At 37.5% G+C, this 144,179-nt stretch overlaps 2 protein-coding genes across 6 annotated transcripts in view; one reads left to right on the top strand and one right to left on the bottom strand.

Moving 5' to 3' along the window:
• RPGR (retinitis pigmentosa GTPase regulator) overlaps positions 1–47,179 on the bottom strand; it is a 51,243-nt gene extending 4,064 nt beyond the window's left edge. The window contains exons 1-18 of one of the 5 annotated variants that reach the window (XM_081125766.1): positions 46,940–47,179; positions 45,155–45,280; positions 44,637–44,729; positions 42,971–43,033; positions 40,759–40,917; positions 38,391–38,540; positions 36,615–36,773; positions 31,669–31,824; positions 26,828–26,952; positions 24,234–24,416; positions 22,895–23,066; positions 17,923–18,020; positions 17,510–17,575; positions 14,299–15,234; positions 4,290–4,436; positions 2,798–2,855; positions 1,422–1,513; positions 812–905 (exon numbers count right to left, since the gene is read on the bottom strand). In XM_081125766.1, coding sequence (XP_080981892.1) covers positions 894–905; positions 1,422–1,513; positions 2,798–2,855; positions 4,290–4,436; positions 14,299–15,234; positions 17,510–17,575; positions 17,923–18,020; positions 22,895–23,066; positions 24,234–24,416; positions 26,828–26,952; positions 31,669–31,824; positions 36,615–36,773; positions 38,391–38,540; positions 40,759–40,917; positions 42,971–43,033; positions 44,637–44,729; positions 45,155–45,280; positions 46,940–47,102 — 2,958 coding nt within the window. In that variant the 5' untranslated portion in view covers positions 47,103–47,179 and the 3' untranslated portion in view covers positions 812–893. Of the gene's footprint in view, positions 1–811; positions 906–1,421; positions 1,514–2,797; positions 2,856–4,289; positions 4,437–14,298; positions 15,235–17,509; positions 17,576–17,922; positions 18,021–22,894; positions 23,067–24,233; positions 24,417–26,827; positions 26,953–31,668; positions 31,825–36,614; positions 36,774–38,390; positions 38,541–40,758; positions 40,918–42,970; positions 43,034–44,636; positions 44,730–45,154; positions 45,281–46,939 lie in introns of those variants that run through there. The other 4 variants (XM_081125762.1, XM_081125763.1, XM_081125765.1 and 1 more) reach the window with 4 other exon arrangements.
• A 23,511-nt stretch (positions 47,180–70,690) lies between these two features.
• On the top strand, positions 70,691–122,258 carry OTC (ornithine transcarbamylase). Its single transcript, XM_081125446.1, has 10 exons — positions 70,691–70,882; positions 82,461–82,599; positions 84,223–84,304; positions 93,083–93,170; positions 105,652–105,805; positions 107,693–107,815; positions 112,969–113,022; positions 113,102–113,251; positions 116,423–116,560; positions 122,081–122,258. Exons 1-10 carry the CDS (start codon positions 70,806–70,808, stop codon positions 122,138–122,140), a joined length of 1,065 nt encoding a protein of 354 aa, XP_080981572.1. The 5' UTR covers positions 70,691–70,805; the 3' UTR covers positions 122,141–122,258.
• Positions 122,259–144,179: the final 21,921 nt, after the last annotated feature.

Here is a 144,179-nt window from a genome sequence, read left to right as displayed (position 1 = left end):
CTCTTTCACTTTTCATCTTCCACCGTTATATTTGATTTTCTTTTCCAGGTTCTTTCCCTGAGCTTTTATAATTGGAAAAAGTATTCACAGGAATGCCATGATGCATAGTACAGTATATGTTAAACGTTCTGGTCTACTAGACAGAGAATTAAAAAAGCTCCTAAACCTTGGTCAAATGTTCTGATGATATATCTGCTATAATTCTAGAGATAATTCAAAGTGTCCTTTGACCCAGGTCACAATTATCTTTTGGGTATAATAATCCAAATTTATAAGATAATTTTTATCAAGATAAAAACGGTCATAAGTTAATTTTTAATAAAAGATAACAATATGGGGGTCAGGGCCAAATAGCATGTGAAATTTCTAAAGTAATTCTAAAAGGAATTTCAGAGTGGCATATACCTCCAAAGATGGCAAAAGACAGGCTATTTACTACTCTAAGTGCAGCTTCTGGTTTTATACCTTCACCCTTTCCTCTTTCTTACTCCCTTACATTATACAACTCATTGTCAACCAAAAATAATTACTGAGTATTTACCACATACCAGAAACTATGATAAGTGCTGAGCACACACTGGAAAATAAGATTATCATTTCTGTTCCCATGGAGCTGAAGGCCAGTGGGGAGATAGAGGTTACAGGCTAATAGACATACAAATGACAACTATGTAATTGCAAATTGTGATGAATATTAAGAAGGATAAGAAAAGTGTTATGTGAGAGAATAATAATGGAATATAATAATTTATTTAAGTGCTGCTGGTCACAAAAGGCCTGTATATGGAAATGACATTTAAGATGAGACCTGAAGGTTGAATAGGGACTAACAAGGCCTTTCATTTTTCTTTTCTTCCATGTTTCCTCTTCTACCCTGACATATGGTCTCATGATTATAGAAAGCTCTGAAAAGAGTAAGTGAAAAGAGCAACTTACTTTCAAGGAGAAGAAACATATTCCTCACTTTCAACAACTCCAAAGCAGGTATCAGTCATCTCCTAAGAGACTGAAGTAGCATGTTGTAATGTTTTCTAAACACAACCATCTTTTAGTTTTTCATTCATCTTTTCTATTTCATGGCTTTGCCTTACTCATTTCTAGGCTCTCATGATTATTATACTCTTATAATTTAAGCAATAAAGTTCTTTTATGAATCTTTTTTTGTATGATGAATCAGCATGGATGAGATGATTGAAAAAATATGCTATTATATTTTGGAAGAACTACCTGACTAATAATCTAAAGTCCAATAAATAAATATGCATGTTAAACATGTGAAACATCACCTGAAATTCTTCATGTTTTGGGGCATAAAAACTCATATTAAGAGAGTTAAATTATGTGGATCATCATATAAAAAGTAGAAAGAGCAATTCAATACTCTGGTATTAATATTAAAATGAGAAGTTCATTTCACTTACCTTCTTTGATGCTTTCATGTCTTTACCTGGTGTGGATACACTTTCTTCCAGGACTTTTGAAGAACTGCTCTTTGCGAGCTCACTTATGCTGCCTACAATAGAATATATTTAGAAAATTTTTTCCTAACTAATGAGAAAAAGAAAAGTCCTGATGCTTTCAGTGAAACTCTATGAACTCTGAATTATGGAGTAATAATAAAAGACTGTACCACTGGAATAATGGAAAAGATCCACATTGCATATTTCCTGAAAAGTTAAGGCAAAAAGCCCAGAATGACCTGACCAATGCTATGAAAGTTAGGCGGCCAGTACCCAAATATGGCTACAAAATTAACAGTAAATGCTAGGAAAGGTTTCTGTAAAATATAAATTACTTTTTAAAATTAACCTAGTTATAATTAAATTCTTTTTACTCAAATGGACATGTTATTTTTTGTGTTCCAAATTAATCCACGTTATATAGTTAAATAATGATCTTTAAAGTATACTCATGAAGCATTCTTTTAATTTATATTATCAACTACTTAAATGTTACATTTAACTTCTTTTTAACATTTTAGGCTATACGCTACGGATACTTAGAGATGATAAATATTTTAACATTTTTCTTAAAATAGTCTAAAACTTACTAGTCTTTCCACAGAAGTTAGAAGGGAAAAAGTATTAAGGGAACTATTTCTTCTCTGCTTAAGTTCAGATCAAATATCTACTATTATGACAGGTATTTTTAATGAGAACACAGTAAAAAGCACACTGTGATGTGATGGTGTGGAAACATAATATAGGGGTCGTACAGCAAAAACACAGATGATTTGGGTGTAGAAAATGTTGGTTTCCTCTGTTCTGTGACACTTGTTCTCTGACATCAACAGCTGGATCTGGGAAAGGATTCCTCTTAAATGTCTGTGGTAAGATCAAAGACTCAGGTCTGAGGTCTGAGGGAAATAACTAGATGGCTTGCTGTGGCTCTAGGCCAGCCTGGTCATTGGTAATAGGGTCTGGCAGTGCTCACCAGAGATACGAATTGAAATGTGCGGCAAAAGCTTAATTTAATAATACTGATTTAAAAGGAAAAAAAGTAGTGAAAAGGCTGTCCTAAACCACTTGAAAATGACATATCAGCAGCTAGGAGTAGTGTTAATATTTTTATGTGAAGAAGCTGCGATGGCTATCAATGAGAACAATTAAGTTCCTGTCACATATTGCATAGCTTGTTATGAGTCATGTGATAGTAAAAAGTATAAAATAGAGTTCATGTGTGTAAACTATACTTACTCATTAAAGGCACATATATGCATATATATATGTAGATATATATGTATGTTATATATCTAGCCTTTCTAAAGGTATACTTTTGAAGTGAAATGTGCTCACACCTTTTGGATTTTCATTGTATTCAGAAATGGCCGGTTCCTCTTGGTTGTTTTTTTTGTCCTATAAACAATAAAGAAACAATATAATAAAAAACATATTTGTGCTGTGCTAGAAAACCTAGTCTTGCTTTTTAAGCAGAGTTCCAGAGTCGGCCTCTTGCTATTAACATAAACGTGACAATTAATTCACTTTGCTGGGCTCTTGCCTTAGATGCTGAGTGATTGCTAAGGTCACTCCTAGCTTAAAATTGCATGATTCAAAAAAATTTGTATGATTCAAGAATTCTACTAAAAGAATATTCAGGAATATCAATCGGTATATGATTTCGCTCAGCATCTTACAATGTCAAATTGTAGTTTAATGAGTTCTATGTTAAAGAATTTTAGGGACCACCCTAACTGTAACTCATAAATGTTCCTTATAAACAGAATCCTTCCTTCCCTCTTTAAAAAACAACAACAGGGAAAAAAAAGCAGTAACTAATAGAACGTTTTTCTCTCAGTAAGAGTAAGGAGTCTTGGAAAATAAAATCAAGGAAGAAAATGACCTCTATAATACAATACCATCTTGTAAATTAAAAATACATGCACACAAAACAACAAACAACATGTTTTACAGGTACACATTCATATAAAAGGACAAGCATGTTTCAATGGTTGTCTATGTTAGGGTGAAGGGAAATAGGGCTAAAAGGGGATTGATTTCAATAAAGAGAGAGGAGACTTGCCAAGACCAATGATAACAGTGTGTCATAAATGAGAAGGCATGACTAATTTAGTGTTTTGCACAAGAGGTCCAAAAAATGAAAACAAAAATGAATCAGTACAGGGTCATTCAGTTTGGGTTTCTGAATTCCGTATCTCTGAAATTAATCCAGAGTTAGCAAATGAATGATTTCAAACCTACCAACTATCTCCTAGCAGGGTCACTATTATTCAAAACTGCCAAATGGAAGAGATGTTTTTGACATCCCTAGCTCTGCCTTTAGGATGGCTTACCTCCTCCTCTTTCTCCCATAAATAATTCCTTCTAGACTGCATCTCTCCAGAGCTGATCACCACCTCAAATACTGCCATGAACAACTTTAGCTTGTCCCTATACATGTAAACGCACACATGTATGCAGGAACCCACACATTCCATTTCTGCCACCAGTACAGTGCTCCTAACTTTGTATTCTTCATTATTTCAGGGACCCAGTGCTGAACTTCATTGTTAATTTCCCAACAGTACACTGTGCTATACTGGCCCACATAAGTTGGTTTCCATTCATGCAGGGAACAGAAGCTACCAAGAAGTATGGAAAGAGGGTTAGAAACAAAGTGTACGTCATTCATAAATTTGCATGAAGAAAATTATTCATATAAATATTTTTGTTCCCAAAGGAAGTTGGAATCTGCCCTCTGCAGAGACCAGGGAACCCATATGTTTTCTCTTAGGCAGGATCTCAGGATTTAAACACATATCATCATACCTTTTCAATAGTTGTCAATACCTTTTCAACTGAGCTGTCGCTGGTTTCACTCTGGTCATCTGCAGGAACATTTTTATTGTCTCCCACAGCTTTCTTCTCATCTTCCAGATGTTCACTAATTTCATCTTCTTCGTCTTCTGGTTCTTCATTTTCTGAAAGTGTGCGACCCTGTGGCAAATTTGATAATCGGGGAAGAGTTAGATTTTCTTTTTTAAAAAAACAGAGATTTGCACTCCTATCATAAATAGCTCATACCATCTCAAAGAACACGTGGATATGAATTCAAATACTGAAGTAAAAAAAAAAAAAAAAGATGCTGCATAACCCATGCTGCATATCAAGTTACTATATTACCAAGGATTTTGTGCCTGTTGCTCTACTTCATTTTTAATGACTAGAATTCCCAAAATTCTATTAGCAGCTATGAAAAGGTTAAAACGGGAAAAAAATTAAATATGCTATCAGAGCTGTCTCAAAAGAATGCTTTTAAACTTTAAAGAAGTTAAAAAGCTTCCTATCTACTATCACATTGTAACATAATTATATCTATATATTATTTTCATTTTCCAAAACATAGGGATTTAAAATCATTTCAGAAGTACAATTCATTTACAAGAAGTAAGTATAATTACTTACATTCCAGGAAAAAGATAAAGGGACATAAACAGTTTAAATGATTTGCTCTTAGCTATTTTCAGCAAAGGGAAAATCAAACTGAGGCAGAACTTACTCTGACTCCAGCTAATCCAAATTATAAAACAGCCTATCTATGAATTTGATAGACTGAGAATAAATCATGTGATCCTTATTAAGTACAGGCAGAAAATATTAGGTTTATCTTTATTTCTATATTGAGATCTTAGTTTTTTGTAGTTTCTTATTTGGGGTGGAATACTCTTTATTTTTTGTCATTAAGTGATTATGCTCCTCATTGGATTTTTTTCCTATGCTTTTTTCATTTTGCACTTCACTAAAGGTAAAATGACCCCTAAAATAGGCAAAGCAGTAAGTAATCAGTGCCATTCACTCCCTCAAAGAACATATTTACAAAGTTCATCTTGGCCCTATTTGTATCAAACCATATATGTCCTTTATATGCCTTCAACACTAACTACCTTCTCCTGGTCAACTTCCTAGTGGCTGTTTGGCTAAGGATAAGCCTGACACCCAACAGAATCTTTAGTGGGTGGTTTGAAAACAATGCCTCTAATAATTAATTCATCTTTCTTCTGGTAAAAATAAAACCGTGAGAGAATTAAGGCTAGGGAGAGGATATGTGTATATTTGGCACCTTAGTAACAGATCTAAGTGGCATCCCCAGGCCAGCAGCACTACATGGTCTAAAAGCATTCCCACTAAGGACAAGCAATACAGAAGTGAAGCCTTGAGATTTAAAAAAGCTTCAGAAGTTACTCTGGGAAGGCTTGACTTAGGTTAATCAAAAATCATGAGGCAGTGCATACAAGAGGGGAACACAGGAGAGGGGAACAGGGTACCAGGGTAGACATGTTTAGGTTGGATAGGGTTAACTATAAGATAGATACTATTTACCAAGAACGTTTAAGACTTTTTTTTCTGCATGATTTCCCCTCTGAGTGACTTATATTATGTATTAGGCCTAGCCAGGTGCACATTATGGGTAGCTAAAATGGTCAGAGACAGCTTGACTTTGGAAGGGAATAGGAAGCAAGATTACTAGATTTAAGACTTCTGCTGATAAACAGATGTATTCATAAACGTAGATAAATGAAGGCCAACTAGAAATAACAGTGCTCCTGACACCGAGAATTTCAGACTCAGCCCTACTATCTCCCAGTGGGAGAGTCAGTGAGTTGTGTTCCAGCAAAGTCCTCACTGCTTACAGAGTTTGGTAATCTAGCACCTGCGTCAATTCCAATTGTGCTAGTTAACTAAGGCATTGATGTAACCTCAGGATATCATGCTATTATGACAGAAAACATGGAATTTTACATTATTTTAGAAATACGCAAAAGACTCATTTCTTTAATAATGAACTATAATTTTACTCATTAACTTTATGAAAATCTATAATGAAGAACTGTTAGAACTACATCATTTGCTAAATTTGATAAAGGTCTTAGAAAATGGCATTTTCACTAAAAATCACATCAATTTTAGCACTTTGCACGTATTAAGCACATTTAAAATGAATCTATACACATCTGCTCAACTACTTTAAATCACATACAGCACTTACCTTCAAACTGAAACAACTTAGCAGAGATTGGCAGAATACTGTCATTTTATAAAAGAAAGGATAAAGTTTAAATACATTCTTATCACCAGAACCACATAAGTAGTAAAGAGCTAGTCTTGAGCGGTCAGTGGAAATGCATCTTGTGTTAAGACCACAGTAAAGAAGTGAATGGGCCTGGCTCCCACAAAAGGATCCTTGTTTCATTGTTCAGACAGAGCATCGGGAGCTGCAGCCTTCGGTCTGGCCCAGGGCACTGCTTTTTACATTTCTTATGGGAAATATCAGGAAACCAAACATTCTTCCTAAGGTTTCAGTTTCCTTAAGAATACGATCACATTGCACGCTTTAAAACCTAGATTGCTATCAAAAGTCAGCCTAGTGGTCACCCTGGGAGGGGGGATGGGAAATGGTGGAAGGGGGTTGAAGGGAAGCTGACACTGTCCTTTTCCTTGATCTGAATGTTAACTATATGGCTGTGTTCAGTTTGTGGGATAGACACTGCACTATATGTGTATGACATATAGACTTTCCCATGTATTAACTTCAAAAGAGTTGTTTTAAACTTTAAAAAAACTATAAAGCATAGAATTTTATGCTAATGTCATATAGGATAGAAAACGTTTTCCAAACAGGCTAACAGCATAAAACTTTATATCTAAGTCATATCATGTGGGAAAGTGCATATTTTTTAATCTTAATTTCAAGGTTTCTTTAGGACAAAAAGAGTTAACATGGAAATTCATGTTTTAATTACACTAGAAATCACTGAGGTAGTAGAGAGGGGGAAGAGCATTAAATACAAAGACCTAAGCACTGCTTTCCAAGCCTTTCTCCATTAGTTATGGCCTGAGCAAGAGACCTAATTAATGTACTTTACAGTCTACCTGTAAAATGGGAAAATGACATTAGCAATGAAAAAGATTACTGACAGAGAAAAAACCATGAACAAACTATTTGTATGTAAATATAAGAAATTTTGTAAAGGCCCCTCCATAAAAAGATAGGATCCCTAGTGTTGACACTTTTTTGCCATAATATCCCAGATCTTATCACTAGAAAACAGTTCACTTAAAAGTTCACTCATTTGTTCTACTCCCTTGCACACATCCCTTTATTCTCTGCCAGGAGCCAGAGCAAGCAAGGGAGGAGGGTGCTGTGCCTGTCAGGAGCAACCTAGGAAGGCAGTGAAGTGGAGGAAAGGCCTTGCCTGGGCTGCAGGTCAATGTTGTTATAGGACACGATGCTCCCAGACACTCAGGTTTTCCAACAGAAGTCCACAATACATTTTTAAATGTGAAATCTGTTATTTCCATGTTGGCAACAGAACCACATGCTTAAAAAAAATCATGATGTATACCAAAAATAAATCTGCAGGCCAGACTGTACCTGTGGGCTACCAGTTGTGACTTCTGAATTGTTGGCTTCCAATGACACTACTTTATAATTGCTAAACTTTTCCTTCTATGTACCAATCCCTCACTTCTTTCCTAATCCCATATTTTCACCACCAAATACATTACAGTTTGACTCTCATTAGCAGGACTGTAAAAATAAATGTAATGCTCAGGGTATAGAACATCTTGCTGATATAGTTTTATTCTCATTTTTACTTTTACTCTTTATTATTTCCCCTTTTCCTTAGAAAACTTATTTTCTTCTTCACCTTAAACAAATGTATGAAACCTGTTTACACTTTATGTGTGAATTATTTTTAACAATTTTGATAAAAACATTAGGACACAGAGAACTCTATGGTACCCATAACAGCACTAACATCTAAATTTTAGGCATGTGAGTGAGGTCAGGCTTTGCTCATGCTTCAAATTTTGAGGGGCAGTATTTGACCCATGTATGCTGTGTAATGGTAGAATTCCACTCTACCTCATATTTAAGGGTTATAATTATTGTAATCCATTTCATTTCCGCAGATCTGTTTCCATAAGCCACTTTTTTGGGAGTTGCTATGTTATATCTAAACAAAAATGAGGTTCAACAAAAAAAACTCATGCATATCAGTCAGTGACTTGGAGATTCAGGAGGGTATGTTGCGTACCCCCAACATGTTTCATGTATTAACTAATTATCAAAAGACTCCCCTTCCTTTACTAGATGAGGAAAATAAGACTCAGAAAGGTTTAAAAAAAATGTGTACAAGTGTTCACACGGCTAATCAATGAAGGGCTGAGATTTGAACTTAGGTTTACTGGACTCCAGAGCCCATGCTCTTCCCCAACTCTGCTGAAATAAATTGAAGACCATAATGCCTGCCCTCAAAGTCCATCCCTCTCACACACATACACACACACACTGATATTTAAAGCATTGCAGAATCTTATGTTATGACAGCTCACTTCAATAACATCCTACTCTTAATATACCATTGTATATAGTATAACAACTGAACATTTAGGATTTTCTTTTCCCAGAGCACCAAAGTCTCTCAAATATACATCTCCCTTCCTAAATTGAGATATATGCCAGTAGCACTCTTTGATATTTACTTTTCAAAGTCTAGCTCTGATTCTATTTCTCTGCAAACAGACCTCCTGGAGCTCACTCTTTGCTGGCAATGTGGGTTCTGCCCAACTCTCCACTAGGGCTCTCACAGGCCATCTCTACAGCCCTCCACTTCTCCTTCTTCCTTGACTTGGGCAGCAACTCTTTCCTGAAAAGTGTTCCCACCCCACCTCCTTCTCAGACTTCCCTTTCTCACCCTCACCTTACCTACTGACTTTACCCTGAATTTTGTCTTCAGTTCTCTTTTCACACTATGAAAATTCAACTCCACTGTTTTGACTACATATACGTGCTGGTGATACTCAGCAATCTCCCCTGAGCTCCAGATGCAGATGTGCATTTTACTGCTGAACATCTCCTGGGTCAACAAACCCCAAGCAGTCTCTCAAACCTGGCCCTGCTCCTCTGTTCTCAGCCGTGGTGAACGGCACTCTTTCCACCTAGTTCTCCAGGCCAGAAACAAGAAAAGTTTGGTCTTTTCCCATCCTCCAAGCTACATCTCTTTACTAAGCCCTCCAATTCTATCTCTATATCTCTCTCAATAATATGTCCCAAACTATCCATCCCCACTGTTCCAGTCCAGCCACACTTCAGTCTCTGCCTCGTCTACTCTAACTGCCTCCAAACTGGCATCCCTGCCTCTAGTCCTGCTCCCTTCCAATCCACCCTCCATACTGCTGCATAATGATGTTACAAAAGCCCGAGTGTTAGCACTTACTCTTGTTTAACATCTTTTACAAACACATAAGGCCCTTTGCCTCTCTATCCAGAACCAAAGGACACTCTAGGCTGCACTGACACCAAAACACTCTCATGGCTCCCAACAGCCTGGAAAGCCCCCTCTCCACACTCCCCTTTTCCTGGTTAGGTTTTACTTTTCATGACTCAGTTCACATTTCACCACTGCTCCTTGGAAGCCCTTTCCTAGCCTTTCTTTATGGCAGCTGAAGTGCTACTCCTGAAGCACTCTATTATACTTGTAAATTTTCCGGTCAGCCTGTAAAAATAACCAGGAGTTCCTTGAGATCAGGAGCCACATCTTATTCTCTGCATAAGCAAGGCACAAAACCATTTTCTTCTTATTAAGGGATCTGATGTAGGAAAGCCATAAATCTCTTTTAAGATCCCATTTTTATCTTTGGGCAATCCTGGCTAAGAACATGGGAGCCAAGGTAAACAAAAGGACACTGTTAAACAATAGTTAAGGGAGAGTCCAGGAACTCCTTTTACCTGCTATTCTTTCAAGAAATCTATACTTACCTAACATCCCTGACAGAGAAGAGGGCCACAGGAAGTTGACTGTAAGCAGGCCTCACTTCTTGAGATCCACCTGATTTGGGGAAGCTACTGTTCTATTTTTGGTGCTTGGTATATAAATATTTGTTGAATGAATAATATGTAACAAATATTAAGTTATGTGTCAGGCACTGGGCATATAGTATCACATTTAATTTTCACAATGGGAAGAATGAAGGAATTACAGCACCTTCCTCCACGGTAGCATTTTCTTTTTAACATGTGTACAGCAAATTTATCTCTATGCGAAATAATAACAAACATTTCAATTGCACTCACCTCAAATGCTGATGTTCAGCAGCAGTAGATCCTTTGTTGTACTCCTTTATAGCTTACCTTACAGTATTTTTCTGCCAGTCATTTTAAACTAACTCAATGGATTCTATACACACTACTCACACTTGCCTCAGAAATGATCACTGATAAACTACAGTAAAAGCTTGATTGACCAGCAGATAGGGACCATAAAGAAGGAATCAATTACTCCAATCTATTTAACTAAGTATTAATTCAGGTCTGAAAACGACCAGGCTAGTATCTTAATGAGAACACTATGTCACACAAATTACTGCTTCTAAAACAGCACAAAAAGTTTTTGGCAAAGGAAATGTGAAGAAATGGGTAAGAAGTGATCATTTAAAAATGGTTAGCTAGACCAGTTCAAATACTGAGTTGGACACAGTTTAAAAACATCATTTCATTATTGCTGGCTGATTATCTCTTCAGTAGAAGATGAATGCCTATACTTTTAACTTTAATAACTTGAATTTAAGAGTTTCTCACTGCCCTGGCCAGGTGGCTTGGTTGGCTGGAGCATCATCCCGTACACCAAAAGGTGGCAGGTTCAATTCCTGGTCAGGGCACATACCTAGGTTGTGGGTTTGATCCCTAGTTGAGGCGCTTATGGGAGGCAACCAATTGATGTTTCTTTCACATCAATGTTTCCTCTCTCTCTCTCCCTCTCCCTCCCTCCCTCTCTCTAAAATCAATAAACATATCCTAGGGTGAGGATTTTAAATAGTTTCTCATCTCCCTGGAGGTCTTCCTTATGATCTCCACTCTGTCACCCATCTTATTTAATCATCTTAAGTCTAATTTTTAAGTAACCAATTCTAGCTTTTCACTAGAATTAACACAGCACATACACCTTTATCAAAATATTAATTATATTCTACTAACACTTAGTAAATATGGTAGAATTTGGAAGAACTCTGTAATTCCAAATCAGCACATTTGGTTAGTTAGGGGAAGCTACCAGAGATCCTTGCAGCTAAAACAAAATTTATAGTTGCTCCTAGGAATTTCTTCATTTCATATTCTGGTGTTTCTTCTCATATTCTTTCTCACTCAAGGAGAATCAAATGTGCAAAGAACTCAACTACACAAAATTCAAAGGAAGTTTACCACCCAAAACTCCTTGATAAAAGAATGTATAAGAAATAGTCATGTCCAAGACATAGGAGGGACTGTGGAAGGAAATTAGTTGAAAAGGGAGCTATGAATAAAAGACAATCAAACAAACTAGCTGCATTATATACATTGAAAACGGTAAGGGAAGATTGAAATTACACTAGTAGAAATCTAGCCTCTCTAAAATTCAATATCTAAGATTAGTTTCTCTTTTCACAAACAATTAGTGACTGTATACATTTAAATTTTATTTTACTTGAAACATTTGACAAGCAACAAACAGAATTACAGAACAGTCAATGAAGAATACATTGAGGGTACATAAAAATATATACTGAGAATGAAGTTACTCACAGTATAGTTAAAGCATGGAAATTATAGAAGTTTAGAAATACAGAATTACAGAAGACAAAAGACATTAAACCTGTCAACTTTTTAAGAGAAAAGAACAATAGTTTATAGAAAACTAGATTAATTTTAAAGTGCAATTCTTCCTTAAAAATTTCTTATGCAAATAACGAATATGATAGAGTAAACCAGCCTAAGAATGAAAGAATTTAAGAGTTAGAAGTATAGTTATATCATCCAATCCACTCCGTTTTACAGATGAGAAAGCTGAGGCCTAATGAGTAGCTTTGCGAGGCTAAGAAATACTTAAAGTTTTACATACTTCCAAATTACAGGTTTAAGTTAATCTCCATTTCATTATATATGCTGCTATTTGCCTAGACAGTAACTAAAAGAGACTACATTATTAAGATCTGAGCTCTGAATCCAACTGTCACTTGGTAGATTATAGTAAAAAGGACACATAAGAGGTAGAAAAGACAGCAATATTTCTTTAAAATGTAAATTCCTCATGTTAGCTTTCGAATATCATCCATTCTTATAAAATTATTCTATGTGGTAGGTAAACTATAATCAGACTGAACATAACTGTGCTAACATATTTATAAGAAATCAGATGCCTTTATAGCCCTTAAGGATCTGTGCCATTTCTGTATACACAAACAAAATATTCTTATAAGTGTACTCCTATTTCCTAACTCTATCTTTAATGAGGAATATATAATGTTAATTATCTGCTATGACTTTTTGATATTTTCTAGTTATAGAATAATAATTTTGGTGGAAAATACACCAAGATATTAGTTTAAGAGAAGCTAAAATTTACCAGTGCCTGTGTTGTCCTTATCAGTTGTTATTGTACCACATGTAACGTAACCATGACATAAAATCAACTTAATAAAATGTACTGAGTGGCTATTACATGTAAAGCAATCAAATTGTTTGGTTAGACATAATCAGGTTAAATTTAGTTTGTTACTTCAGTTCCAAATATTGTGGTAACACATTATTCCAGAATTTTTTGGAACTTGGTGGCTTCAGAAAAATTTTAGAACCATTTTCTAAAACTTGCTTTGACTGCACTGGCATTCTAAACCTCTGTACTTGATGTTCTTTCCCCTTTCCCTCTGTGTTAGTAATAAACTTTTTTTGATATGTTTTATCTTTGTCATATTTCACAGATCCTTTGATTCTGCTCACTTTTCTGGACTCTTTTCCTTCACCCTGTCTTCCCAGCCTTTCACTCTCTTCATCACCTGTCTCCCGGTATTTCCCCTCCTCTACCTCAATGTCCTCTTCTTCCTCCTCTTTTCTCCTCCTGTTTTCTTCCTCTTCCCTCTTCACTTCCCCCTCCTTCCTTTCCCTTTTCTGGCCTTCATTCTTTCCTTCTTCCCCCTCTCCTTCCTCCCCTTCTCCCTCTCCTTCTTCCCACTCTCCTTCCTTCTCTTCCCCCTCTCCTTCTTCCCCTTCTCCCTCTCCTTCCTCCTCTCCTTCCTCCCCTTCTCCCTCTCCTTCCTCCCCTTCTCCCTCTCCTTCTTCCCACTCTCCTTCCTCCCCTTCTCCCTCTCCTTCCTCCTCTCCTTCCTCCCCTTCTCCCTCTCCTTCCTCCCCTTCTCCCTCTTCTTCTTCCCCCTCTCCTTCCCCCTCTCCTTCCTCCTCTTCTCCCTCTCCTTCCTCCCCTTCTCCCTCTCCTTCTTCCCACTCTCCTTCCTCCCCTTCTCCCTCTCCTTCTTCCCACTCTCCTTCCTCCCCTTCTACCTCTCCTTCCTCCTCTCCTTCCTCCCCTTCTCCCTCTCTTTCCTCCCCTTCCCCCTCTCCTTCCTCTCCTTCTTCTCCTTCCCTCTCTACCTCCTCTTCACCTTCCTCCTCTTCCTCCTCCTCTCCCTTCTCCCCCTCTCCCTCTTCTTCCCCTTTTTCCTCCTCTTCTCCCTCTTCTCTGTCTTCCTCCCCTTCCTTATCCTCTTCCTCCTCCTCCTCCCCTTCCCACTCTCCTTGCTCCTCCCCTTCCCCTTTCTCCATCACTTTGTTCGTTTTCTCCTGATGGCCTAGTTCCCTCTCTTCTAAATCGTTCTCTCTCTTACCCTGGCTCTCAATTTCTCCTTCTCCTTTGTCTTCCTCCTCCTCTGCCTCCTCACTTTGCCCTTGTTCTACTTGTGAATTACCCTCCTTCTGGATTCCCTCACATTCACCTTCAGGCACATCCTCTGTCTCTCCCCCTAACTTTCCATTGCCTTCACTCACCTCTGCTCTGTCTGTAAAGTCATCTGACAGGATCTCTGCTTCCTCATCCTCCTTTCCTCCAGGCATCTCCACATTTTCCTCTACCTCTTGCTCCTCTATTCCACTTCCTTCTAAATCCTCTGCTCCTTCCTCTTCCTCTGGAATTTCTGGCAAGTGGTCAGACTTAAAATCATATTTTGCCATGAATTCGGATATTTTGAGTTCAGTATCTTCATGTTCTTGTTCAATAAATTTTCTGCTATACCATAACTTTTGGTAAGTATCCATTTCATCATCATCTTTTTCTCCACTACTACATTCTACTGACTCAGGCAGCTCAAAGCCATCAGTTGTACTGTGCTGACTTGCACTTTCAATTTCCTCTACAGATTCTCTTTCATTGTCAGAGATCCCATCTTGCTTGTTCCTTTTCCTTTCCTTAACAAAATCATTTTCATCAACATCCTCATCAATAGTCATGACCCTATTTGGTAATTCATCAAAGAATCTGTTAATATCTTTCATATTCTCTTCACTTTTTCTTATATCCTTCAGACCTGACATTTCTGCCAGCTTAGTTTCCTTCTCAGAGACTATTTCTTCTTCGTCTTCTGAATCTTTCTGACTGCATTCTCCATCACTTTTATTTTCTATTTCCTTATCATCAAGTGGATAAGTACTATGTTTATTTTTAAGTCTAGATGGCTTTTTTTGCAAGCCCTTCTCCTTGGTGTTGGCCTGAGGCACAGGTTGGCCTGAATCGTCACCTACATCCTCATCTGAACATGCTTCCACCTTCCCAGCTGTTGGTATCATGTATATTCCTGTAGCCAAAATTTGTTTATATGCTTTCCCTTCTTTCATTTTTTGGGACATCTCTTCACTTTCATATTCACTGCTATCATCATTTTCAGTATGAGCTGTGTGCTGCTTCAGTTTCTCAATTGATTGTTGTTTCTGTAAATTTTTTGAAGTAATCGTCATACTACTATTAGTTAAAAAAGTTAACTTATTTACTACAAAAACTGCCAAAATTTTGCATTGTTATCAGTTTCACTAACAGAACAAAAACGTCCAGTTTTACCATTTTGCCCAGATTTTGTTTTCTTTGGGGATAATTTATGCTTCTCTCTAAGTCTATGGTACATCTAATTTTGATTTAGTAACGTGTCTGTATTTAACTTTCAAATTCTTACTACTTGCCTTAATTTTGCCATTATTCACAGTACCATCAATATCTATTCTCTGACCCTATTCTAAATCTGAATGAATTCTTAAGTATAATACATTTTCAGAGTGACTTTGCAAAATACTGTTTAAAATGTATACTTCTCTTGCATACAGTGCAGTTCAGTTTTTTCCTACCTTTCTTATCGTTTGAATTGTCAAATTTTGACTGGTCTTTCAATTCCATAAAATTCACAAAATTAAAGAAAATAAATGAAAACGTGAAATTTCTAAAAATTGAAAATTAGAAATAGAAGAAAATAGCTGAAATAAAAACTGAAAATGAAATCTTTATCAATATACTAAATAATAATGAATATATTTTCTTTTCAAAACAAAATCTTGGGTTTTCAAAATTTTGAGCCTCTTACATATTGTATTCTTTAATTACAATAATTTGCATACATAAAAAACCTCTACAAGGAAAATACTTAAGGTAAAATATAAGATTTTTATAAAAACTATGAAATTAAACACTGATATTTGAATGATACATTAAGAATTGAAATTAATTTCCTGCTGGATAACATAAGGCAAAAATTAAATTGTTGACCTAAATTTTATAAGCTAATAGGCCGAAATATTTGATGAATTTGGATCTCTGGGTAGCAAAAACCTCACTAAATCAAGTTTTATAAATTGTGATGAGTGTCAGGCTCAGGAAAAAGTCATTTTTTTTCTTTTCTTTTTTAAGACATTTTAAAAGCACAAGTTAATATATAGAAATACTATAATAAACCTTTTTTTATTCACCAAAGTAGGCCTGGTAGGGCTTCTACTTAAAAGGAGTATGTGAAGTATAAAATATATTATCAGTTCAAAAGGAAATGCTTTCTTTTTCTGTTTGTTCTAGGTCCTATTCTTTAGAAAGTCATAATTCTTTCATAAGCCCTAAGATAGACAAAGGCCCAGGTGCCAGGAATGATTCCTAAATGTGTGTGCCTTTATTTTCCCAGTGCAATAAAGCAGCATAGAAGAGGCAGAGCCCAAAGTCTAAGACACGAGGAAGGAAAGACACAGAAAAGCTGTCTGCTTGGAAGTCAATACTCAGTCAACATTCACCAAGCTTCCACAACTGTGTTAGAACAGCCCTCCCATATTAAAAAAAAAAAAATGCTGTGATTCACCATACCTCTCTCAGTAAAGACTAATAAGGATTGACATTAAATTTTTATAATTTAACAAGATTCTCTTGCATTTCAGTTACTTTCATTTTAACAATTTTTAGCTTAATGTGTAAAAGGCAATAGAAATATAAATTAAATGTTTTCTATAGCCTTCCTTCAATTTACATTTCTCCAATTTATTCTTCTAATCCCCAAACTCCTTTCAGCCCACTGATCCTTAGAACTAGGAAAAGCAAAGGATTTTAGGGGAGGACTTTATCTCTCCAGCGTGTAAAAACCAGACTATTCCTTCCTCTTGCTATTCATTTGTTATTCATTATAGGTCTGTTTTTATCAATCATGCACAGTTTCTGACTAATGTCCAAATGTATAACCTTGTTTTTATGCAACCAATTCCTTGATAAACTAAGACCCGTTCCAAACATTGGAAAAGCAATTATTAAATATTTTTACTAAAACTACAAAATTTTACAGCTAGAAAAGATGTTAATATAATTCTGTAAGGTCAGCACAGTTACTCATCCAAAGTAATACTCAAGTAAAGTCTGAGAGCCACTCTGATAAACAGTAGGCTCTTCCAATGCTTAAAAACTACAACAATAATCTTTGGTCTTAATGACAAGAAACTATGGCTATTCCAACTTTTTAAGTGACTGCAAAGAGCAAATTTCAGCATTGGAATTCTGTTAATCTTGTTGCATCATAGAAAATACACACCAACAGAACAAGCCAAAATTGAGGCGATCTACATTGTATTCTTGTCCTTTCAATTCTGAAGTGAATGCTTACCTTTCTTATGTTCTTCCAGAAACCTTTCAAAGAGAAAAAATGTCAACTGTTCTTACCCGCCATAATAAAAATAACTCTGTATATTATACCTTTTGTTTTTGAATTGGTGATAATTTTAAAGACTTTTCATTGGAATTTAGGCTCATCATATGTGTCTGAAATAAATAAAAAAAAGTAAATGTTCTAAAAATAATAAAGACTACACATATACATATACATAATTATATATTTATACATTCTAAAAATATACATAAATAATGCAAAACAGTTCAGATAGTAATGTAATCAACTCACAATTGCATACTTATAATGTGAGGGTTGGAATTAATTTTATTGCATGTATCCTATACCTCAATAAGCCTGATTTAAAAATAACAAAATGAAACCAAAATAAAAAGAATTCTATGCATGTAACAGTATAGGAAGTACACACATACATACAAATACTTGATGAACTAAAATTCAAACTTATAGCTAGATACATAAATAAGAAAACCATTACCATATTTAAGACATCAGTAGTTTCTCCAAGGCTTTTTGAATCTGCTGATGAAGAACTGTCTGTATCCTTCGCTTTGGTCATTTTATCTTGAAAATAATCTGAATGATTAAAAGGGAAAAGAGAAAAACAGATTTCAAAGGAAAAGTGAAAGGCAGCTGGACAATAAACAGAAATTATTCTGTAATATAAAGTGCAGATATAATTTTATTGACGGTCCTTTAACCACATGTTAAGGGAATTGAACAGCATTCATTCACAGTGATAACAGGTTATAAAATTTATTTTTGAAAATTTGAAGATTTTGACACTGATGAGATAAATGCTTCATTCATATGAACAGGAAAACACTATTCCTTTGGAATAAATACTACCCAGGTATCAAGCACTGTAGGAGCCAGTCCACAAAAAGGGACCCAATGACCCACATCCTCCTGGTATGTATAACCCAGTGTAGTTTCTTTCCACATTTGACCAGATTGGTATGTATGGGCAATAAAATAAAGCTGACATAATTGTGATGTTATTGTGGTTTGTGTCTTGGTCCCACATGTTCTCTCTCTTTCTTGAATCACTTGCTCTGGGGGAAGCCATGTTGTGAACATCCCTAGGGAGAAGCCCATGTGCTGAGGGAGTGAAGCCCCCTGACAATGGCCATATGAGTGAGCATGGAAAAGGATCCTCCAGGCCCAGTCCAGCCTTCAGATGACTGCAGCCCCATCTTACAGCCTGTCTGCAACTTCATGAAATGCCCTGAGCCAGAACTACTCAGCTAGGCTGCTCCTGGATTCCTAATCCTCAGAAACTGTGTAAAATAATAAATATTTGTTGATTTAACCCTGTCAGTTTTAGGGTCATTTGTTATGTAGCAACAGATAACTAGTACAAGCACCCAGAAAATTTCATGGAAAACTGCAAGGTTATTATATCATAAATAGAAATTATAAGTTTTAATTATCTTTATCTTACAACTTTCTCAATTATTATACCTCCATTTAGCACTTGTATATTTATTTGAGAGGAGCTCCTTAATGAAGTCTTCACTAAAAATGCCAGTCCACACTGATCTCTCTTGTAAATTCATTCAATTCCAATGATTAAATAATCAGTTTGTGTTTGTTCCATGTGCAGTAATATGCAGAAGATATCAACTTAACTATTCTTTTTTGGGGAGTGCTATACTTTTAATTTTTCAATTACAGTTTACATTCAATATTATTCTGTATTAATTTCAAGTGTACAGCATAGTGGTTAGACGATCATATACTTTACAAAGTGCCCTCCCCCAATATTTCAAGTACCCACCTGACCCCATACTTAATGAACCTGTAGTTTAGAAGGGAATATAAAATATATGACATAGGGGAATGAGAAATCACATCTGAATGTTGGGAATCAGGAAATGTTTCACTAAGGAGGTACAGAGAATGGTGAGTAGAACTGTGAGAGACAGAGATGAAGGTGGACAAGGAAGAAAATGAAGCCTAGTGCTAACAGAAGCAGAGATGCTTGTATTAAAGGGTTACCATGTGCTGGGAACATATGTTTTTATATATGTTGGGTTAATTTCTTGACAACAAGAGAGGTAAGTATTATATGTCCATTTCACAAATGAATAAATTAAGGTTCAGTGACCCTTTTGGAACCAAGTGTCAATCTCAGGTCTGCCTTTCCACTGAGTTTGACTGTAAAGAGATCAGTTTGATCAAAATCAAGGGTTGGCAAACTTCTGTAAAAGGCCATAAAGTAAACATTTTAGGTTTTGTAGCCATACAGTCTCTGTCCTAACTAATCAAACTCTGCCACAGTAGTGTGAAAGCAGCCATAAACAATACATTAAAGGAATGGACATGACTGAGTTCCAATAAAACTTTACAAAAACGGAGCTGTCCAGATTTGGGTCATGGGCTATAGTTTGTAGACTTGTGACCTCAATTATGGTTATAGAAAAAGACAATTGAGAGATGAATCTAGAAAAGCAGGTGGGAGTCATATGGGAAAATTTACACTTATTTTAAAAAATATTAGGGAACTTTTCAACACACTAGAACAGAAAGGAACTAAACTGCAACTGAGGAAGATTAATATATAAAGTGCCAAGAAGATAGACTGGAGGGCAGAGAATGGGTCTGAAAAATCAACAGTAGGTCATTTGAGCTCATGGCCTTGCCTTATACTTGACTGAGAAACTAGAACTCATCAGACCTGATCGACTTTATCTTCTCACCAGAAAATGTACACATTTACCTATATTTTCCTATTAAAATGTAGGATGTCTTTCTTCTTACCAAAGGCTGTTCTGAATGTCAGTCCCTCCTGTCTTCTCAGGAGCTCTGCACCTTTGGTTATACCCTCTCTCTCATGTGCTACCAATCTCTCTGGGACTACTGGCTTATGTCCATTAGCACACGAAGATGCTCTAATATTTCCCATTGACCCCACATCTCCTTCTAGCTGCCAGTCCACTCCTTTGCTCCTCTTCATTACTCAAATATGCAAAAGAATTTATCTACACACCCTATCTACACTTCACTTCTTCATTTCTCATTCATACCTCAATTCTTAACATTCTGGATTCTGCCCTGATCTTTCCCTGGAACTACTCTTGTCAAGACTACCAGTAATCTCCATGACATTAAGTCCATGGGATATTCCTTTGAGCTCTGTTTCCTTGACTTTTGCACAGTACTTTGAATTCATGACCTTACTCTATCCTAATTTCCCTCCTCCTACCCAACAGGCTGAGTAGGCTGAGGAAGGCTTCTTTGCTGGCTATTCCTCCTCTACCCTCTAAGTGTTAGATGTCCTCAGGACTAAACCCTGGCCTCTCTTCTCTTCCTACTCTACCCTCTAACAGGTGATTTCACCAACTTTCATGGGTTGTAAATCCATTCTATGTTGATGGTTTCCAAATTTGTATCTCTAGCCCAGACCTCTTTCCTGAATTTTAGGCTTGCATTTCCAACTGCCTGCTTGATATTTTTGCTTGGATGTCTCACAGATATCTCAAGCTCAATTTTAATTTTTCCATTCAAACTTGTCAACCACCCTCCTGTCTAGGAATCATCCTTGACTCTTCCCTTTCCTTCACATCTATATGTAATCCATTAACAGGTACTTTCAATCTGCCCCCTTCTCTTCATCTCTACTGTAAACACCTTGGTCCATACATCATTATCTCTTACAAAAAGCACCTAAGTATTCTTCCTACCTCCACTCTGGCTGCCCTACAGTTCACACAGAAGCAAGTGATCCTCTTAAAATTAAATTGGATCGGAACACCTCACTTTACTATTTAAAATCCTTTAATGACTTTCAATTGAACTTAAAAAAAACACTCAAATAAAATTGGCTTGTCATGGCATATAAAACCATGAACAATTTGTCACTGTCTTTCTCCAACATCATTTTGTCCTGCCTTTAAACCTCATTCTCTAGCCCCAATGGCTATCTTTCCTTTCCTTATAACTGCCGCTGAATCTTTATGTATATTATTTTCTTTGCCTGGAATACAAATACCATTTCTCTTTGTGTGGCTATCTTTCCTATCCTTTGTTTTACCTTAATTGTCACCTTCTCAACAAGGTCTTCCATGACCACCTTTCCTCTATGATAAACACTGAAGTCTGCAAATAACTAAGAAAAAGTCGTATATGTTGGATACAACTTTCAAAATACTTTTCATTATGACAGTTTTAGCAAACAGTCACAAAAAGATGAGGAATGGCTTTTCCTTTTGATCTAGCTACAAAATTCTATATATCTTCACATTCAAATCTTAAAATGGGAAACAACTTCCCCAAACCATAAACTTCTCTTTTCCTTGTCCACACTTGTCAGAATCTACTTTTCTTGTGTACAGGACTAAAGAGTGTCAGTGATTTTTTTTTTTAATCTTGAAAAGAAACATCCAAAAGTTCTGGGTGAGATGTGGGAAACCGGATCATTATCAAGGTCCTAGATTTAGATAATATCCCATTACCATGGCTCACAAATCTTACCTGAATTCCTGATCTTTTATTACCTCAACTTTCTGTTAAGGTTCCTGATCCCTAAAATACTAAAAATTTATCTGTGCCATAGTCCTTAATCCCTGATGCTCAGATTATCTTCTTAATTCCAATGCTACTGCTTACTCTGATCTCCTGGTCTTGGCTTTTTGTCCTGCCCCTATCATCCAAGCACATGCCCTAAAGTAACATATACATACTCCTAAGATACACAAATGTCTGTAAACAAAATTATTAAGAAGAGGTGTATAATAATTTAAGAGATGGAGTTACAATTTAAAACATGAAAGCTATATCTAATAAGTAGTAAGGTAGAGGTATTAATAATAGCCATGAATATATTTACTAAGGGGTTCCTAGATACAAGGCTCAATGCTAAGTATTTTATATGCCTTATTTAACTGTCACAATCACTCTCTAAAGTAGGTATTATTAAACTCATTTCAAAGATAGGGAAACTGATATTTAGAAAAATTAAGCAACTTTTCTGAAGTCAGTCACATAGTTAATAAATGTCAGTGCTGTCATCTGGTCCCAGATCAATTTAACTCCATACAACAGGCTCTTAACCACTATGCTATACTGGCCAAATGCAGAACCTCACATAGGTCCAGAAGACCTGCATTCAAACCCATTCACTTCATTTATAAGCTGAGCAACCTTGGACAAGACACTCAATCTCTTCAAGCCTTGCTTTTCTCATCTATAAAAATAAAGAATATAACTCCTTCCTAATTCATGGAGTTGCTTCAGGGTTTAAACGAGATAATGTAAGCTAAGGTACTACGTATGCTAAACATTGCTTGCTATTTGTAAGAGCATTCTAGGATTTGAGTTCAAATAAGAGATGTCAATCTTTAGAAAGAAAACAATTTAACTAGAGAAAACATCTTGGGGTTAACATGAAAACAGGAATAAAATGTATATTTTTTCTGAGATCAGGCAGAGTATCTATCAAATATTACCTGGTTCCATGAGCTTCATGGGGTCCTCCCTTTCAGTCATAATTTTCTCTAGCAGATTACTTGTAGATACACAAAAAGGAACTGAACTTGGGGAAAAATCAACAGGTGAACCAAGAGTCCCTCTAATTGGAGGTAGCGACTGTGTCATTTGAAGAGAATCTGGGGATCTCTCCTTTAAAATAAGAAGTTAAATAAACTGTTAAATGATGTTATATATTTAATACAGACATCAAATACCCTGTTGTTGCTAAAAATATTTAAGAGAAAGAGTTCAAAGTTGGCCAACATCCCACACCATTCACTTTATATAATCCCCAATGGCTCAAAACTGTTCTGTTCTTTTGCCCCTGTGTCAAAGTTGCTCTAAATTGTTAATATGAAAGCCTGTTTTTCACATGATGAGGAAAAGTATGTTTGTTTTCTCTGCCTTTATTAAGAAACAAAAAATTACTCATGAGACATAAACAACAACTACAAAATGCTTACGGGATATTTCTCAATCTTTCCATAGATACTTTTTCATAACAAAAAGTCAAACTTGCCCAGCTGGTGTTGCTCAGGGGTTGAGCTTTGACCCGTTAACCAAGAGGTCACTGGATCAATTCCTGGTCAGGGACAAGCCCAGGTTGCAGGCTCTATCCCAAGTAGGAAGCATGCAGGAGGCAGCCGATCTACATATGCTGTTTCTATCTCTCTCCCTTCCTCCCTCTCTAAAATCAATAAAAACATTAAAAAGATCTAACCCTAAAAAAAGGTCAAACTTAACCTTTTACCTCAAAAGGAATACATTTTGCAACTTAAACAAATTTTTTTAAAAAGGAATGTCTGCTGTAAAAATTATTTGGCATTTTAATTTTTTAAAAATAATACTATCATTGAAATAATTTTAAAACCCAGAATAAGACACTTTAAATTTAATTGAGAAAAAATATCCCCTCTCTCAAACTGAAGTCCTGATTCTTTGATTTCCATGTTTCATTGTTTACAGGTTATAACCTTCCACTGCTCATGAGGTATAACTAGAAGATAAAAGCAAAGTAAAAGTCAATCCACATACAGTTGAGAAAACAACACAGTATTCAATCTGAGGTGATTAAGAGAGTGATAAGTATCACTGTCTATAAGCCAAGGTTATTCAGAATTATTTGAATTTTCTAATTTATATGTTTAACAGCTTAACTGAGTTCCCTTTAAAAGCTTATAAGCCCTCAACTCTAATAATTTTATTTAGTAACTGTATCTAACAAGACCCTTCATAGATTAAAAAATGGATTTTTTTCTTCTAGTTTTCTTTGCAGTACTAGAAAATACTATTACATAGATTACGCCACAAGTGTACCCTCTCTCTTCGACGCACTCGTGCTGATAAAGTCCTATGCAGTACATTTCCTGAGGTCAGGTCGCTGATGGGCAAAGAAGTTGCTTCAGGTATGCAGGAATCACTAATTTCCCCAAGTTCAATTCTTTCTAGAACAAGTCGTGGAGTGGCAAAAACTACCATGTGACATCCACCACAGGCAACCTGCAGTATAAATCCACAGATAAATTAATTGACACTGGTTTCTAACACAAATAAGTTTTTAACAGTTTTTAGCTACAAAACATTTACTTTTAGTAGACGACTATACTGAATATCTACAGACATACATACACACACACACACACATATACACATACATATATATGAATTATAATATACAGTTCACCCTTGAACAACACAGGTTTGAACTACACAGGTCCACTTCTATGTTGATTTTTTAAAATAAATAGACATTAAAACAGTATGTATACATTGACAGTTGGCCCTCCATATCCCTGGGTTTCACATCCATGGATTCAACCAATTGGGGATTGAAAACAGTATTTCTGATCCACAGCTAGGAATCTGAAGATGGAGAGGGCCAACTGCATGCATTGTTATAGCCATTTTATATAAGGTACTTGAATATTTGTGGATTTTGGTATCTGTGACAGGTACTGGAACCAATCCCCTGCGGATACCAGAGGATGATTGTAGTTAAGTTTTTGGGAAGTCAAAAGTTATACATGGGTTTTCTAATTTGTGGGTTCAGCGCCCGTAACCTCTGAGTTGTTCAAGGGTCAAACACATATTCTTTAAACACTATGATTGAAGATTAGAACAAGTTTAACACACCATTTTACTTCCAATTTGATACCAAATAGAGAAAAAACTATTTGATATAGTATAGAGAAATAAACGAAATGTAATGTTACAATTCTCCTTACAAGTTAGAAAATGTTATTTTAATCTGAGAGCAACACGTTAATTACTTGAAAAAATTACTCAGAGAAATTCTACTTGGAAAAAGGTAATCCAAGAATAAATCAGTCTCTTGGGCTAATTCTGTCTCCAAGCCTTTTTCTCTATATGAACATTTTTTAAAAGTCCTTAAAACAAAATGCAAGCATGCACAATGATGGAACAATGAAAAATAAAATCAACATTCAAAGAATTTTGAGAAATAACTGATTTCCAATAAAGTCCTTAAAAACCCACTGTGTAGTATTTGAAATATATATATATTTAGCAACTTTATAGTGTACATGGTAGCATAATCTGAACCTTTCCTTTATAATATTTTCAAAGTTAAAATTTATATATTTTTATAACACTTTAAAAAATGATCTTCTCTATAAGACTATAAGCTTAGTAAATGAGGATTTGATTCTTTTCTTCATCACTATATGCTTTGTACTATTCATAGTCAGTATCTTGTTCAGAGCAGGGGTTCATTAAGTGGGTATCAAATTAAAGAATGGAAATATTCTATAGTATAAGGCACAGAGTTTTTGGAGAACAAATTTCAAATGATATAATCATCACTCAAGAAACAGAATTTTCAAGTCTGTAGTTCTTAATTGGCAAAAGTTTTAGAAACAACAGATACAAAATGCCTGCTGATGATAATACGGAAACAATACCTTCTTATCCAAATAACAGTTAGCCAACAAAACATGCTTTCAAAACTATTAATTATCAGATTTTCTCTTGTGCAGAATTTGAGTCTTAGTAATATCTAATTCAACAAATATTTATAGATGACTACTATGAGTAAGGTACCCTGCTGAAGCTATAGTAGTCACAAAGCTTTTAGGTATGGCACAATCCTGGCTTTAAAGAGACATATGAAAATAAAATAGAAGAGTCAAGACTAGGGCAAAAAGGAAGATGGTAAAGGAGGAAAATTAGACTTAGCCAGTTTTGCTCAGTGGTTAGAGCATTGGCCTGCAGACTGAAGGGTCCCAGGTCTGATCCTGGCCAAGGGCACGTACCTCCGTTGCAGGCTGGATCCCTGGCCCTGGTCAGGGTATATGTGGGAGGCAACCAATTTATGTCTTTGTCTCTCTGTCTCTCTTTCTCTGTGTCTCTTTCTCTCTCCCCTTTCCACTCTCTCTGAAAAGCAATGGAAAAAATATCCTTGTGTAAGGATTTAAAAAAATAATAAAAAGAAAAGAGAGAGAGAGAGAGAGAGAGAGAGAGAGAGAGAGAGAGGAGGAAGGGGGAAGGGGGAAGGGGGAAGGGGGAAGGGGGAAGGGGGAAGGGGGAAGGAGGGAAGGAGGGAAGGAGGGAAGGAGGGAAGGAGGGAAGGAGGGAAGGAGGGAAGGAGGGAAGGAGGGAAGGAGGGAAGGAGGGAAGGAGGGAAGGAGGGAAGGAGGGAAGGAGGGAAGGAAGGAAGGAAGGAAGGAAGGAAGGAAGGAAGGAAGGAAGGAAGGAAGGAAGGAAGGAAGGAAGGAAATTATCAATCAGTGACATGATGTCTGACATTTGCTTATTTAGGAAACAAATATATTTATTAGATATAGCCATGATATTCTTTCATATAAACATAAAAGTAATTATTTTCTATAAAATACTAAAAGGCTCAAATAAAGGAATATGAAAATAGAAACAGCAAAATGCAGTACCCTTACCAAATAAACTCTAAATCTCAAAAAATTAGGGCACAAAGTAGGAACAAACTGATTGGTAAAATTCTCCATTCCAAGTCCTAATTTTCCATATCGACCATCTCCAAAAGTATACATACGGCCTATATCTAAAATGCAAAGAAGAGTTATTTAAGTGTTATTTGTATGAATATATTTGTAGATAGACTAATATATTAATTTGCATTGCAATTTTAATTTTCCCCTCACATTCTGCATTGAATTTATCCTGATCCACTGATGTTTCCATACTGTCTATGGTCTCTGTGGTCCTACATATAACATTAGACAATAGATACTCTGAGAATAAATCACTAAGCCCTTGGGGGTTTATGAAGTTAAAACCCAGTTGTGTGAGCAGCAGCAATCCAGCATGAGATTTCATGATAGACACCATCTTCTCAAGAGGAAGGAGATTTTGTATTCTGACCCCCTACATCCCAATACAATCTATTTTCTTTTTTCCTCAGTTCATTGACAAGATCAGGGTTTCTCAACCTTGGCACTGCTAACATTTAGGGCAGGATAATTCTTGATTGTGTGGGTTTGTCCTATGCACTGTAGGATGCTTAGCAGCATCCCTGACCTCTACTTACGAAATGCCCATAGAATACCCCACCTCTGCAGTTGTGACAATCAAAAATGTCTCTAGACATTGCCATGTGCCCCTAGGGGGACAAAATCACCATTTGTGGAAAACTACTGCTTAGATCAATCCAGCCATCTCTTTTACTAGTTCTGCTCTTGGACTGTGGAATGCTGCTGATAGAAATCCCATAAACCAACCATGTCGACTGATCCCTATACCAATACTGGGTGTCCCCTATATAGGTGGGCCCACAATGATGAAGTAACCTTGTTGCTTCTCTCACTGCCATAGTAGCTATTCTGAACCTTCACTCCTCAAGCCCTTACTTCATAACCTCCATCTCAAGTGGGGTAAGTGCCATGGAAGCAAAAGTAAAGGAAAAGGTGCCAGTATGGGTGCAGAGGAGGGGGATCTCCCATTAGTCTGGGGATTAGGGAAGGCTTTCAAACTGGAGCATAGAGTTTAGCTGCAAGAAGAAGGGAGCAGAGAATCTTCCAGGCAGAGTCAACAGTATAAAGGCTCTAAATCAAAATTAAAAATGGAACTTCCTTTTGACCCAGTGATCCCACTTCTAGGAATATATCCTAAGAATCCTGAAACAATCAGAAAGAATATATGCACCCCTATGTTCACAGCAGCACAATTTACAATAGCTAAGATCTGGAAACAGCCCAAGTGCCCATCAGTAGATGAGTGGATAAAAAAGCTGTGGGACATTTATACCATGGAATACTATGCAGCTGTAAAGAAGAAGGATCTCGTACCCTTTATGACAGCATGGATGGACCTGGAGAATATTATGCTAAGTGAAATAAGTCAGGCAGAGAAAGACAGACATCACATGATCTCACTTATATGTCGAATCTAAAGAACTTAATAAACTGATGAACAAAATAGATTCAATGACATGGAAGTATGGATCAGACTGACGAATTTCAGAGGGAAGGAAGGGGGCTGGGTGGGGGAGGAAATTAACCAAAGAATTTATATGCATTTATGCAAAACCCAAGGACACAGACAATGGTGTGGTGAGGTACTGGGGAGGGGCAAGGGGAGGGGTGGAATGGGTCAATGGGAAGAAAAAAGTACATCTGTAATATTTTGAACAATAAAAATAAATAAATAAAAATAAAATAAATTTTAAAAAGGAAAAAACAGCATAGCCAAGAAGCTGAAAGGCAACCAAAGCACCTGTAGCACAAAGGGAGAGTGGTATGAGATGAAAAGGTAAGAAAGAACCACAACACAGAGGATCCTATTAGTTCATCTTAAGAATTTCTGAACTCTATCCTAAGGGCAATAATAAGCTCAATGAATGGTTTTAAGCTCTAGAATAATAAGATCACATTAGGGACTTCTAGGTTAAGATGGCAAAGTAAAATTGCATACTAAGAAAATCCAAGAGAACTGACTGAAAAATGACTAGAAATAACATAATTCAGTCAAGTTGGAAGTTCAAAAATATACAAAAATAAATAGATTCCCTGCATATCAGCAATAACCAGTGTTTAGACTCTAAATTTACATTCATAATTCTTACTATTATTTATTTCCTTTCTTTATATATATTCCTTATCATCTTTTTGCCTTCCTCATCTTTCCTTTGACCCTGATTTCTTTATCCAAAATATTTTTTAAGGTTTGCCCTTTTAATTTGATTACCTTTAGCCAGGAAAAAAATAAACTCTGATCCAAGCTGCCTGAATCCACTTCCAACCTCAAAGAGCTTTTTAAAACATAAGCCACTGGCTATAATGCGGAACTGGGAACTCACTACATACCTCTCATTAATCCTGGAGAAAAAAATATTTATAACACATGTGCCCTGGGGAGGAGTCATGAGCAAAAAGGCAAACAAAGTTAATGTTCAATCATTTGTGCTATAACTTCTTTCATCAGGAGGAAAGGTATTGTGAAAGTTTAACCAAGTAATCTCATTGTATGTTAGATGATTCATAATGTGTGTATTTACCATCAATGGCAATTTAGAATTGATGAAAAATGGCAGTAAGGGCAGAGAAACTAAGATTAAGATCCTGCAGTAAGGAATATATACATATCAACAACAATCCTAGGACTATGAATGGTGATTCTCTACATTGTATATACATATTCTATTTCATGCTATATTAACAAAGATCAACACTTGAAAATGGGCAGGTAGGTCTCTTTGAAAGGTTCGTTGGGGAAGAAAAGACAGTGAATGGTAGTACCTCGTATTTACTGACTCCTAGTTCCCCTAACCAGACACCATTAGATGAGCTCCACTTGTAGCAGTAGCTTTTTTGAAAGGAAAAAAATGTAGAAATACTGATATCTGAATTATTCTAAAATACTATATGATTTCTAACTTTTTAATGCTTTACTTCATTTTTAGATAGAAATGTGAGCTGGAAGTAGTGAAATTACAGAGCCTTTTGTTCTAAAGCAATTAAAATTGTGGAGTATATCAACTACCTATAAGTAACTAAGTTAGTCATTTTAGGGAAGGATCTTTATTGAGTCCTACATTAGCAGCACCTAGTTTCTGAAGTTGATAAGTCGGCCCAATGTAGCATCTCCCTGGATAAAGAAGAAAGTACAGAGTGGAAGAAGATCTAAAGGATGCAGGTATTCACTTAATCATCTTGGAGGCGCCTTTCTCTCTATCACTGTGGAGCAAGTAGGAAAGGGTCACTCCTGAAAATGCCTCCTAGTAGCAAAAGCATCATAAGAATTTACTGGCAAGGATGTGGAGAAAAAGGAACCCTAGTACCTTCCTGGTGGAAATGCAGACTGGTACAGCCGCTAGGGAACACAGTGTGGAGTTTCCTCAAAAAATTAAAAATGGAATTTCCATTTGACCCAGTGATCATGCACTTCTAGGAATATATCCTAAGAATCCCAAAACAACAATCAGAAAGAATATATGTACCCCTATGTTCATAGCAGTACTATTTACAATAGCTAGGATCTGGAAACAGCCCAAGTGCCCATCAGTAGATGAGTGGATAAAAAAGCTGTGGGACATTTACACGACGGGATACTATGCAGCTGTAAAAAAGAAGAATCTCGTACCCTTTGAGACAGTATGGAAGCACCTGGAGATTATTATGCTAAGTGAAATAAGTCAGAGAAACACAAATATCACATGATCTCACTTATATATGGGACCTAATGAACACAATAAACTGATAAACTAAATAGATCCAGAGGCATGGGAGCATGGAACAGATTGACAAATCTCAGAGGGAAGGGGAAGGGGGAGTGGGAAGAGATTAACCAAAGAATTTATATGCATATACGCATTGCCCATGGTCACAGACAATAGTGCGGTAAAGGCCTGGGCTGGGGTGGGAATCAGGTGGAGGGGGGCAATATGGGAAAAGAGGGGAAAGTTTTACAGGATACTCTCAAAAATAAAGATAAAAAAAGAATTTACTCAGTCTGAATGTAGCTCTTTCAGACTGAACAGGGAGAATGTTGTTGTTTTTTTACTCCCATTTTATTTTACTTTTTAAATTTATCTTTATTGTTGAAAGTATTACAGATGTCCCCATTTTTCCCCCCATTGACCTTTTCCTTCCCACTCCACCCCTTCCCTAGGATTCACCTCACTATTATCTGTGTCCATGGGTTATGCATGTACGCATATAAATTCTTTGGCTAACCTCTTGCAGCCTCCTCCTTCCCTCTGAGAATCCTCAGTCTGTTGCATGCTTTCATGTCTCTGGCTCTATTTAATTTGTGAGTTTATTTAAAATAAGTTTTTTTCTAGTGAACAGAGCTGGGAAATATAAATTATACACCTGAAACCCACATAATTTTATTAATCAATTTCACCCCCCAAATTTAATAAAAATTAAAATAATAATAATAGTAATAGGTATGTGGATACACACAAAATAAGTTTTTTCTTGTAAGACTTTTCCCTCTGGCCTGAGAAGAGTTAAGAACCTCCAGGCTAATACAATTTCAAAACAATTCCAGCTTTCTGCCAAAGTATAATGCTATGGTCTTATCTCTGACACTGTTGACATATTCTGAAGTTCTAAATCTTTCAATCATTTACATTGAAATTAAACTGAATTAAACTCTAAAAGGAGTTTACAACTTTATATTCTGGCATATTAAACAAGGAATTCAATTTCTGTTACTAATTCCTTTGTTTAAGTTAGATACATTAATTCCATATGGTATTTATTTTGTAATAAAATATACCCAGTTCTATAAATATATACCAGAAATCTGATCTTACCTGTTATCAAAGCTGTATGATTTTCTCCACAGGAAATATAAGTTATTTTGTGGTCCTTAACAGATTCAATGATTTTTGGTTCCGCAGTTTCAAACACAAAAGTGCCAAGACCCAGCTGGCCAAACTGTCCCAGCCCAAAGGTGTACACAGCTTTCTCTGAAAGGGAAGGGGAAAATACAAGAAAAGGTTTGAGGGAAGTGGACACTGTCAACATTAGATCTAGAAAAGCTGATATTCAACCTTTCACAATGAAGGTTAAGTATCTCTGAAAGAATGCCCATACAATACCCAATACTTAGGTATACATTTTTCAGTGATGAAGGAAGAAGAAAAACGACAAGGTACAGAATTATAAAAATAAAAATAAAAACAAAAAACTCTTTCATTTAAGAATATTACATATAACAACTAATATAATTTTTGGTCATATCACCTTTGTAACATTTAACAACGTAATTCAATGTCAATAAATAATACTATAGCAGAAAAACAGATTTCTTAGTTCGCTTCAGGTCAATACTACTCTAATTTCATAAAATACATTTTGATTTCATGACTAGTAACTTGTTGCCTTGTAGAGATCTTAAGTTTGTCCAAGCATAATCTGTAGAAGTTAAGTTCTTATTTTTCTTGAGATCCAGATTTAATTGAAGAACCCATCATATAATCAGGCCTTTCTTGTCTTTTAGTAACTGACATACAAGATAACATCTATCACGCTGCCTTACTGTCTCCAAGTTCCAGTCTGACACTTTCTCAATAGCAGTCTATTGTTTCTCTGATTCTAAGGAAAAACGAATCATACCATCACTACAACAAGTAGCTGTATTCTCTAATCTACCACACCCACATTTAAATATTATGTTTTTTAAAAAATCATCAGCAATGAACTAATTTAAATTATCTTTGAAGTATTTTAATGAATGATAACTAACTAGATTTTAAGATCAGAGTTATAGACAAAAGGAAAATCAAAGCTGGGGAAGACCCCCATAGAATCACCTAATTCAAGCCCTTTCCTGAAGGGAATAATTTAGAACAAATGGTTTGCTCTTCTTTCCTTAAAGGTCTTGCAAAGTATTCTATAACTGTTGGGTATTCAATTTAGTACTTAGTAAAACTAATGGTCAATATATTCTTCAGGGCCATTTCTTCATTGGGACTAAATATTTAACCTTTCTGTCCACACTGCTCCAGAACACAGGTTTCTCATCAGGGCTATCTCATAATAAAGCTCGCACAGGTCCATGGAGAAATGTCAAAAATAGGTATAGGCAGACTTCAGAGTGCTTTGAGTCTTTGTCTGATCTGCTTCTGGACCTAGGCCTGAAAAAGCAGACTTTAGTGTACATCTAGGTCCTCTCCAAACACACTCAGCCCCAACAGAGGTCACCTCAAGCCATGGATTGTTGATAGCTCCAAATAGGGTACTCAAAGCCAGACACAAACAGTGTCTGACATTGGCCTGCACCAGAGACCGTCCAAAAATACTGATAGTCCTAGCAGGCCTACCTAACACATAAAAACAAACCCAAATAGGGAGGCGAAATGGGGAGATAAAAAACCAAGCCCCAAATGAAAGAACAAGAGAAGTCTCCAGAAAAAGAGCTAAATGAAATGGAGATAAGCAATAACTCAGATACAGACTTCACAATACTGATTGTAAGGATGCTCAACAGAAGGAAAAAAGATATGGAAACTATGAAGGAAATGAAAAATGGCATAGCAGAAATAAAGAATACATTGGGAGGAATAAACAGCAGATTACAGGAAGCTGAGGATTGGATCAGTGAATTAGAAGACTGGGTAGAAAAAAATCATTCAGAGATCCAAAAAGAAGAAACAATTAAAAAACAGGAGGACAGTCTAAGGGAGCTGTGGGACAACATGAAACGTAACAAATTTCGAATCATAGGAATGCCAGAGGAGGTCGAAAGTAAGCAAGGATTAGAGAATCTGTTTAAAGAAATAATGGCAGAAAACTTCCCTAATCTGGTCAAGAAAAAAGTAACACAAGTTCAGGAGGCACAGAGAGTCCCAAGCAAGAAGAATCCAAAGAGGCCCATGACAAGATACATCATAATTAAAATGCAAAAAATTTAAGACAGAGAATATTAAAGGCAGAAAGAGAAAAGCAACCTGTTACCTACAAAGGAGCCCCCATAAGGCTGTCAACTGACTTCTCATCAGAAACTCTACAGGCCAGAAGGGAATGGTATGAAGTATTCAAGGTAATGCAAAACAAGGATCTGAAACCAAGACTACTCTATCCAGCAAAGCTATCATTCGAAATAGATAGTGAAATTAAGAGCTTCCCAGACCAAAAAAAAAAAAAAAAAAAGGCTAAAGGAGTTCATCACCACAAAACCAGCATTGCAAGAAATATTAAAGGGTCTGCTATAATAATAATAATAAATAGAGAAACAGGCATAAAGAATTAAATGGCAATAAAGAAAGGCCTATCAATGATAACCTCAAGGATTTTAAGGGAGAGATCAACAGCAATACAGTCATAGTTGGGGACTTTAACACCTCACTGACTTCACTTGATAGATCTTCCAGACAAAAAGTCAACACAGAAACAGTGACTCTAAATGGCACACTAGATCAGATGGATTTAACTGATATTTACAGAACATTACACCCCAAAGCTGCATAATATACATTCCTCTCAAGTGCACATGGGTCACTCTCAAACATAGACCATATGTTAGGACACAAAACCAATCTCTACAAGTTCAAGAAGACTGAAATCATATCAAGCATCTCAGATCACAATGGTATGAAATTAGAAATCAACTACAGTAAAAACAGTCAAAAACAGTCAAACACATGGAGGCTAAATAACAGGTTATTAAACAATGGAATGGGTTACCAATAAGATCAAGAAATAAATAAAAAACTTCCTGGAAACAAGTGAAAATGAACACACAACAACCCAAAATCTATGGGACACAGCGAAAGCAGTCCTAAGAGGAAAGTTCATAGCACTGCAGGCCTACCTCAAAAAGCAAGAAAAATTTTAATAAACTATCTAACCCTACAACTTAAAGAATTAGAAAGCTCCCCAGTGAAACCGTCCAGACAAGGGTTTTTGTTTGCTGGGAGTTTTTTTTATTGCTGCTTCAATGTCATCACTTGTTATTAGCCTATTCAGGTTTTCTGATTCTTCCTGATTCAGTTTTACATGATCTCACTCATATGTGGAATCTAATAAAACAAAATAGACTGAGAAACAAAATAGATCCAGAGACACAGAAGCATGCAACAGACTGATGAATCTCAGTGGGAAGGCAGGGGTGGGGGAGTGGGTGCGGAGAGATTAATCAAAGAATTTATATGCATATATGCATAAGCCATGGACACAGACAATAGTGTGGTGAAGGCCTGGGGGGTGGCGGATGCAGGGTGGATGGGATCAATGGGGGGGAAAAGGGGGGTATTTGTAATACTTTCAACAATAAAGATAAATTTTTTAAAATATATTTCTAAATTTAGAGTGAAAGCTTTGAAAGAAATTACTTCTAACTTTGAAAAAGATTCCATCTGGAAATTGTAATTCTAGTAAACCATAGCTTAATAAGCATGACAGAGGCTAGAAAAAGAAGTTAAGGAAAAGCTATGTAAGAGAGGAAAATCTAAAGATAAAATATTGCTCCATCACCTTGCAATATTAAGCATATCATCTGAGAATTGGATATTATTTAAAACTTGTCTAGAATACTTCTAACTTATGGTTACTGAAGATTAACGGTGATTTCAGAAACTGTGCATTTCTTTTTAACTAAAAAAATGATAATTCACAAATTTAGGAACAGCAATTTAGTAAACATATTATTAAGTAGTAAGCATATCTTAATATATTAACTAGAATCCTGAGAAATGTCATGTCATACCAAATACAAAATTCAGAAGCCCAAAACAATATTACTATGAAGGTTCTAACTTTCTTTTATTATCTGTAAACTGAAAATCTTAACACTTTTTAATGAATTACTATAACAGAACATAAAAATCATAAAGAAATCACCAAGTTATACATGGTGTATGCCACAAAGAAAACAAGTATCAATGACTGTAGAAAATATCATGAAAAGGGAGCTTCTCCAAAAGAAAATATTTCAGAAAAAGTATCAATTTTAGATAAATATGGAATATATATACACGTATATATGCAAAATATATATATTTCCATACACATATGGAAAACAGTTTGTCCTGAAAAATGAGCTAAATACAGTGTCATTTCCTGCCATTAAAGGTGTTAAGACCATGAAAATATCAATTATGTAGGCAAAAACAATTCAACAAGATTCATTTTTTTCTCCTTAAGAAATTCTTCCATAGGCCAGAAATGTATACAGGAATAAAAGGTGAAAATCTTAATAGAAAAAGACTCAAGGTCAATTTATATAAGCTATCTAAAATAGCAGAAACTAGCGTGGTGGTTGCCAGGAGCTGGGAGGGGTGGGAAGAGAGCTGCTAATCAATGGTATAAAAGTTTCAGCCTTGCTGCCCAGCCGGGCATGGCTCAGCAGTTGAGCATTGACCTAGGATACAGGAGATCCAGGTTTGATTCCCAGTCAGGGCACATGCCTGGGTTGTGGGCTCGATCACCAGTCCCCCAGTCCGGAGCAGGCAGGAGGCAGCCGATCAATGATGACTCTATCATCACTGATGTTTCAACTCTCTCTCCCTCTCTCTTCTCTCTGAAACCAATAAAGATACATTAAAAAAAAAAAAAGTTTCAGCCATGCAAGGTAAGTTCAAGTGACTCACCATGCAACATTGTGCCTATAGATAATACTGTATTGTACAATTAAAAATCACTTAAGAGGGTAAAACAAGTGATAAGTGATCTTACCACAATAAAAAAAGGAATATAATTTTTTTTTTCATTAGCCACCAAAGAAAGCAAGAAACAGAGCAATACGGTCCACATTTACCTGTGAGAACCACTGTGTGCCCTCCACCACAAGCTACTTGGATCACTTTCTCGGGAATTCCAGGCACCAGCTGGGGCACTTTGTGATTTATCAGTAGCTGTTTGGGAAGACCTAACTTCCCATACTCAGGTTCTCCAAATGTATACAGTTCTCCCTCCACTATTAAAGGAAAAGAACAGTGATCAATGATGACATAAATATGGACAAGATACTGGTCTTTTTAGTACATGTTCTCATGTTCAATTAAAAATTTAGAAAATGGCAACTTAATAAATTTGATATTAAATTATGATATTTTTACTATATGGTGAGGAAATAAAGCCAGATTATCCCTTCGATTATTCTAGTCCAAAATCTTCACGAAAAATTCACAACCATCACTACTAAGAAACAACTAGAAAATTATTTTAGCTGTTTAATAAAAAAAAGACTATCTGGCTTCTATTTCCTTTTAATAAAGCAGGACTAGACATTAAGCCCCCATAAGAACACAGATTTTGTTTTGCTCATTAAGGTATTCCAAAAACCTAGCAGTGTCTAGTATACTGAGCATTTATTGAATAGTTGTTGAATAAATGAATAACTGCTCTTATGAAATTTGTTTCAGAAAACTCATTTATGTGAGTAAATACGTTGTATGAGTCTTAAGATAACAGATTTTACTGTTAGATGGTACTTCCTCCAGACTCTTATCAAGGAGCACCTTACATTTAATCACTGCCTTGTCAATACCAACACTGCTGACCTGCTTCTGTTATTATACTTACTGCACTATGACTATGAACTTATTGAAAGTAAGAATTTATTTTGTTCATGTCTATGAACTGAACTGAGTTTTATAAATTAGGAATTTTAAAACCTTAGTAAATATACACTCTAATCTAAAGAATGACACAGAACATATCACCATTTGTGTGAGGAAAGAGGTAATAGCAGGTTTTGTTGCTTATTAATTGCATTTCTCCAAGAAAACCATGATTGACTACTGACCAACCCCCCCAGGGAATACAGCCCTTGAAGAGTTCTTTATGTCAGTGATTGATTTGTTATGTACACTGGTCTTGCATGCACATCCTGCTAGCAACTGGCCACAGCATTTGAAACTCAGGTCCCCTACCTGGCTGGCGTGGCTCAGCAGTTGAGCATCAACCTAGGATCCAGGAGATCGAGATTCGATTCCTGGTCAGGGCACATGCCCAGGTTGCAGGCTCGATCCCCAGTTGGGGGCATGCAGGAGGCAGCCTATCAATGACTCTCTCATCATTGTTGTTTCTATCTCTCTCTCTCTCCCTCTCCTTTCCTCTCTCTAAGATCAATAAAGATATATCTTTTTAAAAAAGTTAACAAGTTAGAGAGAGTTTGAAATTATAAATTCTCATTATTGAAATGAAGAAACAGTTTTAAAACGGATCAAGCCCGGCTTGTGTGGCTCAGCGATTGAGCACTGACTTACGATCCAGGAGATTGTGGTTCGATTCCCAGTCAGGGCACATGCCCGGGCTGCCGGCTCAATCCCCAGCAAGGGGGGCATGCAGGAGGCAGCTGATCAATGACTCTCATCATTGATGTTTCTATCTCTCTCCCTCTCCCTTCCTCTCTCTGAAATCAATAAAAATATATTTTAAAATATATATAAAATAAAACAGACCAAAATTATTTCATTACATGGACTATCATGGCATTATTTCTATGGAACTGTAGAATGCTATATCATTTTATTATTAACTATTAACTTAAAAATGGGAGATAACATGAATTCAAAATGTTTTGTCTTACTTGTTACAAAAGCTGAATGGTAATATCCACAAGAGATCCAGGCAATAGGTTTTCCAACAGTCACTTCATGAGGAATATACACATTAGATACATTATTTAAGCCAATCTGCCCTTCAGAATTTTCTCCCCACATAAAAAGTTTTCCATCATCTATAAAGAACACACAAGGAGGAAAAAAGTTTTTAAAAAGTGGCAGGTCTATGAAGTTATTGTATTTCCAACAGCCCGTTTATTTCTTTTTCTTTTTTTTTGCAATATGAATAGGCTGAAAATTTTCCAAAATTTTAAGTTCTGTTTCCCTTTTGATTAACCATTTCATCGTTTTTTTTTTAAATATTTATATATATATATATATATATATTTATTTTAGTTTAAATTTTTATCTTAATAGCAAAGACAGAATGTCCTTTCCTATAATAACCTTTTCTTTTTTTAATGTCTCTAAACACAAAATAGTTTCCTTTTGAGCAGCCTACCTACAAGTGAACTAAATGACAGCACGAGTCACACTGGACATCATCTCCTGGGCAAGTCCCAGGTCAAAAAAGCCTAGAAGACCTGGCTCTGAAAACACTGTGGAAATGACACTTTAAAGAAAGAAAAAAATAAAATAAATATATTTCTCTAACTACTTTTTCAATTTACACTTGAAAACATATAATCCAGCTTCAAAGAATCAGGAGATATATTAGCATACATAGCATCTCAAATACAGGTTAACTTACATTCCTTCTGATAAGGGATTTGATGTCAGGAAAAGCTAAACTAGGAACATATTTTATTTTTATTATTATTAATTAATTAATTAATTTATTTTAAATTTTATTATTGTTTAAAATATTACAGATGTCCCTTTTTCTCCCCAATGACCCGCTCCACCCCGTTCCCTCCCCCTCCCCAGTTCCCCTCCCCACCACTGTCCAGGTCCCTGGGTTGTGCATATATGCACACAAATTCTTTGGTTACTCTCTCCCCCTCCACCCACCCGCCCTCCTCCATCCCTCTGACATTCATCAGTCTCATCTATGCTTCCATGTCATTGAATCTATTCTGTTCATCAGTTTATTAAGTTCTTTAGATTCCACGTATAAGTGAGATCATGTGATATTTGTCTTTCGCTGCCTGGCTTATTTCACTTAGCATTATATTCTCCAGGTCCATCCATACTGTAGACACTTCTCCAAAGAGGACATACGAACGGCCAAGAGACACATGAGAAAATGCTCAACGTCGCTAATCATCAGGGAGACGCAAATTAAAACCACAATGAGGTATCACTTCACACCTGTAAGAATGGCTGCCATCAACAAATCAACAAACGACATGTGCTGGCGAGGGTGTGGAGAAAGGGAAACCCTAGTACACTGCTGGTGGGAATGCAGACTTGTGCAACCACTATGGAAAACAGTATGGAGGTTCCTCAAAAAACTAAAAATGGAGCTGCCGTTTGACCCAGTGATTCCACTCCTAGGAATGTATCCTAAGAATCCTGAAACATTCATCAGAAAGGATATATGTACCCCGATGTTCATAGCAGCACAGTGAACAATAGCTAAGATCTGGAAACAGCCCAAGTGCCCATCAGTAGATGAGTGGATAAAAAACCTGTGGGACATTTATACCATGGAATACTATGTAGCTGTAAAGAAGAGGAACATATTTTAGAAAGAAATCATCAAGACTTATTTAACTCTTAATTAATTTAAAAATTAATCTTTGAAGTGATTTAATAATAAGGCAAATAAAAGAAAAATTGAAAATAAGAATCAAGAGAAGGATGTCAAAATGCTAACTGTACTGCTGACAGAACTGAAGAATGGAGCCTCAGGGCTGACTCTGGCTCTCCTGACAGCCAGAGCAACACCATAAGTTACAGAGTTCTCCAGACTGTGACAAAGAAGCACACCAGCAGCTTCTTCAGTGAACCAGGTTTATCTCGGCTCCAAATTTTAAAGAAGTTCCTCATACAGGCTTTTGATAAGGAGGCAGAGATACTATGACCATTACAAACTGTATTTTAACAACATATATCAAACAGACTATGATGTTTCTGATAGCAACTTCATTAAATCTGTAAGTATAATTTTCAGAACATATAATAAAGATATTTTAAAATGTCACATGAATAAAAGGACAACATAGCTAAAATTGTGTTTAACAATTATCTTCAAAATATATGTTGACATCTAATGCTAAATAAGCATAAAATTGTAACATATGTCAAGGTTTAAAGTTCTATTTTAAATGCCTTCTGAAAACACATCATCAATGAAAGAAAATGTCAACGCTGTCTTCAGTTTACTGAGTTGGTATATCCTAGCCTAAAGGAAAGGGATGTGCCCCAGCTTGAAATGGAAAAACGTCTCACCAGTTAGTGCAGCTGAAGTGTTAGATCCAGCAGAGAGCTGTTTAAGCTGATACTGGGATGTAAAAAACTCAATTAGATGAAAAGTGTTTCTATCTTCAGCGTCACCAAGTCCTAGCTGGCCTTCATTATTTCCTCCAACTGCATATACTTTGCCCCCTTCTGCACATAGAAAAGAAAACATCAGTATACTACAGCCATCATCTTTCTGAAACAGGCTAGTGTATACCAGAGAGTTTCTCGATTAATAGTGAAGAAAACTGAGAGCTGATATTATCCTGTAATTTGGTGCACAACTACATTTCATTGTCAAAAATGAAGCAAAACAAGTAAGGCTATACATTTTTGTGAGATTTTACAAATCATTCCAGAGTCCCAGTAGCAACTGAAATGCATAGAATGTGTGGAATGTATTTTCTTACTCATGCAGGACTTTATTAACTCAGAGCAGAAAAGAGGAATTTCCAAATTAGTTTACAACCTAAATCAAACTATTTAAAAAATATATGGTTCATTAATTTTAACTTCCATACCCATTAAAGCTAAGATTTAATAGGTAACAAATAAGTAAAATGTGGCAAATCCAAGAAGAATATAATTAGAAACCTAAAAAGTCTATGTTGTATAGTTCTTTTAATTTTATAGCTAACTAGAAAGGCAGTATATAGCATTGTGTTTAGGAGAAAGGACCCAAGAGCCATATTTCCTGGGTGCAAATTCTGAGTTGCTTATCAGCTGTGAGCCCTTGGGCAAGCTGTACTTAACCTATCCGTGTCTCCTTTTCCTCATCTGTAAAACAGGGATAGTAACAGCGCCTACTTCATAGAGCTGTTATAAAGTTTAAATTAATTAACATTTATAAAATTCTTAGAACAGCATTTGGCTCATCAGAAGCACTATAAACATTTTTTAGTTACTTTATTAATTAAATAAGAAGTATATCATGCCTACATAATAAACATTGCCAATAAGCTCTGAATAAAGATTTTTTGAAACATATACATATTAAAAATTAGTGATATCCATCATAAAAATGCACATGAAGTTAAAGCCTCACTAAATAATAGGGGAAACTGAGGGCAAAATCAGCCCGAATCAGTAAAAATTGAGACTTTTTTAAATGAAATGTAATTGAGGAGACAAGACTGGCCCTCAAATGGAAGATACTACAAGGCCACATGGAATTAGACCACACAATTTACATGTATGGAGTGAACCAGAGTTGGTGAAATGCTTAGCATAGTTCAGAGAACCACATGAGTAAAAAGTTGAATAGTCACCAAAAGCTCCATGGAAGAAGTAAAACTAATACTGCATCTTAAAAGAATCTGAGAAAGAAAAGACATTTCAGCAAGGGAAAAGTATGAATAGGGCAGAGAGGTGAGCAGCCAAGGTAGTGAGAATAGCCTAAAGACAGAAGCTGTGTGGAAGGGAAAGAAGGTAGGAAGGACTGAATGGCCAAGGCCTGTATGTCTAAGTGTTCCAGCAGCATTTGTTGAGAAGACTACCTTTTCTTCATTGAATTGCCTTGGCACCTTTGGCAAACATTAGTTGGGCATATTCATGTGGATCTATTTCTGGATTATGTTCCATTAATTTTTGTCTATCTTTTGGCTAATAGCACACTCTCTTGATTACTGTAGCTTTGCAGTAGGTCCTGAAATCAGGTAGTGCTAGTCCTCCAATTTTGTTCTTTTCAAAATTGTTTTGACAATTCTAGGTCCTTTGCTTTCTCATATAAACTTAAGAATCACCTTGTCAACTTCTACACACACACACACACACACACACACACACACACACACACACACACAGAGAGAGAGAGAGAGAGAGTCTGTTTGGATTTTGATAGAAATTGTTCTGACTCACATCAATAGGGGTTGATGTGAGGGTGCGGATGGCTCCCACTCACCTGAGAAAATAATAAGGAAGAGCAAGAACAGGAACAAGCAGCCCCTGAGATGTGCACACGGATAAGGAGGTGCTGCCCCTTGACATAATCCAAGGAAACAATCTTTTTCTTCAGCCATTTACCTCCTATTTGCATATTTTCAAAGGTAAACAAGTGTACTAACCACTTACATTTTAAAAAATCCTAATCTTACTGTTTGTTGCCAAGGTATCAATTCTATTAATTTTACAAACTCACAAATGTACTGGAACGAGACCTCATTCCTCAAATTGGGCAGGAAGTCATACAGATTGAATACCATACCTGTTGAAACTAGGGTGTGGTTCCGTCCACAGGCAACAAGTTTCACCTTTTCAGGTTTTAAAGCTAAAAATATGACAATTAAAATATGAAATGATTATGAAAATGATAAATAATATAGGTCAAATGGTAAATAAAGTAGTAGAATAGACATTTAAACCCAGGCCTATCTGATGGCAAGGTCAATGTTCTTAATTACTAAACTAAAAGTTTTCAGAACTAGCTGTGCATCAAAATGACCAGGGGATCTCTGAGAAAAATACACAGAGCTCAGCACTACCCCTGAATACTCTGAGTTAGTAAGTCTGAGCTAAGGTGTAGGCGTCTATATATTTTTAAAAACTCCACAGGTAAGTAATATGTGCTGAGATCCACTGCATTCTGTTATGCTGCCTTGATACCAACCTGATCCTTTACCTAATCTGCCATCACCATCAATTTCACCTTCTACCTCATTCAATGAAACACTGTAAGTCCACTATTCATAGGTATATACCTTTGTTAAAGTTCTTCATTCATTCACACATTCAAAAAAAAAACCTTTATAGAACATATCTTAAATGCAAAATGGCTGCAAAGATCACTAAGATAGAGTCCCTGATATCAAGGATCTAAAAATCTAGATCAGGGGTGGGGACCATCTGGCCGTAGCGCAGTATACAGCCAGGAAAATCATTAGGTCTGGCCATGCCAAGCCAACTGAAGGAGGAACTCTAAATTTAATAAATCTAGGAGCTTTTTTTCATAGCTAATTTTTAAATTGATAATTTTGTATGGCCCGCAAATTATGTTATAAATATCCAAATGGCCCTTGGCAGAAAAAAGGTTCCCCACTCCTGGTCTAGACACTACTGTTAGCTTGTCTATTAGATAGTAAGAGCCATAGGCACTGTGAATATACCCAAAGGTTTAGCAGATTGTGCCCAGTAAATACTTTTTGACCAAGTGGAATACTTTAAAAGTTCTATAACACCATCTATAAATTGCACTGAAATTTTGAGCTAAAATTAAAAATTTGGCTGAGAAGATAAAGAATGCTCCTCCTGTCACATCTCAAGGAATCTCCATCACCATTCAAGTTTAGTTGATGTTCCCAGGTTATACCTCAACAGAAGCTTTGCACATACAGTGAAAAACTTTGTAAAGGTACTATAAGCCCCCTATTTTCTGCAACAGTCCTGATTGAAAATATTTTGTCCTGTTCTTGTAAGAACATTAGTACTAATCAACCCCTAGTCTTGATGTTTTGTTTAGTACATCTATTCACTAAATACAGCAGAGTAAAGTGTGTTTTATAAAACCAGAAACTACATGATGTCCTCAAATCTAATAAATGAGACAGAGCCCAAAATTCTAACATTACATTTTTGCTCTTTGTATATAAAATAGTAATATTTAAGTACATTTAAAAATAAGTGGGGAAAGGATGTTCAAATGCAATATAGTAGAATCATTACTTTCTTTGTGACATCTGGGTTTAAAATCACTGTCATTTTTAGACCCTAACATATAAAAATGAAGTTAAATGTCAATAATGCTCAAGTAGCTATCAGAAAATAAAGAACTAAAGGCTTTATTATTTATAATATATTAAAGGACTACACAATCAATATAAAAGTACTTTGGTTTGTTAAGTATTTAAAGTGATAAAGAAGAAAAGACCCCAAACCTTTGACACATGTTGGTTTGCAAACAGCTGACTTTGATCCTAATCCTAACTGGCCCCAGTTGTTACTGCCAAACATGTAAAGTTTATTATTTCCTAGTGGAAAGGAAAGAAGAAATAATAAATTGAAGCATTTTCAACATCAAGTAGTGTGAGATGAAGTCATAGCAAATAAATAAAAATGCTACACTTAAAAGGTTGTCATTGTTTTCCATGTTGAAACAGGTTACCTTGTCCATATACGTATAGCCAGATTCTGTTGGGTGTAAAAGTGTTTCTAAGATTACATGCTAACAGTTTTTTATTTTATATAAATAGATTTACTATTTCTTATTCTAAGAAAGTTGTGTGTATTGAAAATCATATTTCAATATACTAAGGGAACTTAAAATTTAAAAGACAATTGATGAATCAACTTGTCAAGAATTATCTGGCAAAATAAAAAAACAACACTTTCTATACAATTTCAAAATATTTAAAACAGCGCATCTATATATAATATTTAGGATTTTAATACTAACCAGTAATAACAGCAGTATGTTCATCTCCACATGCAAGATATGTAGGTATATCATTTTTAAACCAGAATTTGCTGGGAATATTTTCAGCAAACTTAGTTTTTCCAAATGTAAATACAGCACCCGAATCTGCAAATATATGATAGTTTCTATTTTACAACTTTTTCTATGTTGCCTGTTACTAAAATATTTTTTCAATAATTTATTCAAATTCCTTGTCTCATGATAACTTTGCCTCTGCTATAGCACTGTTTACACCCTCCTTCCTCCACCTTAATTCGGTATTACTCCTCAGACTTCATTCTAATTTTACTTATGAAATCTACTAAATTAAATATGTATTATTCATTTACTGGTATAAAGTAAGACATATACTATCACAAGGAGGGCAGTCCTCAATAACGTATAGGCCTGGTGTCACCAGGTGGACCCACTCACTCTGGTTAACACCTCATGGTTTAGCCCTTGACTGAGGGCTTTTCTCCACACAGAAACAGGACAATATTGAGTTCACCATTAGCATCACCAGGATGCAGGATGTTTGATCCAGTACCATTTTGAAGAACAAAAACCTCTACTGGTTACCAATAATCATTTAAATACACATGGACACCCCAAATAAGAGACCAGATCCAGCTTTTGAGTAAATCTCAAGGAAGATGATCACACATAAAGAAACTAATGGGTACCAGAAAGGAAAACGTAGTAAACATAAGTATTAATAAATATTAATGCACAAGAGACTACACAATTGGAAAACCTGAGGACGATTATGAGGCGTGTCATTTCTAACTGACAATTGAGATGTGGTAGGCCAGTTTCTAGAATAGGCTCTGAGTTTCCCTAGAATGAATAATTTTAGCTGTTTTTTCCTGCTCTGGCTTCCCAGGAAAACTTCCACCATACCCTCGCCCCAAGTCAGAGTTTGGTGGTTCCTGCTCTGGCGCCCTGGCCATCTACTGCCAAACAGTATAGCTACTGTCATTTTGTTTACTTTCTTGTATCCCTCACTAAGCTGTGAACCCCGAGAGGACAGGAATCAAATTATATTAGTCAAGAGCATGGCAGAAAACACAATACTTATTTCAGTGAATGCATGATTCTGCTCCAATCCAGTGTGTTTTCCTTCAAAGTGTTCGTCATGAATAATTAGTGGTCAGAAAAATCAGTTTATTGGGTCACGATGAGCATTTTAAAAGTATTATAGAAAAGATCTGAGTGCATCACAAGTGGTTAAAGTACTGCTCTTCATGAAATGCCTATTTCTGTTATCCAGTATGTATGAGGTAACCTATGTGTGTCGTCACAATGTCAAATGTGCTTTAAGGCTCAGTGGGAAAAGTCTTAAAAAACACACCACTCGCTAACGGCTCCCCCTTCACCCCTTTCTAAGTCATTTTCCCATCCTCTTTTACCTCGCGCCCCCTCACCACCTACTCTCCGAGGTATTCAACACATAAACTAGATCCTGGGGACCTAGAAGGAGGTACTCTGGGAAGTTTACAGTGAGGTAAAAACTGCCCTTAACTTCGAGAAACTCACAGAAAGCGTATTTAAACAGAACAAAAAGGACAGACACCCCTAATCCGTGGTTTCCCCTCAGTCCCTCCCTTCCTTTCCTCGCTCCTCTGCCGCTCTAGGGGGCGCGGCTGCAGCTCCGGCCCCAGCCAGGCGGCCGCGGCTCCGAACAGTAGCCAGACTGGGCCGGTCCGGAGGCGGGGCCTAGCCTCCCGCCCGCCCGCGGACCCTCCCCCTGGGCCCGTCGCCACCAAGGCGGACTCGACTCACCGGGCACTACGTCCTCAGGTTCCCCCATGCCGAGAGCGCTTCGGGGAATCCGTGTCTGGGCCGGGAAGATGGCGGGGGCGACTCGGTTGGGCTTAAGGTAGTACCCCAGCCTGGACTGAGGCCGCCGAAGCCCCTCGGGCTTCCATGGCGACACTCTGGGCATCAGAGGCTACCGCGTTCCAGGAAGTCAACAAACAGCAACCTAGGGCAACCGAGGAGGAGCGTTGAGGCGCGAGGCGACACGGGGCGGGGCCAGGCGGGGCGGGAGCCGCTTGGAGGGGAACGGTGGCGGGCGGCGGTTGGGGCGCAGGCGCAGGCGCAGACGCAGGCGCAGGCGCAGCGGCTTGTCGGAAGAGCCCGCGCGCCCTCTGGTGGCCCTGAGGGGAGGGGCGACCACGCTGCGCAGTGATGCCTGGGAGTGCTCACCATGCTCAACTCCGGTTGAGGTCCTGGACGCACAGAGATCATGCCGGGATAGTGACAGAGGTCACAAATATCACGTGCTGTCACTCAAGCTCTGTGGCACAAGCAAACGTGGGCGCACAACTGTAGTAATACCGGTAATGGTGACCATTTCTAACTAAATGAAATAGGCTAAACATCCTGAATCGCATTTGTCCCCAAACCTGACATATACTAGATGCTAATTAAATATTTCTTGAATAAGTCAGCCCTACCTCAGCCCTGTATCGCAGTTAATGATACTCCGGTTTACAGATATGAAGATCATATGAGGGAGAGCTGGGGTTCAGTTTAGCCAGTCCAGCCTGTATGCTGAATGGCCCCACTGTGTCCTCCAACAGGAGAAGGCTGAAGTGTACAATCTGTGGCAGGAATAGGTTCAAAGAAATTTCACCAACTGCAGAACATCATTGCTCTAGAATTTGTCCAGAGATGTTATATTTTTCTTCAGTCAAACCTTAGTTTCTTGTGCATCAAAACTTGGCCATCATAAAACAGAATAAAAGCCATCTTCCAGGATGGGTAGATTTATGTATTTGTGGTAGTTTTGGGCATGGGCTCTAGAATTAGACAAAGTTGGATTCAAGGATCGTTGAATTCCTGTGGGTACAGAAATGTGTTACTGAATTTTTAAAGGGTGTTTACATGAAAATTGGGAGGGGAGATTAAAAACTATTCAATGTACAAATAACCACTTACTTACCAAAGCAAACTGGGAATTACTATGAAAGTGTTTAACAAGGAGCATTGACTTAGTGTGAGAGGTTAAGAAAAGCTTATCTGAAGGAAGGACTTTAAATGTAAGAACTGAAGAAGAAAAAGCTGGGAAGTGTGAGACGGCTCTGGGCAGAGAATAAACCAGTAAACCTAAATGTCATGCAAAGGCTCATAAGGAGCTTGGCTCTTTCCAGGATCTGAAATAGGTGACACTGGCTCACGGCAAGGTGGCAGGGTCTTGGGCCTCTTAATCTGAGATTTTTATCCTAAGGACAATGGGAAACCATTGAGGGCTTTCAAGCAGTGGTTTGATAGGATCAGTTATGTGTATTCCTGGAATCATTCTGCTTGACTGCTTTGTGGAGAAAAAAGGAAGCCATTGAGGGCTTTCAAGCAGTGGTTTGATAGAATCAGTTATGTGTATTCCTGGAATCATTCTGCCTGGCTGCTTTGTAGTGAATAAATTGGAGCAGGGAGGAGGGTTCAGAGGCTATTGCAGAAATTCAGAGAAGCAGTCACACTGCCTTGGAATACAGGGGAATTGGCACTAGAGAGGAGCAGTCAGATTTGGAAATATTTAAAGATGTAGATTCAACAGGAAATGGTGTCTTACTATTGACTCCTAGACAGGACAGGACTACCAAATAGCTCTTAGAGCAACAGCAAAGAAGTGGCCCTAAATTATTTGCAAAGAATTGGATATTCTTTTTAAAAGCATCATTGCAGTCACTATGGGAAAATCAGAATTTTTAAAGACTTACTTTAGTTATGATATGCTTTCATTTGTGTGGTTTATTTTTTAATTTCAGAATATAATTAAGCACATTTTGGTGCCGAGCACTCGGGAAGGTATTGATGCAGCCCTACTCCATCCACTCCCAGGTTTCTAAGATAAGCAGACAGGGAGAGGGTGGTGCTATCTACTGAGATGAGGAACACTGAGGAAAGATCAGGAAGGGTTGAAGTTAGGTAGGTCAGGTGGGGAGAACATGACAGTTCATGATATCAAAGAGGAGATACTGAGCTGAGCAGGTGATTGAGCAGAAGCTCCAGGTGGAGGCACATTTTTAGCTGATGCCTTGGTCTAGGTGGTGATAGCAACTTTGGAAAAGACCGGTAGGTGAATGACTGCAAAGTGACTACAGACTGAGAAGAAATGCAGGGTTAGGATGAGATGTAACGAAGGCCCAAATTTAATGGCCCAGCAACAGACACTGAAGCTGAAAAGGAGATAGTGTGACCAGAGAGGGACAGCCTACAGAATAGGGTTTCAACAAGGAGGCTGTGGTTAATTGTATTCACTTGATGCTGAGATATCAAGTAAGGTGAAAACTAAATCCTCACCAAATTTAGGAATGCAGAGATCATTAGTGGTGCTGAAAAGAGCTGTTTGGTAGAGTTCTGGAGGAGGAAACAATATTGGAGTAGTCAGAGAGTGGGAGAACCTGAGATAAAGAAGTGAGGGTGAACATTTTGGAGACAGGAGATGGAGATGGTCTAGGAGAGAGGGGGAGATATTAATTGGAGGAAGAAAGTAAGGGGATGGAGAACTTCTGTTAAACTTGGAAAGACTTGAAAATGCTGGTGGGCAAACTGAATAGAAGGGGAGAAAACACAGATTCAGGACAGTGAAGAGTAATCAATATAGTAAGGAATAGATGGCATCCAGATCACATGTGGAGGGACTAGCCTTAGAAGGAAAAACACTACTTTTAGTATAACAAGAAGAAAGGAAGAAAGTCTCCCTTCACAATATACTTCTGATATATATGATATCTATATACTATTGATATGTGTGATATAGATATATGTTATATAATATATGATGATGTTATTGTCTATCTCAGAAGATTGTTGTGAGATGCTAGGTAAGACATGTAGAATATTTTAAAAATTTATCTTTATTGTTGAAAGTATTACAGGGGTCTCCCCTCCCCCCCCCATTGATCCCCTCTACCCCACATCCACCCCCCCCAGGCCTTCTTCTCCACACTATTGCATATATGTATAGAAGTTCTTTGATTAATCTCTCCCCACCCACTCCCCCACCCTACCTTCTCTCTGAGATTTGTCAGCCTGTTCCATGTTTCTATGTCTCTGGATCTATTTTGTTCATCAGTTTATTTTGTTCATTAGATTCCACATATGAGTGAGATCAATGCAGGTAGAATTTACAGCTTGGTGCCTACAGTAGAGTAGCCCTCAACAGTATTAACTATTACTAATAAGGCTGGGTCTGCTAGATTCATTGTATTTGTCAGCAAAACCCAGGCTATGCTGCAATGCAAACAACACCCAAATCTTAGTGCTTAACACAAAGAAAAAGTTTCTTTCTCACTTACGCTACATGTCCAACATGGGTCAGCAAGGGGATCTGCTCCACCTGGTCCTTCAGGACCCAGGCTACTGATGGAGGTTCAACTATCTTGTTGCTGTACCATATGTGATCCTAGCCTCTGATTGCTGTAACAGGGCAGGAGAGGGAGCAGGAAATTCAATGTTTCAGGGCAGAAGTAACATATATCTTCTTCTCACAACCCATTGGCCACATCCAGTGTTCTGTGTCCCTGTGCATTGCAGGGAGACTGGGAAATATGGGAGTGCCCATGACATTCAGTAAGTCGTAGATACCTCTGCAACAATCCCTGTAGCCAGATGGTTTCAGGCTGTGGAGTCACCTCCCTTGTGTTGGAGAAGGCAGAGTTCAAAAGAATATAATTTTATGACTCACTTGATGCCCACTTCATACATAGCCAACCACTAATATACTTCTCAGGAAATCATGCTGATATACAGAAGTCACCACCCATCTGACAACATGTACAACTCTTGGCAGTTTCCCTTATTAATTCTAGTTGTTATTCATTTCTGGAGCATTTTGTGTCAACTAAAAATAGAAGCATGTATGAACAAGGAAGACGTTTGATGGATTATTCTTTTTAGCTGAACTAGTTCCTTTTTTGACAGTATTCAACAAAATTTACAAGAATTTATTTTTGAGTTGCATTACAATGCAGCTGTCATCAACGTTTATCTCTATTTGGAAGCAGATAAATGGGTATGTCTCCATTTTGAAAACTCCAGTATGAAATCCCATAAGCATCCAAATTTACAAATCAGACTTAATGGCTTCTTTGATTTCTTAATTTTTGTAGTGCAGGTCCAGGATATATGAACTAAGAATGCACAGGTCCAAAGCCATGGAGTTTTATTTAAAAAGAATATTTTCTCCCAGCCTATGGCTTGCCTTCTTCAAATTTTAAAGAAGAGAAAAGGAAGAAAAATAAAAAGAACCCAACCAGAAAAAAAATCAATGAACAAAAATAGGGATCTGTACCATAAAAATCCAAATTTTAAACATTCGAAAAGACAACTCTACAATTAAAAGTGAAAATAAAACAATAAAGTTTCTTTATTCATTTTGACTATTAAATTGGCAAGGATTGAAAAGACTGCCCAGTCTAGTTAGCAGGAGACATAAGCACATTCATTCAGTTTGTGGGAATTTTAAAAGGCACATCTTTTTGAAAAGGCAATTTGGAATTATAAATTTTATATATATATATATATATAATTGAATTTATTGGGGTGACGTGGGTTAACAAAACCGTATAGTTTTCAAGAGTACAACTCAACAAAACATCATCTGCACACTGCATCATGCTCCCATTGCCCCAAAACAAAGTCTCTTTCCATCCCCATTTATCCCCGCTTTGCCCCGCTCCACCTACCCCCACCTGCCTTTCCCTCTAAAGGCATATAATTCTTACTCATCATAATTACCTATATAGATAAATTCTTCCAGAACGATTTCTACAGAAATATACAAATTTGCACCAAAAATATGTGCAAGAATGTTTATTACACCATTGTTTGTTAGAGTGAAAAAAATTAAAAACACCTAAATGACTTCAATAAGCTAATGAATAAGTAAATTATTGGACTTCCATACAATGGAAGTATGATGCAACCATGAAAATCAGTATTATAGTTTTATATGTACTTATATGGAAAGATATCTAAAATCAAATTTTAATTGATAAAAACAAGTTGCAAAGTAATATGCAGAACATTATCCCATTTCATAAAACATAAATTAACATACATAGATGGGTGTACTATACACATAGGTAAAAATCCAGACTAATATTTACTATACTGTTTAATAATAGTTCCCTCTGGGGTATGGAATTAGATGGGCCTTCTAATTTCTACATAATTCATGTCTGTGTGTGTGTTTTTTTTAAATTAACACAATTTGCTTTTTCAATTAAAAAAAGTTCAAAATGTAAAATAATAAACCAAAAAATTAATAGACGCTGACAATCATAACAGCTAACATTTAATGAGCATTTACTACATGGCAGGCACAATTGTAAGTACTTTACATACATTAGCTTATTGAATTATCGCAAAATTCTCTGGGACATGTTTTACTGAGTATCTCATTTTTACAGATGAAGACACTGAAGTACAGAGAAGTTAAGTAACTTGCTCAAGGTCAAACAGTTACTAAGAGATTGAGCCAAGATTTGAACTTATGCCTGTCTGACTGCAGAACCCTAGCTCTTAGGACTATGCCATCTACCTATTAAGGAAAAATAAAAATATTTTAGGAAGGAAAAATATGTTAGAAGATCCTAGTTCAAATCAATCCAGAACAAACTAGCTAACCATTGATTTCTACACAAATTTTGAGCATAGAATTGTAATGATTGTGTCCCTTTATGGGTTTTATTATATACTAGATATCTGATTGAGGCCTTTTACCTATATTATTTTTTTAAATATATGTTCAGAAAGATCTAGCTTCAAAATATATCTGCAAACTCATCATGTCCCATTACCTCCATGTCCAAAACACCATCACTTTTTACCTACACAATTTCCACCACTTCTTAATTGGTGTCCCTGCTTCCACCCTAACAGTATTTACAACCCAGGAGTCAGAATGATCCTTTTGACGGCATGACATGCTTTCCTCTTTGTCAAGACCCTCCAATGGCTTCCCTGCTGACTCAAAAGCCAAAGTCCTAACAATAGCCTACAAGATCATGCATAACCTGGCTTTCCAACTCACTGAGCTCATCTCCCACCCCAAACCTGCAAGCAAGGAACTATTAAATCACTTTACAGATATTAATGATATGTAAGTGAGCCTATTAGTAAATATTGAGTCAGTAATCAAACCTAGTTTTATTTGACACTGATGGTTGAATTCCCTACATTACACGATGCTCTAATAAAATGGTTATTTTTGCAGTAATATGAGCATATTTTTGCTAGACATAACTTAGACATTTCCTCTTCTTTGGGCATAATTTAATATAGCATTGCTGAAATTGCTGATAATGAGCTTTGCCTCTTCTTTTTAAAGAGGCTCTGGGGCTTGGGGTTTATTCTTGTAAAAAGTCACAGAAGAGCCCCACTGGTGTGGCTCAGTGATTGAGCATCAACCTATGATCCAGGAGATCACAGTTCAATTCCTGGTCAGGGCACATGCCTGGGTTGCGGGCTTGATCCCCAGTGTGGGGCGTGCAGGAAGCAGCTGATCAATGACTCTCTCATCATTGATGTTTCTATCTCTCTCTCCTTCTCCCTTCCTCTCTCTGAAATCAATAAAGACATTTTTTTTAAAAAGTCACATAAGTGAAAATCCTTAGTCTTTGCATATTAGATTTTAGAAAATATATTTATTTTGAAGAATAATAAAAAAATTAAAAAATAATTTGAAACAAGTAGATGAAACATATAAAACTTTTTCAAGAAGAAAAATATCCTTCGGGGGTGACAAATAAAGGGTTACTATAAAGAAATGGATCTGATGATCTTGAGTAGCTCACACACTAACTCAGGAGATAATTTCAAAACAAGAGTTGTGGGGGTTGGGGGGATGGGTGACAAAGGTGAAGGGGACTAAGAGGTCCAAACTTCCCAATTATAAATAAGTCACAGGGATGTAATGTACAGTATAGGGAAAATAGTCAATAGTATTATAATAACTTTGTGTAGTAACATGATTACTAGACTTATTGTGGTGATCACATTGTAAGGTGTATGAATGCCAAATCACTGTGTTATTCACCTGAAACTAATACAGCATTGTATGTAACTATACTTTAATAAATAATAAATTTTAAAAAGAGATGTGAGGGATCTATGGCAGTAGTTGTATGACTAGGCAATGCCCAAATGACTGTTTTGAAGGATCATGTAATGTGATGATAATGGCTTAGATAATTATACTCATATTATGTGCCACTTATTGGTCTGAACACTTTATTTATTTAAATTTGCATATTACAGAAGAGAAAACTGAGGTACAGAGAAGTTAAGTTACCCGAGGTCTCTCATCTAAAATGTAGTAGTGCTTTGAGCATGTACAATCTGGCTCCAGAATCCCAGCTCCTAACAACTGCACTATACTGCCTCTTGAAAGAGCACAGAGCAGTGGGCTTTAAGCTTTTCAGATTACACATCCTCATTCATAACCAACCAGCAGCCAGAAGACGTGAGAGTGCATTGATGTAGCCCATGAAATCAGCTTTCCTGGGTAGATATCTAGCACCTGAGGCTATCAGCTGGTGCATAGAATCAGTGAGAAGACTGAGGAATGAGGCTCAGAAAAAAAAAAGGCAGAGATCAAAGAAAGCTACCTGCAGAAGCAATACATGTGTATTTAAGTTCTTGTATGCATATACTGCTGTACTAATACGTTTATAATATAAAACATATACAAAAAGTTTTAAAATTATTAAATAAAAATTAACATAGCAAAAAGTTCTAATATTTGGTTGACTCCACCAAGATGGATGTCTTGAGCCTCCCCTTGGGAACACAAGCCTTAATTTAGAAAATAGGCTTGAGGTAGCATGGTTTTGGATTCTGGCTTTACCACTTATTACCTGAGTAATCTGGGCAAGTTGCTTACTCTTTGCCTCTGATTCCTCATCTGTTAAATCAGGATAATAACTCCTAATTTGAAGATTGTGAGGTTTAAATGAGGTGATGTGTACAAAATCTGTCGTGCCTGGCTTTCAGTAAACTCTTTACATATTGCTTTCCCTTATAATTTTAGTTCCCACTATTTGTTTTATGGTCATGTTTTAAAACGTGTAATACTTTGTACATACTTATATAATGATGCTGGAAGCAGCCCTGCAGTTAGACTTGGTGCATCTAGATGGTGCCAGATTAATAGCTTTCTCATGCTCCAGCATTCCAGCATTCCCTGGTGCAACTGTGTCTCTGAGCAAAGAAAACTGTGGAGGAGACATGTGGAAGAACCTATGTGCATTTTACTTTGTGCAAAATACCATACGAATTGGGAGGGAGTGAGGGAGGACTTAATGACTGTTCAGACACTTAAAAATAAATGGCCCGCCTGGCCAAGCGTGGCTTAGCGGTTGAGCATCCACCTAGGATCCAGGAGATTGTGGTTCGATTCCTGGTCAGGGCACATGCCCAGGTTGTGGGCTCAATCCCCAGTCAGGGGTGTGCAGGAGGCAGACGATCAATGACTCTCTCATCGTTGATGTTTCAACTCTCTCTCTCCTTCTCCTTTCCTCTCTCTGAAATCAATAAAGATATATTTAAAATAAATAAATAAATAAATAAATAAATAAATAAATAAATAAATAAATATTGCCGGACTGTTCAGCAATTGCGTGTCTGTGAACAGAAGATCCCTGTCACATCAGCTGGTAGCCATCGCCCTTTTGTGATTGGCAATCAGGCTTGAAGACTCTCTAAGTGGATTTTGAGCTATTTTTTATGTGTGACTTCCCATGGGTGACCTTTTCCTAACAGGGTCTCATGGCTGCATTCAGTTTTATTACCATTCACTGAAAATTTCACCTTTGATCACAACTCTGGGATTTGTTTTTTCTTTCTCCTCCTTTTAGAATGTTAAGCTTGTTGGGTTTCTTTGGCACAAAGTTAATCAGAAAATAAATGCACTTGAAGGCATATCAGTACGTTTTCTGACAAACAGATTACACCCTCCTATTAGGGTAATTTGAGAGGGTTTACTTACAAAGGAACTAATTTCAAAGGGTTGGAAGGGGATTGGAACAGCCACAAGGCATAATGCAATGACCCAGGATTAACAACAGTGCAGGGGTTACGATCCCTTGGCCCAAAGCGATGAAGGGATGGAGAGTTTATTAGAATGCAGAAGGAGAGAGAAGTGTGCAGAGTTGGCCACCTTGGGAGGAACACTGAATTCCTGTTGAGCAACAGCCGACCCAAGGTGACTTCATAGGAAACCATTAGAATAAATATTCTGACTTCACTCTATTCCCTCCCTCCATTCTCCAGCTGGGATTCCAATAGCCAAATACCACCAGAAGTTAGAAGACATGAGAGCTCATTGAAGTAGCCCATACAAATCAGCTTTCCTAGGTAGATATCTAGCACTTGAGACTATCAGCTAGTTCACAGAATCAATAGAAATATTGGCTCAAAAAAATGAAGGCTACCCAGCAGGAGCATTATGGCTAGGACACCACTGCTGGATGCAGCCACTAATTTCACCATGCTTCTAATCTCATTATTTCATCATCTTTCAGTCACATTCTTGACAGCAAAGTCCTGAGGTGGGGGGAACATCCAGTTGGCTAAAGCTAGTTCACCTTCTTTTCCAAGGGGTGGAGACAGAGAATATTGTCTCCTTTGGCTTCCCTGGTGGGAATTGGACTGCTGCCTTCTTTCAAGACTCACACATTTGAGGACTTGTAAATATTAAGAAAGAACTCAAAAGCAAGGTAGGTCAAATATATGGTGATCAATGCAAACTAGACTTTTGGTGTTGAGCATGCAATAGAGTATAGATATACCAAATTATAATGTCGTACACCTGAAAATTATGTAACCACTGTTATATCAACAAAAACAATTTAAGAAACAAGGCAGTTCTCTGTCTCTACCAAAAAAGACAAATCTCCATTAACAGATGACTTCTTAAATTTCCTTTATTAATCTGCAAAAGTAAGACTACTAGACAAGAGTACAGAGATTTATTTTTTATTTCCAGTTCTCTATCTTCTCTTTCTCATTTCCTTATCTTAGGAAGGTCCCTTTATCTCTCTAGATTTTTATACAAGAGAGCAGGACTAAAATCCTCAAATCTAATTGGGGGTTATAAATTTAAGCCCACCAAACAGAATGCCCTAATCAATGTTTTCCTGACAGAACACCTACCTATTAGGCTGTTAATACCTAAACTGCATTGAACATGTATTTCTATCAGTGCAATGTTGGGGTTTTTTCAGCTGCTATTTATATAGGAAACATCTATATTTATGTTCCTAAAATGTAGTGGAACATTTTTATAATGAATAGAGTAATACATGAGACAGACACAAGAGATTCTTGCACATGGTGTGTCTTTTCGTGTGCCTTCACAAGGGAGATCAATATTCTCACTGAGAAGTTCACTCACATTTTTTTTTAAAAACTCCTTGTCTCCAGTCTTTAATCTTGTTCCTTCTATGTCCCTAATTAGCTGGTCAAGCCACTAACCACTGCTCATGACTTGATATAGATCCATGCTTCAAGGCTTCTTTCTCTCCTGGTAAAAGACCAGTGAGGTGTACTGCTTAAAGTTTTGTCCACTCAGAGCATTTCCCTTCTTTGTCCCTCAGATTCAGCATTACTGCTCAATCCACAGTGAATCTTGAATTGTTGGATCCAGACCAATCCAAAATTACATTTCTCATTCTTGATCAAGCATCCTTTTACTCTATTCCCATACACACATCCCAGCGTTTTTTTCAATATAAACTAGAAACCCAGGAGTTCTTTGGCCTTCTCTGGCTTTTTTACTTTGTCATTGCTTTCCCCCTTGCAGGGTTATGTGGAAATCTGACAATCTTGGGAATTGGTGGGGGAGGGAGGAGCATGAAGAGAACTGGCTTCATCTTGCAAGATAACTCCCTCAGGTAAAAGAGCATCTTTAATCAAGGGAAGAACAATTTCATCAGACAAGCTAGGAGAGATTTCTTGAGCTGGCAAGGGAGATTCAATGAGAGTTAAGGGTTCAGCATTCTTAGGGTCCTCTGAATCCTCTCATATATTGCCATGTCAGTTTTCCAACTTTCAGTCTAAACCATATAATGCCGCAATATGCACCTAAGAAACCTGTCATGGATGTGAATACCACTGATATTGTAATTCATCAGCACACAGGATCAAACTAAAGTCTGAGTTTATCTTTGACCATCTCAGATCTGCTGAGGTAGATGACTTTTTTCACCATTAAGCTATTCATTACAAGAAGCAGCCACCGCAGTGGCTGTCATTGAATTCTTCATGCCCTTCACATAATTCTCCTTAAATCATACTCTCAATCAGCATTCCAGGTGACCATAAGCAATTGTTTAATCAGCTATTCTGCCATTAAATATTTTGCCAAATATTTAATCACTATTTCTAAGGGGGAGTTTTAATGTTAGTCAACCAATCCCGGTTTTATCACTTTTCCTTGAAGGTCAGTTGCCTGCAGCTCACTTTGTGGTCAATCAGTCAGAGTTCTTTGAGGGAAAAGGATTTAGTAGGAAATCATCAAGGAACTTAAATAATTAACAGAAGGTCTGGAGAGGAATGCTTGGGCAAAGAGGGAGAAAGTAGGGAGAAAAGGCAGCAGGAGATTGGGCTAGGATATTGCTGCTGACTTAATCCACAGCCATTACTGGGCCTAATAACCATGACAAGAGTGTTCTAGCCACTTGACACAGCCAGAAATGCTGGGAAAAAACAACATTGTAAATCTCCTCTCACTGGCTCTTTTTCTTTAGTCCTTCAAGATTCAAAGGCCCAGGTGAGAGCATGTGCTGGATCATGTGGCCATGACCTGGTTTTGCAGGGGATGAAGAGAGGGAGGGAAGAGTTTTGTACCAAGACACTACACTAAGACGCACACAATGAGAACTGGAGGGGATTTTAGACTCTGGGCAGTGAAAACCCCTCCTTTTCTGTCAATAAGTAATGGAAAGAGCTTTCACTAGAAGTCCAGAAGGCTTTTTCTATTTCTTACTCTCTCACTTGCTTTCTTTCTCTCTTTCTCTCTCCCTAATTGATTTTGAGAAAGTCACTGTACTTCCCTGGTCCTCTGGATGAGAGGGTTGGACTAAGATATTCAGGGTCAGTCTGTGTCTAATACTATATGATCTCAGACCTCTCAAGAACCTAGTAAAGAAAGTACTATGCTTATATTAAAAGTTGAATGGCCTGGCCAGCATAGCTCAGTGGTTGAGCATCTACCTATGATCCAGGAGATCACGGTTCTATTCCCTGTCAGGGCACAAGCCTGGGTTTTGGGCTTGATTCCCAGCAGGTGTCATGCAAAAAGCAGCCGATCAATGACTCTCTCTCATTGATGTTTCTGTCTCCCCCTATCCCTTCCTCTCTCTGAAATCAATAAAGATATATATATTTTCAAAGTTTAATAAATGCATAGTCTAAGATATTTCCTTTTATCAAATAAACACTTTTAAATGATTATTTTGACCCAGTTTCTCATTGTATATAAAACTTCTACATATGTCAGCAAGTCATTTGTGGAGTTTCTCCTATAATATTAGATATTGAAGCATTTTACCCTTAATTGCTTTTTGATAGTGCATGTTGACTTCAATAACTTTCTCAGTAACCACCCCGAAAGTTAAAATGCATGTAAAAATCAAGGTGAACCTTAGGAAGAACAGTGATAAAGGAAGTTAATATTCCAAGAGGCATTAGGGTCTTATCAAGGTTGGTGCATCAGTTTTACTTTAAATCTCTTATCTATCTAATTATTTCACTACTTTGATTAAAGGAAGCTAAAATTGGTATTGATGAAAAGAGAAAGCACAATCAAAGAGGCAGATAAGCAAATAATTGAATGCAAATAACTCTTAATTATACTCACTTAATAAAGTTAAGGAATAGTGTCAGGTGCCAACATTACTGTCAAATCAGAGGGCAGTGTCTGAATGAAAAAAATAGCACAGAATGTTCTGAAAATTGTGGTCAATTTCAAAATTGTTAAACACTTTTTATATGAGTTTGGTTTCAAAACAACCTGAAATCCTGGGTTGTAAATATGTTCAGAACCTCTAAAGGAAACCTAATATTTTGCATCCCTCCATGTCTTAATCATTTATAGAATCTTACTAACGTTCTCAGGTTCCCCAAATACAAAGAAATAGGTGGGCTTCCAGGTATGGCAGTTACATCTGGCAAGTTTAAAATGTCGCCCCATTTGCAGTTATAATAGAGAAACTAGCAAAAAGCTTTTACTTTAAGTCGATCAAACAAGTTTTTTCTAAACTCCATAATGTTATCATTTATACTTTGCGCCCTACCTAACCCAAAATTACCTGGATTATTTATCCTCTCTGTCCAGCATCATGCTGCTATGATGCATGGTGCATAAAAACAAACACCTGGTAGTGATGTAAACTAACTAATACGTGTCGAAGAGATATGAGTAGCACATTCATTGCAGATAAAGAGCTTGCTGGTGAGGGAAGAGTTAGTGATGTCATTAGAAACTGAAGGTGATCATGATGCGTTATTCTCATATAAATTGCAACATGTATTACTGATGTCTCCAGAGTCATTTTGGAGTCAATTGCTCAGGAGTACCTTACTTTAGAAAATGACCGGATTGTTTTTATGTCTCTCATTGCTTTGAACCAACAGGCTGCAGCTATAAATTTTAACTGGCAAAAAACGTAGTGGCCATGATAGCAAAGAGATTTTATGATCCATTTTTATTATACTGCTTCCTTATACTGGAAGGCAATAACGACCCATGGCATTTATAGAGTCCTTTGTATTTTTAAAGCACTTAGCAATCATTAATTACTTTATCTCGATTCCACCTCAAATGGGATAGTTTGGTTAGCATGGCAGGGTTACAGAAGGAAAATAGTAGCAGACAATAAAAGATTAGAAACTTAAAAAGTTAAGGCAGTTGAAGTACTCAGGGAGAGCGAAGTCCCTGATTTTCCCATCATTTAGGGGGAAAAGGAAAAGAGAAGAAAATATCATAGGTCCTCATTGAAAAACATTGTTTTCTGTTTTTTTCTTATTTTTATTAGTTTAGAGCAGCGAGTTTCAACCCATGTGCCGCAAGAATTTTTAAAACATGCAATACCTGACTATTTAGTCAGGGGCACTGACCTCTTTTCCCTTAGATTGTCAAATAAAAATATGACAACAGCCAACACAACAATAGCCACCGGGTGTCAATGAATCAAAATTATACCTATTTTTGTCTTATCAGCAAAAAATATATTTTTGGTGTGCCACAGAATTTTAGTAATTAGTTAATGTGTGCCATGAAATGTAAAAGGTTGAAAAAAAAAAAAAAGCAGGGCACTTTTATTTCTGGGACAATAAACTTGCAATAGAGGTGGGGGCTCTCACTATAGGTACTGATGCTAGTAACTAAGAAAAGCCTACATTTATTGAACACTGAGCCAGATACTGTGCTACAGTACTCTATATTCATTATTATGTTCCATCTTCACAACAAAGACATGAGATAGAAGCTGCTATAAGAAAAGCCATAAGAGGAAACTGAGGCTTAGAGAGGCTGAGGGGTTTGCTCAAAATAAACAGGCCTTCACCCTTAATTAACTGATTCCCCAAATCCTTGGATTAATTTTCCTTATAGGGCTTCTAGGTGATTTGCTTATTCCTTAATGGTAATACACTGGGTAACAACTGAGGATGATTTGGGAATCCATGAACTCCTTTTTCCCTGGAAGAAAAGATGCTGAACTTCAGTTGAAGAATTCTGGAGGATGAAATTGGTATATTATGAGTTCCCAATCTCCATGACACAGAGTCCAAATAGTCAACAAAGGTCCAGGAAAATGGGCTTGTTCCTCTCTTGTTTTGGGGACACAATTCTCATGGTCTATCTACTGGGCCCTGGGTAGATCCCATTTTCACAGGCCACAGAATTGTTTGTTTTCAGTGGACAGTCTTAAGAAAAGAAGGCTGTGTTTAGCTAGTAGCTTAAGATGAAGGCAGAACCCTTGCTTAGCAGATGTGGCCTAATAAAGCTATCATAAAGAGATCAAGAGGACTGCCCAAGTATTGTCTGGACAGAGGCACCAACCACAAAGATGACTGCAGGTTTCTTTTTTTTTTTAATTTTTAAATTTTATTTTTGTTTAAAATATTACAGATGTCCCTTTTTCTCCCCAATGACCCATTCCACCCAACCCATCCCCCTCCCCAACCCCTCTCCCCACCATTGTCCGTGTCCTTGGGTTGTGCATATATGCTTATGAATTCTTCTGTTACTCTCTCCCCCTCCACCCACCCACCCTCCTCCATCCCTCTGACATTCATCAGTCTCATCTATGCCTCCATGTCATTGAATCTATTCTGTTCATCAGTTTATTAAGTTCTTTAGATTCCACATATAAGCGAGATCATGTGATGTTTGTCTTTCTCTGCCTGGTTTATTTCACTTAGCATAGTTTTCTCCAACTCCAACCATACTGTCCCAAAGGGTACAAGATTCTTCTTCTTTACAGCTGCATAGTATTCCATGGTGTAAATGTCCCACAGCTTTTTATCCACTCATCTACTGATGGGCACTTGGGCTGTTTCCAGATCTTAGCTATTGTAAACTGTGCTGCTATGAACATCAGGGTACATATATTCTTTGTGATTAGTGTTTCAGGATTCTTAGGATACATTCCGAGGAGTGGAATCACTAGGTCAAACGGCAGCTCCATTTTTAATTTTTTGAGGAACCTCCATACTGTTTTCCATACTGTTTTGCACCAGTCTGCATTCCCACCAGCAGTGCATTAGGGTTCCCCTTTCTCCACATCCTCACCAGCACATGTCGTTTGTTGATTTGTTGATGGTAGCTATTCTTACAGGTGTGAAGAGATACCTTATTGTGGTTTTAATTTGCATCTCTCTGATGGTTAGCAACATTGAGCATTTTCTCACGTGTCTCTTGGCCATCTGTATGTCCTCTTTGGAGAAGTGTCTATTCAGGTCCTTTGACCATTTCTTAATTGAGTTGTTTGTCTTCCTCTTGCTGAGTACTATGAGTTCTTTGTACACTTTGGAAATTAGCCCCTTATCAGATACATCCTTGGCAAATATGTTTTCCTAGACAGTGGGGTTCTTTTGTATTTCGAGGCTTGATTTCTTTTGCTGTGCAGAAGCTTTTTAGTTTGATGTAGTCCCATATGTTTATTTATTTTTTTTGTTTCTCTTGCCCTAGGAGATGTATGAGTGAAAAATCCACTACGTGGGATGTCTGTGACATTACTGCCTATGTTTTCTTCCAGGATTTTTATGGTTTCGTGACTTACATTTAAGTCTTTTATCCATTTTGAGTTTATTTTTATGTATGGTGAAAGTTGGTGGTCTGGTTTCATTTTTTTTTTTTTTGCATATATCTGTCCAATTTTCCCAGCACCACTTATTGAAGAGACTGCCTTTACTCCATTGGGTACTCTTGCCTCCTTTGTCAAATATTAACTGACCATAATGGTGTGGGTGCAGGTTTCTTTAAGAATTAGAAATAGGCAGGGGAGGCATTCACCAAGTAATGACTGTAAGGATATCCAGGATATGTGCTCAAGGGGAGAATATTGTCTTGGGAATTATTATTGGGAAAGTGCTTCTAGACAAACCCTGGGGAGTAGGAAGCAATGCCAATAGCCTCACAGGTTTCCCACATCATTCAGATTCTAGAATTATCTGGCAATCTTAACAAGCATCAGGGATGATCTTTGACACAGTGGTGAACTTTGAACCTCTGTGAGTTCCCTGTTTACTTAATGCCTGATAACCTTTGGTCAGTTAATAAATCTCCTTTATGCACAGCTTGATCTCTGTGCTTCCCAGGGGAGGAATTGGAATCAGCCTATGGGGAAAGAGAGTCTCTAGGATTCTGGGCGGGAGGTTGCACAAATAAAAGGGCACTCATGAACAATAACCTTTTTTGCACCTCATCTGCCTCTGACACAAATGTTAGATCATTAACCACATTTATTTACCCTTTCCTACTTCATAAATTGTGTGTGCATTTCCTAGTCTTGTCTTCTAATGCCAAAATTTACCAGATCACAAAATAAAAAGCACCACGTATGAAAACTTGAGATTTTTGTCCTCAACTAAGCTCTGAAAAATTCTAGACTCTGCTTAACATCAACAACTGCCAGAGTAAATGATTAACAGAAGAGTGACTTCAGCAAAAATGTAGTTTATATGACAAGAGAGAAGAGAAGTTGCCCTTGAACTTGATGATCAGCATTTCATGTTCTCATTCAGAATTTTGGTCTTCATGTAGGATCCTGTTTACCTTCTTTACATGTCTCATTTGAAAAGGTATGGTGGGAAAAGTGGTGTAGAGGGGATCAGAGATAATCTGCACTGATTTCACAATATCCCCTAGGGCCGGCATGTTTGAAGAAATACTTAGCAGTGGTGTAGCAAGAAAACACCCTGACTCAATATTTTGACAAAGTCCCATTCCCATCTGTTAATTAAAAAGTACATTTTAGATTATCTATAAAGCTGGAGCTCTGCGGGTGACATAAATACAAGTGGAGGGGAAAGTAGTAGCCAGCTCATGGGTGATTTACTTTACTATCATAAGTCTAATTTATTTCCTTTTGCCAAGTTCCATGAAGATCCAAGCCACATAATAATCTTGCAATTGGACACAGGTTTACAGTTTCTGAAGCAGTCCAGAGACATTAACACAAAAGGATTTTGTGAATTCTTCAGCAAATTGTATATAAGCTAAGACATAAAGGGCTCTTAAGCAAAGGAAAATTAGACATCCAGATGTCTCCACAAAAAATTCTCTACCTAAAATTATACTTTGAACAAACTTAACTCAATATGGATTATAGATCTAAATGTAACTTGTAAGGCTATAAAACTTTCAAAAGACATATCAGAAAATCTTTGTGATCTTGGTTAGGCAAAGAGTTCATAGATATAGCATCAACACTGTAATTCATAAAAAGAAAAAATGGTGAATTGAACTTGATTAAAATTTAAAACTTTTGCTCTGCAAAAGACATTATCAAGAGAATGAAAAGGCAAGCTACAGACTGGAAGAAAATATTTTTAAATTACATATATAATAATGGTCTTGTGTCTAGAATATATAAAGAACTCTCAAAATTAAACAATAAGAAAGAAATAACTCAATTAAAAAATAAATTTGGCAAACAATTTAACAGACACTTCACCAAAGAAGATATATAGATGGCAAATAAGCACAAAGAAATATGTTTAAAATCATTAGTCTTTAAGGAACTACAAACTAAAACCACAGTTAAAAACAACTACATACCTATCTGAATGGCAACTATGAAAAATATTGATAATTCCAAGTGATGACAAAGATTCAGAGCAACTGGAGCCCTCATGCATTCCTGGGACAACTGTAAAATAATATTGCAGCTCTGGAAAATATCTTGGCTGTTTCTTCTAAAGTTAAACATATACCTACCACATAATCCAGCTTAAAAATTAAAAATAACAAAACATACCAAGTACATTCATTTAACCAAAATGTAAAAAATAAAGGAAAGAATAAGAATATTGTTTCCATTTACAGATAAGGAAACTGACTTACCCAAAGTCATTCAATTAATAAATGATAGGTTCTGAACTAGAACCACATCTTTAAGGACTTCATTTTCTACCTGTTGTTACATGAGAAATAAACCTTCAAAACCTTAAGCCAAATTATGTATCAGCATGCTTTTGGTTGCAAGTAACAAAAGCCCCAATTCAGAGCTACTTAAAGAAAAAGGAAATTTATTATTTTACATAACAAGGTGTCCAGTGGTAAGGAGAGTCAGGCGAGGTTGGTTGATTTTGCAACTAAATGATGTCTTAAATCACTAAAGTTTCTTCTTCCTTACACTCTGCCAAACCAATTTCATTCTAAGGCTGTTTCTCTTCATGGTCAGAGTACGGCTACTGGTCTCTGACAGGGATATATGCTTCCTTATTCATATCCAGTGGAAGATAGACAACCAATAACAATCTCATAGAGCTTGTAACTAAAGTGTATATTGCATGTAAATGCTGTGGTTTCTTAGGGTCTTAAAGATCACACACAGCTATAAAAATATTTATGTAATTAGTAACATTTCTGAGATAAACAGCTTCTCACCTTAGTAACAGCCATATGTCTTATTTGTACAGATCTCAAATTTGCAATAGATTTTTTGGCAATAGCTATGTTGAGGCTCTTAGACACTGTACCTCATTTTAGTTAGCATGTTAAAGTTTCCCAAGCTGCGTAATCGCTCATTTTATAAAACCTTTAGTTGAACAGATGAGGACTCTGAGGATCTTAGAGGAGTAAAGTAACTTAGACAAATTCACCATCAGTTAGTGACCCAGCCAGAGGTCATATTTGATCTTCAAACATCTCATAATTCTTTCCTTTACATCACATTGATTCCCTCTTCAGTGCTTAGATTTCACTAGGGAGATACAGTAGCAATTTCAAAGACATATTGCAAGTCCATACATGATGCTCACAAGCTTTAAATGTCAGGAAACTCACATTGTTTATGTCCCCAATTTGGCTATTTGGAATTTTAGACTCAAATGGGATAGCACAAACTTAAAATCCTAGAGTCTCATTAACTTTTCCATCTCCCTTCCCTCAACATCCAATCAACTGTTCTGATAGGTGTATTCTAATCCCTAAATCTCTCAATATGTGCTCAGGCCTTTATAACACAGTAACTTCTGTCTTTTTGTCTCCATTTTCTCCACACTGTACTTCTTACACAATGGTGCTGGATTAGTGTTTTCAAAACACAATGCAGATAATCACATATCTTTGTCTGCCCCAGCTCTAAAACTTTATTAATCTTCCTTTGACTATAGATTAAATTCATAACTCCATAATATGGCTTTCTAAGGCCCTCAACAATGTGACTCCAATATTCCTTTTCAAATCTTGAGAAAATCCTCTCTTCTGGATGGAGGTTATAGTCAGTGATGTACTGGAGCCAGTTCACAATGGCTTGCAAGAGCCAATCTTACACCTCCCTTCCCAACTCTGTGTTCAGTGATGTCACTGTGGTAGCTTAAAGCTGACCATGGCATGGTAGGAACATTTACACCAGACAAATCAGTCAATGCCACAAATCAAAGCCTTCCTCTTTTCCATTTTTTAAAAAATATATCTTTATTGATTTCAGAGAGGGGAAAGGAAAGGGGAACAGAAACATCAATGATGGGAGAGAGTCATTGATCATCTTCCTCCTGGAACCCCCACACTGGGATCGAGCCCATAACCCAGGCATGTGCCCTGACTGGGAACCGAACTGTGATCTCCTGGATCATAGGTTGATGATCAACTGCTGAACCATGCTGGTTGGATGCCATTTTAGTTTTGAAGAGGTGATTATTAAACATTTAGTTTAGTTTTGAAGAGGTGATTATTAAACATTTATCAGCACACCACCAGATGCAGGGTAACCAGGATGATATCTGACAATAAGTGTTCTTTATGATATGGGGACAAAGATGTTGACACTGAAAATCCAAGTACTAAATCAGATATAAGGGGGACTAAGGGAAGAGAGTAGGAAGCAGAACATTGAAAAAATGTTGAGAAAGTAAACCTGGGGAAAGATTGAGTTCTCACAGAAGCAGACATTGAGATAGGGATTGTAATTCAGGTGGTTTATTTGGAGGATGATCCCAGGAAGCACTGGTAGGGGGTGAGGGAAGTGACACTGAAGGGAAGACAGCTAATACAGGGTACATTGATGAGCAGGTTTCTACTGTGGGCAACTGAGGCTCAGTCCCACTGGAGACATGTTTTACTCCTCACTCACACAGGGTGAGGAGTATGGGGAGTTTATTCTCAGGTAGACAGCTGTCAGTGCTTGCATTAAGAAGTGGCAGGTATGTAGGGGAAGACTATGAACAAAACATAGACACTCATGGTTTTCTGTTTTGTTTTTTTTTATAAATAAGTTTTTATTGATTTCAAAGAGAGAAAGGGAGAAGGAGGGAGAGAGAGATAGAAACATCAATGATGAGAGAGTCATTGATTGGCTGCCTTCTGCATGTCCCCTGATGGAGATCAAGCTCACAACCCGGGCATGTGCCCTGACTAGGAATGGCACAGAGATCTCCTGGATCATAGGTCAATGCTCTACTGTTGAGCCATGCCAGCTGGGCTGTTTTTTGTTTTTAATATATATAATTTGCTCGGTGGTGGCATGGCTTCATTTAAATAGTCAATGATGGGGTTGATCCACGCCTCCAATGGTGAATCATTTTTTGCTACTCTGAACACCTTATTTGTTACTTCCTCGGGGTCTGCTCACAAGTTCCTTCCTTTGCTGTAATATCCTTTGTAAGTACCTCCAGTCCATTAAGGACTAGTGCCACCTTCTCCAAGAACCCCATCTAACCCTTACTCCCACCCCCAATGGTGGAAGCTGGATGAGGAACAAGCTAAGCTCGAGGTCCCATGGAGATGAAGCAAGGGAGTAGGGAATAAGCCCCTCCTCCTTGGTTAGAATGCATTGGGTCAGAGAACAGATACAGAAGCTGTGCTGTGGAGTCATTTCAAATAATGAACTCCATGTGAGAAGGGACTCGTCATTCCTATTTATCACTATATCCCTTACAGCCCACCCAGCATAGAGACCTAGCCTATGGTGGCTGCACAATTGTTGTTGGCAGCAGAGAAATATGAATAAATGGAGGGATGGATGGACAAAGGGAACTAGGTAGGAAGCCAAACCAGGCAGTTGAAGAAGAATTAGAGGAGCCGTGGAGTAAGAGGATGAATGACAAACACTGTAAGATGTTTTTCCACATGTGACCCAGATTTCAGTTGAGATTTATTGTATTTTGAGATTCAGTGAAATTGCCTTTAACCTCATCCCACATGTGGGGCAGCTCTACTCTTCCAATATCTCTGAGGATTATGGGTGGTTTAGGTTTTTCTTGTGTGTGTTTTTTTTTAATGCCTCTGGTGAACTGAATGCCTACCTTCATAGAATTATGAGGGTGAGTTGCTTTGACATCTCAGAAGTTCTACCCACATTCTCTACCACAGCACTGCAGACATTTCTTGATTTCTCTCCAAACATTGCTCATAGGAGTTGAGTTGTCTGTGTAGGTAGCACAGTTGACTGAAGATATGGACTTTATGTTAGCATGTAGTTTGACCTCTTCTCTCTCAGTCTTCCTGTAAATTCTGTTTCCTTCCCTCTATTACATAGACCAATTTCGTTCTTTGAATTCTATCCAACAATTTGTCCATTTTGCCTCTACAAAGATGCTTGATGGTCTTTTCAAACAAATTATCCATCTATTCTCCCACTTGGAGCATTCACTCTATACCTTCTTACCTCCATGCCTTTGCAAACACTTGACTCTGCCTGAAATACTCTTTCTAGAACAGAGGATTTGGCAAAGATTTGGAAATTTTGGTCTTTCTCGCTCTTGATCCCACATCATTCTTCATAAATAGAAGGGAATAGTGTCAGGATTCATTTCCCTGATATTAATTATGACATCACAACCATCCCTGCCCCTGAAGTGGCCATAGTTGGCTTTTAAATAGCATTTTTCTTGTATTACATAAACTTCTAGCAAGTGCTTACCTGGGTTTACAAAAGTTTAATAAATTGACCAGAAGAGGCAGCCCCTACCCCTTTCCCTCTTCCCCTGCCTCCTGCCCTTCCCAGCTTAGAGTATTTCCCCTTTCCTATGATGTGGTAGCACTTCATTTGGACCTCTTCTATGGGCTTGTGTTGTGGATATTTAGTTACAAATCTTATCACCCTTATTGAACTATAAACTCTGCAAAGGTAAGATCATCTTCCTCCCCTGAAATTCTAGCCTAAACCTGTATCTGACACAGAATAGATTTTGAAAACATCCAATTTATAAGTGTAGGTGAATGAATGAATGTGAAACTTTGGAAGGCCCCTTAGTGATCTGGAAAGGCTGTCAGGGGAGAAGCATATGGAACCACCCTCCCACTTCTACTAATTCTGAGCTCTTGCCACAATTAATAGGCAGCCACTGATTTATTGAAGACCTACTATGTGCAAGACACAATGGGAGTTCCAGCTTTTTGCCGCCAAAAAAAGAAAAGAAAAAGCTAAAACTAAAAGCTTCCAGGGCAGTTCTTTTTATACTTCTATTTATTTTCGTGTAAAGCCTGGGAATTAGAGATAGGAAGGTGATATCTCTGGAAATACTGAGGGGTGTCATGTCTACATCTGGGGTTTGGCACTGCCAATTCACATTTTCTGAATGAGTTATTTCTATGTGCCTTCACAACAGCTAGCATTGTGGTGTCTTGCATATATTATATTCTCAATGAGTACTTGTCAGTTGATTTTGTACAAGTATGTGACAGCATAAATATATTATGAAAAATGAGGAGTTTGAGCACCAAAAGAGTCAGGATTTTTCTAAAAAAACACACAGTGGTAAAGCTTGGCTTAAAGTTCAAATACCCCTGAACCCTGCCCTACAGTATCTCTAAACAAGGGAATTTGATAAGGCAGTTAAAAGATAATATTACCTTTGCTCTCTCACTGCAATCAAAAGCATTCTTAGCTTTTAGGTAGACCCCACGGACTACCTTGGTGGGGCATTTTCAAGAGCATAGAATCATCGTTTCTGCTAGCAAAAGAAGATGCTGTTTAATTTGAGAATCTTGTTGAACAATGCAGCTCTTAGACATGGTCACCGTTTTATGGTTCGAAATTTCCGGTAAGTGACAATGGCCAGAGATTTGAGTCTGATTTAGGAACCGTGGTGATAAATGAAATTTATCTATTCTGCAAAGGAGTGCAGCATCAAAAGTCCTCTTTCTGCAGGGTGTAGTGCCAGACTTGACCCTTAGATACAGCAGTCTCTAATTCCAGCTGAGCTTTCATTGCTCAGTTCTCTGTAATCAGATTTCACCTCGTGCTGGGGGTTGGGGAGACTAACCGCGGCAGGTACAACAGACTAAATGTTCTTGATGTCTTCTGTTTGCGTACATTCTAAATGAGCAACAGGCTGAAGAAAATTAGCCTGTAAATTAGTTTTTTACACAGGATCTTCAGCTTGTATTCCGTTTTGCCTGAAAAAAAAAAAAAAATCAGTCAAGGGCGCGGGGATTAATCACTTCTTTAAAAGAACAGACTCCAAATTGCAACTAGATTATTATTTACAAAGCTGCTGCAAAGGAGCCTTACGTGTGATGAGGAGCATGACTTTTAAAAAATTAAATCCAAATTTGGTATGTATCTCTGAAATTCTTGGTAGCATGTGCAAAGGAGGCTGTCTCCACTGTATTCGTTATAAAAGCTACATCTAGCTTACAGCCATGGAGCACATGGTTGGAAAATGGTGCTCAGTGTGTCTGCGGGGAAGAGGACGAGGGTGGTGAGCTAGCTATGTAAGCAAGGTCATCAATTGTGGACTTTGTTGCCAGAAAGTTTCTAGGGTAGGACATGTTAACACTCAGAATTTCCCCAGGGTGTCTTTACAACCTGAACCAGCCTTAAAACAACTTTACTGACTTCCTAAAGGAGTAAGCTTCTAGTCTGAAGTTTCTTCCCACTGCTAGTGATAGCAGCCCTCATCCTCTGGGCCACCTCACAGTTCTGAGTTCTCTGGACTTCACTTCTTTGGTGAATAGAAAACTCTCGGAAGACAGAATGTCACTGTAAATGATATTGTAAATTAAGTCCATAGTATTAGATCTAAGTGGGACCTCAGAGCCACAGAATAATGCTCTCATTTAATATATAGATAAAGTAGATGAAGTCCGGAGACATTATGGGGTTTAGCAATTAGACCATATATCAGAATTAGACCACATATCCACTAATCTGGAGGAAAGCTCAGGTTTGGGGGTCTCGAAGCTAGGTTCAAGGCCTGACACCACCACTTGCTGGCTATATGAAGTTGAGCAAGTCACTAAACATTTCTGCGATGTTGATTCACCTATAAAATGGAGAAAAGAGTAATACCTGTTCTGCTTCCACCACAGAGTAGTTCAATCATTCATTTACTAAATACATATTGAGCACCTACTTTGTGCCACACCCTAGCCAAGGTGTTGGAGATATCTCAGTAAATAAAATATTTCACTCCAGACACATGAAGTCATAATCTACTGATAACCAGTGAGATAATGTGTGAGAAAACTATAAAATGACAGACAAATGTCCATTATTTTATCCATCTCACTGAGTTATAATGGATAAAAATGTGATGAAATTTTATTCCATAGTTTTTAACAAAGAATCATCACTGAGGTGAACACAGTCAACTGAATGAATAACCAAAGCTTGGAACTTAAATTTATATTCTTCTTGGAAAAGTACAGTGATTATTGATTTTTTAAAAATAATTATTACAGGTTAAGTTTTGGCAAAACCTCTTCATAATATTTGGACTTTCTGGTATTTACTAATATTTTATTATTTATATCCAGCTACACCAGACTACAATTCTGAAAATCCTGGCTAGCCATCTCTCACAGTAAATGAGAGCTGAGGCAAAAGTATGGCTAAATCAACCTAAATCCATGCTTGCTATTTGAAAATGTGAAAGCATCAAATCACCCATGTTGTTAGGAACTCAAGAGCATGAATATCTATTGAAAAATGGGATATTGTTAAAATGGTTTCATTCTCATGTGGCATGTGTGTTTTTCTTTCTACTGGTTTAAGCCGCCAGCTAGACAAAAATCAAAATTGTTGATCTCTATTAAGACCTACATCTGTAATGTTTTCAACAGTAAAAATAAATTTTTTAAAAAAGGAGAAAAAAAAGACCTATAGCCTTTGATGGCCCCTCAGCAATGGAGAAAAGCTCCCTGTCAACTCTGCCTCTATTGTACTTTTACTTTGATTTTCAGCCTTCCACAAATATTCGACTCCCCTCATCTCTCTTGGGAAAAGTGAAAGTCCCTTGTTACAAAACCTACCATGTGAGTTTACCACTAGAGAGTAATAGGAAATATGTAGTTAGGGTTTGGCAATGCCACAAAACAGGGGCTGCACAGTTTTGAAGTGAGCAGCCATGTTGCCATAGATATGACAAAATAATAGCTTAAGTGAGGCTGAAGCCATCCACACTGGCTCCTGGATCAATCATTTTTAGTCAATTATTATTTTTTTTAACAAAATCAATAGGATCAGACACCAAGACTGCCAAAAACACCCAATCTATAGGCTTTTCATCTCACAAACAAGGCTCTAGAGCTCGGCTGTGTTTGGATAATAGTGTCCTATGATTTGTTGCCTATTAGGGAAACCACTTACATCTTTTAAAGAAACCACTAAAAAATCTCTTTCTTTATCAGAGAAGACCAATTTGTAAGTGCAGTTCAATTTCATCTCACAAATAGAAATTTCTTCAGAGAATATTGAGCTAAGCCACCCAATTCTGTGGAGGTTATAGATTGGAGCTGGAGGTGACTGGCTTTCAGGTATTTCATTCCAGACCTCTCTAAGGGCTTACATAACTCATTATGTTTCCTTCATCCAACACTGATGCCCATCTATGCACACATGGACACAGACAAAGCGATTACAGCCCATCCATATTTTGGGGTAGAGGAGATAAAACAGTCCTCTTTGATTATTTACATTTTCTGCATAACTAAAAATGAATGCCTTTTAAAAAACATAGTTTTTGACTTTAGAAAACTATACAGGGTATGATGCCAGGAATGGAATGCAGTCATAATATTTCCCTTGGTTAACAGTAGAATTTGTGTTTTATTTCTAGTTTGTAATTTTTAATAATTTAGTAATTTAACTAAGATAAAAGTAGAAGAGGCAACCACAGATTTTCATCAGTTTTGTGTTTCCAGCCCTTTAATGGTAGGTCTGCACAGAGCTAACCATCATCTCACTCTTCAATCTTCAGACGAGGGGAAATTTCACAATTTTAGAATATTGACAACCTAAGGTATTTTAGAAACCACCTAGTCACTGGTTATCAATAGTAATTTATACCACATGTGAGTATGTGGCAACAGTGAGAAAGGTTTCAAGTAAATTTTTATTAATAAATTATTGTTGTTGTTAATAATAAGAAATTTAGAAATAATTTGTGCTTTTTTTCAAATCAATAGGATCAGATTCAAGAGTTTTGTGAAAGTAAAGTCACTGTCCTTTGCATGCATTGTAAGATGCCTTCTTAAGATATAAAGAAAGGGATAGAATTAAAGTTAGGCCAGTGAGAATTCAATGACTCCAGTATAGTCCATGGGAAATCTTGTGTTGATAAACTTCATGAATGTTGTAGAAGACAAAGACACAAAGGATTACTGACTTTTAGTACATTTTCTTAAATTTCCAGATGAAAAATTGATGCCAAAGATGGGAAATTATCTTCCCAAGGTCATAGTTGAACTAGGACTAGAATTTGAATATTTTAAATCACTGCTCTATTCATTCCACTGCTTTGATTATTTTGATACTTTCAAATTGATTAAGTTGGCCAATGTACTCTTGCACAATATCTTTTTTTAGGTATAGTCAAAATATCTCAGTAACAGAAAAAATAAAAAGACAAGAATATATGCCTTAACTGTTGCATCGATCTGCAACATTAAAGTAATACCAAAATTTCAGCCATAGGGGCCAACCATTGACCCTCTCTTATGCCTCCAGAAGCTAAAGTCTTTATCTTAAATTCTACACAGTGATCAAAATATCATTTAACACTGAATTTTTTCCTACTCTGGCAAAATCTCTTTCTGACTGACCACATTTTACTCAAATCAAGCACTTTTTCTTCCCCAAAAATACAATTATACGAGGGAACACATCCAGGTCTCCCCCTATGCTCCATACAATTTACAGAGTTGGAAAAATGTAGACATTAGCAATAAAAGATTCATTCTTCCAATAGAGAATACTCTTCCATTTTCTAGCTGGGAAGGTATTTGGGTAAAGCTAACACAAGGATCTACTATGACATTGGCTTAACTTCTTAGCATTCAGTAATTTGGGGTTGAGAAATCTCTATAATTATTTTTTCAAAGGATAAAATAAATGTAAGAAAGTAGTCTTGCCTTTTTCAAAATTCTAGCTTTAACCAGGCAGTGATGACAATGACAGTTTTGACAGAAAATCTGGTTTCCATTGTTTTCTCCAATATTATATCCTCCCTATTATGTGTTGGCTTAAGCATGAATGTAGTTTAGGTCTGGCTTAACAAGGAGACACATTTAAGTACAAGGAGACCATACGTTTTATGGGAGCAATAAAATAATGATTCTGGCCTGGTCTGGGTGCTCCTGAATCAGACTAGACTGTGGCATGGGGTTTCCAGGAGAACTTAATAGCCATTTATGCCAATGGCTTTAACTGGCTAATGCGAGTGTGGGTTTATCACCAGAAAGCAAGAACTGCTTAATACGGAGTAGAAAAAAAGGGCCTGTGGCAAAGGCATTTCAGCATGGTACAACTGTGGAGCTCTTCTACTTTTCTCTAATTTTTAAGTAGCTTAGAAAAGAGGTGTGGCAGTCTCATTTCTGAGCCAAGGTGGAGTGCTATGAGGAGATAGTAAACAGGATAGGAATTTAAATTGGAACCATTGTGTTTGCTTTCCTTCCAGTGATAAATTTTCCTGGTTAGCTCTTGATATCTATGAAAAACAGCTCTTTTTCCCAAGCGAACATTTCCTGCCCCACCTCCTAGACAGAACTGAGAAAGGTGGTGACTACTTTAATGATTTTTCAGTTGTGTAAACAGTATGACTCCCTTTATTAGTTGAGGTACAATTTTTAAAAAATATTCTGGTTAATCATGGAAGCCCTCACATGCCAGTATGACGTATCTACCTCTCCACCTCTTTTGTCCCCAAGGACCCTGAGGACTTTTTCTGTCCAAAAGCAGTTAGTGGAGAGAGGGAACCAAATATCAGTTTAGTTCACTATCACAGTATTTTGGATTTGGCCCTCACATTGCCATAGGCATAAACTTATTCCATCACGTCCTCTCATCAGTTTTTAAAGTTTTTGCACTTGACTCAGACTGCTGTGCTCAGGGTACAAGGTTATAACTTTATTGTTTCACGTGCATATGTCTAGTCATTATTCTCAGTGCTGCAAATACTGTGCTGGAGTGTTTGAGCCCTAGGGGATTTCAGCTTTAGAAACACACTAGGCTACAATCAATTCCCTCCCGTGACTCTTAGGCCTGGGCCACAGCCCATACTTGCTCTTGCCTCAACATTAATTCTGTTTGGGGACTCTTGGTGGTCTTTTTTTTGTCCTCAGACCTTGGTCAGGGCATTGAAAAGCCATCATGACAAATCTTTAAATTCACTCCTAAAAATCTGCTGAATTTCATATACGAATTGATTTAATTCTGCCCCAGAGACATTCAATCACCCATTTACTTAAGAAATATTTATTGAATGCCTACTATATCCCAGTCATTTCAATAAACACTGCATAAATATTAATGAATAAAACAGGCAGGATCCCTGACATCATGGATCATATAATCCAATGGGAAGATAAAAAGTAAGCAATAAACAGAAGCATAAATATATATTAAAATTGTGATGAGTGTTATGAACAAAATGAAGGCAAAGTGAAGACCATTTAGTACAATTAGGGGAAAAAAATCTTACAGAAGGTGGTATTTAAGCCTCCAGCTGAAGGAAGAGAAAAAGTCAGCCTTGAGAACTCAGAGGAGAGTGTTGTGGACAGAAGGAATGGTATATAAGAGTCTTAACAATGGGAAAACATTTGTAGTACAGTCAGTTGTTCCTTTGCATTGTCCCAATATGCAGGAATTTCAATTACCACGTTTTAGTTAAATAAGTCCAGACTTCCAAGTACACAGTTTGAATTTCAATTGTTGTGGTATATTAATTGTGAGTAGTTGCATAAAGTAAAAACTTCATTATTAGCTCTTCAGCTCAGAAATCACTATGTAAATAACAGATCTCATCCCTTCTTTTAAAGTCTTTTGGTGATTGCTCACTGTGCATTTGTTATTCAGTTTACATACAGAAAGCAAAAAAGCAGAGCTGTGCTGCCTTCTTTTCTCCCAGTGATAAACCCATGTGACATTTTATAAAAATGGATAAATGAAAGAGGGCATTGTCTGACAGAGATGAAAATGTAGCAGACATATAAAAAATAACATTGGCATTTAAATTTGAATCAAATGTTAATGTATTTATGAAATAAATAGGTGACTGTGGATTATTGTCCCTGCTACTGTTTGAGAGGCTATGGATATACAGCCAGAGGAACTCAGTAAAGACAAACTTAACAATGTAAATGAGGAAAGCAGTTGCGACAAAAAGTATGAAGGCCTTCCAAGAGGAAGTGTTACCAGCAAAACACCTCACATTAAAGGAATTCTCATAGATATTTCACAATCTTGAAAATACAAAGGATAAAATATTGGAAGTTGATTCAAACTTAGAAAAGAATTTGACAATTCACCAAAGCATAGAAAGGATGCTTAAGTTATACTATAAGAAGATGGCATGCACTATTCAAAGTACTATTGACAATTTTTACAAAGAAGTTAAACATTATAACTCTCAATGTTTTTAATGTTTTAAATTGTAGTGTACTAAATGTATATCAGTTTTACTATCTTTTTAATTTTACCATATATTTATACTGATGATAAGAGACTTTTTAAAGTTTTGACAAAATTTTAAAAGTCACAGAATAATTGTGATTTTTCCCATTGATTATTCAGATTTAATGGTTATTTACAGTCCCACACTACTGTTCAAAGCCAGAACTGTCTGTATTTATTTAAAAATTGCTTATCTGCTAACACTTATTGGAGGTCCAATTCCAGGGCAATAAAAGTGAGGACATTATCAGTGGCTGCCATGTAGAGACTGGAGTCACAACAGTGGTATTCTCCTGATCATTTGTGGTCTAAGAAAAATAATTTGAAATAAAGTTTCCATTGCTATATAAATTTGAAAATGAAAGGTCTGGACAAAAAGGAAGATTTAAGTAGGATGTTTGTGTCTTCTTTCTACTTTTTAATTCAAATCTGTCAGTGTAGAAATAAAAGAGCAGCAGGTAAAAGAACATTAACCTTAACCCCAAACTGAACTCTAACCACACCTCCAACTTAGAAATTTTTAAAAGTGTATAAGGACAACTTTGAGAAAACCCCGATTTGTCTTCTGTTTGGATAGTAAGAGCTGGAAGTTGGAGGTTTTTTGAAGTAGCTAAAGGTTGTTGGGCTTCCTCTTTCACCATTATTTTCCTTGCAAGGAAAGTAGAGAAAATAGTTTACTTCCCTGCAAAAAATTTTTAATTATTATTTTTAATCCTCACCCAAGGATATTTTTTCCATTGCTTTTCAGAGAGAGTGTAAGGGAGAGAGGGAGAAAAAGAAAGTGAGAGAGATACATCGATTGGTTGCCTCCCACATGCACCCCGACCGGGGACAGGGATAGAGCCTGAAACCGAGGCACATGGCCTTGGCCGGAATTGAACCTGGGACCCTTCAGTTCGCAGGGCCAATGCTCTAACCACTGAGACAAGCCGGCTAGGACTCCCTGCAAAATTTTTATTTCTAATTCTTTTGCTCTGCGACTCAACAACAACAACACTTCTAAGATCTATAATATTTTCTTAAATGAAACATGTAATTCTGTTTAGAAGAGAGTACATACCACAAAACCCTACAGGGGCTGAGATTGGGGGAGGGTATTGAATCCCTTATGTGTAGCAGTTTGGAGGCATTTTGTGGGCTGCAAGATAACCAGGAGTTTCTGTGCTTCCTTGGGCCACACCCACTCAAATCTCCTTTTTGAGTAAATTTTCTTTTTCTTAAACTCGAAGGACCTCCACAAGACTTGCAACCAAGAGAGCAATGGGCAGTGGCAGCTTGTCCCAGGATAACCCCCTAAGCCCCTTTTCTCTGACTTTCAAGGGAGCTGACAGCAGCCTCGCCTTGTCTCACTTCTTTCCCGTAATGTTTCTAGAGAGCCAAAGCAGCCCCACCTAGGTTCTCTCCTGTTGCTTCTTCTATCCTAGGCCCTTCCTTGTTTCACTGTCCCCAGCTTTAATAAAGGTATTCTGAAAAATCACCTGGACATATGTTGTGAAATCTTTCCTGCACTAAGTAAAAATTAAATAAAAAAATTAAAATAAAAAATAACCAGGAGTCTATTACTTGAGCTCTAGGCAAAAAATAAGGCCTCAAAATAGCTCATGGGTTGTTTTTCCTATTGTTGATAGATGTGAGCTCTACAGCTATGGTGATGTTTTCCAAATTCCTTGAATCCTGGGGAGCGGGGTTTTCCAGCAAAGTTTTTCCCCACTTTTAGAATAATATTGGAAGAAGTGTTAAACCAAGGAATATTGATGTATTAGTGTAATACATAGAGGCAAGAGAGTTTATCTTCTGTGACTCTATGCTACTTGAACCTTATTCCAGAAGAAAAAATATTTTCAAAACTGCCCTAAATGTGAATTGGGAAAGATAGAGCTGCCATGCCTCCATTCCAGGCCAGACACATTAAATCTGTTTATATATCTTCAGAAAACAAATCCAGTTGACCCTGAAAAATGCATGAATATCAGTCAAATGGTTTACTTCTCAACAATATCAGTACTTGTATATTCCAAGTATTATTTAATATTAACATTAATATAATCAGAACCAAACATAACCAAAATACATATGCAAAAACAAATTTCCTGCCAAATGCCATGTCTCTAAAGTTATTAAATTGCTGACTACTTTTGTCTAGACCTTGGAAACAGTTCTGTAAGCTTTTTACTAGGGTTCCAGTAGAAGGAAGAAAATGAAGGTTTATTCTAGAAACTTTGTTAGCCAGAAAAATATTTTTTATATTTATAATTAATTTTTTAAGTATTTGGTTCTTTAGTCTAAAATTCTATTTTTTTATTTATTTTTCCTTGTGTTTTGTTATGTACATAATCTACTAGGATACTAACACATATATTATAAATAAACTAATACATATTGTAGATCCATTTCAAATTTTTTAACTATTAGGGATCTGTAATAAAAAATTGAGGACTTTTGCTTTAAACAAATTTCCATTTGGAGTATACATGAATCACATATTTTAAAAGTTGAAAAAAGATGGTACATCTTTGAAATAGGAATGTTAAGCAAAATTTTGATTCACATATAAATTGACAACACTACTTTCTATTGGAGTTGAATATGTCATTAGTATTTTTTATTAAATCAATCAACCACTGGCCAACAAACACACAAACCATCGTGATGGAAGTTCCTTTCCTTAATAACTAGAATCTTTGAAGGACTAAATCTCAAAAAGTCTACTGAAAAAATCTACTCACCTACTGAGCACTAAATGAACAAATCAATTCTGCCAGAAAGTTGGATATTTAGTGAACTATTCATTGTTTAAGTTATTTGACATCATGTAGTAGGAACAACAAATTGAGTGAATTTATGATTTTCCTACCTATCATCTTATCATCATTGCAAAAAAATACATACATAAATCCCACCAGAGAATTTACTCTTTATTTCAAGTAGCCCAAGCTCTCTGCTTAGGCTGAAATTTAAGCATGGTCATTTTGTCACAGTTGTTCTACTAATAAAATTAATGATTAATACATGTGGTAAACAACATTTTGCCCTTGGTTCTTCATAATTTCTAATGGTATACAGTGCTAATTATTGTTAAGTAGAGATAACACTGGGAACACTGAAAGAATACATGCTGTCCATTTTACATACTGATCATCTCAAATAACAATTATTGTCATCACAATGTAACAGAATGTTAAAATTGGACTCTTTCTGTCTCAGTTTCTGCCCAGGCCTAATAGATGTTGACTCTTCCCTCATTCCGAAGTGAGATGTCAAACTACTAAAACAGGACTTGCAAAGGATATACATAAGAATTAGTTTTGTAATCCATTGGTGACTTCCTGTGGCTTCTAAAATGTATTGCAGAAACCAAGAAACAGGTAGCAGATTTGAAGAGCATTTTTGAAGTGTACAATGTCCTCACATAGAGGGGTACTCTTTCCTCATTTCATGCCTAGGGTCAGTGGTTCCAATGGCACCAATCAATAGGAAATCTTGGGGACATTGTACACTAATCTCAGGCCCATATCTGGGAAACCTAAAGTAAGAGGGACTGGATGGCTAGCTGTTTTTATGGTAGAGCAAGAGAGGAGACTATACTGGGATGGATCTGACTCTTGTAAGAGCAAAGAATATGAAGGGCTTCCCATGAATCAGTATGGAATGAGAGAGAGACATATCATGGTATTGGTTCACATCATGACCAAGAGACCTGCTGAAGGGGTGAGGAGATGTCAGCAAGAAGAGCCTAGTCTCTCGGATGGCAGAGGAGATGTAATTGTCTGTCATCAAGGACTGCTGTGAGAAATTCCCAGTGATGAGAGAGTTCTCCAAAGGACCCTAAAAAGCACCCCATGAGGGAAAGAGTCAGTGTCAAGCACCTATACCAATGCTAGATTGCTGAACAGAACCAGAGTTTGCCTGGCCCTTAACTCCTTCCCTTCCCTTGGCTTTACATAGATGAACCAAAGGCAGGGAATCAGAGGAAACAGCTTATGGTCCCTCTTCTACCTATAGAAGAGGCCAGCTTGAATTAAGCATGAGCTGGAAGGCAAAAGGTATTAATTTGCAGTGCATTTCTTAGAGTTAAAAAAATAATTCTTATTATTACACATTATTTTACCGAGACACTTTGAGGTAATAAAGCAAGAAGATGACTTTTCTTTTCCCTGAAGGTTACTACAAAAGCCACAGGGTCCATTGTATTTGACCAGGGACAAGTAAAAAGACAAATCTCTAAGAATAGATTTGAAGGGCAGTAGGGAAAAAAGAATGATATTGTTTTCTATTGTATGCATATTATAAAGTCTTATTGTATAATCTAATGATTTCAATAATAATAGATAAAATTTATCAAATGCTTATTATATGCCAGGCATTGTATGATTTCCATGTATTAAATCATTTCACCCTAGCAACAACCCTATAGGGGAGAGGTTAAGTAATTTGCCCAGAGTTGCACAACTAGTAAGTGGCAAAGCCACTCATATGGCTATTTTCAACAAATAAGAATTCAATTTCTTTCTTCAAATTCTTTTCTCTCAACAATCAAAATACAGGATATCTAAAATGCCAACCACAGCCATCTCAATTTCAATGCATTAGCACTTTGCAGAGACACATGAGGTTACATGTGATTTACCGTTTTGTTTCAAGAATAAAACAATGAGTCACCACAGAACTTTTTTTTTTCTTAAATACATATTTTTATTTCTTTTTCTCATTTTTTTTTTTTTTTGTAGATGTGGACAACCACTACAAAATAAAATACAGCTGAAGGGTCGTGACCTCCTCACTCTAAAGGACTTTACAGGAGAAGAAATTAAGTATATGCTCTGGCTATCAGCGGACCTGAAATATAGAATAAAGCAGAAAGGAGAGGTATGTAGCATTTTCATCTCATCTTCCATTAGTACCAATCAGCTTTTGTAAAGACAGCCTTACAAAGAAAGAGGGAACAGAAAACACATTAAAATTCCTAAACAGTAGCAAGTAATAAAACCACACAGTCAAGGTAATTGATTATCACTGAATGTATAAGCATATAAAAAGGATAAAAATCAGTTATTCAATGACAAGTCATTGCACTTCTTTCATGTGGAATGTTGAAATTCATTATTAACTGGATCAGAAACTAAAGAATCATTCTCTGGAAAGATTTTATTTTTATATCTCCTTTCTTTTCTCTGTGTGTTTTCTATCAAGTTAAAAATAAGGATGGCCCGGCCAGGCATGGCTCAGTGGTTGAGCATCAACCTAGGATCCAGGAGATCATAGTTTGATTCCCGGTTAAGGCACATGCCTGGGTTGCGGGCTTGATCCCTAGTTGGGGCGTGCAGGAGGTGGCCAATCAATGACTCTCTCATCATTGATGTTTCTATCTTTCTCTCCCTCTCCCTTCCTCTCTCTGAAACCAATAAAGATATATATATTTTTAAAAAGATGATATATTTTTTTTTAGCCACAAATTTCAAATGAGAATGCATATCAGATATACAATCATTAGGATAATGTTAAACATTTGCAATGATGTGACTGACGTTGATTGAAAAATTTAGCAAAGAAACAATTAAATGTTAACCAAGTAGGGGGGAGAATGGGACATGGTGCTTAGCTGTAATTATTATTCTGTGTTTAGAGCAATTTTCATTTGCCACACACTTAATACAGTAGCTTCACTTAGACTGCTTAATTGTGAAAGCATTTTCGTATTCCAAACTTGTTTAAAAGCTTTTGTAAAGAGTTGGTTTCAGGTTGAGAAAGTTTTACACAACTTTGATTTTCTTACCTTGCTCTGCAAGTTACTTAAAAACAAACTGAAAACAGAGTGACTCCAACTTTTATGGGATGCTATTCCTATAGAAGATCTGAAATAAGGAGAAAAGGTCCCCCCAAATCCCAAGCCTTTGTTCTTTACATTGTGTGTGAAGATGTTTAGCTGGCAGAAATCTATTTTTCCAGAGTGCATCCAATCTCCAGATGGTTTCCACGTGACTTTCAGAAACAAAACCGTTGCACTCCCATGAGGATACATAATGAAAGTGTAGCAGACACTCTGAGGACTCATCTTTAGGAGTCTTAGTGCCCCATGTTGTGACAGGGTAGCATGTTCCTAGCTGAGAAAACATGTCCAAACTAAGCATCTTCAGCATCACTGAATATTGATGGCAATTTCCATGGATTTAAGTAAGAAGATGGTCCCAGTGTGAAATATTAATATGCTTTGAAGCAACTGTTCAGACTGAACCCAAAGCAAGTAATAGTGCTTTCTAATTATGTCAACAATCTGTGGAACTTGTTATTCCCTTCCTGCATTTGTATAGAAAAGGGAAAAAACACACTTTTAGTTCATTTTTAAGTAATACTTTGAATATTTATTTGGAAGTAGTGATTAATTATGCTACAGTTTTTGATAATATAAAGAATAAGTTTTGAAACATAATCCTTGATATTGGATATAAATATATTTTTCATCTTAATTATATTCTTGTCCTTGATTTTCAGTATTTGCCTTTATTGCAAGGGAAGTCTTTAGGCATGATTTTTGAAAAGAGAAGTACTCGAACAAGGTTGTCCACAGAAACAGGTGAGTCCACTGACAAACTCACCCTTGTGTTGAAGAGGGGGGCCAGAGGATGAGGACCTGGGAGGAAGGAGTAGCCAGCCCAGTGAGGGCGATCTGTCTTTCTCTTAGCAACCATAAAGGGGAAATACTGTATCTGGGAGCAGCAGTACAAGCCTCTAAATGCCCTTTCCAATTATCACAGAAGCTGCAAGCAGAAAGATTAGCTTCATCTGTAGGAACTCAATGAGGACTTGAGTAGATGTCCCAAATAGAAAGCACTTCATGTTAAGTACAAAATGTAAGTGGACACAAATTCTCAGGCCTCAAACTCATGTGGTCAAGAAATGTGTATTTTTCTAATATATAAAGAACTTTTTCTTATTTTTACCAATTTTGCTAGATGGTGGAAACTTAATCTCTTCAACATTACAAAATCCTCAGTGATTTCGGGGTTTGCTTTGTCAATGGTTAAGTCCTAGAGAGTATGTGAATGTCAAGACATCTAGGACTATGGGTATCTGGTTATTCGTAATCAAGACATCATCATCAAAGGCCCATGCTGGAGTTTTCTGGGACTTCTGTATCCCCATTGGGCTTTGGCTCTCTCCCATTCACTGTGGAATTTGCTTCACTCTGATCACAAGACCTGAAATATATCTTAGTTTGACTCTCTCAGCCTCTTGGCAGCTTTCCACACCACACTGAGCACAGAAATACTGCAAGGCTTTTTCTACTCTATTGTTCCTTCTTCATGCTGGGTGCCAGGGAGTTCTATAACATTTGCTGCCTCCTAGAGCTCTGTCTTAAAAGCATTAAACAGGTGTTCTCAGTTCTGGAGTTCCCCAAACTCTTCTAAAATTTCCATCATGCTCCCCAACCTGAAGTACTTGGCCTGGAGGACAGACAAGAGTTAACAGTGTCAAAGATCCATCAATTTCTATTTCTGTTGCTTCTCTCTTGCTCCTCTTCTTCCTCTTCCAGTTCCCAGTATTGGGGGCCCAGTGATAAAGTAGGAGGAAAAACTCACTATGACTATCCATATATTCTTTCAAATCTATTGTTTGTAGCTGGAATCCTAGGCTGTTGAAACAAAAATTTCTTTTTTTCTCAAACGATTACCTCTGCACTGTTTCAAAAAGTCTCTTTTGTAATTTATAAGTCTCACATTAGCTCTTTTCTTTCTCTCTATATTTCTGTTATACAAGACCTCCCTTGAATCAACAATATGACTGTCTAAATGGACAAATGGATAGGATTAGGGAGGAGGTAACACAAAGCAACAACAACAAAATCCTCATTGGTTGATTCTTCAAATACCTTGTCCCACTTACAAGCATCAGAGCTTTCTAGAGCTTAGAAGCACACATCTACTTCGTGCCATTCTTGCCTTGTAATGATCAGTAATGAAGTTATCAAATACATGACAAAATGAAGTTCAGGAGGATTAAGTGACTTCTTAAATTCACTCAATTAATACAAATAGCACCAAGATTCAGAGGCTAAGTTCACTGTTCTTATTAATGCACTTGCATTGTCCCCTGAAATAAGGAAGGAGGAGAGAGGGGAAACATATAAGGTGTCACCTAATCTTTAAAGTCATAGAAAGAAAACAGATGAGAACATTTTGCTCTTTAAAAGCTGCCCCCTTAAAGAGATCACATGGACACCTGCCATATAGTAAAGAAAAAATGAATATTGCAAAAACCAGTCAGTATTTCTCAAATTCTGCTTCATTTCAACACTGGTCTTCCCTGAGTTGGACAGAATTTTATTTTATTTTGTCATTTTTTATCATTAGTACAGGAGTGTTCTTTTTTGAAGTTATCAAAATAATTAAGACATAGAAATTTCTCAATTTAAAAATTTTAAAGCTAATTCTTAGTTGATGTTTTCTACCATTTTTCTCTTTTCAAATGTTATTTTTGATATCAAATATCCCTGAATAAATGATCAGTTTTATTAATCACATATAATGTAGTTATTAAGCTATTAATAAAACCAAGAGTGAATATTTAGCCTTTGGGTGCAGATCCTGTGTCAAGTACTCTACATTAATTACATGGATTATCTCATTTAATCCTCATGACAACTCTATAGGGGTGAGATCAATGAAGGACACAGGCTTAAACAGGTTCAACAAATAGCCCAGAAACACATAGCTAATAAATGGCAGACTAGGATTGGAAGCTGTTATTAACTGTACTTTTTAAGAATCTAATTTAATTTAAACATGTGATGGTCATGTTTTATTCTAGTAAAATTGTTCCTAAAAGTGGTATTAAGCATTTTGTTAAATTATTGCTTTCTATAAAGAAGAGCTCAGAAACCTGCACAAAATCGCACACTGTAACAACAAATACATGAGAAAAGGAACATAAGACCATAAAAAGTTAGTTCACAGAGTATTCATCATTATCCTCAATAAATACCCTTGGTTCTAATTGCATATGGCATTCTGCCAAGCTCAACAGTAGAAGAATCAGTCAGAGTGGCTGCTTTAGATGCTTACAGAAATGGTAAACCTCAACCAAGAACATGGTAGAGCTTTTCTATTGTGTATATGTTCATCTTAATAGTTGTCCCTTGGCACAATTTTTCATCAAAACCTTTTATCTTGGTACTGAGAATGAAAATAATGTGTAATTAAAACTACCTATTTGGGCCCTGGATTTGTGCAAGCCTCTGGGATGAGGTGACCCTCACAGGACAATCCATGAGAACTCCATCCCAAGCCTGAGTCATAGAGATATAGCACTATTTCTACTTATCCCAGGGAACAGAATAAAATTTTCCACCCAATTTAAGTCATATTAATTGCTCATGTAATATTTTTTATTAAAGTGTAACACACCTATAAAAGTACACAAATCATCAATCATATAGTTCAATGAATTTTTACAGTGAAAACATCCTTGTAACTAATATCCAGATAGATAAACAGGACATTAATAGCAATCAGAAGCCCTTCCTTGTATCTCCTTCCAGTTGCTACTTCCCCCACCCTAGGGTTACCATTATCCTGGCTTTGAACATCGCAGATTATTTTTGCCTGGTTTTGAACATTATATAAATGGAATCATTCAGCATATGCCCTTTTGTGTCTGGCTTATTTTGCTCAGCATTATGTTTGTGAGATGTATCAATGTCACTGTGTATAGTTGTAGATCATTTATTCCTCGCCCACTCTTTGTGTATACCTGCCTGGTAAAATGTGTAATTCTCCTGCATGTTTACTCATGATTATATTATTTTATTGCAAGTTAATTGAGCAGATAGACAGATACATTTGTTAATCTTAGTAAGCACAGTAGCTGATAGAAAACTAACAGGGCATCCTAAGAGATGACTCTTTTCATTAGTTAACATTGGTATTTGACTTTCAAGGTGGAACAGAAGCTGGTGTTTTCCAAGCTGTTTCAAATTCATCACCTTTACAAAGGTGGCAATATAAAAGTCATGATACTATTCTGCAGGTAGGAAAGTGAAAAACAAAGAGAGGTTAATAAGTGCCTTTGTTCTACCTGCAAGAGCCTTCGGAGCCCTCAGATTTCTAGTGCATGAATTCTTTTATACTTCTTCTTTCAAAGCTTCCAGGGGTCTGTGAGGAAAAGAAAGAGCAAAATAAGATTTACTATTACGTTCTCAGACATAAATTAAGATACTGACAGAAGAAACTTTGTCAGCAATGGCAGCTCCTGGTGGCTTCTCAGAACCTCTGACACCATCCTAAAGCAGTTACTGCCACCCAGGTCTCATAAACTGGTGAATGCTTGACTTGTGCTTTTGGAATGGGGTCTGAGGCTTCTTTCTGATCAGTGACCAAATTGCAGAGGCAATTCCTTCTCAGAGGCAATGTCCCCCATTTTATCTCCTTTAAGAACTACTGAAGGCTTTGACTCCTACCTCTTAACACTTTCTGTAACCCCTCTCCCTCCCCCTACCTCTGAAGTCCAGGCTTGATGTAACTCTTCTTTATAGCACACAGAGGAAAATGAAAAGGTAACTAATCCTGGGTTATTACAGCAAAATAACTTCTAGTCAAAGTAAGAGTATGACGTGGAGCAGACCTACTAGGAGGTCTTAAACTTTGTGTGAAATGTTCCTCCATAGTCCCTAACCCTCAGTGACATTCATCCCCTTGCTAGGCACATAGCAGGCACACAATAAATACTTTCTTGATGAATTTGCAGTATTCATATTTATTTAGGTGACTAATTTTGTTTATAAACAGATTAAATGCTCAAGAGTGATTAGTGATTATAATCATCACTAAATCCCATTAGCTCACTTCACACATAATAGGACATTCTGTTCTTTCTGTTAACAAAATTAGAAGTTTGCAAGTGAAGAGAATGGGTCCTCTGTTCAGAGTCAAAATCCCTCTTTAATTCATTCAACAAGTATTTGTTGAGCAATTCCTATGCACCAGAATTTATTCTATCCTGGACTTGAGAGTGATACAGCAGTGAACAAAATAAAGGAAAACCCCTTTCTCCATGGAGTTTATATTCTAGTGGGTACACAGACAAATAATAGACAACCATTAAGTGAATAATAATACAATATCAGTGGAAGGTGACAAATCCTCTCAGCAAGGAGAAAAATGTCCCTGGAACTGGGGGAAAAACAAGTACTCCATTATTTGGATTCTGGCTTTACTCTGAGTGAAATAGGAAATTTTGGATGGCTTTGAACAAAGGAGGGACATGATCTAATTTGCATTTTAAAAGAATCTCTCTGATTGCTCTATTGAGAATAAAGTGTTGGGGTGGGGATGGAGGCAAGACAGAACCAGTGAACACGTTAATAGGTTGCTATAGTACATAGAGGTTGGGGGCAGGATGGTAGCAATGAAAGGGGTAAGAAAGACAGATTCTGGGTACGTTTGAAGGGTGAGCCAACAAGATTCCTCATGTATCGGGTAAGAGAGAGATACCAAGGATGCTTCTAAAGCTTTTGTCTGAGCAACTGCGAAGAGAATGGAGCTGAAAGATCAGGAGTTCACTTTTGGAAGTATTGAGTTCGAGATGTCTATAAGACACAAAAGCAAAGATGTTGAAAAGGCAGTTGATATTAGTTTTGAGTAAGGGAGTGAGGTCTGGCCTAGAAAATTTGAAATCATCAGCATAAAGATGGTATTTAAGGCCATGGGAGTGGATACAATTACAAAGGGAATGAGGGTAGATGGAGGGAAGAGGACCAAGGGCTAGCCCTGGGGCACATCAACATTAAGAGGTCAAGGAAAACAAAAGGAAGCAGCAATGGAGACTGAGGAGGATGAACTACCAAGTAGATGTAAAAGGAAGAAGGTGTGGTGTCCCAGGCAGTGTGGCAAGGAAGTTTATCAAGGAGGGGGTGGTGACCAACTTTGTTAAATGCTGCTACATCAAGAAAAGAGAGACATGGCCACTAGATGTAGCAATGTGAAGGTAATCGGTGACTTTGGTGAGAGGAGTTTTGGTTCAGTGTTGGGAGGCCAAAGCTTTATGGGAACAGGTTTGAAAGAAATAAGAAAAGAAGAACTGAAGAAAGAAAGAAAAAAGGGAGCAAATAATTAAATGGATACCTGCTATGTCATTCTTCATTTCTGACTGGTCATTTTTCATAGTTTCCAAATATTTTTCATGCTGTTGAGCATCCTTACAATCAGTATTCTAAACTCTATATCTGAGAGATTGCTTATCTCTGTTTCATTTGGCTCTTTTTCTGGAGACTTCTCTTGTTCTTTCATTTGGGGCTTGGTTTTTTGGTCTCCCCATTTTGGCTAAATGTTAGGTAGATATGCTAGGATTCTCAGTCTTTTTGAAGGGTCTCTGGTACAGGCCAATATCAGATGCAGTTAGTGACTGTCCCTGAGTACCCTGTTTGGGCTATCAACAACCCCAGGCTTGAGGTCTCCACTGCCGGGGCTGGGTGTGGTTGGACAGGACCAAGATGCACACCAAAGTCTGCTTTTCTAAGGCCTGGGTCCCAAAACAGGTCAGGCAAAGACTCAGAGCACCCTGAGATCTGCCTTAGTCTACAGACTTGTTAATCTAATTCTCTTCATGAGCCTCAGGCTGTAGAATCTCCACAGGGTTGGGTGGCTGGTTGTTATCAGTCTCTTAAGAAGCCTCAGGCTATAGAAACTGCTCTGAGTAGGGCAAGAGGCTCTCCAGCAGGGTGGGGCAATTGCTTCCCCCCTCAGGCAAAAGCCAAAAGTTCGCCTCCCAAGAAAGATGTCCCCCACAGTCTGGGGGAATGACTCTCCCCACACAGCTCCAGTCCACTCCATTCCCCCTCCTTCAGAGCCCAAGGCGAGTGGCTGCACTGGAAACATTGTGCATTGGCCCTTTTAAGAGGGTGCCTGCAGTTCCAGCTGCCTCTCCTTGGCAGACAGAAACCTGGCTGCTTTTCACAGCCACATGTTACGTGGGCACCTTTCTCAGTTCTGGGGCTCTTGGCTGGGAGGTCCAGCCTGGGGTTTAGGCCCAGAGTCCTCAGTGGGACCCCCCACAGCTGAGATCTCCCTCCGGGCCTTCAGCTGCCGCCTGTGGGAGCCCAGCCAGCTCTCTCGCATCCGCACTTCCTACCAGTCTCTGTGCGGTCTCCAGTTTTCCTCTGGTTATGAGGGTGCTCTCCAGCTCGTCTTCAGTTGGTTTTCAGGATGGTTTTTCTATGTTTTAGTTGTAAATCCAGATCAGTCCAGGGAGTGTCAGTCTAGCTTCCACTCAGTCTGCAGCCATCTTGGATCTCTCCCAAATGATCTATAATTCCTATTCTTTACCTTCCCGATCCCCCCTCCCTGATCTATTTTTCTTATAGAACTTATCAACAGCTATCATACAAGATATTTACAGTAGTCTCCCTTATCCTCAGCAGATATGTTCCACGATCCTCAGTAGATGCCTGAAGTGTCCGATAATACTGAACCCTATATATACTATGTTTTTCCTATACATGTACCTGTGATAGTTTAATTTATAAATTAGGCATAGTAGATTAACAACAACTAATAATAACAGAAAATTATAATAATATACTGTAATAAAAGTTATGTGAATGTGTCATCATTATGGAAAAGAAGGGTTACTTGAACACAAGCCCTGCAAGACCTCAATGGTCATTCTGATAACAGATGGCTACCAAGTGACTAATGGGCAGAGTCCCTGTAGCATGGAGATGCTGGACAAAGGGATGATTCACATCCCAGAGAGACAGAGCAGGAGGGTGCAAGATTTCATCATGCTACTCAGAACAGCGTGTAATTTAAAACTTATAAAATTATTTATTTCTGAAATTTTCTATTTAATATTTCGGGCTGTGGTGGACTATGGGTAACTGAAACCTCAGAAAGCAAAACCACAGATAAGGACAGGCTATTGTAATTTACGAATGCAGTTTAGTATCCATTTTTTCCCAGTAGAATTTAAGTTCCATGTAGGCAAGGACTTGTACCATGTTATTTACAATGCTTTTCCCAGTGTCTAGAATTGCACCAGGCTCATAATTTTAGAATTATTAAGTAAATTTCAGAACCATGCTGTGAGGCCAGGAAACTGTTATGGTCACTCCATAGAGAAAACATTGCCTACTGCCAAAATGTAGTTTGATTGTTGATAGCGAGGGCACCACATATGCACCAAGAAGGTATGAAAAGGTTTATTACTCACATTATGTGGCTTTCTAGAGAGAGTAGGGCTGTTTCCCAAGCTGTTAGAGACTGAGGAAATGATACTGGCCTGCACTTTTTGTGTGGTTAGGATGTGGGGCTGGTTGAGGATTCCCACGCATAAGCCTTGTGTAGTCTGAACCTCATGCTAGTGCCAAAGGGGGGACAGTCTGCACTTACTTATAAGCTTGCCCAGATATAGGGCTGAAAGAGAAGGGAAAGTGATGGTGGCCCTGAAAGTCTGTAGCAGTCAAGCATCACAAATGAAGTGAGACTTTATTACAGGACCCTTAGCAAGTAGAACTATTAGTGTGTTTCATGTTCTCTGATTCTACCTGGGGCATAGCATGTCTGATTTGCAAGGAGTCTTAGAGCTCTGGGCAAACTGCCTGATTTTTCAGATGAAGAACATTGTGTCCAGTTCCACTATGTGTCCTGTAGATCTCACTGATAGTTGGTTCAGGGGCTGGCTTCCCTATGCACAGTTCAATCAGTGTTGAAGAATATATACGCCTATGTAACCTACAAACTCTATCAAGGTATAAAACATTCCCATTACCCCAGAAAGTTCACCAGTGCTCCTTCCCAGGCAATCACCCTCTCCCGAAGCAACTACTGTTTTGACTACTGCCATCCTATGTTAGTTTTGCCTGATCCAGAACTTCATATGAATGAAATACTAATGAAATTATCTATTCTTTGTGTCTAGCTTCTTTCATTCAGTATAATGTTTGTGAGATTTATCCATGTTGTCTGTATTTGTAGTTCATTCCTTTTTATTACTGAGTAGTATTCCATTGTAATGCATGTTATCCCATACTACAGTTTATTTTCCCATTTTCCTGGATAGAATCATTATATATTTAAAGAATCAAAATTAGGCATAGTCTCCAAAAGGGAACAATGTCCCATTATTGCCAGATTTTGCACAAGAGGGTGGAGAAATGGGCACACATCTGAAGGAGAGTTCAGTGCTTATACAGAAAATCCCCTTATTTTGCTTTGCCTGGGAATTCCCTATCAGAGGTTGAAAAGCTTTAAAGAGTTTGACTTTTCAATTGAAATGGTGACAGTTCTTAATAATCATGTTTCCCACTTTAGTTCTTTTGTTCAAAATGCTTTTTCCCCCCCTCTTTCTTTTATTGTAGGCTTTGCACTTCTGGGAGGACACCCTTGTTTTCTGACCACACAAGATATTCACTTGGGTGTGAATGAAAGTCTCAAGGACACAGCTCGGTTTGTAAATCTTCTCTTCAAAGCTTACTTCAAAATTGATGGATACATTTCAGAAAGAAAATATGCTTCTCTTTAATAATACTTTTCCCTCTCAGTGTCCTCTGTACTGTTCTCTCTTTTACTTCTTTCCCTCTTTACTTGATGTTCTGAATGCCTCTACCTCATTGTCTGGCTACTTTCTGTGGGATAATGTTTTTCTTAGCAGTTTGAAGAGGTTTCTGATTATGAAATTTGAAATTTAGGGAAACTTAGGAATCACCGAGCATGATCCTCACATTTTACAATTGTAGAAATGGAGGACCAGGGAAATGGACACTTTCAATGACTCATAACTAGTTAGTATTAAAGCAGGTAGTAATATTAATAGCTAACATTTATTGAGCATTTATTATGTGTCAGCGTTGTTCTAACTCATTTAATTCCTTATAACAACCCAAAGAGATTTGCATAAAGAGGTGAAAAAACTTAATTAGGGACATACTAGCTACTGTAACACAAGATCTCAAAATGTCAATGGCTTAACATAGTGCAGATGTTCATGATTGGTAAGAGGAAAGGGATGATTATTTACGTGGCCATTGAGAGACTCTGGATGACAGTGGCTCTACAATATTCAACATGTGGCCTCTAAGGTCACCCTGGGTGTCAACATCCAGCCAGGAGCTAGGGGAAGAGAGCATGGAGACAGAATACTTGCTTCAAGCCACCTTAGCAGGGAAGTGGCACAATCACTTCTACTCACATTCTATTGGCAAGTTCTACTAGCTCACTCCTACCCAGATGAAAGCAGAAGTGGGAAAGGCTCATAATAACTATACTGAAGATTGAAACATAAGCCCCCTGATTCCCTATGCTGTACTCTTGCCATTATATCACATCTGATTGAGAAATACAGAGCAAATGTCTTTGTTTAGGTATTTTACCCTTGATATGAAAGACTAATGATTTTTTTTTCCTGAAAATGATGTGCCATAAAGCAACTCCTTGCAGACATTGCCCGCTTTTTGTGGCAGCTTCCTAGTATATACTAAAGAAACAACTTCATTTGAATTGCTGACGAGATTTGAAATCACTCAACTTTAAATCTTTTTGTTACATTATTTCAGATGACACAATGGTAGTTTTAAGAACTGTTGGATAAAAAGAATAAACACAAATGAATTTTTCTTCCAAATATGCTGCCACTGACTGGGATTATATTTGCCTAATAATTCTTCTTTCACAAAAGTGAAGTATACTTTATTCAAGAGCAAATATTACAAACTGGTCAAGAGGTGAAGCCAGGGACCCAGCCAGGATAGAGTTTCACTGGGGATCCTCCATATAGGACCGAGTGAATGATGGTGAATGAATCATGTGTGAGCTAGTAGTTGAAAAAAGGGTACTGCTGGAGGAACAGCTGAGCACCCAATAAATAGTTAAGGAGTGCAGATTGGCAGCCAGAAAGAGGTCAGGGCCTAGAAATCAGTGGAGTGGGCAGGACCCCAAAAGCAAGCAATGAATAGCTAAGCATGACTTGAAAGCTGAGGATGAGTATAAACATGTTCTTTTTGTGTTTGCTCTCCACACAATTTCCATTGCAAGTCCTTAGTCAGAGGAGCTCTACACAGATCCTGAGAAAAACAATCCGCTCACAAGTTCCAACATGATTGAGACCTTTTAGTCCACATATGTAATTAGATCTATTGCTACATGTATATATGGATACATAAAATTTGATCCATAGAATTCCTTCTGATCATTCCATCATATCCAAAAGACTGAATGAAAATAACAGCTCCTCCTTAAAGGGTGTATAATATGGACCTCTTGTACTATTATCTCTAAATCTTTGTAAAAACCTTAAAAACTAAGTATTATTGGTCCAGTTTTATAGATAATGAAACCAGGATTCAGATGTAGTAGCTAAGTCGACATTTAAATAATGCTGTGTTTTTAAGGCTATGCTGTTTTGCCTACTCCTACTGCCTTTTCTAAACATCCCATGAGAGGGTCAGTGAAATACATTATGAAAATCATTGGCTTCTGTGTCACGAGGTCCCCAAGACCGCCTCCATGTTTGATGATTCACCAGTAGGATTCACAGGACTCAGCATGTAGTCATACTTGTGGCTATGATTTATTACAGTGAAAGTATACAAATCACAAGCATCAAAGGGAAAAGGCACATGTAGCAAAGTTCAAAGGAAACCAGATGCAAGCTTCCAAGAGTCCTCTCCCAGTGGAGTCACTCAGGACATGGCTAATTCCCTTGGTAATGTGTTGTTACAACATGTATGAAATGTTGCCAACCAGAGGAGCTCCTTAGAGACTAAGTGCCCAGGGTTTTTAGTGGGGGGATGGTCACGTAACATCTTCTGTTTGACATGTACCCAAATCCCAGACTCCCAAAAGGAAAGCAGGTGTTTACTTTAAACCATATTGTTTGTAAGAACATTTTAGGCACATCAAGCAACTCTTATCAGTCCTGGGAATGGTGGAAACACTGACCAAATCAAAGTTCCCAGATGCCATCCACAGGCATCTTTGAAAGCAAGACTTTCAAAAGATAGCAGTCAGGTCTGCATTGTTAACCCTTTTCTGCACGGCTTGAAAATAACAAGACATGAGATGTAGTCCAGGCTTTGCCACTTACCTACTCTGTAACCTCCATAGGTGAAAATTTCTCTTTTCTAAAATGTGAGGGTGTTCTGATCCTTAAGTTTAACTTTATACTCTCAATGCATGCAAATATATTAGATACAAAGGGGTAGTCCTTAAACAGAGGTGTGTCCCAATGTAAGCCATGTGTAGACGGTTGCAGAGTAATTTGGATTGGGGTGGAGATAGGAGGTAGAAAGATAATTTATAATTCTGCAGGTTAGGGTTCAGATGGTGTCTGAGCATCTATATTTTAACACTCAAATGATTCTGCTGCAAGGGTGGCTGGACCACACTTGGAGAGACCCTGAATTGAAAGGTTGTATTGTAATTCTGGGCTCTTGTGCTATCAATCTATGCTAGTGCATTAGTGAAGGGAATGGTAAATAAGAGAGAGCTAATAAGCTATTTATATGGTTTAATGATAACTGATTATGAAGGGTACATTAATAGTGGGACAAAATGATTTCAGATAAGTTATTAAAATATGTATATATATATATTAGAAAAAAGAAAATGAAAGAAGTTTCTTCTTTGAGGAGAAGGTGGTAGATTAGGTGTTGGACATATTTCATTAAAGGTTGAACCTCCAAATACAAATAAATGGCAACAGGCCATTGGAGATAAAGACCTTGGGTGAAAGTGAAAGCTAGAGAAATAGAAGTATAAGCTCAGTGGTATAAAATGAGCTACAGAGTCTCATTGTGGGAGAATTGCAGAAGGCTGAATCTTGAGCACAGATGCAGTTAAGGAGGGGTAGGAGGAAATCATCAGGGTACAAGGAGAATAAGGTTAGTGCAATTTCAGACGAGGCTGCAATGGGAGATGGGAATGTCAAAAGTGGGGAAGAGTAACCACTGTGGAAATCTGACTTTCTTTTGTGTACCCCATTACTACTTAATCTGCCAAAATATCTGACAAACAAGATATGGCTGAGATTCAGAAATTCAATAAATCTAAATTGAAGAAGACAAGAGAAACCTACTGCCTTTCACGGAAGCAACTGAACAGAAGATGGAAGGAAGTAAATCTTAATGACATCTATCTGCCAATATGCACTATTCGGTCCATAGCAATTGCCTCCTTGCTTTCTGTAGAAGTTAAACTTTGTAAGATGCTAAGATATTGGATGATGTTTAAATAACAGTGCTGGCCCTTTCAAATAAAGAGGACAGTGCCTACCTGATAATGATTGATGGCATTGTTTCTCCATTTGCCTATCTAGCTGTTTTGGGGGCCTGGTGCAATAAAAAAAAGTGGCTGCCCACTGGGGAAAGAACCTGAGGGGGAATACAATGAATGTGGCAACAGGGAAAAAAAAAAGGCAAAATTGGGCTAGTCCCCTGAAAACTGTTAAATGCAATTTCTGAAGTGTCTCTCTTATTTAGTCAAATGATTAAATTATTCATTTATTAAAAATATTTATTAAATGCCTAGATTTTCTTCCAGGAATTGTTTTAGCGCCGAGAATAAATGCTTATCAAATTAAACAAAAGCCTTGTTTGAGTGGAAATTATATTCTAGGGGGAAGAGGCCTTCACCAAACAAATAAATTAAGCATGAATAGACTAGCAGGTTGAAATAAGAGCTTTTATGAAGCTAAAACAGCGTGATCTGTGAGTGGGGTGAGGGCTACTTTAGATTGGATGATTAGGGAAGGCCTCTGTGAGGAGGTGACAGTTAAATTGAGAACTTACTGAAGAGACAGAGCCAGGTATGCAAAGCTGTGGGAAGAGCACAGCAGACAGAAAGAACTGCTGGTACAAAAGGTTAAGGCAAGCTTGATGTATTCAGGAGCAGAAGAAGAGCTAACAATGTTTTAAAGTCTGAAAGTAAGAATTTTAAATCCACAGATAAAAATAGTACCCTTAAACGTTGGTCCTGTCTCAGCCACCAAAGGAAGGGGAAATAAAATCAGATCAAGGAGTCAAAAACCTAAAACACATTCAAAATAGAATGTGTTGCCCTTTTCTTTTTTGATTAAAATAATAAAACCTGTTTACTCTTCAAAATATTGTGGGCAAATTCTCCTTAGCTAAGTCTAAGTTGAGTATTATATAATCTGAGGATGCTAGTGGGGAGAGAGGGGAGCACTGAGATGAAGCTGTGGACTTATCAGTGCAGAAACTGGTGTGTCAGGGCTCCCCAAGACCACCCCCAGGTTCAACGATTCATTAAGACTCACAAGACCAAGCATATGGTCATACTCATGACTAAGATTCATTACATAAAAAAGAATACAAAGCAAAGTCAGCAAAGGGAAAAGGCACATGGGACCAAGTCCAGAGGAGACCAGGCACAAACTTCCAAGGGCCTTTTCCAAGTGGAGACACGCAGGACATTCTTAATTCCCCCAGTAACCAGTTGTGGCAACAAGTGTGAAATGTTGTTTATCAGTGAGTCTTTACTCAGTCCTCAAGATTTTTATTGAAGGCTGGTCACATAGGCACCTTCTGCCTAGCATAAAGCCAAATCCTACACTCCCAAAAGGAGAGCAGGTGTTCAGCATAATCCATACTGTTTTATACAAACAGTTTAGGTTGTGAGCCATCCTTATTATTTCTAGGAATGATGGAAACCCTCCCAAAGTCCAAGTTTCCAGATACTAGCCAAGGGCCATCCTGGTAAGCAGGTCCTTTGAAGATAGCCATGTTAGGATTGTTATGTTAACGCTTTTTTTTTTTTTTTTTTTTTCTCCTTTTTTTCACAACAGGGCTCTCATCTCTCTTCTGGATTTTTCTAACTGTCTTTTACCTCAATATACTTTAACTGGTAAGGGAGTGTATGCTACACCCATGGGAGGACAGCCTTAATATTTGAATTGTATCCTTAGTTCAGTGTGGGTCCCTATAGCGCCAGACTCCCATTGGACAGAATCAACCATTGTTTACTTCCCTCTTTTGAAAAGTATCTCTTAACAACTCTTTTCTACCCCCTAATATATCAGAAGACACAAAACATATACATATATTCAGTTAAATTTTTTTCAGATTCTATAGTATTTTCAGATATTGTCAATTCTCTGGTGCTCTGGTGCTCTGCTGGGGTTGAGTTGGGTATTTTCTTTTCTTTTTGCTTGCTTTGGGCTTGTTTTAAATGTGGCACCAAAAATGACACCTTAGCATGACTCAGATCACTGATATTTTAGAAGTTTAAAATCCGTTGGAACTTAGGAACAGTAGAAAGACATTATCACTCTAATTTCAAGGCTTTCTGTTTCTTCTATAATGACAGCTCTTCATGCCTAATGCTCTGAGTCTACTATTGAAAGCTGCATAATAGCTTCACAGTCACTTTCACTTTAATACAGTACTTCATAATGCAGCTTCAGGAACCATGTGTATGAAAAGCTCCATATAAAACCAAATAATGTAACGTTGTTCTACTCTAATTACTTTCCTTATAAATGTAATTTACTTATGGTGGTGATTGCTAAAGTATGGTCTGTCGATGTAAAATTAGTAGAAAGGAAAATCAGCACAAACCACCATATTAGTTTCTTAGGACTACAAATTATCACAAACTTGGTGACTTAAAACAACAGAAACTTATTCTCTCACAGTTCTGGAGGATAGAAGTCTAAATTCAAGGTGTCAGCAAGGCCATGCTCACTTGGAAGGCCCTAGGGAAGAATCCTTCCTTGCCTCCATCTTCACTTGGGCTTTTAAAAAATGTCCTTATATATCCTCTCCTCTTATCAAGACATCTGTCATTGGATTTAAGGCCCACACTACTCCAGTATGACCTCATCTTAACTAATATATCTGCAAAGATCCTATTTCCAAACAAGGTCACATTCTGAGTTTCCAGGTGGACAAGAATTTGGGGGATACCATTCACACACTATAAAGCACATATGCACATGCCCCTGCAACAACATGAAAAGGTTTCAAATCATTGTCATTCTAGTAACTCAAATAATGGAAATTATAGAGAAATTTGTAGATGAGTCATGGTCCTCAACAGAAAGAGTGAACCACTGTCACATTGAAAGATTGTTTTAAAAAGCTATAATACTATTATTAAGCTATTTATAGCAATGATATTAAGACAAAAAAACAATCTTTCTTAGGTTTCTTAGTAAAATGCTTTAAAATATTAGCATCTAATGGGAAATATGTATCTAATTAGGTACTAATAATTGGTATCTAATAGGAAATATATCTCCATGAATCTTTACAGAGGTCACTAAGAAGCTAGCAGGCATGGCAGTTATATGATTTTTGGTAAATGGTAACAAAAAGCAGTCCCTTCCAACATGAAATATGATATAGTCATAGTTTAGAGGCAGTTTGCAATAGTGTAAAGGGCGGGGGCTTTCAAGCAGGGTCAGGCTTCAGTTTAATTAACAGCTCATATCATGTTGACTCTGTGGTTTAGACCACTTGCTTCTGAGTCTTAGGTTCCTCATCTGTGAAATGGAGATACGAATACTTATCTCAGTGAGTTATATGAGGATAAATGACATCATGCTTGTGAAGGACAAGCACAGGGAATAAATTCAAGTAATGTTGGTTGAATCAAGTGATGGCCTAACTCAATCTCAGAATAAGCTCTGACCCAATTCTAACCATCTCAGACTGACACTAAACTAAAATTTCTAAAGTACATTTTGAGGAGGTCATTCTGAATGCCATTATGCCCTACCCATGTATCTTTGAGGTCCTCAAAGCTAGGAACTAACATCTAAGTCAAAATAATCTGGCTATTATAGAAACCTTCGTGAATAAATTGCATATGGCAATTTCATTCAATATCCCTGGCCTTCTTCCAATACTAGCGCATTTGAAAGGAGCCCATCTAGGTTTGCTGAAGGTATTATCTTGTTTCCTCATAATTCCTATATTGATATAACTAAAATTTTAACCTGGGTAGAGATACCACAGTGCTGGAATATTCTCCTCCTAGAAGGAGACTCAGTCGGCAAGTTTATTACTTTACCAATTTACATTAAGGATAAAGTCTATGTCTACTCTAGGGCGGTGGTCTGCTTTAATAGAAAATAAAAATAGGAAACATATTTTAATGCTTTTTTTTATGATTACAGGGTTCTCAGTGGTATCATTATGAGCAACCAAAAGTTCCTCCTACTGTTTGCATCAACTATTCTACTGATAGGAGATAGCATTGATAACAAACTAGAATTTAAGGGGCATGCAGTTTTATTTAAGGCAGGATGGGGACAAAGGGAAGAGTGAATGGCAGGACCCTATGAGAATAAAACATGTGTTTGCCTTTGCCTTTTGAAACATATTCACTATATTCCAATAGTTTAGGAATAACCCAACTTCCTCTAAGAGCATCAAGATTGCTATGTGATTGTCCATCTCATCAATATCCACATTTGCTGTTATGATCTGGTCCAGCATATGATTTTTGTTGTTCTTGCTGTTTTTTTAGTATCTGTTCAGTCAACCACAGAGGCTCTGCAGCAGGCCTTCCTGGGTCCATGGGGTGTTTTTGTTTTGTTTTATTTATTTATTTATTTATTTATTTATTTATTTATTTATTTATTTATTTATTTATTTATTTATTGGCCTTCTGGGTGTTTTAGTTGATTCCTAAACAAGTTTTGATCTTAATAAAGCACAAACTATCAAAGAATAATAGAAACTTGAAGTTGGGAAGGTCTTCATAGGTTACTTAGATCAACCATCCTTTTCATGACTCCACACCATTCCTTAGAAATTGTCCTTGAGCATGAGTGAAAAAATCAAGCATAGGACACTCTTTACATATTGAACTATCTTGTTCCATTTTATACAATCTGACTGTTCTGATGAGAGTTTATACAAACTGATTCAGAATTCACTTTTAAATTGAGTTGAAAGTGGTCTTACTATGACTCTTCTTAATGTTCTTCTTTTTTTAGTATCTTTAAAATTCATGCATTTTAAATATTTTAACATATTTTAAGGTTTCAGTTCATTGTAGTTACTATTATTGATGCTCAGATTGTCCCATATTTAGCCATATTGCTCTGTCTTCAAGTTTGCTACTGAGTCATTTTGACATAATTCTATTAGTCTTTGATTGTTCCCTTGCCTTTTGATATGGCAAGATATTCCAAGCCCATCTTGCACATATCTTTACCAAGGCCAAGAATTAGCCATTGCTCTAAGAAGCCTTAGTTCATTTTCAGTTATTATCAAAAGTGTATTTTTTGAATAATACGATTTTTCTGGTTATTACAATAATACTCCTTTTGGTGGACACTACTAAAAGATATTTTAAAAATATAGATAGAACCAGCAATACTGCCATCATCTAGAAATAATCAATGTTAACATTTTATCTCCTGAGCCATCTTTCCACTTGAAGTCCTATGCCATGCTTCTCTTTTTTCTAAACAGCAGCAAAAGAGATAAGGGGGGGGGACCTAACACATTTTAAACATTTAGGCAAAATTAGTTGAATAAATTTTTAACTTGTCAATTATTTTAAATCCTAATATTAGCTATTAAACATCCAGAGGAAACTGCTATGTGTGAGAAACTTTAAATTTAGGTAATTTGGATTTTGCAAAAGCGGTTTTGCTACTATTGTGGACAGATACCTAAGATTGCAAAGTTTCAGGAATCCACTGGAAGGCAAACAGAATTCTATATATTCAATGGGAATGAAAAGAGAGACCAAATGAAAAGTCATTACAGAGCCAGAGAGTATGTTTAACTTGTCAACCTTTCATTTGTAGCACATATAACACAGCTCTTACAATGTTTAAAGCAGGGGTTTAAAATTGATGTAGAGCTATAGAAAGCCTAAATTACAGTTAATGTGCCTATAAGCCCAGCTCTATTTACAGGTTTGTCACTTTTTTCCAGTGGAAAAGGCTTTTTATATTTAAAGATGTTTAGTAGCCTGGAAGAAGAAAGAATCATGGTGATTTCTCCATGATTTATATAAACTTTAAACAAAAGGTAGAAAGCAACATCACTGACAAAATAATATGAACTAATAATCTACTTAAAGGTCTTTGATATCTCTCTTTTCCCAAGCGATTACAATGTGAAAACAACCTGGGACCCGTCCTCCTCCCCCCACATCACTGATCCCACTTCACCTTCACCTTCTGTGGCTGAAGGAGGATTGCAGTGGTATTGTCTATCAAGTTTTACTGTGGTCCCTTTTGCCCATAGGTGCTTTAATGTCCAAGGGCTTTTTGTGTCTGTAGGAACATTACCTACTCTGTAGTGTTTTGGGTTTTTTTTTTTTTTACAGTCCAATCTGTTCATCTTATTAATTTATCAAACATTTAGCATTCCTTTAAACATAAAATAGCAAACATTCCTCAGTGGTTTTTAAAGTGTGCTCCCCAAAGCAGCAGCATAAGCAGCACTTGTTAGAAATGCAAATTCTTTTGGGCCCCAAACCAGACCCACTGAATCAGACCATGGCTGGCTGTATTCTAACAAACCCTCCTGGTGATTCTGATGCAGGTTCAAGTTTTAGAATGACTGCTTTAAACTTATCCAGCCAATAAATCAAATACATATTAAATGCACACAAGTTTCCTCAGCCATTTAAATAGATTGCAAACTTAATCAAATGCTTAATATTTAACTCAATCACAAGCCTAGCATTTCAGAATACCTTGAATGCTCTGAACATTTTTAAAAAATATGTTTTTATTGGTTTTAGAGAGAGGAAAGGAGAGGGAGAGATAGATAGAAACATCAATGATGAGAGAGAATCATCCACCGGTTGCCTCTGGCTCACCCCCTACTGGGAATAGAGCCCACAACCAGGGCATGTGCCCTGACCTGGAATTGAACAGTGACCTCCTCACCCATCGACACTCAACCACTAAGCCACACTGGCTGGGCTGCCCTAAACATTTTAAAAAGGAAAAGATACATATAAAATGTCATTTTGATTACAGAGATGATTAATATTTAACAACAAAACTAGGCATAATACTGTTAATATCATAGATTTAATATTGTTTTACATTCTTATCCTTACTTTTATTCATATCCTTACATGGTTATGGAATTTAAACTTCTATACACTGCTGGATTGTTTGGAATTCTACAAGAGACTATTTTATACACTTTCAGGGTTTATGTATGTAATTTTAGCAGACTGGAAGAAAAAAATCATCTTTGTAGGTAAGGAATGCAAGTTAAGTGTATTGCTGACCACTTAAGTTTGACTGGGTTTTGAGAACTATTTCCTAAATTCAAGATGAATTAAATTCAAGCTGCTGGCCACTAGGCTGAATATATTTTTATCACATAGTTTTCACTTTTTATCATGGGCCCTTTATTGATTTTCAATTGCTGCTTTAACAAATTACCTGAAAATTAGTGACTTGAAACAACACAAATATATTATCTTACAAACTTCTGGAGGACAGAAGTATAAAATGAACCCACAGCTACTAAATTACAGAGCCAGATTTAGAATCCAGAGCCAGATTTATAATCATGACTCTATCTTTTAATATAACTACTATCATGAGAGGATTTCCAAATTTTTTTTTGCTACTAAGAATAGTTCCTTAAAACTGAAATGATTAGAAGCCTCTGTTGTGAGGGTTTCCCTTGAATAATAAAAAAATAAGATTTTAACCAAAATCATCATCAAATTTGAGGTCATGTGTTATAATGGTAAGAATATGGACTTTTGTGTTAAACTGACTTTGATTTGAATCTGAGCTCCTCCAACTTAATTAGCTATGTGATTCAGGGCAAGTTACTTAAACTCCCTGTGTCTCAGGTCCTTTGGCTATAAAATGATAATAATAATATCCATCTTCCTATGAATTGTTTGAATTTGTGGCCACAATTTGATTTGTGTTGCTTTCTTGATAGATTTTGTGTGTGTATGCGTGTGTGTGTGTGTGTGTGTGTGTGTGTGTGTTGTATGATGTTGAATACTTTCTGCCTTTTGCAGAGATGCTGATAACTATACAGAGTGCAGGGACAAGGGCTAAATGCCTTCTCAGGCTCAGCCCCTGCAAGAATTCATTGCTGGCTGTGTCAGTTCAAGTTCACTGGATGGAATTAGAGATGCAAGAGTTGTATTTGGGGAAACAACTGTAAAGGATTAAGGATAGAAGAAGGAGGAGTAGCTAGGGAGAGGCTTCAGAGGGGTGATTCAGGTCTGACCCCAGTGAAAGGAGAGGAGGAAGGAAGGAGTAGGATAGAAAGAACCTCAGACACAGTGCAGCTCTGGGAAATTCTCATCCAGGCTGATGAGGAGCCTCACCACACTGCCCATCAGAAAAGTCTCATGTGTGGCAGAATGGCCCAGCTCTGGTGCCCCCACCATGCTCAGTCATTGGTGGGAGCAGCCTGGGGAAACTGGGGCCTCAACAGGAATGCTGCAGTGGATTCTGAAGGTAAACAGCTGGGGGCTATGAGCTCATGGTAATCTGTGTGTGCGCCTCTGCCGGCTACCACATTGGTATTTTCAATTTTATAGTGAAAATGTATATTTGTCTATGGGATGGTGCAAAAGAAAATTAGCCACATGCCAGGTCATTAATGTTTCTCTGTATATCTTGTTTTTAGTCTTGCCTCTTTTAACTTTACCAACTGCTACTTATTAATTATAATTCATCATTATGACTGCTAGTCCCACAATTGATTTCTTATCTCTGTAAAAAAAATAGTAAAATCAGCAGTCACTGTTTAAGACGTCAGTGGAACAACATCTGGCTTCGCAATGACTACATGTTTAATATTAGCTTTTAAATCTGTTATGGTGATCAGTAGATGTAACTTAGTAAAAATTCTAATTTATTAGCATTTATTATTACTGTTTAAGATTCTATATTAAAGAAGGAATTATTAAGCATAATTAACTTAGGTTATCTTTTCTTGGTTTGCTGCAGTGTGTTATCTAGCATGACAGATGCAGTGTTGGCTCGAGTGTATAAACAATCAGATCTGGACACCCTGGCTAAAGAAGCATCCATCCCCATCGTCAATGGGCTGTCAGATTTGTACCATCCTATCCAGATCCTGGCTGACTACCTCACGCTCCAGGTTGGCTTATTTCCTTGCCTTATACAAGAGCAAAATCAATAAATAGTTCTTGACTAGCTCTAAATGGAACCATTTCAATCATGGCATTAATGTTTTGTTTTCAAATATCATCTTAGCAAAGAATTATAGCATATGTTTGTATATTAAATATTCAAGGAACAGGGCATTGTTAAAAACATACTGTAAGAGCCTTTTGTTCTCAACCGGATTCACAACCTCTTTAGACTCTCTCTCATCCCATGATCTTTCAATCCTTTTGCTTTTTGGTGCCATATCTAACACAATGGATGAATACAGAATGCTGGAACATACAGAATGGAAAAGCTTTATGTAATCCTCCATACATCAGGCTCTGTGGCTCAGGAGTGAAAACTGGTGGAGTGTGCTTTGAATATTCAACATGGTGAATTACGAAATCACTTTCTGAAAAGAAGGCTGTTTTCTATCATTTTAATAAACCGATTATTTAAGGCTTGACTTAAGGACATGCACAATACATAGAATTGAGACTCAAATTTAGGCATGTACCCCCAATTTAGGAACTTGAATAACTTTGAAAGATTTATCTCATTTGTTTTGCCACAGCCAATCTGCATAGTTTTGCAACTGGGAATCCTGAAAACCATGGTTTCCGTGTCTATGGACTATTCTGGGGAGGCAGGGAAAACTGGATAGGTCCATATTCCTCCTCATTTGAATAAGCTATGCGCATATAAATGTGAAGTTAAACTCAAAATGAAACTTGTTGGTGATGAGGATAAGATTCATGCAGAGAGGATGATACAACGATATTAGATACCAAGTGGCTATTTGTTCATGGGGTTTTACATATATACCAGATAATTCAATGCTTAGCCCTAGGGCATTGTCATTACTAGATTATAAATTCATTGAGGGACAGTGAAATGCCCTATTCATCATATTGTCCCCTGCAGGACCTGATGCAATGACTTCATATAGGAGACCCTCAAAGTGAGAGTTGAATAAATAAATAGCAGCTTATGAGGAGCGTGGAATCTAAATCAGATGGACCTGGATTTAAATCCTAGCTTAGTCACCTAGTAGTTCAGTGATCTCCAAATTGCTTAGCCTTTATTTTTTTTTAATCTTATCTTTATAAACATAAAAATATATAAAACCTATAGATACCTCAAGAAAAATAAACACCCATATGCCCATCATACAGTTTTGTCAAATCTTACTTTAGAATTTTTTGCTGTTTTTGAATAAAATATTATTACAGATAGAGTTGAAGCTGACTGTGTAACTCTTCCTGATCTCATTTCCTCCCACCACACAAGGGAATTATTATACTGATGTCTGTATTTATAATTCCAAGGCATGTGTTTAGCTACACATGTCTATACATGTAGCAGCTAAGAGTATTAATAGACATGTTTTTCAACTTTATATACATGAAAACATATTCAACTACCATGCTACACTGTTCTAGGTGCATTGTATTTCCCCTTTCTTATACCAACAAATGTAAACTCCATAAAGTCAGTGATTTTTTTTTTCTTTGTTCATTGCTATATCTACAGGGCCAAGGAAAGTGGACATGGATGGTGCTTAAGTTGTTGAATGAATGAATGAATGAATGAATATGACAAAGATTCAGATTTGAAAAGTTTGAAGATATGAGTGTTCATATGAGTTCATAAGATGTATTGGTTTAAGATATTAGGACATTTTGCTATTTTTGTGATTGTACATTCATATTATTTAATTTCTCTGTATAATGCAAAACAATAGTTTAATCATTCCAACAAAGCATTAAAATTGGGGTAAAGACTGTTTTTTGTTTTTTTTAATTTTAACTCTAATAATTGTTTCACATAGTGGAATTCCTCCTGGATATAATCTCCTCCATCCCTTGCTTTTTAGGAACACTATGGCTCTCTGAAAGGCCTTACCCTCAGCTGGATTGGGGATGGGAACAACATCCTGCACTCCATCATGATGAGTGCAGCAAAATTTGGAATGAACATTCAAGCAGCTACTCCAAAGGTAGGGAAACTTTCTACCTTGAATCTACCACCCCCCCCCCCCCCCCAATCATCCCCAGATGGAATAACCCAGTGAAAACAAACCTCTCTTCCATTCAAGACCACAGGTGAGGCCATAAAATTTAGGTTATGTTACCAGTCCTACTGTTTGGCCTCTTGAGTACCCAATTTCCCATCTCTACAATAAGAAAGTCTTGGCTGATGCTTATGAGTCCAGGTAAAAGTATATCTGAATTATTCTCTCGAATGGCCTGAAATCAGCCATTCTGATGATTGGCATCCTTGTGCATTGCTGCCACAAAAGCTGAAGAAAGCAATAAAATCCAGACAGCATAGAATTCACAAGGCATGGCTAGGATGCTGACATTTTTCTAATATAGTAGTCCCCACTTGTCTATGGGAGATACGTTCCAAGATCCTCAGTGGATGCTTGACACCACAGAAAGAACTGAACTCTATATATATGATTTTCCCTATACATACATACCTATGGTAATGTTTAATTTATAAATTAGGCCTGGTAAGAGATTAACAGTAACTAATGATAGAATAGGACAATTATAACAATATATTGTAATAAAAGTTATGTGAATGTTCTCTTTCTGTCTGTCTGCCTCTCTCTCTCTAAATATCTTACTGTACTGCACTACCCTTCTTCTTATGATGATATGAGATGGTAAAATGCCTACATGATGAGATGAAGTGATTTATTAAGGAAGCACTCAGGAGGGAAACCTGTAGGGGAACAGGGGGAGCAGAACAGAGAAAGGGAAGAATCTAAACAAAAATGCTATTTCCAGTGACCAAGCATCCTGGTTTGCCCAGGAGTGGGGATTTCTGGGGACATGGGACTATTGGTGCTAAAAACTGGGAGAGTACCATGCAAACCAGGATAATTTGGTCATGTAAGGCACAGTCTCACAGAAGGGAGCTTCAGCTTGATCCCATAGGTACTTTGGAGTATAAGTTATGCCCCAGAGTTATCCCAACATGGGAAAAGGAAGACAGGATTTCATTCTTTTTTATTGTTGTTAATCCTTACCCAAGGATATTTTTCTAGAGAGAATGGAATGGAGGCAGGGGGAGAGAGAGAAACATCAATGTGAGAGAGACGCATCAATTGGTTGCCTCCTGCACATGCCCTCACCAGGGCCAGGAACGAACCTGCAACCTAGGTATGTACCTTTGACCTGGAATCAAACCTGAGACCGTTTACTGTGCAGGCCAATGCTCTACCGCTGAGCCACACTGGCCAGGGCAGGATTTCATTCTTTGAACCAGTCCTTGGTCAAGGGCAGCAAGGGGAGGTGGGGTTGCAAATTACCTGGTACTTTTGGCAGGAAAAGCAGCTGGTATTCAGAGGATCATCTTCTGAAGACAAGTGAGTATTCTGTGTGACAAGCACACTGAAATGGATAGAGGGATCAAAAGTTGTAAAAAGGGACATCTGATGGCATTTGGGTAGAGCATCAACATTATCTGCTACATCCTGCCAGAACCAAACCAAACAAGACAAAACAAAACAAAACAAAACAAAACAAAACAAAACAAAACAAAACAAAACAAAACAAAACAAAACAGAACAAAAGTGCTTTTCCTCACTGTTGTTGCTGGACCAGTTTGAGTCAATGCAACTTGCTGCCTTAATTTGCAGGGGCTAACAAATTACCACAAACTGAATGGCTTAAAACAACAGAAATTTATTGTTTCACTGTTCATTCTAGAGACTAGAAGTCCAAAATCAAGGTGTTCGTAGAGCCACACTCCCTTTGAAGCCTCTAGAAAAGGATCGTTCTTTGTCTCTTCCCACTTCTGGTAGCCCCAGGTCTTCCTTTCTTTGTGATTGCATCACTTCAATCTTTGCCTCCATCTTATCTTCTTCCCTTTTGTCGGCGTTTCTGTTTACAAATGTCCCTGTTTTATGAAGGCAGCATTCATTAAATTTACACCCACCCTGATCCAGTATGACCTCATCTTAACTAATGACATCTGAAAAGACCCTTCTTCTAAATAAGGTCACTTTCTGAGATTCTGGGTGAGAATGAATTTTTTGGAGGACACTATTCTTCCTAATATACTTGACATAGAACAAAATGCAGGCCCAGCAACAGCATGTATTGGAAGCCACCCTATTATAGTAAACTTTGGGGACTCAGAGAGATAACTTTCATAACAGATAATTCTCTTTTGTTCAGCATGAACTGAAATAAAGGGTCAGATATGACATGTGCTTAAGGTGGTGCTTCTTTACTTTATGGGAAGAGTTAGCACTCTCACTACAAATCTAGTTTGAAGAAAAATGCTGTATTAATGAGAACTATTACTGCATTTAGTTTTTACAGATAAAACATACATTAACAATAATTGTTCCCTGCTATAAGGTGTTTTTGGAAAGAATTTATTCTGTTGGAGAAATATGAGTTACACATTTTATTGCATGTCCAATGTTTTATTAGCATCAAAGGAAAAAATTCCAATATTAGAGAGTAATTTCAGTATTGTTCTTATACGGAAACTCATTTAAATGATAAAGAGTACTAAAGCCTGGTTAATTATTGGGGGTATAAGAGTTTTAAAATGTCTTCTGGAAAGTCAGATAGTATAGAAGTTGTTCCATCAATTTATAAGTAGACCTATTTCCTTTAAAGATAGAGCTAGGAGATTTATTGTAAATTTAAGAAGCACTAAAAAGTTTCCAGGGCCATAATTAATCTATTTCCCCATTCTTCAACCAAGAATAACTTACATGTTCAAGAAAACATAATTTTGTCCTTGATCGTAAAATTGCTCCATAAACTATTGATGGTAATGATTTTAACATCGTTCTAAGTGAATATTTAGACTGAACTGGGTTTGTTAATCACCTTCTTCCTCTGGTTTTAAGATTTATATAAAAGCCAATGAGTGATTTACTATTGAAAGCTGAGCTGTGAATAAAGAATTCCACTTTGTATTCTCAGTCATAGACCAGTGCATGCAAGGTTGGGTGATTTTCTAATTTCCAAACCTCTCTGTTGGTTCTCTAAGTACTTATTGATTCCTTCTCTAAGAATGATTATATTTAAGGAGTATAAAATCCTGCTCTTCAAAGGGAAGGCTAAATTTTCAGGGTAGGAGGCACATGAAGTAATAGCCAAGTCTCTTCATTTATGTTTACCAGTATGAATGGTCACAACATTTGTTGCTAAATTAGCAAACCTTTATAATTATCTTCCCCAAACCTTGATAAACAAAGCACCAAAATGCATGGCTAGTTGAAGGGTAGTAAAGCTGCTAAAATGTCTGTAGCCATCATCATCAACATTTGAATAGTTTCTTTCCTCGAGAATTTTGTAATGAGAGAAGGAATTACAGTAGACAAGCAAGTGCAAATGAACACAATTTCAAATGAATAAACTTGAACATACCTGTTGTGGGTTGAGATTCTTGGAAAGCAGACTCTGAGTCACAGTTTATAATGCAAGATGCTTACTATGGCATGCCCTTGAGATCAACACCTGTGGAAGGGAGGAAAAAGAAGTGAGAGTGAGCACAGAGAGAAACCAAGGTGTGGTGCAGGCCTAACAATCACCTCTGCTGACCTTGTGGAGAATTCTAGATCTGAGATAGCCATTCAGAGCTGTCCTGAGTTGGGAAGAGGAATGAGGTTTTCATACCCTTCTGTCAACCAGTCATGAAATGTAGGTTTCCCTGGAAAGGTATGTGACCTTGGATGCACCAGCTCTCTGCAGCTGATGCAGTGCCCAAAGAGGAATGACGGCTGAAAGTCATGTTTTGGTAACATGCCCAGCAGCTGGGGGAATGAGTCCCTTATTCATAAAGGGGAATCTGGATGGCACATCACAGTGTCGACCACAATGCCACACTGAGATTTTATAAAAAGCAACTCATAATCAATGCTAAGAATTCAGGAAAATGAGAAGCATGAAGGAAGGCGAGAATAATTATGGGTTTTGTACTGACAAGACTTCCATATGGACGGTGTAGAGGTGAGGCTGGACTAGAGTTTTGACAAAGGAGGAGCTGACATATTCCTTTGAAGATGCCCAGGAGTGAAGGGGGAGGTATTCAAGGGTAAAAGGCTGTGATGGCAGAAAAGGGCAATGCATGTGCAGGGATGTCAATAAGATTGGCTTTCCTGCAGCAAGATGTTGAGAATTAAAACAGACAGAAGCAGGGGATGTCAGTGGGGAGCCTTGACACTCTTAATCAGATTTGACATAATAAACAAATAGTAAACATTGAGGGCTTCAGAGAAAACAATTCTTACTATAATGTACAGAACAGATTGGAAGGAGAGGATAGAGGCAGAGGGGCTATCTGTGAGGTCTGGAATAGCATGGCGGACTTTAGCTGCTCCCATAATGTCCCCTCATCTAGAGTTGAGACTAGGATGTGCAACTGGGGCACCTTATGGTGCAAAATTTGTGCTTGCATGACTCTCACAGTGAGCTCCTCCTTAGATTTTGTGCCTTAGGCACTTGCTTGCCTCACTCAAGTCCTGATCCTTCTCTCACCAAACCATCCCAAACAAATAAATTTTAGCAAAAACAAGGTGCCTGCTGTGTAAGTGCCATTTCAGAGCAAGTGCCTGACACTCAGAACACTTCTTGGCGAATGCAAAGGAATAAGGTGTGCATGTAAGCTGTTAGTATTTAGCTGGGGTGGTAAGGGAAGGTTTTTCTGAGTAGGAAATAATTGAGCTAAGATCTGAAAGTGTTATCCACATGGAGTGGGTGTGGAAAAGCATTTCAGACAAAAGAGCATTAAAAAATAACAGCTCATGGAAAGACTCTGAGACAAAAATGCATATGGTTGTAGAATTATGTATATGATCCTCTTAAGCTATTAGAGGAAAAAGAAGCAGTGATACCAAGAGCTAAAAAGCACCCTACTCTGTTTGTCATTATGACTAAAGAGGTCAAGACAATAAAAGAAAAATGGGGCAATTGGTTATCTTTTTAAATTTCAAAAAGGTATATTAAGGTTTGATCAAGATGTAAAAATCATATACTACTGAACATGGTTGCACTACAACTTAAAGCAAAAAAAAAAAAAGGGAAAGTGGGAATATTGTTGAAAGGAATATAATGTATGTAAGAAAGTATATATAATAAAATTACCTAAATAACAGTTACATTTTTTCCCTTGCAGGGTTATGAGCCGGATCCCAGTATAATCAAGTTGGCAGAGCAGTATGCCAAGGAGGTATGTTCCTTACATATAAAGTTATTATTGCCTTTTTCTGTCCCATGAAGTTGTTTAATTGGCATGCTATGTATTCTAGAACAATACCAAGCTGTCACTGACGAATAATCCATTGGAAGCTGCTCGTGGAGGCAACGTATTAATTACGGACACTTGGATAAGCATGGGGCAAGAAGAGGAGAAGAAAAAGCGGCTCCAGGCTTTCAAAGGTTACCAGGTTACAATGAAGGTACAAACTGATATCTCTCTGAAGGTTCATTAATTCCATTCATACCGGCCAGAACCATCTAATCACTCATTCACTTTGGGGACAGCACACTGTCCTTTCATTCCCTGTGAAGGACTCACTGACTGTATCTCCTAGGGATTTTTCTTCTCTCGAAGATTAGCTATGTCCTTTAGAAAGACTCTTTTGTCCTGGTTGAAGGAATTTGAAACCCAGCAGCAGAAGAAAACTAACTTTTCCCTCTTACAGCAACGGAGGCATCAGAATGCTTTACACTTTATGTGCTTGGAGACATAAGGTTACTTCTGTTGCATGCGGTTTCTTCTGCTTTCATCTCTAAGAAAGGCCCCATAGTTATGTTCTTCAGGCTAGTCCTTGACTCTGTTTTCTAAGTACTCAAGTCCAGTTAAATTCTGCTAACTGCCTCCAGGGCATTCCCAGCGGAATCCCATCGAATGTGATGCCTTTCATGAATATCTGAAGCAATGCTTCTCAATCTTTATTTTTTTAAAATATATCTTTATTGATTTCAGAGAGAGGAAAGGAGAGGGAGAGAGAGAGATAGAAACATCAATGATGAGAGAGTCATTGATCGAGCCCGCAACCCGGGCATGTGCCCTGACAGGGAATCGAACCCCGATCGCCTGGATCCTAGGTCGACGCTCAACCGCTGAGCCACGCCCGGCCGGGCTAATGCTTCTCAATCTTGAGCACGCCTTAGAGTTGCTGGGAGGGGATGTTTATACACAGCTGGTAGGACCCCACTCCCACAGGGATGCTGAATCAGTAGGTCAGGAGTGGGACCCAAGAATTTGCGTGTCTACCAATTTCCCAAGTGATGCAATGCTGCTGCTCTAGGGTCACACTTTGAGAACAACTATTCTGGAGGAAACCCTAAAAGTCAGGTGCACATTGGGATTTTGTCGGCAGAACAACTAATCTGTTTTTGTACAGAGAGGGATTAAGCCATTATAGTAGATATTTTATTGATAAAGTAATATATAACTATATACTCCTTATTTATATATGTCACTAGAATGAAGTTTGAAAAATAAATATTGAAAATGTCTTTCCCTTCTCCCCTTAATGTAACTATTCCCACAGGTAGCCAGCGTTTATCAATTTGATGTGTCTCTTTGCAGAACTTTTCTGTTTATTTGCATATGTATATACACACAACTATTGATTTATAATAAATGGTATAGTATACATATTATTCTGAATTACTTTTTTCAGTTAACAAATCTTAGATTTTCTTATCTATTCATTTAGATATTTTTCATTCTTTTTAATGGCTGCATAGAATTCCAAAGTATGAGTGTACTATAATTCACTTAAAATATTTCCTATTAATAAATTAGGCTATTTTCAACTAACTCAATTACAAACAATACTGCAATGAACATCCTTATACATATTTCTTTGTGAAAGTATTACTGGAGAATAGATCACTAGATGAAGAACTTCTGGGTGAAATGTCAGATACTTTTTAAAAAATTTATCTTTATTGTTGCAAGTATTATAGATGTCCCCCTTTCCCCCCCATTAACCCCCTTCCTCCCTACTTCTGTCTGCTCCCCAGGATTGACAACTTAGAGTCCCTTCACACTTTCTCTATCTTTAGTTATTTACATTTTTAATTTTAAAAATGTATATCTCATGCTTTTTAAAATTTGCATTTCTCTGATTACTAATGAGGTTAAACATCTTTTTGTGTTTATTTGCTATTTCTATGTTTTTTTCTATAAACCACTATCATATCCTTTGTTTATTTTCTATTGTTTTTTTCTCCTTTTATTATTATTATTTTTAATTGATATTTATTGTTGAAAGTATTACAGGTATCCTCATTTCCCCCCCATTGACCCCCTCCACTACACTCTTGCCCCGCCCCCCAAAAGGAGTTATTTATATATTGTGGCCAATCCCTTGTCATATATGTGGCAAACGTTTTCATGGAGAATTTTTATTTTATTCTTTACTGAATTTATTCGGGTGATATTGGTTAATAAAATTATATAGATTTCAGGGGTACAATTCTATACTACATCATCTGTATATTGTGTTGTGTGTTCACCACCCCAAGTCAAGTCTCCTTCCATCAACATTTATCTCCCCTTTACCCTCTTCTACCTCCTCCCACCGCCTTTTCCTTCTGGCAAGCACCAAACTGTTATCAGTGCCTATGAAGCTTTTTTTTTTCCTTAATCCCTTCACCTTTCCCTCCCATCCCTCCTACACCCTCCCCTCTGATAGCTGTCAGTCTGCTCTCTTACCCATGGAGAATTTTCAGTTTCCCTGTGGTTTACCTCATACTCATCTTGACCAAACTTAGACATTTTTCTGGTGCTGGAACTGTAGACATGAAGAGCAGTAATGTCACTGATGTATGACAGGTTCAAATGTCTTTCTTCTCCTTTGTCACTTTTCCAGTATTTAGAAACTCAGAAGGTTGTAAACCTAGACCTAGAGTGGAGGTAAAACAAAATTTAAGTACGAAAGTAGTAATTCTGAGGTAAGAAATTATGATGGAATGTAATTTTGAATTTATAAGTGAACAATGGAAATGGATGGGAAAGTATAACTTGCAGGAATTAACTGTTGGAGAAAACTAAAACTGTTAGGACATTTGCATTAAGAATGAAACATCTAGTGCATAGTGCCCATAATCCTGTTTAATGTACTTCTATCTCAGCACTCTTTTTCAAAATTGTTTTAAGTGGTAATAAAGTATGCTTCAGGTGCTAAAAACCATAATTTGGAGATAAGCTCAAAATATAATACAATCACTTAAAAGCAACTGCTAAAATATATTGGGGGATAATTGGTCACTTTTGCTAGTAGCCACATATTTCACTAGTACAGTTCTTCACTGAAATGTCCACTATCCCCCTAGACAGAGCACCAGAAAACTGAGGTAGTGGTTTTAATTTGGAGTGATGATCTCTCAAATAAAAAAATGACTTTAAAGTTCCATAAGTTGAAAGTACCATATACATTTCCCTTGGCTGCCTTGAGCTTAACCCCTTCTTTGTCTCTTTGCATGCCCCTTCATCTCTCCCTTTGCAATAATCTCTGACTCCAGGCCATATGTGTTTTTAAATACGGAAGAAAACAAATGTGATAGCCACATATAATAGTCAAAACACAATCTTATCCTCATCTCTTCCTTAGACTGCTCAAGTTGCTGCCTCTGACTGGACATTTTTACACTGCTTGCCCAGAAAGCCAGAAGAAGTGGATGATGAAGTGTTTTATTCTCCGAAATCACTAGTATTCCCAGAGGCTGAAAACAGAAAGTGGACAATCATGGTAAGCAAGAAATGGGGAATGGAGAATAAGGAGTTCTCTCTGTAGCCTTAACATGGTCATTCATACTTTTTGGCAAATAATAAGCAACTGAGATTATCCACCTACTTTACTTGTTTATATGGCATCTATTTATTCCAGAAAGTTCTTAATAGATTATTATTGCTTATTATTATTTATAGTGTATTTTAATTGAGTAAACTAATTTCACTCCAAATATATCTATTTTAATTGAAATTCTTACTCCTCTTGATCAGTCTGAGCACCAGCCACCATTGCCTGCCAACCATTATAATTTGTATAATTCTTTTATTATAATCTCCTTGTCAATGTGTATAGAGGTCCTTATTCAGTGCCTGATATAAAATGGACATTTAAAGTGATCTTATTTCCTTCATCCTGTCTTCCTTCCTTTCATAACTTGCCTAGATAATTATTGTGGCTCTCTACTTGACTTGGGCCATACAGACACATTTGTTTTTAGGTATGGTACTTTTCCAGAATTGCAGCAAAACTAACTTAAAAATTATTAGTCCCTTTAACATAATGCTACTAGTTTAATCATCATTACTGCTATTCTAGGAAATATTAACCTCAAGTCCCTGCTTTACAATATCTCAAACATCACATTCTTTTCTGGAAAACTAGATAGTCAAGTGCCATAATTTAGGAACATCATTTTTTTTAGCCTTTAATGATTTCACTGATCTCAATTACTATACAAGCCGTCGTTTTACTGGCAAACAACAGACTCTACTCTAGGTAGGTAAATGGAAAGGAATTTATTAAAAGACATTAAGCAGCTCCCAGAATATCTGGGAAAAAAGGGTATAGCTAATAATTCTTGGATATTCACATTCAGAAACAACACAGGCAGAAATTGTCCAAAAACACTGTGGTATTTTTTAGCCCAAACAGCACTGACCCAGCCACCCATAACCTTGTAACTAAGGCCTTTGAAACTAAATGCTAGATACTGCATTATAGCTTCCCCAGCTAAACCAGATATATCTCCCTGCATATGGACCAGAAGATCCAGTCTCCCAGAGAATGGCTTCCACTGCATTTAGTTCATTTATGGCTCCATGTCTTGACTCGATGGAGCTAAGTAGCAGGTCTGTACCCTAGCTGCAATGTAGTCTGGGAAATGTAGTTTATACCTTTTGACCTTTGGGTAGCAAAAAACAAAGCTGAAAAGGACTATCTATTAATTATTTATCTATTCTATAAATTAGGATTGATAAAGTTATTGTGAGTATTAAAATAATACAAGTAAAGCCCTTAGTATGGTATCTAATACACTGTAAATATTGTTATTATAATTATCAGGCCGACACTCTAACCACTGAGCAAAACCAGCGAGGGCAGCATCTTTATTATTGATCCAACACAGTGACCAGCAGAAATGCAAGCTTCACTATGGCTGCTTGAAAGCCAGCCTTGACTTTCTTTGTAATGGAAAGTTGTATATCAGTTCTTAATTTGTCATATCTAATAAGAGGGATGCTTTTTTTTTTTTTTTTTTTTTTTACTGTACCTTCTAGCTTGCCACTGCAGGATGCTAACTGTGGCCAGATGGCAATTGCCATATCACACAGACCAGTGCTTCTGAAACTTTAATGTTCTTTTGAATCACCTAGAGATCTTGGTAAAGTGCACGTTTGGATTCAGTAGGTCTGAGATGGACCCCGAGATTTAGCATTTCTTTTTAAAAAATTTTTAAAAGTATATATTTATGGATTTCAGAGAGAGGAAGGGAGAGGAAGAGAGAGATAGAAACATCAATGATGATGATGAGAGAGTCGTCATTGGTCGGCTGCCGGCTGCCTCCTGCACCCCCGCCCTGCTGGGGATCAAGCCAGCAACCTGGGCATGTGCCCTGACTGGGAATCAAACCAGGATCTCCTGGTTCTTAGGTCGATGCTCAACAACTGAGCCACCCCCGGCCGGGCAGATTTAGCATTTCTCACAAGTAACAAGGTAATGCGGATACTGCTGTCCTGTGGACCACATTTTGAGGAGCAAAGATCTAGGTGATAAAAAGAAAATCTGTGGGCAAATAGAAGAACAGAAAAGGTAGACTCACACATAAACCAGACAAGAGCAAGCATCCACAGGGAATATTAAAAAATGAAGAAAAAAAAGTGATGCTCTGATCATCCTTCAGACAATATGCCTACTCAGCAAATGCTTAAGAAAAGAAAATGTGAGCTGTCCAACCATATACCTCAAGAAGAAACAGCAAAAAATATTCTTCAAGCTCTATTCTTTATCAGAAGATGATTGAAGTTACAAAGATAAATCAACCCAAATCTGTTAAAATAGTTCCTTTTAGAAATTCAGGGGAAGGGAGAAAACTAAAAGAAAGCTTTCTAAAACATCATTTATGGTGAAGCTCAGCACTTCTCAATTTTTAAAGAACTTATTAAATAACACCTTTGGATTTACTTTAAAAATTAAATGCATAATATATTCACATGGTTGAAATGTTTATAAGGATAAATATAAGAGTATAAATATATACATATATATATACATACACACAACAAAATCTTATGCCCACCCATTTCCCATCCTTCTATGTTCTAACACTATTTCTCCATCCCCCAAATACCTGAGGTACCCACTGTTATTAGGGAAAATTATATTTTTAAGTAAACAAGCATAACTATGTTAAAATGAAGGTGGAAAGTCTAAAATACAAAGAATATTTAACTGGGAGTGAGGAGACTTGAATTCTATAACCATCTTTAATACTAGTCAGCTGTGTCATCTTAGTTAAATATTACCTCTCTAGGTCACAGTTTCCTCATATATAAAGTGAGCAGATCAAGCTATATAAATGGCAAATAATTTTTAATCTTAGGACCTTGATATCATCAATAGGTTACTTGGAGTCCTATGTTCAGAAGATTGCAAACTTGCCTGTGGTATAGGAAAGAAAGGGTGGCATAGTGACATTTCCATCATTGCAGAAAGTTCTAATGTAGAGTATGATTTCCATGCGAACAGTTTCATATAAAATCAGGATGGAAGGAGGAAGGAAATCTAGAACCTACCTTCAAGCTCTGAGATGCCCATAATGATGGGTATATAATAAGGTATATAACTAAATAGGGTGAAGGGCTTGTTCTAAAAGCATATAACTTTTTAAAAGTGTACTCTTTCAACACTCAGAGTAGCTTTTTAATGGCCTATGCTGGCTGATTTCCTGCAGTGTTGGTCAGTATACTACAGTAATCACATCATTCTCTCCATAGTGCACAGGCCTTTGAAACTTTTTTAAAAAAATACACCCTCTCCTCCACCAAAAACTTGCTTTTGTATTTTTCAATAATTAGTAAGGCTATAGGACTCACAAAATCAGGGGTGTTTCTTCCTCTGCCTACAAATTTTACTGTGGAGCTAAAGTAACCTAAAGGGACCCAGCCAAAAATGCTGACACTTCAAAGCACTGCTATCAGAATTACACTCAGATACACAACACCACTGCAAATATAATTCACAGTATTTTATAGTCTCTTTCTTCTCTCCATGTTAGGTGTGCCAGATAAAATACAGGACATCCAGTTAAATTGAAATTTCAGATAAACAAATAATTGTTTAGTATAGCTAATGTACCATGCAACATTTGGAACATACTTATAGTTAAAAAAAAAAATGTTGTTTATCCGATATGTCAATTTAACTGTCTGTCTGTATTTATTTGTTTAGCTAAACCTGGAAACTCTACTCCAAGTTGACTTTCTAAGATTTTACTTTTAAAAATAAATTTGACATATGCAATGACAAGAACAAAACAAAACCTGATACGTGGTCAAGGGAACCTATAAAAAAGCTTAAAATATTTTACCTGGAAAATGTTTTTATCCCAGAGTTTTGCCTTTCCACTTTCCTCTTGTCATTCAGATCTCAACTTAAATGTCATTCCTTTAACAAGGTTTGCCCTGGCCACTTACTCTTAAGTGGTTCCGTAGGCCCCTTTATATCATTTTTATTTTATTTCCCAATGACTTTTATCACTACCTGATATTTTCTTATTTGTTTGTTGCCTGACCTCCCCCTACTATAATGAAAACTCCATTAAAGCATTGATCTTGGCTATAATGTTCTTTGTTATACCTAGAATGGTGCCTGACAAATACCCTAAATATATGCACAATACATTTTTATAGCCTGAAGGCAATATAGGGTACTTGTTCTAGGACATAGGCTTTGGAAATCAGGTTAAAATCTTGGCTCTCTGTAATCTCAATTAGGTACCGTAACTTCTCTAAGCCCAGTTTATTCACATAAAAACAGGGATAAAAATAGAAACAATGTCATAAAATTGTGAGGATTAAGTGAGGTAAGAGTAATCTGAGCATTTTGGTCAAGGTTTAGGGACAAGCAGGTGCAGATCCATCCCTTACTACCACCGCTCAGGAAAATACCTATGCCTCAGTTTCCTCATCTGTACTTTATATCTTTTAATGCCTCACACAGTAGGAAAGGATATTAAATGGTAGGATGCACATAAAGCACTCAGCATAGGGCCCAGCACATGGTAACTGCTCAACAAACATACTCAATGAACACCTTTTAAATATAAGACCTACACTTTTGATATAGGCTAGGAACATATATGGAGTATGGTGGAAAAGAAGGAGCAAGTACCTGAATGATAGTAAAACTACCTCTTAAGAGTGGAGTCAGAGAAACCTGAGTCTAAACCCAGTTCTGTATTATCTGTCATTACCAGGAAAGATTTCCCCATCTATAAATGATAATAACAGAAGCTACCTTAGAAGGTTGTTGCATTATGTGAGATAATGCATAAACATTTCTCTCTAGCTTACCACAGCGCCTAGCACAGAGCTTGGCAAATATTTCTGAATTTACTAACACATGAGAAGGCTCTTAGCCTGGCACATAGTAAGCATTCAATAAACATTTGGCATTGTTGTTTGATGCTATTACTATTGCCATTATAGTGTAAATTGGGAAGAGTGAAAGTGAAAATTACCATTTTTAGCTGACAGCCTAATGGGAAGCTGTACTCTTGGTTATAAATATTTTTTCATGAGGACTCAGATTCAGATAGACATTATTTGTTATCCCAGATGATTTACTTTTATTATTTTACATCTGATGTAGATTACAAGTGCCCAAACCACAATATAAGCATGAGGATGGTAGGGATCATATTTCTCTAAAACCAGCCAATACCTAGGTTTCACTTAATGACTGGAAAATCTAATCATGGCTGCCACCGTGATATCTCATTTTAACTAGTCCTGGAATGAGGCCTAAGTAAGCATGGTGTTTGTGCATATATTTGGGTCAGTCTGATCCCTCTTGACCTTCCTTTATCTAAATAAAAATTATTAGATTGGAACTGTCTCCTTATCATTTTCTTGGGACAACGTATTTTAACCACAGGCCTTCAAAGCTGCAACCCAGTTTCCCTTCCTTAGGTCCTTAAGCAGACTCTTGCTAATGCCCATTTTTTCCTTTCTCTTTCTTTGTTGTGTGTCATCCTAGGCTGTCATGGTGTCCCTGCTTACCGATTATTCACCTCAGCTCCAGAAGCCAAAGTTTTAATGCTGTGATGCTGGTCAAGAGAGAAACGATGTTCTTCAGTGACAGAATGAGTCAGTTTATGGGGCAAGGAGAAGAGAATCTAAGAGAAATAAACAAATGGAATAAGTGAACAATATGATATTTCTTTGCCATTGTGAATCTTTCCTAAAGCCCTTAATTTAAGTATTGATGCACTGTAATACATTGCTTGACTTAGTTTCAACTCTTAATTCACAATTTCTGAGTTACATTTAGGTATCATATTAATAATCATATACATTTGCCTCAACTAAACATAAAATACTGTGTTTATAATGCATAATGTCTAAGCTATTAGATGTAATCTATGCTTATTACCTTAATAAATTATCACCCATGCTAATTTATAAGTAAACATTTGCCAGGCAGTCAGCTGCTGGTAGATCTGTGGGCTGTGTTCATATCCCCCAGGACCAACAAAGAAGCCAAATGATCCATTTTACTGATATATTGCAATTTTCAGGCAAATGAGGTAGACAGATATTCGCTTACAAAGGCAAATGATGAAATTCTTAGAAAATGGCTATAACTATGCCCAAACTCTGGAGTTTTTTCCAGTGATTTGTGGGACAGAGGGTCTTCTAGAGCACACATCTCTTTTCTGTAATGAATACTTAATGTTACAACACTAAGGAAACATTTGTGAACAGTGGTAAAACCACGGATACCTAGCTAGGAATGTACAATCCATTAGAGAATGACATTTTCATAGGTTCAAATTGTTCAGTAGGAGCAATTTAATTTTTCATGTTTGTGCTTATCATGTATCTACTCACACCACACACTGGTTATTTCCATAAATCCACTACTTGCCATATTTTAGCCCAGTTTTCCTCCAGTTTTTCTTCAGGATAATAAAATTTGCATTACTGGATTATTATAATGTAATTAAAGCTAAGTGTCTCTTGTGGATGACTAAAATTTAAAATGTTGAATTATTATGATATAATTTGAAATTTTTTTCTTAAAAATTTAAGTAACATAAATGGAATTTAAAAAATAATGTGTTTTTACAGAGGACAAAATAGTAATTACCTCTACATTCCACCTCCCCTATTAGAAGAATATTTTCAGGCTGGTTGACTGCTATTTTCAGTAGATATCTATGACTTAAATAAGTGAGTAAGAATTGAATTACAAATAAGATTTTCAATGAAGATGCAATAAAACATATTTTGTAGGAGAAAGGGCTCATAATGTTACAGGGGAAAAATCATTTTTTCTAGTAAATATCAAAGGTGACTTTCGTATCTGTGGTAATTTATAAGGAGCACTTAAGAAAGAAATAGTAGAGTTTAGTGGACTGTCTTCTTTCAGCAGAGGGTATAGGAATGATTTAACCAGAAGGTATTATGTGGATTGTTGAGGCTCTCCCTCAAACTGCCTACATGTAAGGGACATAATCCTGAGTTTCCTTCCGCTTTCTAAATGGTTCCCCATGGGTATGAGCTCTCATCTCTTTACTAGTCTTTCTTTGAATTCTCTGAACCAAATGGAAGGTATGATCTTCGTCCCTCAGTAAGAAAGAACTTATAAACATTTTCTTGCCAACATGTAGCCACTTTACTTCAAAAAGCCCCAAAGCTTCCTCTTTATGTACACACAATTTAATATCTTTCTCAACCCAAATCGATAGAAATTTATTTGCTTTCTTAGTTTTTCATTTTAAGAAGATTTTATTTATATTATCAGGAATAAAGAAAATAGTAAAGGAAAAAATAGCCTTAATTTTTCCCAAACTATTTTTATCTCTTGTTTCTTTTTACTCTTTCCTTACTCATTCCCTTTTCTATGTAAGTACTGCAACAACAAAGATTAACAAAAACTCCAGCAATGACTCTTGGGTCTCTGGTATATAGAAGAGATCCTACTGATTTTAATAATATAACTAGCCAAAGAGTTCCTTTCTTCCAGACTTCCTCTACTGTAACATTGGAAGTAAAAACATCAAGTGATCAAAATGCAATGATTTCAATGCCAGGGAAGAATTATCAGTTGTTTGGGTTTTTTTTTCAGGGATAAGTTTCTAATAAGATATTTCTAATGGATATTGTGCTAATGATTTGGCTACTGTAAGATCCTCAGGCAGAAAGATCTGTACAGATTAGCATGGCAATGCCACATTAGACCTCATTTGCAAGCAACACTAAAACCTCAGTTAAAATGGCAGGACCCCTTGATCTAATGTAAAAGTTCCAAGTCAAGTCTTCTCATATGATAAAAATGAATGATGAATACATACAGAGAGGGTATCCATAACACATTCTTTTTTTTGGCCTTTTTGTCTTGAATTCTCTCATCAATGTCTAGATTATGGAGATGGTAGAGGCATGTCTTGAGACATGGTGCCACTCAGCAATTTTGTAGGATTGATGTCTTTTGACAAATATGAGAGGCCATATCAAAGAATTAAAAAACAGTCAAATCACAATGATCAGACTCCTACAACCAGGAACACTATATACTGACATACAAGTTGTGCTCTATGTAAAGGTCTCAGATGAAAAGTGTGAGTAAGGGTTGAAACCTGGTCTGTACTTCAGTTACCAAGTCTTGTCCCACCTTACAGGCATTATAGCCAGGAGGAAGGGGTGACTTTTTTGTAAGTTGTCTACCCAGAGGGAACAATTTTCAGTATTTCATAAGCCTGAATAGATGCTTTAAGTCACACAAAGGGCCAGTATCTGGGAGGGCTGGCCCTACCATCAACTATTTACATCAAGAATTTTTGTCAGTATCACCTTTTATTTGATTAAAATGAGACACATACGGACACTTCAGTGATGGTTTTGGTGTCTTGCCTCGGTTTCTGCCATAGTTTCATTAAGACTCCAAAATGGAAATGAGAGTATCTGTCCACATTTATGTGGCAAATACATGACACAGATCATTGAAGCAGGAATTTGAGGTAACCTCTGCAGTTCTCCAGCATTTTAAAGAAATTTATCCCTAATGTCCAGAAAATTTAATATCAATTATTGATAAAAGATCTTGGTCAGAACATGTGGAAGTGAATTCCCTGGTATGGAGTAAATCTTTCCACAGTTTTAATAGTGTCTGAATTATATTCATGACACCCGACTCAGTTTCTAATCAATGTTTTTGTGAAACTCACTCCCAGAGTAAATGCACGCACAACTGCCTTCTGGAGCAAAATCATTAGGCAAATGAATTTTTAAAAAAGAATGAGGTTTAGAAACAATCCAGACCACTCCCTCATTTTACAAAAGAAGAAAATAGGAAATAACAAAATGTTCCTAGGATAGAAATATATTCCACAGGGAGGGATAATGCATCTGTTCAACAACCCTCTGCAATCTATATGGGATCCTACAAATGTAACCACATGATTTGATTTACCTCATAAGCTGAGTGAGGAATAGGAAGCTGGCTGGTCTAGGACTATGGTTCTGTGAGCCCAAGGGATAGAGAGGAGAGTTCACACCCGAGGCAGGTATGGGTACAGATATCCAGGGATATGAACAGAAATCCAAAAAACATCCATGTAGTAGACGCTGTTGTACCCCTCCAGATCCCTTTTACCTGGGTTCACCCATCTCCCAGTGTCTGTCAGAGTTAGCTGCTAATGGCTCACTGCCACATCTTTTTCTAAAGAGCTACCATCAGCCACCAGGAACCACTTAGGACGCAAAGTTGGACTCTCACCCTCATCTCATCACTGGAAGTCCACAGTCAATGAAGACTAATAGAGAGGTGTACCAAAACTTGGCTTGCTTTCTTCCAGGCAGGACCAACTTTGTGGTGAAAGTCATGCATCAGAGCTCCCCATGGGATCAGGCTGAAGCTAGGATCTGTTTGAGACCACATCCTTGGTTAGCTTTCCATGCTGCTAACCTGCTTCCCTTCTCCTAAGGGTGCTTCCTCAATAAATTATTTGCACAATCCCCATCTCAGGCTCTGTATCTAGAGAATTTGATTTAAGATGAACCATAACAAGATTTTTCAGGGTTCTGTACTATACTATTTATCTTTTAGGCATCGAGGACAGAGCAGGGAGACAAATGACAAATGGTAACAAATGGCAAAAAGCTTGTGTTTAGCAAGCAACAACTTTTCTGGTTACCAGGATCAGCCCTTAGAAGGAAGTAGAACATTATACATAACAAATATTATTTTTCTGTCACATGTTCAAATTCATAACAAGGAATGTATTAACTCCATGGAATAAGAGACCAATTTGCTTTGCCCAGAGAAGAGTAGATCTGAGTTAACTGACGCAATGTTTCAGATTTATTTCTATGATATTTTAGTACCTTTCTATATTGGCAACTCTGGCAGCTGTTTAGTCGGTCTGTCCTTTTTGTTGGCTTCCTGTTCTCCCCCAAATCTTCTTACTCATCAGTTCTGAATTGGAGCCTGAAAATCTGTTTTCATCATGTTCCTAGGGATGTTGATGCTGCTGGTCCAGGGACCACACTTTGAGAATCATTAGCCTGAGATAATTCTAAAGACTTATTTGAGATATTTTCATCCCCATATCCATAAAGTACCATCATAAAGCACTTGACACAACCCAGATTCTTTGAGTATTAATCTGTCTTTGGAGCAGCCAAAGCCTGGGTTTCATCCCTCCTCTGCTACATAACAGCAACCTAACCCTGTTCTCCTGACTTGCAAAATAGAAATCACAATGCCCACCTTATAGCTTGTCTCCTGAAGTTGGCAGAACCCAGCAGTTGACACTTCAGTGGGGACATCTTTTTCTGTGGGCTGGTTTGTAAATATGCTACCCAGGTGAGTAACCTGGCTCTTTGCCAAATTGCATCATGGAAGCCAACAAGTCTGAAACTCTAATCAAGCTGACTAAATTCTTTGCTCACCAAAGCATGGCAGGAATGTACATTTATATGAAATAAATCAAAGGCATTGGCAATTGTTGGACTTGGGGTCTAGCAGATAAAAGGGGAACAGGATAAGGAAACAACTCTCATCAGGGTTTATCCATCTTTGTTTGAGGCTAGAACTGCTCAAAGGAAGTTTTCAAACTGTTCTTAAAGCAGCAGTTCTCAAACATTTTGGTCTCATAGCCTCTTTACACACCCATAAATTATGAAGATTTCAAAGAGCTTTTGTTTCTGTGGGATATATCTGAGGGATAAAACAGAAATTTCAGAAATATTTGAAAATTGGTTAATTCTAAAATAACAAAAACTCAAAGCACCCTGATGAACAAAGTGGATCCAGTAACATAGAAGCTCGGAACAAACTGAGGGACCTCAGAGTGAAGGCGGAGAGGGGTGTGTGGGTGGGGAGAGATTAATCAGGGAACTCGTATGTTTATGGGCATGGCCCATGGACGTGGACATTGATGTGGAGAGGGCCTGGGGGTGGGATGGATGTGGGGTGGAGGGGATCAGTATGGTTAAAAGGGGGATATCTGTAATGGTCTCAACAATAAAGATAAAGTAAAATAAAATAATAAAATAAAATAAATAAAATAACAATAGTGAACCTATTATAGGTCAACATAAATAATATATTTTTATGAAAAATAACTATATTTTCCAAAACAAATAAAGTTAATGAATAGAGTGGCTGACATTGTTTTATATTTTTGCACATTTCTTTGATGCCAGCCTTAGTAGAAGGCAGCTGAATTCTCATATCTACTTCTGCATTCCATCTGGAGCACTATGTTTGAAGTATAGGAAGAATATTCAACCTCACACAGACAAATATTTGAAAAGGGAGATCTATTTTAATAGCCTTTTCAAATAATCATGTACATTCTTTGATGTTACACTGAAACTCCACAAATGATAGCTCCTTAAAGATTTGTTGCAATGTGAAATCTGAAACCTCATCTCTGAACTTTTCTACAAAATTAAACTTAATGTCTACCTTGCACTTTGAATAGATCTTTTACCCATCTGTGATTCCATATTGGTCATTTGGAAAATATTAATCCAATGGATTATGCAGATATTCCAAGTGATTTACATTATATAAAATTAAAAAATCACATTTGTTAATATCATCACTGCTATGATCTGTTTGTGTCCCCCCAAATTCATATGTTAAAATCCTAACCCCCCAATATTATATTAGGATGTGGGGCCTTTGGTCATAAGGGTAGAGCCCTCATAAATGGGATTAGTGCCTTATAAAAGGGACCCTACAGAGCTCCTTAGTCACTTCCATCATGTGAGGACATGGTGAGATGGTACTAACAATGAACCAGGAAGAGGGTCCTCACCAGAATATGACCATATTAGCACCTGGATCTTGGACTTCCCAACCTCTAAGCCTGAGAAGTAAATGTCTGCTGTTTACAAGCTACCCAGAATTTTGTTATAGCAGTTCAAATGGACTAATACAACCACCTATTTCATTAGAAAAATCTTTAAGTATTGTGAAGCAGATACAAATTCTACACAATTCTGATTTTCTTTTGACAGCTGTCAGTTAATTTTTTTGAAGTGACAGGTTCACCTCATTAATTTTCAAGAAGATTTCTGCCAAATACCCAAGTCCTAATGACCATAGTATGTGAGTGTTTTTTTGTTTTCTTGTTTTTTTCAGTTAAAACTGATGTACCATACAAAAGGTGGCTAGTTGAACAAGTTAAAGAATTGCACAGGGCTTTTCAATCATCACATTCCCTTATGCAACAGAAAGGCTTAATGCTTACATCTCATGTTATCACACAGAATATTAAAGGGATGTATAATCAGGGTTGAAATTTAATATTAATAATTTTTTACTGCTTCGTCAGTGACATCCATAAGTGAATCTGGCTTTTAAAAACTGCCTCTATGTGATAGTGAAGAATAAAATGACTGGGTTGTACAGCCTTAATTCCTGCTAATGTGTCAGCAGTTTTACCTACTAACCCTTCTGTATCAACCCTTTTGAACTAGCTGAACCAGGGACCACCCATTGTGAAGCAAGGTCCTAAAATGCCTCCAAGGACCCAAGGAAGACCAAGAGGGAAGAACTCTGGAACACCCATTCCAGATTAAACCAGAATAGTTTATTCTACTCTGATTTCATCTGTAATATTGAGAAGCACTCCCCCAAAATATTCTGGTGGGGAAAAAAAAAGTTTATGACTTACTTCTATAAATCAAGTCTTGCCTGCACTAAATATGGATAAAATCCATACTGAAATCTTTTTATTCACCCTATGCATACCAAGCCATCTATTGTTTTGAGTCCCAGCTTTATGCCAGATACTGTGTTGGGCACTGGGAGATATAGTAATTAACAGGGAAGACATGATCCCTTCCTTCATGGTGCTTATAGTATAATAGGGGAGACAGACAACCACATATAATAAGAGCTGTGAGGGAAACAGATAGGACATTCTAATAAAAAATAAAGGGACAAAAGAAAAGGTACACATCTGAATCAATTGTTCTCAAACTTCAGTGAAGATCAGAATCACCTGTAGAGCTAACAAATAATACAGAGGCCCTGGCTCTGGCTTACTGAAGTAGGGAGGGCCTGGGCCTCTGTAGTTTTACCAAGTTATTTTCTAAAATTTCAGTAGTATTGCTTTAAATACAGTACTCAGAGAAAGCCTTCCAGAGGTGACCTTAAAACTGAGTCCTGACTGATGAGAATAATTGGAGGACCCAAGCTTTTCATTGGATTTGGATCTGATTTGTCTGAGGTGATGCCAATTCTTTTACAGCTATAGGTTGAACTCTAGAACTATTAAGTATTGCTAAAGTGAGCTCACTCCATTTCTTATTACAAAAATAATTTACCACTTAAGTGAGCAACTACAACTTCCCATAATAAACATGTTTTATGAGCAGAAGTTACACTAGACATTTTGTATTTATAAGTCTTATCATAAAACTCACTGAAGATCTGTTATCTTCCTGAGACTTGTACAACCATCATGACACTTTAAATTAATTCTCAAAGTGCTTATGCTAACAAGATTATCTCCCCTCAAGGCTTTTCATTAAATATAATTGTAAAAATTATATTTCTTTAACTAAGGTCAGTAAGAGAAATTGAGGTATTTAATTTCTGACCTCCATATAATTAAATGAAGAATGAAAAAAAGAATATTTCAGTTAGAGGACTAGTGTACAGGTTGGCCTTGATGTGAAAAAGGGCTTGGCTTCTTCAAGAACTAGAGGAAAATGAGTATAGCTAGAATGTAGTGAGCAAGAAAGAGAAGAGCACAAAATAAGCCTGGAAAGTTTAACAGGGGTTAGCCAATGTAGGCCTTTGAACTCAAGGCAAGAATTTAGGTTTTTATTGTAAATGCAATGAGAAGCCATTGATAGGACATATCTATTAGGAGTATTCTGAGAAGGCAGCTATGAGTGAGCTGTATTGTAAAATAAGCATCAGTGTGTATGAAAACACTGTTATCTGGCTTATCCATTGATCTTTTAGATATTTTGTTAGTACGAGTTAGTCTTTAAAGTCTACTGAACTGTTGACAAACCAATACAAAACCACAGCTTTAAAGCTAAGAAACAAATATTTGACTGAATCTGAGCCACTTAAGAATCTACAACAGATCTGCTTGTAAAGGGAGGACCCTGGAAGACAAAAGATGACGGGTCAAGCTTCAGAATCCTAAGCCCCATTTTATGGATTCATGCTTCACTCCATCGTTTGATTTCTCCATTGTTAATTTTTGCCCTCCTCTGCTTATTTGTATTCCTTTTCCTATTAGTCTTTCAATGTGTTATATCCCCCCAGTATCCCTGTATTCCTCCTGGACAACTGGAACTTGAGATCACATTTAAGTAAACTATAGCCTAAGGGATAAGAATGTGGGCTATTTAAATCTCACCTCTCCTCTTAATAGCTGAATGACCTTGGCTAAATCCTATAACATCTCCAAGCCTCAGATTCCTCATCTGTAGAGGATAATAATACTGCCTACTTATGGAAATAAGTGTGCAAGTCAAGGAAAAATAGTGCATGGCCTTTTACATAGTACATGCTTAAAAATGTTACTAACATACCTTTAATTTCCTAATTAAAATTTCCATTTATATTATCATCTCACATTTTGAGCTCTCTCAGTTCAAGGAGTATATAGTTTATTTTCAAATTTACCATTCCACCTTTCATTCTATTGTTGCTCAGTAAATAATTTGTAGCCTGCTTAATACAACTATGAAATGCCACAGGACTTCAGAGAGGGGAGAAAATACCTCCTACAAAGCTGAGAAGGAAACCTTTCAGGTCAGTGGATGCATATGACTCCATCATTGAAGGACTGGTAACATCTGGATGGGCAATGAAAAAAGAAGGGCATTCATGTTGTCAGTACTATGAGCAAGTATGTGAAATGGGAATGTGGGAGAGGGGAATTCTTGTGTGATGATCAGTGAGTAGTTCATATTGTTTGAAATGGAGGATTTGTGTTTACAAGTATTTGGAAAAGTATGTTGGTTCAAAGCGGAGGAGCACCTTCATTAATAAGCTACTAAATTTGGAATTTATCCTGCAGGCTCTGGGGAGCCACTGAACAGTTTAGCATGAGAGAGGGACATAATGAAAGCAGTATTTCATCAATATTGCTCCAGTGATACTGTATAAATTTATTTGAGAAACCAGTCTCATGGCTAATTTGTTCATTGAACTAGAGTAGCAGTTGTGGAAATGGAAGACTTGATCCTAGAGAAAATTGACAGGACTCAGAACACAATGGAATACTATGCAGCTGTAAAAAAGAAGAACCTCTTACCCTTTGAGACAGCATGGAGGGACCTAGAGAGTATTATGCTAAGTGAAATAAACCAGTCGGAGAAAGACAAGAATCACATGATCTCACTTATATGTGGAATCTAATGAACAAAATAAACTGACAAACAAAATAGACTCAGACATTGAAGCATGCAACAGACTGATGTATATCAGAGAGAATGGGGGGGGGGGTGCAGAAGAGATTAACCAAAGAATATATATGCATTGCCCATGGTCACCAATAATTTGGTGAAGGCCTGAGGTGGGATGGGAACTGGGTGGAGGGGGGCAATGGGGAAAAAAGAGGGACATCTGTAGTACTCTCAACAATAAAGATAGATTTTAAAAAAAGTCAAAGAGAACGAATAAACACTTTGAACTTTATTTTTTTTTAATTTTCAAATTTTTTTTTTTTAAATATTACAGATGTCCCTTTTTCTCCCCAATGACGGATTCTACCCCGTCCCATGCCCCACCCCAGCCCCTCTCCCCACCACTGTCCGTGTCCTTGGGTTGTGCATATATGCATATAAATTCTTTGGTTACTCTCTCCCACTCCACCCACCCGCCCTCCTCTATCCCTCTGACATTAGTCAGTGTGATCTGTGCTTCCATGTCATTGAATCTATTCTGTTCATCAGTTTATTAAGTTCTTTAGATTCCACGTATAAGTGAGATCATGTGATATTTGTCTTTCGCTGCCTGGCTTATTTCACTTAGCATAATTTTCTCCAGGTGCATCGATACTGTCCCAAAGGGTACGAGATCCTTCTTCTTTACCACTGCATAGTATTCCATGGGGTAAATGTCCCACAGCTTTCTTATCCATTCATCTACTAATGGGCACTTGGGCTGTTTCCAGATCTTAGCTATTGTAAACTGTGCTGCTATGAACATCAGGGTACATATATTCTTTGTGATTAGTGTTTCAGGATTCTTAGGATACATTCCGAGGAGTGGAATCACTGGGTCAAAAGGCAGCTCCATTTTAAATTTTTTGAGGAACCTCCATACTGTTTTCCATAGTGGCTGCACCAGTCTGCATTCCCACCAGCAGTGTACTAGGGTCCCCTTTCAACCCATACTTGCCAGCACATGTGGTTTGTTGATTTATTGATGGTAGCCATTCTGACAGGTGTGAAGTGATACCTCATTGTGGTTTTAATTTGCATCTCTCTGATGATTATCGACATTGAGCATTTTCTCATGTGTCTCTTGGCCATCTGTATGTCCTTTTCAGAGAAGTGTCTATTCAGGTCCTTTGCCCATTTCTTACTTGGGTTGTTTGTCTTCCTCTTGCTGAGTAATATGAGTCCTTTGTACACTTTGGAAATTAGCTCCTTATCAGATACATCCTTGGCAAATATGTTTTCCTAGACTGTGGGGTTCCTTTGTATTTTGAGGCTGTTTTCTTTTGCTGTGCAGAAGCTTTCTAGTTTGATGTAGTCCCATATGTTTATTTATTCTTTTGTTTCTCTTGCCCTAGGAGATGTATCAGTGAAAAGTCCACTATGTGGGATGTCTGTGACTTTACTGCCTATATTTTCTTCCAGGACTTTTATGGTTTCGTGACTTACATTTAAGTCTTTTATCCATTTTGAGTTTATTTTTGTATATGGTGAAAGTTGGTGGTCTAGTTTCATTTTTTGGCATATATCTGTCCAATTTTCCCAGTACCACTTATTGAAGAGACTGTCTTTACTCCATTGGATACTCTTGCCTCCTTTGTCAAATATTAACTGACCATAATGGCACGGGTCTACTGCTGGGGTCTCTGTTCTGTTCCATTGATCTATATTCCTGTTGTACCAATACCATGCCATTTTGATTACAATGGCTTTGTAATACAGTTTGAATTCCAGTAATGTGATTCTTCCCACTCTGTTCTTTTTTTTTTTTCCTCAAGATGACTGCAGCTATTCGGGGTCTTTTCTGGTTCCACATAAATTTTCGAATTTTTGTTCTAGGTCTGTGAAATATGCTGTTGGTATTTTAATAGGAATTGCATTGAATTTATAGATTGCTTTGGGTAGTATGGACATTTTAATGATATTAATTTTTCCAATCCATGAGCATGGTATATTCTTCCACTTGTTTAAATCTTCCTCTATTTCTTTTTCAGTGTCCTGTAGTTTTCCGAGTACAGGTCTTTTCAATCCTTAGTTAAGTTTATTCCTAGGTATCTTATTTTTTTAGTTGCAATGGTAAACGGTATTGTTTTTTTAGTTTCTCTCTCTGAAAGTTCACTGTTGGTGTATAAGAATGCCATTGATTTCCGGATGTTGATTTTGTATCCAGCTACCTTGCCAAATTCGTTTATCAAATCTAGTAGTACTTTGATGGAGTCTTTACGGTTTCTGTGTACAGTATCATGTCATCTGCAAATAATGACAGTTTTACTTCCTCCATTCCAATTTGAATACCTTTTATGTTTTCTTCCTGTCTGATGGCTATGGCAAGGACTTCCAGTGCTATGTTGAATAAGAGTGGTGAAAGTGGACATCCCTGTCTTGTTACTGTTTTTAATGGAAATGATTTTAGTTTTTGCCCATTGAGTATGATGTTGGCTATAGGTCTGTCATATATGGCCTTTATTATGTTGAGGTATGATCCCTCTATTCCCACTTTATTGATAGTTTTTACCAGAAATGAGTGCTGGATTGTGTCGAATGCTTTTTCTATGTCTATTGATATGATCCTTTATTTTGTCCTTTATTTTGTTTATGTGATGTATCACATTTATTGATTTGTGGATGTTGTACCAGCCTTGCATCTCTGGAATAAATCCCACTTGGTCATGATGTATGATCTTTTTAATGTATTGCTGGATCCGGTTTGCTAGTATTTTAGTGAGGATTTTAGCATCTATGTTCATCAGGGATATTGGCCTGTAATTTTCTTTCTTTGTAGTGTCTTTATCTGGTTTTAGGATTAGGATGATGCTGGCCTCATAAGAAGAGTTTGGGAGTTTTCCCTCCTCTTGAATTTTCTGGAATACTTTGAATAGAATAGCTGTTAATTATCCTTTGAATGTTTGGTAAAACTCACCTTTAAATCCATCTGGTCCAGAACTTTTGTTTGCTGGGAGTTTCTTGATTACTGCTTCAATTTGATTAGTTGTTATTGGCCTATTCAGGTTTTCTGCCTCTTCTTGATTCAGCTTTGCAAGGTTGCATGCTTCTAGGAATTTGTCCATTTCCCCATGTTGTCCAATCTGTTGACATATAGTTGCTCATAGTATTTTTTTACAATCCTTTGTATTTCTGTTGGGTCAGTTGTTATATCACCTCTTTCATCTGTGATTTTATTTATTTGGGTCCTCTCTGTTTGTTTCTTAGTGAGTCTGGCTAAAAGTGCATCAATCTTATTTACCTTTTCAAAGAACCAGCTCTTGGTTTCACTGATTTTTTGTATTGTTTTTTAGTCTCTGTGTCATTAATTTCTGCTCTGATTTTTATTATTTCCTTCCTTCTACTTCCTCAGGGCTTTTCTTGCTATTCTCCTTCTAGTTCTTTTAGTTGTGTTAGATGGTTCATTAGATCTTTTTCTTGTTTCTTGAGATAAGCCTGTAATGCTATGAATTTTCCTCTCAGGACTGCTTTCGCCATGTCCCATAGATTTTGGGTTGTTGTCTGTTCATTTTCGTTACTTTCCATGAAGTGTTTGATTTATTCTTTGATCTCATTGGTAACCCTTTCATTGTTTAACATGCTATTTAGCCTCCATGTATTTGAATATTTTTGAGTTTTTTTATAGTGGTTGATTTCTAGTTTCATGGCATTGTGATCCGAGAAGATGCTTGATATGATTTCAATCTTCTTATATTTGTAGAGACTTGCCTTGTGCCCTAACATATGGTCTATTTTTAAGAATGTTCCATGTGCACTTGAGAAGAATGTGTATTCTGGTGCTTTGGGGTGAAATGTTTTGTAAATGTCAATTAAATCCATTAGGTCTAGTGAGTCATTTAAGGTCTGTGTTTCCCTGTTGATATTTTGTCTTGATGATCTGTCCAATGCTGACAGTGGGGTGTTAAAGTCTCCCTCTATGATTGTGTTGCTGTCAATCTCCCCCTTAAAGTCCCCGAAGAATTTTTTTATATATTTAGGTGCTCCTATATTGGGTGCATGAATGTTTATAACTGTTATTTCCTCCTGTAGGATTGATCCCTTTAATATTACATAGTGACCATCTTTGTCTCCTGTTATGGTCTTTATTTTGAAGTCTGTTTTGTCTGAAATAAGAATTGCTACTCCAGCTTTCTTTTTCTTTCTATTTTCATGGAATATTTTACTCCATCCCTTCACTTTTAACCTGTGTGAATCTTTTGCTCTCAGGTGGGTCTCTTGTATACAGCATATATTTGGGTCCTGTTTTCTTATTCATTCAGCTACCCTATGTCTTTTGATTGGACCATTTATTCCGTTTACAGTTAAGGTTACTATTGACATCGGCTTATTTAATGCCATTTTCCCCTTCATGCTGATGTACCTTTCTCTCACTATTCTTTCTTTTTCTTAAAGCAGTCCTTTTAGCATTTCTTGCAATGCTGGCTTAGTGGTACTGAACTCCTTTAGCCTTTTTTTGTCTGGGAAGCTCTTTATTTCACCTTCAATTTTAAATGATAGCCTTGCTGGATAAAGCAATCTTGGTTGCATGTTCTTGCTTTTCATTACTTGGAGAAGTTCATGCCACTCCCTTCTGGCCTGAAGGGTTTCTGTTGAGAAATCAGCTGTCAGCCTTATGGGGGATGCCTTGTAGGTCACTGCTTGTCTCTCTCTTGCAGCCCTTAATATTTTCTCTTTGTCCTTGACATTTTCCATTTTAATTATGATGTGTCTTGGAGTGGGTCTCTTTGGGTCCCTCTTGTTTGGAACTCTCTGTACTTCCTGAACTTGTGTGGCTTTCTCCTTCGCCAGCCTAGGGAAGTTTTCTATCATTATTTCCTCCACCAAGTTCTCTATCCCTTGCTCTCTTTCCTCCCCCTCTGACATTCCTATAATGCCAATGTTGTTTTCCTTCATGTTGTCCCAAAGCTCCCTTAGACTGTCCTCATGCTGTTTGAGTGTTTTTTCTTTTTGCTGCTCTGATTGATTTTTTTCTACTTTGTCTTCTAAGTCACTTATTCTATCCTCTGTTTCATTGAGCCTGCTTTTAATTCCTTCCAGTGCATTCTTGATATCAGATACAGCATTCTTTATCTCTGTCTGAGTTTTATTTATGGTATGTATCTCTTTTTTCATGTTTTCACTAAGGTCCTCAATCTTATCATCTAGTGTCTTCTTAAGTTCCTTAAACATCTTCATAATCAATACTCTGAACTCTGTTTCTGATAAGTCGCTTAACTCCATCTCATCAAAGACTTCTTCTGGCAATGTTTCCTTTTCTTTAATTTGGGGGTTGTTTCTTTGTCTTCCCATTTTGGTAGGTCTTAGTTTGTATCTATATATTAGATATATTTGCTGTCTCCCAGTCTTGTGGGATGGGATTTTGTCTTGTGGGTCCAGTGGGGCCCAGAGGTGTTTTCCTTAGACTTCTGAGTTCTTTGCTCTAGGCGTGTCCCTCTTTTGGGTGTCCCTTTTGTGATTTCTTTATGTTCTCCTGTTGTGGTTGGGTCTAAATCGTCATTGATCAGTCCTTGGGAGGACCCTCCTTTCAGGTTGGCTAACTGTGTCTCAGTCCCAACCTTGTTGTGTAAGCTGTTGTATGGGTGCTGGCAAGGCAGGACACTACACAACTAAACCTCCAGGAAACAAAAGGTAATTTACAAAATATCTTGACAGTCACAATGAAAACAACCCACATGAAAACAGAACTGGGAGAGTGAAGGTAGAACACACACACACACACACACACAAAAGAAAGAGAGAAAGAAAAGTAACGTTTAGAGAGAGAAATGTATATTGTTGTTAATAGTGCTTTAAATTTAGAAAATAATAATAAACTAAAATGTGAAAAATAGAGAAGCTACTGGGAGATAACAGAAGCAGAGAAAAGATTCTGAAAGAAGGGCCAGCAAAAAATTAAGGGAGAGAATTGGAATAGGATAATAGTTGAAAATGAGAAAACAAAAATACAATAAAGGGAATAAGAGAAACTAACAATCGAACAAAAAGACAGGAAGACAGAAGGGAGGATAACAAAAGAATGAAAGAAAAGTAGAAAAAGAAAAAAAAAAGTTATGCCAATGGATTGAGAGGAGAGAGAGATGTATAGCCCAGGCAGGGAGGGAGTCCTGTAAGAGATTTGGGGGAAACTATAGAGGAAAGCAGTAAACTTGGTTATAATGATAAAGTCTCAGTCATTGAGCAGGGATATCCAGAAAGTCTTGACAGTAGAAGCAAGGATAAAACAAAACAAAGCAAATAAACAAAACAAAACTAAAAACAAGCTAAGCAAGACAAAATTATTTTAGAAAAAAGAAAAACATTTAGTTAAAAAACGTTTTTTTTAAAAAGCACACCTAAAAAACAAAATTATTCTAAAATTTAAAAAAGAAGGAAAAACTAATTTTCTCCCCTTTCTCTTCTTCTTAGGGAGAAAAGAGTAAAAACATACAAACACACACACAAAAACAAACAAACAAAAAACAAAACAAAACAAATAAACAGAAGAAAAAAAGACAGTTAATCAGGTGAGTTTCTTCTGGGAAGCTTATGTTGTCTGAGGCTCACTGTTTTCTATGCTGATTTCAGTTCTCCTGGGAGGTACTTGTGTATCACCCAATGTGAGGAGCTGTCTAGGTTTGGCTCTGGTGTCCTTGGGTAGATGGTTTATCTGAGGCTCTCTGTGGACCACCTCCTCTTGTGAACTATTTTGCAATTTTGTAGTTGCCTGGTATTACTCCAGAGTCTTCTGTAGAGTCTTTAGGGCGCAGGATGGCTAGTGTAGCTCAGGGTATCGCTCCCCTTACTTAGAGGTTTTGCTGTCAGGCAGTCACTCTGTGGGAGTTAGTCTCTGCTCCATAGCCAGCTCCTCAGTCCCTACCTCATCCTCTGAGTCTAGTTCCCCATGCACTGGCCTGCTGCAGTTTCAGATTGATTTCAGCCTGTTGCCTTTTCTGTATGTGTTGTTTCAGCAGCCTGGGCTCAGTGGGTTTGATTAAAAAAACATCCTGGTAAGCCCATTTCTTGCCCAGCCCCAGCAGGGGTTTTCAACATTCCCTCCAGTTCCCAAACAACAGTCCCTGAGAGTCTTATTCTTGTAAAGTCCTTCTATGAGCTGCTCTCCCTTCCCCCTCAGGACTGTGCCCCACGGGGGTGTCTGGGGCCTCAGTGAGTGGGACCCACCCTTTCCTGTTGGGGGCAGTGCTCCCGGCTGCAGGAGAGGCTGGCGGGCTCTGCCCTCCCTGGTTGGCTTGTCGCACCAGGCCCGCTCCTCAGACAGTCTACTGTGCAGACCCCAATCCCAGCCCCCGCTGGTCTGTCTGCGCAGTGCACGCTGGGAAGGTGGGAGCCAGTTCTGCGATCAGACTCACGAACACACAAAGCAACACAAAGGCAGAGAGTGGGCCCTGCAAGGTCCTGCCGCCTGCACGCCAAGGCCCCCAGCAGGAGGCAACCCAAAGTCAGCTCCATGCAGTTCCCCACACAGCTGGTCTCAGCAAAGCTGGGGCGACTTCACGCGCCACCACGGCGCCCCTCAGGGCTGGTCACAGATCCCAGCCCCTCTACACTGGGGGCTCAGGGAGGGAGGGCTCCTCCCCTCCCCCATGCCACGCAGACTCAGTGCTTTCTGGGGCTCAACACAGTGCCCCACAGGGAGGCAGAGGGTCCCCATGTGTGGACACTCAGTGCAGTCCTCTAGTCCCTTACCACTCAGGTGCCACACACTTTGGGACAGCCTTCCCTATGCTCGGCACCCCGAGCACTAGACACAGGTCGCAGCCGCCACTAGAAGCTTTGTTTCGCTAGGAAGGCGCCGGCCGCCATCAGAGGCTTTGTTCCCTAGGAAGGCGCCGTCCCCTCTAGGACTCACCGCTCCCCTGGGTCCCTCTGCCCTGTGCGCAGGGCGCTCCTTCCCTTCTCGTCACTCCGGGTGTGGGGTCCCCGCCTTTGGAGGCCTCCCACACTCCCGAGGGGAGGGAGCTTTGCAGCCTCCAGGCCTCCGGGCTCGGAGCCCAGCACAGGCTTCAGGGGGGCTCCCCCTTCCAAGGGCCCCCCCTCTTACCGGCCTCCGTGATGTGTCTTCAGTGCTCCCCGCTCGCACTCGGTCCACTCAGGTGTGTTTCTCTGTTTTTTCCAAGCTGGCTCCGTAGGATTTTAGGAGGAAATCGAGTCCGTGGCTGGGAGCAGGGGGCCTCTGCCGCTTCTCACAGCGCCGCCATCTTCCCCCTGAACTTTAAATGATCATGAAACATATAAAAGCAGGCCATGTCACTTCCTGGCCTCAAAAGTTCTATCTTTAAGGTAGTGTTAATAAAATATAATCTCTTAGCTTCACAGGGATGAGAAGAACTTAAGAAAGCTACTTGGTGTGAAGCATAAATATGATAATAGATGCAAAGACCCCTAGGTCCTACCTAGCACAAGGAAAGCAATTAATAATTTGTTTTTCACATTTAATTATCTTGATACTTTTCAAAATAGAGCCCCACAGACAGATCAAGTTAGTTTTATAGGATGAGAATAGTTAAGGGAAAGGATTATAGAAGATGCTTGACCTATATTTCTTGTCTTTAAATCTTGATTTACAGATTAATAGATCAAACAAACATATTTCCTGCTCATGGGTTTGAGAGTAAAGAAGGCAAACTACTTAGTTATAATTATTAATGGTTTCCCTGCCCTTCTGTTTTCATCAGTAAAAGCTCAATAACAGCAGTACCTTATAGATGTGAACATCTGTTTCTCTGATCTAACAAAGTCCAAGTTCTTTAATAATTAAGTTATTAACCCCTTAAAGACCATTTAGAAGAAGTTATACATATTTAAGTAAGAATGGACAGTTAATGTCAGTGTAAAATACATGATCCATTTCTTCCTCCAAAGATGACTGCTTCCCTGGACCCTGAAGTGGTCATTTCCCTTGTCTCACTTCAGTTTGGGCCATAGATGACTTTCAGTTTCTAGGAATCATTTCCAGTGGTTTTTCTAAGGGCCCTTGTAATTACAAAACTCTTTCTTTTGTTTTTCTATAGCCCACTTCCAAAGAACCAAGAATGCTGTAATAAAGAGTCAATAAAATACATCCACATCACAACCCTGTGTATCTAGCGGGGTAAAATCATCCCAAACTCTCTAAGAGGTTTTAAAGCACTAACATGCCTTTTTCCTGACTGATAATAGCTCAGTTGGTCTTACTTGAAGAGCTGAAATTTAAAGGAATTACAATACTTTGTCTGTGAGGATAAAGTAAGATAGGGAGCAACTAAAACTCTTACACATTTTTGATGGGAGTGTAAAGGGGTACAAAGACATTACAGAACTATTTGGCAATATCTAGCAAAGCTGCACATACATGCATCCTAGAACCAAGCAATTTCACTCTTGAATATGTACTTGAGATAAATGAGTGCTTATGTTCACCAAAAGACATGTTAAAGAATCCATAGCACCTTTTTTCATAATTGCCCCAAACTGCAAACAATGCTAATGTCCATCAACAGTAAAATGGGTCAGTAAATAATAGTATATTCATTCAATAGAATGCTACACAGGAATAAAAATAAATGAAGTACATACACTCATCCACAAAAACATGGCTGAATCTCACAGACATAATACAGAATGAAAGAAGCCAGACACAAAGGAGCTCAGAAGGTTCGAGGACAGGCAAAGTTTACCTACAGTTATAGAAGTCAGAATAGTAGTTACTTTTATGTGGATGGGTACTGACTGGGAAGGAGCATGAGGAACTTTTCTGGGGGTCCTGGAAATGTTCTATATCTTGACCTGATTTGTGGTTACATGAGAGTATGTAAAAATTCATTGAACTGTTCTCTTAATATTTGTGCACTTTGAAGTATATAAATTTTATCTCAATTAAAATTAAAAATAAATAAATAAATAAATAGATGCATTTAGATTTTTAAACATTAAAAAAGTTAGGAAAATCCAAAGGACATGAGTTAAATGAGTTGCCCAAGGTCATCCTTTGTCTGGACTTAGAAATGTATTCTACTACACTACTTCAATTGCACTGCTTACCAAAGGGGAATTACATTTTGAAAACATGTTACACAGTGCAATATACAGATCTTGTAACATAGAAACCCACACCTGAAACATATATGATCATATTAACCAATGTCATACCAATAAATTTAATAAAAAATAAAATTATATAGTCATGATGAACTTCAAAAAACATCTTATTCAATTAAGTAAATTGGGCATCTTCTTTATTAGAACAAAGGTCTGAACCTTCTATAATTGGTGAATTCACCAAATATCTGCTCTGCTAAACTGCTAGACAAGACAGGGCTTCAAGATTGAAAAGCCATTGCTGCTTCCCAATCCTACTGCTGAACTTATCCCCCAAATGAGACTATTTGGCTGGAATCCTTAGTGGATACCCATCCAACATATTCAGATTATCTACAATGTATATAGTACTATAGATTATATTAGGATATAGCCTCTCTTTTTTTTAGTAAAGAGGCTATAAAACATCTTTAAGAAATTTATAGTGTCTTTTTTTAAATTTTTATTTTTTTAGAGAGAGTAGAAGGGAGGGGGATAAGGAGGTCAGAGAGAGAGAGAGAGGGAGGGAGAGAAACATGAATGTGAGAGAGACACATTGGTTGCCTCCCCAACACCCCCAGACTGGGGATGGGGATCAAACCTGCAATCCAGGTATGTGCTCTTGACCAGGAATTGAACCTGTGACCCTTGGGTGCACAAGCCAATGCTCTAGCCACTGAGCTACACCAGCCAGAGCTATAGTCTTTTAAAGTTGTGTTGTTTATCTTTCAAATAAAAGCTCACAGCATTCAGTTCTCCTTAAATGGTTTGAGCAATCAATTCTGAAAATAGGTGTTCTCAACCACCCCTGCAGTACAAGGAATGGATTCGAGAGGGTCAATGAACCCCATAAAATTATACACATTTTTACCTCTACATATTAGTTTTCAGGGTGTGTGTGTTTTTTGTTGTTGTTGTTTTGCTATAAAGGAAAATAAAACTTTTGTGGCAGTCATGAGAAGAGCTCTCTCAGATCTCCTACAGCATGGACCATAAGTGACTGATGGTCCAGTTGCTGCACTCTGAAATCCATCATTATGTTGATAACAAGGCTACACTTCCTACAGCCTGTTCCAAGCCAATGATGCAGGATTTCTTTAGTGACACCTCTAGCTCAAGGACTCCCTGACAGCCTTGTAGACTTCCTTCAGAACTGGGTTGCAGCCTAAGATGCTTCCACCCATCCACCCTACCATCTTCTTCCCTTCTCTCATTTCTTCACCTAGAGTCAGATCTGCTTTGAGGTCTTCTGACTTCCCTGGTTCCCTCCTAATATTACCTCATAAGCATTGTCCCTAATAAATCTCTTGCATGGCTAGTTCCATTGTGGCATCATAGGACCCAGACTACATAAGTGGTACCAGGAGTGGTCTGAGAATATAGGTAGTAATAAGTGAAGTTGGAACTTGGTCATTCACTGTTCTGCAAGTTAAGATGATACTCTCCTGATAGGTAGGTGGGGCACAGATATTCCCTGGCACAAAGTGACTTAACTGATAAATATTTCACTGGTTGTAATTCCAGTGGAGGAGTTCAGTGTTCAAGGACATGCTTGATTTACTGCCCCCCCCCCACTGCAAAGTAAAACACAGTGCTGAATCTTACATCCCTTACCATAGAGAAGGAAGCACAGCATTTGGTAGATTTCTTTGGGTTCAGGGAGTACCCAAAGCACATTCCATTCCTAAAAATATTCCTCTGGCATGGAAGACTGTCAGCTTTAACTAGAGTCCAGAGAAGAAAAGGATTCTGCAGTAGGCCCAGGTTGTGGTACAAGCAATCTTGCCATTTGTACCATACAATCCAGTATACCTATGGTATTAAAAGTGTCAGTGGTGGAAAAGCTACAGTATAGAGCTTATTGCAAGCTCCAGTGGGGGATAATATAGGCCCTGGGAGTCTGGAGCAAAAGCATGCCATCCATAGCAGAAAATGATGTCTTTTGAGAAACAGGTCCTGGTATATTGCTGGGTCCTGGTGGAGATAGAATGTTTGACTACAGTCACCAAGTGACCATGCAGCTGGAGCTATCCCTTATGAGTTGGGTTCTTTCTGAATTGTTAAGTTGTAAAGTCAAAGAAGCCTAGCACCAGTCCATAATAACATGGAAATGGTATATCCAAGATGGGGCCTGAGTAAGATCAGCAGAC

This window comes from Miniopterus schreibersii (genome assembly GCF_964146895.1).
Source record: "Miniopterus schreibersii genome assembly, chromosome: X".
Taxonomy (NCBI): Eukaryota; Metazoa; Chordata; class Mammalia; order Chiroptera; family Miniopteridae; genus Miniopterus; species Miniopterus schreibersii.
The sequence above is the reverse complement of the archived record's forward strand: the minus strand, read 5'-3'. Positions and strand labels throughout refer to the sequence as shown.

What these genes read in the sequence shown, in the direction of transcription:
- OTC (XM_081125446.1), top strand. Translation starts at nt 70,806, where the DNA reads ATGCTGTTTAATTTGAGAATCTTGTTGAACAATGCAGCTCTTAGACAT. An exon ending in CAGAGCAGTATGCCAAGGAG is followed by an intron (nt 113,023 to 113,101) that starts GTATGTTCCTTA and finishes TATGTATTCTAG; the next exon opens with AACAATACCAAGCTGTCACT. An exon ending in ACAGAAAGTGGACAATCATG is followed by an intron (nt 116,561 to 122,080) that starts GTAAGCAAGAAA and finishes GTGTCATCCTAG; the next exon opens with GCTGTCATGGTGTCCCTGCT.